The following is a 144,179-nucleotide window of genomic DNA, read 5'->3' as shown; positions in this document are numbered from 1 at the left end:
AATAGATGGCGCAAACAAGTGGATGAAGAGATGACAAGGGGCGGTATTTCAAAAAGCGAAGCACGAAACAGAGAAAATTGGAGATCTTTTCTTAGTTTGGTCTATGGAACAAATGTTCCGCAATCGGCCAGCTAAGTAAGTAAGCGAAGAATACACTATAACACAGATGCAATCCCGGAAAATGGTTTTGAATGTATACCGTCCGGCCAAAGACAGCAATAGTCCGACTGAAGAATAATAAGGCAGCTGGTGCCGATGACTTATCAGCCAGCAATTCATAACCAGAGGCGACACGCTGATAAGTTGTATGCATCAGCTAGTTCAGACTCAAGTGATGCCGATCTCAACTATAATTTTGAGGTAATTAAAGACATCGTCTACCTCGGCATCGCCATAAACACAACAAGGAACATCAGTTGTGAAATAAGAACAGATGCTAATATGGCTTATGTAAGCGGTTTAAGAACAAAGCCAAAACTCGTCAAACAAAACAAACACTGCAAATCACTGATACTACCCGTGCTAATGTATGTTTTCGAAGCCTGGGTACTTACGCAAGCAGATAAGGCATGGATTGCTTGGTGTGTTTGAAAGAAAAATTCTTCGAAAGATCTACGGGCCGATATGCGTTGACAGTGAATACCATGTCCGTAGGATCTATAAAGATAGAAAGGCGAACCACTTGACGGTATACGCCCTCCAAGTGAAAGACCAAGTTAAAGATGATATTACAACACATTGCATCCAAAACTGGAGAAGTGAAGCAGAAGACCGGTGTTTTTGGAAATGTATTCTTAATTAGTCTTATGAAAAATCGTTCTGTTTATTATAAAAGTCCTCTAAGTAAGTACATGGGCAAACTTAACACCACACTTTCCGAAACAGAAAGAGTATTGTCGGTGACCCGTCTTTTCCGGGTGACGTATAAAATCTCTCATTTAGGCGAATACATCTTTATGAATCCATCTAGACTACTTTTATGAGTCCAGCTCTTATAGGACATTTTGCATTAGTTCATACATGATACATGAGAATTTGGTACTGATACGTAGCAATATCACGATGCTCTTGAATCAAATTTAAATGGAAGGTGCTTACACCTGGGAAGTTTTTGCGGATTCTGAAACTACAATGTTCGTAGATGAAAAAAAAATTAAAAAACTAAAAAAAATCGTCGGAGCGCTTTTTAAATAAATCGCGATTCAAGTTGTCATTTTTAAGGGTTTTTCAGGTTTTCCTGATTTTGCCTGGAAACCGCAAGTCCTATTGAAATGAGACTAAAGATAATGTTGTAGCTATGAAAATTCTCTGCAAGATTGACTTTTGTGATATCTTCGTAGTTCTTACCGTTACCCAGACTGTATCGCTCCTTATAAAACAATATTATACATAGTGCACCTTAATTAACTTTAAATGAAAAGCGATTACAACAGGGAAGCTTTTGCGGCTTTTGAAACAGCTATGTTTATAGATGAAAAAATCCAAAAACAAAAAAAAATCATGTTTGGGTTTTTTTAGGTTTTCACGATTTTGCTTGGATACCGAAAGTCCTATTGAAATGGGACTTAAGAAAATTTTGTAGCAATGAAAATTCTGTACAAGATTGGCTGATTGATATTTTCCTAGGTTTTATCATTTTTGAGATATAGAGGTTTTTTTTTATCAAACGTTCAGATTATTTCCATAGGTCTTCAGGATTTAACTTGATAACTGCAAATCCTTTCGAAATGGGACTAAAGAATATTTTTTTGCTGTAAAAATTTTTTCCTAGGTTGTACCGTTTTTGAGATATATAGGTTTAAGTTAGCAAATTGCAGCCATGACATTGTTTTATAAGGAGGCGATACAGTCAATCAATTGTCCTAATTTGAACTTCCATATCTCAATAACGGTAAATACTACGAAGATATCAAAAGAACCAGTCTTGTAGAGAATTTTCATAGCTACAACATTTTCTCAAGTCCTATTTCAATAGGACTTGCGGTCTCCAAGCAAAATCGTGAAAGCCTAAAAACCCCTCAAAAATGTCAAATTTAAAAAGCGCTTTATTTAACCCTTTCGGTGATTCTATGCCATATGGCATAACCAGTTTTTAAAGCCCGTTTTAAGGCAAAATACTTATGGGCACTCTTTTTTTAATATTTTTGTATTTTTCCCTGAAGTGTTATCTAAAAATAATTCGACAAAAATTTTTGATTGGTGGACCCTATACATTGTTATGTCTCAAAGAGCAAGCGCTCCTCGTTCGATTTAAAATTTGCATGAAAATACCATCTTATAATTTTATATATTTTATTAACAAAAATATTTTTTTGTTAACTTTTTGTATTTAATTTAGTAGATAATCATTGCCTTAATAATTAAAACGAAAAAAAAGATCCGAAATATAGTTCAATGGAGCTGCCAGATTTTTTATATTTCATACTATGCCATATGGCATAGATTTTTCCCAACGGAAATGTTTCAGATCTTCTATTGTAAAACCCCTAGATCTTCTATAAGAAGACCTCCAGATCTTGTATAAATAGACCTCCAGGTCTTCTATAAGAAGACCTCCAGATCTTGTATAAGTAGACCTCCAGGTATTCTATACGAAGACTTCCAGGTCTTCTATAAGGAAACCTCCAGATCCACCATAGGAAAACCTCCAGATGATGTATAACAATTCTTGCAGATTTTCTAAAATAACTCCTCCAGATATTATATAAGATGGCCCCCACGTTTTCTACAAGCTGACCTCCAGCCCTTCTATAGGATGACATTCAGGTGTTCTATAAGAAGTCCTTCAGATCTGCTATATGAAGACATTCAGGTCCTCTATAAGAAGTCCTCCAGTTTTTCTAAAAGAAGGCCTCAAATCTTCCATAAGAAGACTCTAGGTTTTCTATAAGAAGACCCTAGGATTTCTATAAGAAGACCCTAGGATTTCTATAAGAAGACCCTAGGTCTTCTATAAGAGGCTTTAAATGTTCTAAAAGAAGACCTCCAGATATTCTATAAGAAGACTTTCTATGTGAAGACCCCCAAATCTTCTAATAGTAGACCTCCAGATATTCTATGAAAAACCTTCATGTCTTCTATAAGTAGACCTCCTGGTCTTCAATGAGAAGATCTTATGCTTTTCTATAAGAAGGGCCCCTGCTCTTCTATGAGAAGACCTCCTGCTCTTATATAAGAAGACCTCCTTCTCTTGTATAAGAATATCTCCTGCCCTTCTATATGCAAACGTCTTGCTCTTCTATGAAAAGACGTCCTGCTCTTCTATGAGCAGACCTCCTGCTCTTATATAAGATGACCTCCTTCTCTTCTATAAGAATACCTCCTGCCCTTCTATATGCAAACGTCCTTCTCTTCTACGAGAAGACGCCCTGCTCTTTTATGAGCAGACCTCCTGCTCTTGTATAAGAAGTCCTCCTTCTCTTCTATAAGAAGACCTCCTGCCCTTCTATATGCAAACGTCCTGCTCTTATATGAAAAGACGTCCTGCTCTTCTATCAGAAGACGTCCTGCCCTTCTATATACAAACGTCCTGCTCTTCTATGAAAAGACGTTCTGCTCTTCAAGAAGAGGACCTCCTGCTCTTCAAGGAGAGGACCTCCTGCTCTTCTATAAGAAAACCTCTTGCTCTACTATAAGAAGACCTCCTGCTCTTCTATAAGAAGACCTCCTGCCCTTCTATATGCAAACGTCCTGCTCTTCTATGTGAAAACATCCTGTCCTTCTATGAGACGACCTTTTGCTTTTCCAGGAGAAGACATCCTGCCCTTCTATGAGAGGACCTTCTGCTCTTTTATGAGAAGACGTCCTGCTCTTCTATAAGAAGACCTCTTCCTCTTCTATAAGGCCTCCTGGTCTTCTGAAAGATGAAATTTAATTAAAAACTTGAATATTTTATTTTGTTTTTTTTTCCTTTAAATACATTCTATGCCATATGGCATAGTGTCCAAAAACCACTTTTCCAAACAAAATGTTAAAAAAATAGTGTTGATTATTCATATAGTGGGCTTAAGTATATATAAAATTGGAAAAATATATTTTTCAGATCAAAAACAAAAAAGAAGCACCGAAAGGGTTAAAAAGCGCTCCGTCGATTTTTTTAGTTTTTTTTTGATTTTTCTCATCTATGAACATTGTAGTTTCAGAATCAGTAAAAACTTAACAGGTGTAAGCATCTTCCATTTAAATTTGATTCAAGAGCACCGTTGTTGTTGTTGTAGCAGCTTCTACAAGTACATGTAAATCTTTATTTTATTGATTCGGCTCTGCCTCCAGCTCCAAGCTCAGAAAGGACGCCACCTGAATTGGATAAGTCCAAAGAGAGAGAGGAGTTAAGTCAGTCGGGTTGGCTGTTCAGTTAAACAGGTGCTGCGTAGTATGCGGACCGGTGCCACATGCTGGGCAGATATTCCGCGTGCCATCAATCCTGGCCCAGTAAGAATTAAGGCGGCTGCACCAACCAGATCTAAGTTGCGCCAACACGACTCTCGTTTGTCTTGGCAGCTCCTGCTCTTCCGCTGCCACGGGTGGTGGATGATCTTCGAGGACTATATTCACACTGTAGGCTGCCAGAGCCTCTGCAACCGCATCAGTATGAATGTCTCTTAAACCTGCCTGGTATGCACGTTGATCTAGAGGTTCTCTTTTATATCTTTGGACCTCTCTCTCTAGATCTCTATAATCCTCCCTTACTCGCCTGGGGGGTTCAGGCATATCCCCCAGATGGTGATTTCGGTGGTCTTGCCTATAGCATCCAAAGCAAGTACTGCATCGTCAACATCCTGTTGTGACGACTCACAGGAAGGATCTTTGTCTCCTCATGTAAATGGTCCACTGCAGACATGAGGTGACACCCTGTAGCTGTTCTCAGGGCAGCATTCTGACAGATTTGTAGTTTATCCCATTGCGTATCACTTACGTTAGCAAACCACGCTGGCGCCGCATAGCTTACCACAGACCGGCCTATCGCGTTGTATGTGGTTAACAAGGTTTCTTTATCCGCACCCCAAGTGCTGCCGGCTAGGGACTTGAGGACCTTGTTCCTGTTTCTCAGCTTATCGCAGATAACTGTAGTATGCTGGGACGACTTATACATGCTATCGAATGTGACCCCTAGGACTTTGGGGTAGTTTGTGGTCGGAATAGTTGCACCGTCGACCTGCACATTCAGTGGGAGCTTCATTTGCGCCGTCCATGTGGTGAACAGTGTGGCTGTTGACTTAGTGGTGGATATTTTCATATTCCTCGCGTGGAAAAACTCTACAAGATCAATGAGATAGGCATTTAGCCTTTCACAAACGTTACCGATATTGGGACCTGACGCCATGAGTGTACAATCATCCGCGTACGTAATTAACTCAATGCCGTCGGGAGGGCGTGGAATTGAAGAGAGGTAGAGGTTAAACAGTTCCGGAGATATCACCCCTCCTTGGGGAACTCCCTGCTTCACTCTACGGGGTTTGGACTTCTTGTCTCTGAATTCCACGTATGACTGGCGACCACACAAATAGTTGATGACCCACCGTTTCAGACAAGGCCGGAGGGTAGTATTCTCGATATTCTCGAACAGCCTAGCATGGCTGACCGTATCAAACGCTTTGGTCAGATCCAATGCTACCATCACTGTTCTGTGACATGGTTTGTCCTGGTTGAGCCCTCGTCCAATATATGTGGAAATGGCGTGCAGTGCTGTTGTGGTACTGTGCTGCTTCCGGAACCCGTGTTGATGATCTGCAACTGGATAACACGTTCTGATGCTGGGGAGGAGTAATGCCTCGAGTATCTTTGCTACTGGTGATAGAAGTGAAATCGGCCTGTACGACTCACCTTTACTGGCATCTTTGCCAGGTTTCAGCAGCGGGACCACCCTGCCCATCTTCCACAAGAGCACCGTGATATACGTTGTCGGCGTAGGCAACAACTGTTGTGTGGGTCCAATTAAAATCTCTACACTGACTTCCCTCCACAGACTTGATAGGTCGCAAGCTCTATAAATCTCCCTTAGGTTGGGGACCAGAACCGTTCGACAGTTGTTATGGTTTCTAATTTCTCCCAAATCGCTCTTCTGAGGCTCTTATGAGATTTTTCCGGTTAAAAAAGACTTGACTATCGTATTATGAACCGAAAAGGAACACTCCTCCGATACCCTTCATTTCCTGGCATTCGATTAAATCTCGTGACATACATAAAAAAACATAATCTTTCCGACAAGTTTTCATTGAACGCGACATATCATAAATAATACAAATTATATGGTGGGAAATTTATAACATTTAAGCGATAACAATTGTGACGTCATGATATGGTCGTAAAATTAAAATCAAAACAATAAAAGTCAATTACTGCACATGACCAAGTTTTTTTACAATGAAATTTACAGCACTTGATTGTTTCATACCTATCGGCGATAAAAATAGATACCAGTTTAGATAATTTTATCATAAATGGAGTATCGAAAGTAGTGTCAAATCGATTATATGTATTAGTATCGAATGGATATAATGTCCACTGTGGTTAGACATGGTTAGCTTTTGTTCTGATATAAATAAATACATACTTTATAAACCACATTCATTCCTTAAGAGTTCAATGCCGTGCAATGTTTCTTGCATATTTATGTATGTATGTATGTGTAATATTGTTTTCTCAAAAATCACTAATGGATACTTAACCGTATTGGCAATGAAAATATTCTACTTTATTTTGGGTTAACTGCACTTTCAAAAAATGAAGAAAATTCTGTACAGGAATGCCAAAAATGCAATTATATTAAATATATTTCTGAAACAACAAATTTGTTCTACGCACAATACTATAAACCATCAAATTTGACTGCAAAACTTTTGTAATATCAATGTCATGGTACAATTATTGTGCCATGTGCCGGTTTCCCAGCAGAATCGTGAATACCTAAATAAACCCTAAAAATTTTAACTTTGACCGAGATTTATTAAAAAAGCGCTCGGTCGTTTTTTTCTCATCTACGAAAACATTGTAGTTTCAGAATCTGCAAAAACTTCCCAGGTGTAAGCACCTTCAAAGTTGGTTTAAGAGCACCGTGTGTATTAAGGTATTTTGAAAAGCTTAAAGAACGTTTAACTTAGTAGCATTGTTTTTTTCTAATCAACTATTTTTTGGGGTATCTGCTAAACGAAATTTGTTCCGTTCAATATTTTAAAGTTTAACATTAGAAATTATTTGATAAGATTGTACAAATATAACCGAAAGCAATATGAATGGCAGTAAGCATTTAAAAACTGTTAATCTATTCAAATTTAAAATTTAAAATTAAACTTATCACATTTTTATAATTCGGAAAGTACAGCCACCTTAAAATTGGTTTTCAATATGCGGATGTATGGAAATGTGTCAAATGGATCTCTCAATAAACAAGATAACCACCTATAAGGCTTATAAAATGTACGAGATTTTCCAACCACTTATTATACGTTAAAACCCCTTATTGCAATGAACATCACAATCAATGTTATTGGAACATTAATGTTACTACTCAATGATATAACACACCAAATGCGACGCGCCATGACACTTTAGCAATTATAACAATTTATCAAACTATTACTGTTCAGGCTTATCAATCAAATAATGTGCCTGTGCATACGAAAACACTTCAATCACAAAAGTTCCTAGTGCTTGGAAGAAGATAAAACGTGGAAGCAAAAAATAATTATAACAACAAAATCGTCATATGCCACTCACCTTGCTTCAAAGTTATTCATTCCGGAGCATACAATAATCAATAGGAAAAATTTACCAGCACATTTTTGTCGAGGTTCCAAAATTGTTGTATCGTTCAGTGGCAAAACATAATCGCTTATATTCCGTGATACATCAAAATCCCAATCGGGCAGAGGATCTGAAAGAGAAGAAAAAAATAAAAAAAATTCTTATGATTTTTTGGTTTTATTCGACCTTTATACTTATTTTAGAAATTATTTTTTTCTAAATTAAGTAAAAAAAATAGTAAAGATTGTAATGAGTCATATAGGACTCCAGATGGAATAGCATGTAAAAGTTGGCATCCAACGGGATTTCCCTTTGTGAACTACTAAGGGACTTTCATCAAATTGGGAAAGGGAGTCCTGCGCAGTTGTTTAGTTGTGAGATCTGCAACAACACGAAAATTATTAACCATATTCTGACTCCACAGTGTGATAGAAGACCAAAAAAGAGAAGACATGTGTTTCACCGTTTTTCCCTATCTCATCAACTTTCGCGATTATAGGCCTCCAAAGGTTTGAGGCTTTGATGTAAAAAGCGGGTAATTTTGTTAAGACTATATTTTCCAAGGCGTTAGGAAATTTGATTTCATCTCAGACGCAAAGTTGTAGCTCTTGTTTTAGAAAACAAATATTGTGAACACATATAATCCATCAAACTTCATCTGCAAGGTCAAAATCGCCAAGTTCAAATTTCTTTTACAATTTTTTCTCGGGGTTTGGTCTACAGCTTTCAAACCGATCAAATTTCAAGCAAACAACCAACTACAAAAATGTACCTCGGATATCAATAAACATCTTTCTAGAACATACGAACTCTGTATAGACGGTTCTTAAAGGTCAAAATAGCAAAGCAAATGGAATTTTTATCCTGTATTCTTTGGTTCTGGTCCACAGATACTAAACCCTTTAATATTCAAGAAAACCACCAACTACAATAATGTAGCAAAGACATCAATGAACAACTTCCTGGAACATGCGAAATGTCTATGAACGGTTCTTAAAGGTAAAAATAACAAAAACAACTTTTGAAAATATTCCATTTTTACACTATTTTCTCCGATTCTGGTCCACAGATACCGAATCGTATGTTTCTACGCTGCTATAAAAACAACATCAACTAGAGTGGAAGAGAAATACCGAGGAGGGCAGTACTATTGTAAAGAAATTTATTGGTTGGGAACCCTGTGGACACGAATAAAATGAGGCCAAATTATAAGCTTTGTTCAGCGCTCCACAACGCTACCCTAGAAGCCGTCACCTCTATTATATGATTGTATTCGTTTATTTTTTTTTACCGTTGGAGCGACATTGTATCCGGAATGCATGCTCCGAGCTCTTTCGGTCCGTGCCGGGATAAAGAAGAACCCCGGATTCGCATCCACTACATATCAACATGGATGAGATGTAATTGATGTAGGGTATGGTTGTATCTCCGAGGATTCTCTGGTCTTAGCCGCTTCCAAGACTGTTGCGATAGGAATTATGTTGCTGCACCAGAACATCCCCTAGCGTTTCTCCAACTTCGTGGTCGGAATAGAAACCCCCCGACTTTATGAGTCGGAGAAACATCATGGTCGTCGCGATCCAGCAAATAAAGTTCACCGTCACCTGTAGCTTGCATCGGAATAGTATTTTAATGCTCATCATGAGTTGCGTGGCATTTTGCCGTGCAACTTGATAGCTCCGCGTTTTACACAGTGAATGAGGACGGCCCTACCAGAATTAGCGAAGAAGACCAATGAAATTACCTTGGTCTGAGAAATGATTTTACCTCCTTTCGTATCTCTATAACCGTCTCTATCAGCAGACCGTCCGACTTTATCACATCTGAACGTAGCACTTTCATCAATCATAGTTAGCCAATTGGCGTAGTTTAAGGGGTTTCACCAAACACCGCTTTAGAAAACTTTCAAACTGGTCGAATACCCAAAGCGAGATCAAAGTTCCCAACAGAGTAGAGCGTTAGCCAACCCTAGAGTCAGGGATCTGACATTGGAAGTTAACAGATTTACCGGAGAGCACAAGCGGAATTAGTAGCATTATCTGTAGAGTTTCAACATTGAGCCAAAATAATTGAATTGTGGGTAAGTGTTTAGTAACTCTCGAAACTTTGGAAAATAGAAGATAGAGCCTCAGATACTTTTGACTATGTTACGCTAACTGATCCGAAGAGGAGCTCAACTTATTTTGATCGACAATTTGTCGAATAAGGGTGACAAAGCGCACAGAAGAGTACTACGCCGCATTAGATCTCTTCCTGTCGAGGACGAACCACAACAATCAAAAAAGCGTTGCGTCCTGACGGACTCTCAATGGCAATGCTCAAACAGCTGGATGAGACGGTAGTAGAGTATCTTACAAAAGTTCTCAAAGTGGCCAGCCATCCACACCTTACACGAAGTCTGGAAAATGGGGAGGGTGGTCACATAACTGAATCCTGGCAAGGATTCCAGCAAAGGTGAAACACGCCACGCTGTTTGAAGATATCGAGCAGATACCATCTGGCCAAGTTTGAAACGCCAGTGTAAGTTGAATTCAGAAACAAGAACTCCAAGCCCAGTAGAGTGAAATGAAAATTCCACAAAGTGGGGAATTTTTAACTGTTTTATCTCTGCGTCTTTTTTATTCCGCCACCTCCAGGCGGCATTGAAATCGTAACGTATGCGGATGTCATTTGTGAAGGGCAGAACTCCTATTTGAGATGAGAACAGAGTTGAATGTCATGACCGATGGCAGCAGAATTCCGACCACTAACTATCGGAAGATTCTAGGGGTCATCTTCGACAGCATTTCATGCCAAAACTATCTGCGACAATTAGATATGTAGGGACAAGGTCCACAAGACGCTAGTACAGATAAATAAACTTTGATGACCACGTATAACACTATAGGTCGGTCTGTGGTAAGCTGTGCGGCGCCAAAATGGTCTCTGAAAATAAGTGCAATTCGATGTCAAAATATTCAAACCTGTCATAATGCAGCCCTGAGAACTGCAACAGGGTGCCTCCTCATGACTTCAGTGGATCATCAACATGAGGAGACAAAAAATCTTCCGGTACAGCAACACAATTACATGCTTTCTTTGCAGTACTTGCTCGGGTGTTACCGTAATAGCCATCCTAATCACCATATGGTGGATAGGACCCCCCTCCCCATCCAGGCATGTCAGGAGGGATCTTCATGAAACAGAAAGAGGGGTTCAGCGTTACAAGATCAAAAAGCCTATCAAGCAGGTTTAAATAACATTCATACAGATGCAGTCGCAGATGTCATCAACAATTATCGGGTAAATGCGGCTTTACACAACTACGCTCGATATGGTGCAGCCGTCTGAATTCCTGTAGGGCAAGGATCGATGACACTGTGAAAAACGTCTTCTCAGTTTGCGGCACAGGCCCGCACGACTCGCTGCATATTTTTAACTGCCCTGCCAAACCTACTCAGCTAAATAAAAATAATAATAAAACATAAAATAAACATAAAAATAAAACACTGTTACAACAGCAACAAACCAAAGTAGTTTTGTCTTGACTATAGATCAAGGATGGCGTATAGGCCCATGGCGTACATCCCCCCACAAACTACATCTCTTTAGCTGCCCTGCCAAACTTACTCACTTAACTTCAGTAACTTTGTTGTTACAATGCATGGAGATATAGCCTTAGTAATATTATTATAGGAAAAAGAATACACAAATATATAAAATGCTGTTACAACAACAACCATGTTCTTCCATGTCACGGCAGCGGATTCTTTCGTACCGGTTTGACCCGAAACCATAGTGTTTCAGTCAGCAGCTGCCAACCTAGCATCAAACCTATACTTTTCTGTTCGGTATGTAGATCCTTTAGACAGCCTAATTCGATCAAAGTGTTCCAAGCCACCTATGACCAATATAAGAAAGAATTTGTCAATGCGGGTCTGATATTAAAAAATCTAAAACAAATTAACTGAATGAATGCCCAAAAAGTCTTGTCTTGTATGCCTGAAACAATTGTAAAAGTTAAAAACTAAAATTTTGTTGTTGTTGTAGCAGCTTTTAGCCCTACGTAGACCCATAGGGTTACTGGGGTTGGCAACCGCTGGCCGAAACACTATGATTCCGGGTCAATCTGGTACGAAAGAACCCGCTGCCGTGTGATTGACTAAAATTTTGTGGTGCTGCTTGCTCTCGTGACCTGTGAGTCACAAAATCCTCGTTCAGTAAAATTAAAATTTTAAAGAATATTTGCAGCTGCTGCAAAAATATTCATTAAGTTCCGGGTTTGTTTGTAGTGTTTTTGGTTGCCTACTTGTAATACATATGTACATCTATTTTTGTTAACCACAAAACGTTCCAAAACCATCTAAAACATAGAATGAAACATCAAATGACAATGAATAATAATTAAATAGTTACACTGCCTTGATGAAGATCCGGAAAATATTGAACTGTACAGGATCAAAAACAATGTCATGGGTATCATGAAAACACAAAACAGCAGGCGTATAAAACGTTTTCCAAATCCACGTCCATTGTGCAATTTCCGGCGATTATTTGCCAGTAACGCAGATAACGAGCCCGGTGATTGATTTGCTGAAACGGGGGTATATGTAGAAGATGTTGTACGTAGTATAGCACCAGCTAATTTCTTGCGAAAATATTTTGTTCTTTCTTGAAATTCAACCGAGTCTTCATTATCAGTGGTATTATTTTCTTCACCACCAGAATTATTTGTGCCATTTGAACTTGAGGAACTTAATGGTAACAGTGTGTACCGTTCTTCTTCCAGACGACCCATGTTGTTGCACTAACTATTTTTTCAAGGACTTTTATAAATTGTCTTCAACATTTGCTTTAAAAAAACAGGGGGTTTGCAGTAGCAGCGCATTGTTTATCATTTGTTCTTGTGAAAAATATTGACATTTATAAAAACTTCCTTTGTTTTTAATTATAGCTTGTAAAATTCTCGATGAGCCGGTACTGTCTCTCCAATCCCCACCCACACGACCGTCATTCAGTGCACAAAAACCCGCAAATAAACACAGTTCAACAAAAACAAAATTCTCCACACCTCAGAGAATTTGAGCAAAACTCTCTCTCACGCGTCTTGTTTATATTTGTTTTTTGATGCCAAACAGAGAGAGAGAACAATGACCTTCAAATTGTGCATGCATTATTTCCGAGTTGCATTGACTATTTCACTATTTCTTCTATTTTCTTTCGCTGCTTGCAAGTATTTTGCTGCAAACTTCTTTTATTAGCATTTTTCTTTTAGTGTAGCAACAATTTCACTTTTATTCATTCATTAATATTTATAACTCAGTTATTAACTGCTTTAGCACACTGCACGCGACCAACACCAACTAGGCCTAACAAATTAACACTACTATTTATTTTTTCAATTCGATTTTCCTTTCGTTGTGTTTAGAAAGTGTTTGATATCATATGATTCTACGTTCGCCAGAGATTAGATTTCATTGTTTATAACTTATTGATACCATTTATTTAACATTAACAAAAATAACAAGCAAACGACCAATTGAAACGCCAGGAAGAGATTAAAACCGACGGACATGTAAACGAAGAGCCGACAATTCAATTGAATAATAAACGACCGTTGTGTTTTTTGCAAGTTGTTTTCACTTAGGATGGAACTTTGTATTTTTATAATTTAGAGAATACAAATTTTTATTTTTAAATAAATAATATTAATAATAAATATTTTTGTACAATTCAGTTTTTGTTTGTCTTGTTGTCTTGCTCGTTAATTTTAAAATCATATGTTTTTGTTATTTCAAAGTCTGTCAATTACTTTTGACGCCGTTTCTACCTCATGAAAATGCGTTTCAAATAATAAATGAATAAGAACCCTGCAAACATTTTTTCAAATTTTTAATCGCTTAAAGATAATCTGCGATTCGCGGGGAAGATCAATTTAATCGCGGAAGAGCGCGCCTAATGACAACCTGCGAATCGCGGACATAAAGTAACTGTGTCCGTGAAGCGAATCGCGAGGAAGAATCGCAGATTAATCATCTGGAAGATCTTCAGAAGATCAACATGTAAAGAAAAATTAAAAAAAGAATAGAACAACTGTTTTTTTGTTTCTTTTATTTGTTGTTTACTTTTCTGCTTTTCTTTTTTGCTTTGTTATGGTTTTTAATTATTCCTTTATGTTGTGGTTATTTGTTATAGGCACTGTGTACTCAGTACTGTTTCCTCAGTCAATATGTTGTCTTTTGGTTAAACTTTGCAAAACCTGGACATGTGTGGTTTGTCAATACTCATAATATTATACGTGCCATTTATATCAAAGTTCTGAAGAAAGTGTATATGAGAATTATATGCAACAAAATCAAAAATTTTAGTAACAATCATCTGTTGCTCTTCCAGAAGAGTCTTCTGTGATTCCCAACGGCGATCATTTGAAAAATGTAAGAAAAAAATGTAAACAATCACCCAATGATCGCCGTGGGGAATCACAGAAGATTAATCTAAGCGAACAATCTTCCAAAAATTGAAAAAATGTTGGCAGGGAATATTTACATATGCATATTAAATGATTTCGTTTTACGAAATCCTAGAATCAAATGAAGTGTATTTACATCTGTTTTTTTGCGTCATTTGCTTACGCACACAATCGCACTACACACTTATACAATAACACAAACACACGCACACAATATATTTCATGGTACAATAATTCTTAGGTAGGCCACAGCTAAGAGCTGATTACAATTTTTTTTTGTTATGGTTTAAGCTGAAAACATTTACAACGTTTGATTAAAGTTTTGCGTTGGGCGTCGAGAAAAAAACAACAACAACAACAGGGCGACGACGACACCAAAGTCCAGCGTTTATCTGTTTGTCGGCATATATTTCAAATGAATTTGAATTTTTCGGCATCATGCTCAACAGTGTAAAAACGGCCAAAACGACACAAAACTTTACCCAAACGTTGTATGTGTTTCCAGCTTTAATCTATCAAAACCGTGTTGACATGCAGAGTTGATATTTATTATTGATCAAAAAATTCAACTCTGTTTTGTTTTCATTTCAACATTTCGTTCTTCTTCTTCTTTGTTAAGTCATCCGTTATCATTCATCAAAACAATTTTGACGTTTTAAGCCATAGCGACAGGGTTGTATTTTTTTGGCGATTCTCATACCTGGCTTACCTATGAATTATTGTACCATGATATATTTATTCAGAAAAATAGGAATTTCACAACACAAATGTGTATCAATTAACTTAAATTAATTCCAAAAACAAAAAAACATAATTTTTGCAAGTTTTTTAACCATTTATTTTCACTTTTGTCATCGTTTGAGTATTTTTGTTTTTCTACAACACACACAACCAAACAAAGACATCATAAAACAGTTGCATTTTTTGGTAGTTTATGACGAAAAAGCAGGGTTGCGTATAAAAGTATGTGCGTTGTTTAGAATAAATGACGTAGCTATCGTTATTTATTTTTGTATGGTAAATGACGCAAAATGTTGCCTGTTTTAGCAAATAAATGACGAGACAGCTTTAAATGACGAAAAAGTTGCTAATGTAAATTGGACATAACCCTGCGTTTACAAATGCCAGTATTGGCAAGACAATAGCAAAAATACAAACATTTTTCACAAATACATTTATAAAATTTTAAATATGTATAGAGAAAAGTATGAATGTATTGGTGAAAATGGTTTGTAACTTTGAAATTGTCTTGCCAATACTGTCTGTGTGTAAACACCTAGTAAAGGTAGTTTCATGCTAAGAACTGATTTAAATTTTTTCCATTGTTTACCCTGCGTTTATGCATGACAGGACAGTTGAGTTCATGTATTGATTGTCAAAATCCCACAACTTGCCTGTGTGACGTAGGCGTCCCGACAACTGCAAAAACAGTTCTAAAATTTTGAATGAAAATCGTGGATATCTTTTTGTTTTCCGTTCACATGTTTTGTTTTTGTTCATGTTCTTTTGTTTTCAACATATTTCAATTATTATTTCACTTATTTTTACAAAAAATGTCAAAAAATTGTTAACCCGGCTGTCCGTTTAAAAATTTTGGACAGCTGGGAGACAAACGACAAATGTATGAATGTGTTAGTAAATCAGAGTTGTATTTGAAGACAAACTGTCTGATGTAAACGCCTAGTTAATAAAGGCCTCGTCACATAAAAGGATTTCTGGCTTAATTCATTAAGTTGCATGTACTTCCGGCTTTAAGTCAAAAGTCAAAGCATACGAAAATCGTGTTTCAGCACACATTCACCCGCGTAGAGTTGCCGCATCCTCTTATCTGACGAAGCCTTAAGAAAGGTTAGCTAAAGCTTTCTGTCAATTTAATTTTTTCTTTCGACTGTTCCTAAAATGTCAAAACAATATACACAATCTGTGTATGTGTGTGCTGTTTGAATAATACGCCAAACAATTTAAAAAAATCGATTTCAATGATTTTTAAATGTGTTTTTAGAACATTTGTATGGAAGAAATTCGTGAGCTTTACATTGAAACAAACATTTTATCATATCCACAACCCGATTAGGTGAAGAAACTTGACCCTTCATTCAATTTTCGCATTTTTTATAAAATGCTCAAAAATGGTATTGTAAACAAACGCACTTGTTGCTTTTGTGTTTACTAATTTTGACGTTTTAAGAATTCAGGAAAAACAAGGGTTCTATAGATTGTTTTAATTTAAATCTACCTCTTTACTTATACCATGGAAATTCCTATTTTTCCGACTAAAAAATATTGTGTACGTGTGCTGTATGATTGTGTGCGTGTGTATGTGTGCACATATGACGCAGAAAGCAAATGTAAATAAACTTGATTTATTTCTAGGATTTCGTAAACCGAAATCATATAAGGTGCTAACCATTTACGAATTCTACTCGATCTTAACTGTAAACTTATACGTCAAACGAAAACTCATCTGAAATCCATTGGATTTCATTTGACGTTTACCCTGCGTTTAGACATGACAGGACAGTTGAGTACATGTATTGGTTGTCAAAAACCCAGAACTTGCCTGTGTGACGTAGGCGTCTAGACCACTGCAAAACCAGTTGTAAAATTATGAATGAAAAATCATCGGTTTCTTTTTGTTTTCCGTTCACATATTTTGTTTTTGTTTTGTTGCATCCCAGACCTGTGGTGCGATTCTCTAACTCATTTTTTGTGTTACCGACAAATGTCGGTAATACCCCGGTTACACTATTGAAGGTTAACCCACTGGGTTTAATAGATCCAGTGGGTTAATCTTTGCTGGTTACACTTAGCTTTTCGAGGATATAAACTGTCAGCTGTTGTTTGTTTACGTATACATACAAAATAACTAATTAAGTCGTGTTTTACACTTTTACGATTTATCGTATGAGATATCGTCCCACTTTGGTCATATTCGATTATTTTACACGCAGGGATACATTTTTTGTAACTTGGTATCAAGCGTACTTTTTGTTAAAAAATTGTATAATGTAAAAAAAAAAATAGTTTTATGATTTTCAAATAATTTTAGATTTATTAACTCCATAACATCGCATGCGACCAATCGTAAATGTGTAAAACACGACAAACTTTGTTGCAGAAACAGTTGCAACTTTTGGTACTTTTTGAGTAGAGTTGGATTTTTTTGCACAAATACCGAATACAACACTGTATTTTTGGTGGATTTGTGCCGGATTTAAAATAAACCCAGTCATGAGAGGATTTAATTTTTGTATGGCAAATCTGGTCAGATTTGACCAGATTAAGCAATAAATCCTCATAAAGTTGGTTAACCCGGCAAAAAACTGTAGTGTAACCGCACTATAAAATTAAAATGATTATAATTTCGGTAATTACCGATGTTTTTCGGTAAGTTAGCGACGAATAAAAAGCAGTCCCAAAGTTCTACCGATATCAAGAGTGTTGTCAACTTTTATTTGAACTTTTCATTCATAATTTTGCGTTTTGATTTTACCAATTTTTGCCGGTAACTCAAAAAATTAGTTCAGGAGGTGTACTCTCACCGCTGTTGTGGCTACTTGTGATAAACAATATTTTGGCGGAATTCGACAATCAGGGCATCAAGGTTGTCGCATACGCGGATGATGTGGTTTTACTAATAACTGGCAAATTCTTGTCCACAATTTCGGAGCTTATGCAAGAAACCTTATCAAAGCTGTCCCGTTGGGCCACCACAAATGGCCTTGGTGTAAATCCAACGAAAACAGAACTGGTATTGTTCACCAGAAAGCGTAAGCTCGGCGACTTCATGCCACCAACATTGGATGGAGTGCAGTTACATCTATCTCCTGAGGCCAAATACCTAGGAACAATCCTGGATTCTCATTTGAGATGGAAAAGGAACGTCGAGGAACGGACGAAGAGAGGTATGATTGCACTTTATTCATGTAAGAATTCGATTCGATTGGGAAAATTTGGGGATTAAATCCAGCTATTATACACTGGCTGTACATATAATACTGTTGTGAGACCCATCTTATCCTATGGATGTCTTGTCTGGTGACATGCGCTTCGACATAAATCGAACTCTGGCAACATAGACATGGTGCAAAGGGCAGCCTTGATCCTGATAACTGGAGCTTTTAGAAGTACACCACAAGCAGTTCTGAATGCGATGCTAAACCTCTCGCCCACGAGACTTATGCTATGTTTACATTTACGAAATCCACTCGATTTCATCTGTCAAATCCATAGGTTAAACGTCAAATGAAATCCAATGATTTCAGTTGAGATTTCATTTGACGTTTGAGCTATGGAATTGACAGATGAAATCGAGTGGATTTCGTAAATGTAAACTTAGCAATAGCATCAAAGGTCAAGCAGCAAGTAGTGCCCTAAAGCTGAAAACAGATACAACGTTTGATTCAAGTTTTGTGTCGTTTTGGCCGTTTTTACACTGTTACAAATTGATTTGAAATATATGCCGACAAACAGATAAACGCTGGACTTTGGTATCGTTGTCGCCCTGTTGTTGTTGTTTTTTTCTCGACGCACAACGCAAAACATTAATCAAACGTTGTATCTGTTTTCAGCTTTAGGCTACATGAATTGAATCGTTGGCGTGACAGCACCTATGGTCATGCATGCATTCTTCGGGAGCTAGGGCCAAACCTTAGATTGAATCTGCAGGGGAAATTCAGAGACTACTTATCACCAATCCATAGATTTGAAGATTTTGAGGTCGTTATCCCTAGTAGAGATGACTGGATCCGTAGTAACCCTCCTCTGGACGGTCTGGCTTTCTATGCAGACGGTTCCAAGATGGAAGAAGGTACCGGAGCTGGCGTCTACTGCGAAAAGCTTTGCCTTGAACACTCACATAGGTTGAACAGCGACTGTAGTGTTTTCCAAGCAGAAATCTTCGCGATCAAAATGGCCGCAGAGTTGATAAAAAAGTCTGGCTGCTGAAATCTTTGAACCGGTGACTATCTTCGTTGATAGTCAGCCGGCTCTTAAAGCCATCAAATCCCCCAATATCAAGTCTGAGGCCGTTCTTGAGTGTAGAACTGCTTTGGCGAACCTCACTAACGCTGTCCGACTCTGCTGGGTACCGGGACACTGTGACATTGTGGGAAACGAGAAGGTAGATGAACTGGCAAGACATGGATCTCAATCAACAAGTCAAGCTATCACTGATTCTATCAAACCACCCATATGTCACGTTTTTCCGAAGGTGGAGACGTTCTTTGAAGAACAAGCCAAGGAACTATGGCATAATGAACCAAGGTGCAACGTGTCAAGGGCCATTTGGCCGACTCTTTCAACAAAGAGAACAACTTCACTTTTAATTCTGAATAAGTCAGAAATCAGGGTATTGACGGGAGTCATTACCGGCCATTGCAACATCCGAGCTTTTGTCGGCAAATGGCAGGATGATGGCGTGGACTATTGCAGGCTCTGTGAAGATGAGGAGGAAACGGAGACGATTGAGCATATTTTATGTCCTTGCCCGATGTTAACTCGAAAGCGATATAGATTAACAGGAATATGCTTTCCTCCAAGATTAACCTTCTACTCAAACATGGAACCAACAATCATAAACAACATCATCAAAAATTTTAATTGGCTGGGACGGCGCGACCCATAAGCGTAACTACTTCTTTGGCAGTTTTTCTGCCATCACCAAATAAACCACCCTCTCTTTCTTTATTATATCCTCATCTTTTAGTAATCCATTTATTATTACTTTCCAAAAAACATCCCCTTTTTCTTTATTCTTCTCTCTTTTCTCTTCTCGTGTCTTTTCAGGTAATTCTGAACCTCTTTTGTCCCGGTCCACACTAGCGTGAATTTCATTAAAAAATTTCATGAAATTAGGTGTTCTTAAATCGAATTCCCCACTACAGCAATTTTATGATTTTACTCTACTATGGACGTCGATCTAGAAACGCATAATTTCATATCAAAATTTCAATGAAATTACTGTAGTGTGGCCCGGGACTTTATGGATTATCACAATGGACCGAAATGTCTCCGAGTGGCGTAGTCAATATATATTGTCTTTTATATATATGTCTTTTACCACCCTTACCATTAAAAAAGTAAAGGAACAAAGCTATCGTGTGAAGTACCCCATGGTACAATAATACAGGTAGCATTATCATGCCAGCTGATGGTAACATAATGTGTCAATTGCATTGAATTGATGTCAAATTTTGACATTTTATGTAGCCAACAATTGCCGATGCGGCTACCTGTGTATTTGTACCATGAAGTACCCTTTACAGCATGGTACAAATATACAGGTAGCCCATGATGAAATAATAAGGTGGCGTAAAATGACCAGCTGATTGGTTTCAATCTGTCAAATTTTTTGTTATTGTGAATAAATTGTATGAAAACGTAAACAAACATGTTGACATATTGAAGAATTTTTGGCCAAAACAGAGTTGTATTTGTGCTACTTACGTGACCTGTTAAATAGATCTTGAGGTAGCCGCATCGGCAATTGTTGGTAACATAAGATGTCAACATTTGACATCAATTCAATGCAATTGACATATTATGTTACCATCAGCTGGTTTGATAATGCTACCTGTATTATTGTACCATGCTTTACAGTGTTAAAATATGAAAGCCATGGTAACACTGTGAACGCGCTGTTTTTTTAATTTCCTTTTGTTTCACTCATTCTAAACAATGAACTTGAAGAGGTTCGTTTTTCTAACTGTAAAGCCCTGAAGAGGCAATTTTTTCAATCTAGTGAACCCCTGAAATATATTGTGAATGAATTACCGGAATAGGAATAATGAGCTCTACCATGTCACCAGCATCGACAAGCTCCTTAAATAGCAAACGATGGCACAGCTTGCGTCATATCTTGGAAAGGGCTGGTCCTTTTTGCAAAGCTGATTTTACACCATCTCCAGATAATTTGGAATTTTTACAAAACACTTGCAAAATATTAGTCATTGGTAAGTCATCGCCTGCAAACTCAAATGTTTAAATACAGTAAATTTAATCTCTCCTTGCACTTCTAGGTGCTGGCGGTTTGGGCTGTGAACTTCTCAAAGATCTGGCACTGATGGGCTTCGGTGATATTCACGTCATTGATATGGACATTATTGAATTGTCCAATTTGAATCGTCAGTTTTTGTTCAGACGCAATGATATTGGCTTGTCCAAGGCTGAATGTGCTGCAAAATTCATAAATAAACGTATACCCACATGTCATGTGACGCCACATTGTGCCAAGATTCAAGATTTCGATGAATCCTTTTATCAACAATTTCACATTATTGTTTGTGGTTTAGATTCCATTGTGGCCAGAAGATGGATCAATGGAATGTTGATATCAATGCTACGTTACAATGAAGACGACGGTAGTGTTGATCCTTCCAGTATCATACCGATGATTGATGGTGGCACCGAGGGATTTAAGGGAAATGCTCGTGTCATATTGCCTGGTTTTACGGCATGCATCGAATGTACTTTGGACTTGTTCCCACCTCAAATCAATTATCCTTTGTGTACTATTGCCAATACACCACGCTTGCCGGAACATTGCATTGAATATGTGAAGATTATACAATGGGATAAGGAGAACCCATTTAACTGTGCCTTGGATGGTGAGATTCTTAATTTTCTTCCGTATATAAATAAAACAAAATAACACGAACTACGTACAGAGGTCCTTCTATACATTTTGACCAGAGAGTTCTTTATATACAGATCGGACTTATATAGAACTCCCTCTATATAAATTGACCTCTATAGCGTCGGTACTGTATAAAACGTTCTTCTATAGATCTATTTTTTTATTAATAAACCTCTAAAACATCCCCTTTACCAAATCGATGATCTATGGAGCTCCTTCATACATAATGACCTTTATAGATATCCTTCTGAAAAAATCGACCCTCTATAGAAGTTATTCTATAAAAATATACCTCTATAGAACTTCTTCTGCAAAAATCCTTAAAATAAATAAAAATCGACCTTCATATGACTCTTTTTTTAAATCGACCCCAATAGAGTTTCTCTTCTGCGATCTCTCTACACTTCCTCCTTTCCAAATCGGTTATCAGGTTTAATGGCATTTATGGGTTCTAGGATATGAGAACAATATCTTTTCTGTTTCAGGTGATGACCCACAACATATTGCATGGGTATATGAACGTGCCTTGGAGCGTGCTACACAATATAATATCAGCGGTGTTACTTATCGCTTGGTACAGGGTGTAATAAAACACATTATACCGGCTGTGGCTAGTACGAATGCTGTTATAGCAGCCGCTTGTGCAACTGAGGTCTTCAAATTGGCCACCAGTTGTTATGACAGTATGTCGAATTATATGAATTTCAATGATATTGATGGCATTTATACTTACACTTATGCTGCGGAAAAATCAGAAAATTGTTTGGCCTGTAGTAATATTCCCCAAGTGGTGAATATTGAAGATCCAAATACAACAACTTTGGAAGATTTGATTAAAATTTTGTGTGAAAATCCACGTTTCCAAATGAAACAACCGGGTAAGTTTTAGACATTGCGTATAACATAGAAATACGTGTTGCTGTTGTTGAAGTAGATTGGTTAATGTTCGATAAGGAGAAATAGGACAAGTTTATTGGGAGCAATCACAAAGGATATTTAAAAATTGTTTGGGAGCAACCGAAGAGGAAAAAAGGCTTGGATTTTTTAAAGAATTTTAGGAGCTTTAAAATATGACAATTGGCGTGGAGTGACAATAGACGTGGATTTTAAGAAAAATATAGGAACTATTAAAGATGACAATAGGCGTGGATGTTTTAAAAAATATTAGAATCTATTAAAGATGACAATAGGTGTGGATTTTGTTAAAAATATTAGAATCTATTAAAGATGACAATAGTCGTGGATTTTTTAAATAAATTTAGGAGCTTCAAAGACGACAATAGTCGTGAATTTTTTTAAGAATTTTAGCAGCTACAATGATGACAATAAGCGTGTATTTTTTTTTTTAAGAATTTTAGGAGCTATCAAGGTGACAATAAGCTTGGATTTTTAAAGAATTTTAGGAGCTATAAAGGATGACAATAAGCGTGGATTTTTAAAGAATTTTAGGAGCTATCAAGGATGACAATAAGCTTGGATTTTTAAAAGAATTTTAGGAGCTATAAAAAGTGACAATAGGTGTGGATTTTTAAAAGAATTTTGGGACCTATTAAAGATGACAATAGGCGTGAATTTTTAAAGAAGTTTAGGAGCTATTAAATGTTACAATAGGCATTTACAGTTTAAAGAATTTTAGGAGGTCTCAAAGATGACTAGGCGTGGGTTTTTTAAAGAATTTTAGAAGCTATCAAAGATGACAATTGGTGTGCATTTTTTAGTTAATTTTAGGAGCTATCAAAGATGGCAATATGCGTGGATTTTTAAAAGAATTTTAGGAGCTATCAAAGATGACAATAGGCGGGGATTTTTTAAAGAATTTTAGGAGCTATCAAAGATGACAATAGGCGGGGATTTTTTAAAGAATTTTAGGAGCTATCAAAGATGACAATAGGCGTGGATTTTTTAAAGAATTTTAGGAGCTATCAAAGATGACAATAGGCGTGGATTTTTTAAAGAATTTTAGGAGCTATCAAAGATGACAATAGGCGTGGATTTTTTAAAGAATTTTAGGAGCTATCAAAGATGACAATAGGCGTGGATTTTTTAAAGAATTTTAGGAGCTATCAAAGATGACAATAGGCGTGGATTTTTTAAAGAATTTTAGGAGCTATCAAAGATGACAATAGGCTAGGATTTTTTAAAGAATTTTGGGAGCTATCAAAGATGACAATAGGCGTGGATTTTTTAAAGAATTTTAGGAGCTATCAAAGATGACAATAGGCTAGGATTTTTTAAAGAATTTTGGGAGCTATCAAAGATGACAATAGGCGTGGATTTTTTAAAGAATTTTAGGAGCTATCAAAGATGACAATAGGGTTGGAATTTTTAAAGAATTGTTGGAGCTACCAATGATGACAATAGGCCTAGATTTTTTAAAGAATTTTAAGAGCTATCAAAGTTGGCAATAGCCATGGGGGATTTAAAGAATTTTAGGAGATATCAAAGATGACAAACATATAATCATTTATTGGGAATTTTGTTTGTTATTTTTTCTTTATTATTGTTTCCATTTTTACAAATACTTTCTTTATTCTCTTCTCATCCGTACAGGTATCACAACTATGGTTGATGGTAAAAACAAAACGCTTTACATGTCTACCGTTAAAAGTATCGAAGAACGCACTCGAGCAAATCTAACACAATCTTTGGGTGAACTGGGCCTTAAAGATGGTCAGCAGATAAATGTGGCCGATCAGACATCACCCAATACCATAGTTTTACAATTGAAATATAATGCCAATGAAGTAGAAATGAATTAAAGAAAACTAAATAAAAATGTGGATTAAATTATAATAAAATAACAAAAAATACATTTTATTTTTAAACGATAGCAATGAAATTTCTAAAAATAATAAATAAAACCAACATATGTAAATGTATAAACAAACAAAAAACGCCTCACTTGAAATGAAAATGCAAACACCTTTAAACCCCCCGTATATTATTCACTAATTTCGTCAATCACCGGTACATTTTGTAATTCCGAACATTTTCTCTTCCACATGGCCAATTGTTCCTTTAAAACTTTTTCCTTGGCTGCGGCACGTGTCAACAGAACTTTGGCCTTTTGCAATAGTTGTGTCTTCTTTATCAATTGTTCCTTGACATAACGTAACTCATCTTGTAACGATGATGCCACTACAGATGGTGACGATGATGGATGATTGTCTAATATTTTGTTTTTATTTTCACAATGTGGACACTTGCTGGCTTGTTGTTTCAATTCCATTTGTAGTGCTGCAATTTTATCCATTGATTCGCTGTACATTTGCTGCAGACGTGATGAATCGACAACAGGAGTATCAATGGAAGTCTAAAAAGAGTATGAGGAGACAGACAATGAATGAATGGGTAAGTCAATGAATAGTTTTTATTATTTTGTAGTATTTTGGTAAACTTACTCTTGATTCACATGATCTTCGGCCATCTTTTAGATATTTATTCTCTGCCCGTAATTTTTCCACAATATTTCTCAGCGAGATTATGGTATGCTCTGCCGATTGTCCAGATTGTATATTGACTTTGAGGCCACTGCATTTACAGAGCTCCCGGCGAGCTTCAGCTGAGGCTCTTTCTTCCTTGAGGGCAATAATATAGCTGTTAAAATTAGACAACGAAAATAATTCATATTTTGAGAGCAATTTGATTTTTTAGGTCTTTTGGCATGAAACTTTTGACCTTTTCCAAGGCTTAAAAACCAACTCTTTAAATATTTCCACCCGTTACTTACTCTTCCAAATGCTTTATTCTCTTTTGCAGACGTTCGGTGCCATCACCCTGTCTCATGAGATCATTATCCAATTGCAGTTGTAGATTCTTTGCTTCCAAACGAATATTTTGTGCCTCAATGGCAGATAGTTTTTCTTGGAGTTTTTCCATTTCTGTAGTCAAGGCGTTACTGCCTTTGCCTTCCAGTTCCAAAGCCAATATTTTACGCTGTTGCATTTCAATGCGAGCCTTAAGAGCTTGTATAATTTCTTCATGGCCATCCTGAACTGAAGCTGAGGTGGGAAAATGTGACTTTCCACATGGCTGTTGTATGGACGAACATCGCCCCGGAGAACTACATTCACTGCTGGCACCTGTATAAGTTTCAGGACTTTCTGAAGGTGTATATTTCGCACCTGCACCCACGTGGCCCGGCGAACCATGATGATGTAAATTGGGACATGAAGGTGTACGACAACATTTCATTGCATTTTGGACATTTTGCTGTGTGAACCTGCCAAGTTTGGCCTCTAATATTTGTTTATCTTTTTCCAAACGATTGATGGTGGTGCGTGCCGACTGCAATAGACTTCGTGTCTTTTCCAACATTACTTCGGTTTCTTCGAGTTTGGCTTTGAACTTTTCTGCACTCTGCTGCCAACGTTTTTGTTTCTCCCACAGTCCCACTTCATTGGCACTGCGTGCTCTTTTACTTTCAATGATGGCCTTCTGCCTTTGTATTTCCGCTCGAGCCTCCTCCAAATCAAGTTCCAATTGTTGTAGCCGTCTTTGAAGATTTTCATTTTTGACGCGGGCATTCAGTTCGGTTTTAATTGAAACCACGGGTCGCTTAATAAGTTGCTGCCTTAGTGATTGGTTTAATTCGCGTGCTTGTTTTTCTCGCTGAGCCAGATTGGCCAATTGTTTACGCATTGCCTCCACTTGCGTTTGATAGATTTTATTTGTGGCCTCTGTTCGTGTCAAATCACTGGCCAATTTGGCAATTTGATCAGCCGAATAGTTGGAGGATTCGTTGATGTAACGCTGTTGATCGTCCTGAAAGTAGAGGAGGAAAATAATGAACTCAGGTTTGAAAAACCAAAGTTGGAATCACTTACATGGAAGTTATTCAATGTGTCCATTAATTCATTGATGTGTCGATCTTTCTCCTCCAGAAGGGACCTTAATTGCTCCATTTCTGGGTTGTTAGTATTTGCTGCTGTTTTATCACGTTCATCTAAAAGACGTATTCTGAAAGGAAAAATGAATTTTTCTTATAGAACAAGTTGACGAAAGTGCAGTTGTCTTAGAGGAAGCTCACAGAGGTGAATTTTGTTATAGAAAAGTTCAGAGGTGAATTATCAGAACTGTTCAGTGTGGTGAATTTTTCTTATGGAACATTTCGCTGAGTTGAATTTTTCCTATAGTTCAGTTCACCAATCAGAATTTTCCAAATGCAAGTTTCATCGAGGTGAATTTTTCTTATACAACATTTCACCGCGGTGAATTTTTCCTACAGAACAATTTTTCTTACAGAAAATCAATGTTTACCGATGTCAATTTTTCTTATGGAAAAGTTCACTGAGGTGAATTTTTCTTATAGAAAAGTTCACTAAGGTGAATTTTTCTTATAGAAAAGTTCACTGAGGTGAATTTTTCTTATAGAAAAGTTCACTGAGGTGATTTTTTTCTTATAGAAAAGTTCACTGAGGTGAATTTTTTCTTATAGAAAAGTTCACTGAGTTGAATTTTTCTTATAGAAAAGTTCACTGATGTGAATTTTTCTTACAGAAAAGTTCACTGAGGTGAATTTTTCTTATAGAAAAGTTCACTGATGTGAATTTTTCTTATAGAAAAGTTCACTGAGGTGCATTTTTCTTATAGAAAAGTTCACTGAGGTGAATTTTTCTTATAGAAAAGTTCACTGAGGTGAATTTTTCTTATAGAAAAGTTCACTTAGGTGAATTTTTCTTATAGAAAAGTTCACTGAGGTGAATTTTTCTTATAGAAAAGTTCACTGAGGTGAATTTTTCTTATAGAAAAGTTCAGTGAGGTGAATCTTTCTTATAGAAAAGTTCACTGAGGTGAATTTTTCTTATAGAAAAGTTTACTGAGGTGAATTTTTCTTATGGAAAAGTTCACTGAGATGAATTTTTCTTATAGAAAAGTTCACTAAGGTGAATTTTTCTTATAGAAAAGTTCACTGAGGTGAATTTTTCTTATAGAAAATTTCCCTGAGTTGAATTTTTCTTATAGAAAAGTTCACTGAGGTGAATTTTTCATATAGAAAATTTCACGGAGGTGAATTTTTCATATGGAAAAGTTCACTGAGGTGAATTTTTCATATGGAAAAGTTCACCGAGTTGAATTTTTCATATAGAAAAGTTCACTGAGGTAAATTTTTCATATAGAAAAGATCACTAAGGTGAATTTTTCTTGTAGAAAAGTTCACTGAGGTGAATTTTTCTTATAGAAAAGTTCAGTGAGGTGAATCTTTCTTATAGAAAAGTTCACTGAGGTGAATTTTTCTTATAGAAAAGTTTACTGAGGTGAATTTTTCTTATGGAAAAGTTCACTGAGATGAATTTTTCTTATAGAAATGTTCACAGAGGTGAATTTTTCTTAATGAAAAGTTCACAGAGTTGGAATTTTCTTAATGAAAAGTTCACTGAGATGAATTTTTTATAGAAAAGATCATTGATGTGAATTTTTCTTATAGAGAAGTTTACTGAGGTGAATTTTTCTTATAGAAAAGTTCACTGAGATGAATTTTCTTATAGAAAAGATCACTGAGGTGAATTTTTTTTATAGAAAAGATCACTGAGGTGAATTTTTCTTATAGAAAAGATCACTGAGGTGAATTTTTCTTATAGAAAAGTTCACTGAGGTTAATATTTTATAGAAAAGTTCTCCGATGTTAAATTTTCTCATAGAAAAGTTCACTGAGGTGAATTTTTCTTATAGAAATGTTCACTGAGATGAATTTTTCTTATAGAAAAGTTCACTGAGGTGAATTTTTCTTATAGAAAAGTTCACTGAGGTGAATTTTTCTTATAGAAAAGTTCACTGAGGTGAATTTTTCTTATAGAAAAGTTCACTGAGGTGAATTTTTCTTATAGAAAAGTTCACTGAGGTGAATTTTTCTTATAGAAAAGTTCACTGAGTTGAAGTTTTCTTTTAGAATAGTTCACAGAGGTGAAGTTTTCTTATATAATAGTTCACAGAGGTGAATTTTTCTTATAGAAAAGTTCACTGACGTGAATTTTTCTTATATAATAGTTGACTGAGGCGAATTTTTCTTATAGAAAAATGCAATGAGATGAATTTTTCTCAGAGGTGAATTTCGCTGAGGTGAATTTTTCTCATAGAAAAGATCACTGAGGTGAATTTTTCTTATGGAAAAGATCATTGAAGTGAATTTTTCTTATAGAAAAGTTCACTGAGATGAATTTTTCTTATATAAAGTTCACTGAGATGAAATTTTCATATGTAACAGTTCACATAGGTGAAGTTTTGTCAAAAATGTGGTCAAGAAAAGTTCACTGAGGTGAATTTTTTTTATAGAGAAGTTCAATTAGTTGAATATTTCTCATAGATATGTAAGTTCACTGATGTGAACTTCTTATAGAACATCTCACCAATTCACCTGGGTGAATTGTTCGTATAGAACAGCTCACAGAGGTGAACTTATGTCATATAAAAGTTCACTGAGGTGAATTTTTCTTATTGAAAAGTTTGCGAGTTAGATTTTTCTTGTAGAATGTTTCGAGTTAAAGTTTTTCTTGTGGAACAGTTCACCGAGTTTGATCTTTCTTTGAATTTTTCTACAGAAATTGTTTTTCTGTGCATTGTAATACTCACTTCTCTTTCAGTATGATAATCTCATCTTCTTTGACTTTAAGTGCGCTCTCCCAATAACTGGCCTTCTCTTTAAGCTCTCTCAATTGCTTCGCATAGTTCTCTGGTATATCTTTGACACCTTCCAGTTCATGTTTTTCTGTTACATGTGCGGCGGCTTGACTAGCTGGTGACAATTTTACAGGCGAAGCTTGGGCCTGTGGACTTAAATTCTCTTCAAAGAGTTCTTCAATCTTTTCATCTGTCATTTCATGTAGACTATTGTCAACATTTTCTTCTGGTCCTGAAACTGATCTTGCCAAATCTAATTTCTCATGGGAATTGCGACGTACCGTCAAGGTTTCCAATTGGGTTTTTAATTCTAATATCTCAATATCTTTTGTTTTAATATTGAAATTTAAATTGGTTATGGTATTTTTTAGGCCATCAATTTCATTGTTTAGTTTGCTGGCGTTGAGATGGGCCTGTTCACGTTCGGTCTGCAGGATATCTTGATATTTACCTATGGATTTGTCCTTTTCACTTAATAAAGTGTGGAAGGATAATATGGTTTTCTAAAATAAAATGTAAAAGGGAGAATGTTTTGAAAGTTTATGTTTGGATTTGAAATTTGTTTTATATTTACCTCAATGACATCTGACTGTAGGCTAGTAGCAGGCATACTTTGTTCATTGGGCGGGGACGGTTGTGATTCCTGCGATGAAGCTTTTAAAGATTTAAGTTGGTTTTCCAAATCTTCAATTTGTTTTTGGGCATTGGAGAGGCTAAAAGCAAAACAATATTAAAGCATGTGTATTAAATTGAATTTTTAACCTTACCATTGTTCCGTGTTTTCTAATTTGATTAAGGCCTCCTTTAATTCAGTATGCTTGGGGTTTCCATTAATCTCCTTTGCCCTTGCTTCTTTTTCTGCATTAGTTTCATGAGTTTGCACTGTTTTCGATTCCAATGCCACTTCGAGTTCCTTGCAAGTTTGAATTTCCACTTCACAAGTTGTTTTCGATTCCTTACTCTCTGAAGGTAATCCACTTGCATTAATATTAACTTTTTCCGAGCTCTTTGAAGTCCTCTCCTCCGAAACAATACTTTCTCTTCTAACTTTCTCAACTTCAGTTTTCAATTCTTCAGTTTGTGTTCCCTGCTCTTTGTTGGCTTTCTTGCTAGGGGTTTGTATGGGCGATAGATTTTTGTCTACCATTTCAATAGAAACTCTTCGTGTTTTATTATTGGCTGAAAGTTTTCGTTCAGCTGGTACTGGTGGTGAAGTTATAACAGGATCTGTATTACAACCTATTTCTGCAGTTGGCAACTTTTCTTCTACAATTTTTCCATTAGTTGTGTTTTTTTCTTTATCTGTTTCAACATTATCCTTGCCAAATAATGCCTTGATGGTATGCCAATGTTCCGATTCTGTAGCCATACGTATTTTCATTTCATGCAGGTCCTTTTCCAAATCGTTACACTTCTTTTCCAATTGCTTTATTTGATCCTCATACAGTTTACATTGTGTTTCACTTTTAACAAGCTTAAATGAGAGAGAAATGGAAATAATAACAGAACATTGAGTCATATTAATGAGATCAGACAAATGTTAGTGGTGAATTGTCTCTAGAAATGTATCAAAATTTTATCAAGAGTGGCGTGTGTGTAAATTACCGAAAAAAAATATCGTGTACCAATTGCTCTAGGGATAAATATATAATGTTAAGTCTTCTTTCCTCACTTCTTGAGAAAATCCTATGTATTCTTCCTTACCTTTATTAATTGTTGATTTCCTTCCATTTGTTCGAGTTTTTCCTTTAGCAGATCACCAATTACTTCTTCCATTTGGCTGCGAATATCTTCCTCATTCGCCATTGACTTTTTGGGAGACGTGACGTGGAGGGAATTCCTTTGAAGAAATTTATTATATGAAAACACAAAGTTGGTAAGGAAGACAAGCGGGGTAAATTTGGCATATTTTTCACGGAGACAATTTAGAGATTTCTGTAGGAATCTGGAAAGAGAACATAGGAGAGTAACAAACATCGGAAGTAGTGGCGACACTTTTGTGAGACACTTACTTGATTTTAATGTTACTATTTTGGCGTTCAGTTTGGAAGTTTTGCGTCAACTCCTTGTTGATATTGTCGCGACTTATGAGATCCTGTTGCAAGGTTTCTGTTTGAAGTTTTAACGCATCACGTTCATATTTTAAACTGCTGATTTCGGTTTTAGCTGGAAATAAGGTAAATATGTTTACGAGAAAATGTAAGATGGAAAAGAGTTATTATCAAAATTATAATTTACAGTAGTTTTGACCTACATGTCTCTTCGTCGGAGGCATAGAATTCAGATAGAAGCAAGAAGAGATTTTTTCAGATAATCAGAGGAAACTTCATATTTCGTATCAATAGCCAAGTTGAAGGGCTTAAGTTAATCGGAGAATTTTGAAAATAAAGGAATACAAGGGGTTTTTGCCTTGTGTGAACTAGGGGAAGAGAATGGCGTTTTTTTTAAGAAAATCAGAGGAATTTTGATAGCGGGAAAAAGGTGTCATACGTTCATAGTGTATTTGTTTCTGGAGTGTGGTATTCCTATTAGAAAATGACTGGTTTAGTTTTAGTTTAGCTGAGGTGTATAACTTCAGTTCAACTATCGGATCTCTGCTCCGGAACAACCCGAGTATTACTTGACCAAGAACAACCAACTAAGCAAGCTGTACTACCCGAAATATAACCAGGCTTAGTTTTAGTTTAGCTGAGGTGTATAACTTCAGTTCAACTATCGGATCTCTGCTCCGGAACGACCCGAGTATTACTTGACCAAGGACAACCAACTCAGCAAGCTGTACTACCCGACAAATTGCCGTCTCTCATGCAGCACTATATCTGTGTATCCGGCACCCAGCACATCCATTTATTCTTAAGCAACAGACCAGGCCTGCAACTAGACCACAAAAATGGTTTTGTGGAGTGTGTAATGGAGAAATACGCAGAAACATGACGTCTGTTAAGCGGCTATCCCTAGTTGTGCAAACAAAAAAAAAAAAAAAAACTTCTGGAGGTAGGAAATTCCTAAGAATGATTATTATCAAGGCAGCAAAGCGGCTCGCCGACCAAAGCGATGAGATCAGAGTCAACAAAACTAGTGACCAGCGCAATCATAACATTGACGGATGAGCTAATTAATCCAACACGGTCGTGTTAAATGGATTAGTCACCTTAATAGTTGGGATATGGGGTCACAATCAGGGTCACATTGCTACAGCCAATGATAATTCCCTATTTTTAGTCTGCCAATAAGTCATCGCACACCTGCCTTAGCAGAACAGAGCCAAGCGAAGCACAGTTAGGAGAAGTAAGAAGCTTTATCGAGACCCCGATACACTCTCCTTCACAACTAGTGAAGTCGTAGCACCGCTACCGTCAAAGCGAAGTCCTCTGAAGCGCTTCAACATTAGAATCGAGATGACCAGATGGAAGAAATGGATGACACAATTGAAGTCGTAGCAGCTATCTCCAAAGGAAAATCCTCTGAAGTGCTTCAAAATTTTTCAACATTATCATCGAGGTGGCCAGATGGAATAAATGGATGATACAATTGAAGTCGTAGCAGCTATCGCCAAAGCAAAGTCCTCTAAAGAGCTTCAACATTAGCATCGAAATGGCGAAATGCAGAGATAGAGACATTTAGTGCTGTCATCAACAAAATCCACTGTGACTCTTTTCACGTGTTGGACCAAGGAGGTAAGAGAGTTATTAGATATACAAGTAGACGAAAGAGGGTGACGTAGGGGATGGAAGATACCAAGCAACGGTCCTGACCGGTTTTAACATGGCAAAGCCCAGGATTTGTCTTGGTCCCTCTTTCATCCCAAGTGGACACTGACCTCCCCGTGGTGTCACCTGGGGAACTGTCTTTAACACCCGTTAAAGGTAGTGAGCTAAAATGTACCGCGCGTTCACCCATAAGAACGTTAAAAACTTGGGTTTGGGCGTCTAGTTAGTAGCCCTCCCTTAGAAAAAACAACCTACTATGAAAAAACGAAAGAAAAGAAAAACAAACCCCTCTAAAGTTGACGAACCCCGCAAACGTTTTAAGGACCATGATCTGCGAATCTGCACCTGGAATGTCCGCACTCTTTGTAGAGAAGGTGCAGATTACGCATTGGCAGATGTACTTGAAAAGTACAAGGCCGGCATTACTGCCATACAGGAAATACGATGGTACGGGAAAGGCGTCACAACAACATCTAAAGGTGTCGCACTGTATTATAGCTGCCATGACACAAAGCATGAGTTTGGTTGCGGATTTGTAGTTGGTCGGAGGTTAAAACATCTGGTCTCCAGCTTCACTCCAGTGAACGAAAGACTCGCTGCAATTCGATTAAAAGCAAAATTCTTCAACATCAGCTTTATTTGCGCTCATGCTCCCACTGAAGACAAGGACGAACAGACCAAAGATATATTTTACGAGCGCTTAGAAGAAACTTATGACCGTTGGCCTTGCCCATGACATTAAAATTATACTAGGCGATTTTAACGCCCAAATTAGAAAGGAGAAAATCTTGGGCCCAACAGTCGGGAAATTCAGTTTCCACAGTGAAACATCTGACAATGCTTTGAGGCTGATAGACTTTGCAGCTGCAAGAAACATGGTAGTTAGCAGTACCAGATTTAAGCATCTCGATATTCATAAGGGCACCTGACTGTCGCCAGATCAAAGAACAAGTAATCAAATTGATCATGTTGTGATAGATGGAAGACATTCATCGAGCGTGTTGGATGTACGATAGTTCCGAGGCGCAAACATTGATTCGGACCACTACCTTGTTGCAGCAAAGGTACGTACCCGTCTAAACGTTGCAAATAAAGCACGGACAGACACAACGCGGAAGTTGGACATCAATAGGCTGCAAACACAACAGATAGCCACGGCATATTCCACTCAACTAGCCCAATTGCTTAACGCACGCACTCCTTGTCCCGATAACATAACACAATGGCAAAACATTGCCCACTCCATGCAAACAGCCACAAAATCAGTACTTGGATACCAGAGACCTCCACCAAGGAATCCATGGTATGACCAGGAGTGTCGTGTTGCTACCGAAGAGAAAAATGCGGCACATATGGCTACTTTACAATCAGTAGCAACGCGTAGCGCACGAGAGAGGTATCGGGAGAAAAGGAGAGAGGAGAAACGTCTTTTCCGCAGGAAAACGAGAGAGATGGAAAAGCGGAAGTGTGAACAAATCGAGATGTACATGAGACAGAATGAAGTCCGAAAATTCTACCAAAGAGTGAAACATCAAACTGATGGCTTTGGAACTGGCACATCCTCCTATAGAGACCAGCAAGGTAATCTGGAAACTGTTGGTATCCAATAGTATCGAAGTCGACGAAGATACCACAGATCCAATCCCAGAAGATGATATTGAATGTATACCACCCGGCCAAGATGAGGTAAAGACAGCAATAAACCGGCTGAAGAATAATAAGGCAGCAAGAGCTGATGGCCTACCAGCCGAGCTGTTTAAAACCGGAGGCGACACGCTGATAAGGTGTATGCATCAGCTAGTTAGCTCCATCTGACAGGGAGAACGCGTACCCGACGATTGGAACCTAAGCATCCTGTGTCCCGTCCATAAGAAAGGAGATAAGATTTTATGCTCCAACTATAGGGGCATAAGTCTTCTCCCTATCGCCTACAAGATAGTGTCAGGGATATTGTGCGAACGACATAAGCCTATGGTCAACGAGATAATTGGGCCATACCAATGTGGGTTCAGACCTGGCAAGTCCACATTGAGCAGATACTTACCCTGCGGCAAATCCTGGAGAAGACCCAAGAGATGCAGATCGACACCTACCACCTTTTTGTCGATTATAAAGCAGCCTTCGACAGCCCGCTACGTTCAAAGGTATTCCAAGCAATGTCTGAATTTGGTATCCCCGCAAAGCTCATTCGGCTTTGTAAAATGACTCTAACTGACACAAGATCTTCAGGCAAGGAGACAGCCTGTGATCTTTTCAACATCCTGCTAGAAAAGGTTATACCAGAGGCAAACGTCAAAAGAAGTGGCACAATCTACACCAATAGCCACATGTTACTTGCTTATGCTGATGATATAGACATCATGGGACGATAAGTAAAAGAAGTAACCGATACCTTTATGAAAGTCGAAGGAGAATCTGCTAAAGTGGGTCTGGCGGTAAACGGCGAGAAGACCAAGCTGATGGTGTCGACGTGCAATGCGTCCATTGAGATCGGACCAACTGTTGAAGTTGCTTCCTATAATTTTGAGGTAGTAAAACACTTCGTATACATCGGAACCGCCGTAAACACAACAAACGACATCAGTTGTGAAATAAAAAGAAGAATTACATTGGCCAACAGATGCTACTTCGGCTTAAGTAAGCACTTTAAAAACAAAGCCACAACTCTTCGAACAAAAATAACGCTTTACAAAACACTGATACTACCCGTGCTGATGTATGGTTCCGAAGCCTGGGTACTTGCGCAAGCATATAAGGCAGTGCTTGGCGTGTTTGAGAGAAAAATTTATCGAAAGATCTACGGACCAATCTGCGTTGACGGTGAATATCGACGTCGTATGAGCCACGAGCTGTATCTGCTATACAACGACATCAATATAGTTAAACGTATCGAGATGCAGCGATTGCGTTGGCTAGGCCATATAAGAATGAGCGATGATGAACCCGCTAAAAAGGCGTATAAATTCGAGCCACATGGCGGTGCACGCAGAATTGGCAGGCCAACGAATAGATGGCGCAAACATGTGGATGAAGAGATGACAAGGCGCGGTATTCCAAAAAGCGAAGCACTAAACAGAGAGAATTGGAGATCTTTTCTTAGTTCGGTCTATGGAACAAATGCTCTGTAATGGGACAGCTAAGTAAGTAGACGGAAGAACAGTAGCTATTGTTGAACACACCAAAATTCTGGGTTTTGTGTTTGATAACCTCCTTACCTTCTCCAAACAACCCGCTCAGATCGCGACCAAGGACAAAGATCTCAAGGCCCTCGCTGGTTCCACTTGGGGAAAAGAGAAAGAACCAACACACATTTGAGAGAATCGGTATCGGATATGTTCAAATGACTGATGTCCACCTACAATCTCTCAACCATTATACCCTAAGTCAAAATCCACCTCCTAGACACTCCCGACGAGATTTCCGACGCTACTTCCCAGACGTTCAGCATGTCGTGCAACAGCGTGCACCCGAAACCTCAACCGATGAAAGACTCCACCCGAGGGAACCAAGGACTATCTTGGCCCAATTTTGTTCAGGATGGTGCTCAATCCTTCCATCCATCATTTTCTCCATCCTAATCATTTGGGTGCCACCGTGGTGCAATGGTATGGGTTCGATTCCCCGGCCAGGCAACATCAACATTTTCAACGGTGGCAAAATACCCTTGAGTTATGTTGGCGACATTTCCTGAGTATTTCAGCCATGTAAAACTTCTCTACAAGTGGTGTCCTTAGGACACGCCGTTCGGACTCGGCGATAAACAGTAGGTGCCATATCATTGAGCTAATATGAATCGGGGTGCACTCATTGATATGAGTCCCGTCGGGGATGTTTGGGGAACAATTAGTATAATCATTCACATACAATTTCAGCGGATAAGCCACAAAATACAGACATATTGTCTACATTGGCCTCAATAAGATAAAGAGGCGTCCAAAGAGGAGCACCAATGAAGACAAGAAAAGTGAATTATTTAAAGATTTTTGGCAGTATCCATAACAGACAAACGTATCCAAACCGGACAATAAACGTGGATTTTTCAAAGGTTTCTAAGAGCATTATTAAAAATTTCTGTTTTAAGACTTCTAGGAGCATCCAATGGGGACAATAAATGTAGACTGTCCAACAATTTTTAGGGGCATCCAAAGATGAAAGTCGTCATGGAATTTTTAAAGATCTTTTGTTCGTCAACGCTCATCAGCGTTTGTCAAATATATTTGGATGAATTCTCCATTATATGGTTTCCATTTCCAAACTTACCCGCATCTAAATCCCTTTGAATTTTAGCCATTAGAAATTTCTCTTCCGTAGTACTTTGTAAATCCGCCACCAGATGTCTCAAATTAATGTGATTATCAGTGATATCATTGAGTAGCCTTTGTTGGGAACTTATTTGATCTTGGGCAATTTCCAAAAGAGATTCCAATTGTGAATTTTTCTTTTGCAGTTCCAAACGTTGTGTCTCAAATTCCTTTAACAATTTTTGCTGTCCTTCATATTCTTGTTGTGTAACAAAGCTAAGTTGCAAATCGTCCTGGATAATGCCATAGTCCATACACATATCAGGTATTTTAAGATCATTGCCATATTTTCCCACCAAAACTTCTTTGATTAGCTGGGCCAATTGCAATTGACATTGTTGCAGCGACTTTTGCAGCTCATTGTAATCATCGCGATTGTAAATGTAATTTGTTTTGTAATATTCCAAATCTTGTTCGAGCTTTTCAATTGTTCCATTTGCCGCGGCAATTTCCGTTTTGTAGTTTGCCTCCTTTTCGATTAGTTGAAGTTCAAGATTTTTTAAAATGTTTAGATTTTTATCAAAATCCCACCGCATATAGGAGTAACTTTGGGTTTCCTTTGTCAGCTGCTTTTCTAAGTTGACAATTTTCTCGGTAAGTTGGCCACAGCTTTGCATGACCTCCACTTCACTGGCATTCATGTGCAATTGTAGTTCTTCGTAATATTTTTTATAAATTTTCATTTCTTCCAATTGCAATTCCTGTTGCCTCTGTTCCTCCGTGGTAAGTGCTTCCTGTGGTGTTTGTATATTGGGTATATTTATGCTCTTAGTGGGTGTTGTGGGTCTTGTGGAACTATCCAAGTAGTGTGGCAATTGCAAAGGTGGTGATGATGGTTCTTGCAGGGATTTTATTTCACCTTCCTCACGCAAACTTTCCAAGGATGGCAAATCTTCCGAAATGGCAGGTTCGTCTTTAGGAATCTCCAATTGTTGTTCTCCTGACTGTTGAGCTTGTTGTATGTGTTGCGTTAAACGTTCCTCTAAAGCCTTTTCTCTCTCCTTAAGTAATCTAACCTCATCGCGTAGATGTTTGGGAGAATTTGTGGGAGAGTTTGTCAATTTTAGGGCCCTTATCAAACGTTCAAGCAACAAATCACTGATGGTAATATTGTCGGAACAATCTGTAATGAAAATAAAAATGTTGAATTAACAAACTCGCTTCTCTCGTGTACTTAACTCACCATCGTATTCTCTTAGCTTTTCCAGGATCTCCAACATGCCTTGTCTTAATATTTCATTTTCTTCCAAAGCTTCTTGATATTTTATTTCCGATTCTCTCGAGGTTTGATCTTGTAATTCTATACGCATATTGCCATTACATTGACTACATACGGTGACCATCAAGGAGGCATCAGCTGAATTAGATGAATCCTCCACTTCTCCAATTTCTCTGGTCAGATGACGATTGGTTGAACTATTTTTGCGCTTTGGTGTTATTTTAGGGGAATCTAATTGGATTTTCGAAATTTCTTCTTCTTCTCGCTTTTGGAGACTTTTCTGGTCTGTAGTGGTATGGGTGGGATTTTCCGAAATAGCTCGAGCTTCAGGGCTTATATTCAATTTGCGTTGCAGCTCAAGTAGCTCCTTCCTAAAATATGACATTTTAAAGGATTTTTTTAAAGATTTTTAGCAACAATCAAAGATCACAATAAGCGTGGATTTTTTAATGATTTGTGGGGCCAATCAAAGACCACAATAAGCGTGGATTTTTTAATGATTTGTGGGGCCAATCAAATACCACAATAAGCGTGGATTTTTTAATGATTTGTGGGGCCAATCAAAGACCACAATAAGGGTGGATTTTTTAATGATTTGTGGGGCCAATCAAAGACCACAATAAGTGTGGATTTTTTAATGATTTGTGGGGCCAATCAAAGACCACAATAAGCGTGGATTTTTTAATGATTTGTGTGGCCAATCAAAGACCACAATAAGCGTGGATTTTTTAATGATTTGTGGGGCCAATCAAAGATCACAATAAGCGTGGATTTTTTAATGATTTTTGGCCAATCAAAGACCACTATAAGCGTGGATATTTTAATGATTTGTGGGGCCAATCAAAGACCACAATAAGCGTGGATTTTTTAATGATTTGTGGGGCCAATCAAAGACCACAATAAGCGTGGATTGTTTAATGATTTGTGGGGCCAATCAAAGACCACCATAAGCGTGGATTTTTTAATGATTTGTGGGGCCAATCAAAGGCCACAATAAGCGTGGATTTTTTAAAGATCTGTGGGGCCAACCAAAGACCACAATAAGCGTGGATTTTTAATGATTTGTGGGGCCAATCAAAGACCACAATAAGCGTGGATTTTTTAAAGATCTGTGGGGCCAACCAAAGACCCCAATAAGCGTGGATTTTTAATGATTTGTGGGGCCAATCAAAGACCACAATAAGCGTGGATTTTTTAATGATTTGTGGGGCCAATCAAAGACCACAATAAGCGTATATTTTTTAATGATTTGTGGGGCCAATCAAAGACCATAATAAGCGTGGATTTTTTAATGATTTGTGGGGCCAATCAAAGACCACAATAAGCGTGGATTTTTTAATGATTTGTGGGGCCAATCAAAGACCACAATAAGCGTGGATTTTTTAATGATTTGTGGGGCCAATCAAAGACCACAATAAGCGTGGATTTTTTAATGATTTGTGGGGCCAATCAAAGACCACAATAAGCGTGGATTTTTTAATGATTTGTGGGGCCAATCAAAGACCACAATAAGCGTGGATTTTTTAATGATTTGTGTTGCCAATCAAAGACCACAATAAGCGTGGATTTTTTAATGATTTGTGGGGCCAATCAAAGACCACAATAAGCGTGGATTTTTTAATGATTTGTGGGGCCAATCAAAGACCGCAATAAGCGTGGATTTTTTAATGATTTGTGGGGCCAATCAAAGACCACAATAAGCGTGGATTTTTTAATGATTTGTGGGGCCAATCAAAGACCACAATAAGCGTGGATTTTTTAATGATTTGTGGGGCCAATCAAAGACCACAATAAGCGTGGATTTTTTAATGATTTGTGGGGCCAATCAAAGACCACAATAAGCGTGGATTTTTTAATGATTTGTGGGGCCAATCAAAGACCACAATAAGCGTGGATTTTTTAATGATTTGTGGGGCCAATCAAAGACCACAATAAGCGTGGATTTTTTAATGATTTGTGGGGCCAATCAAAGACCACAATAAGCGTGGATTTTTTAATGATTTGTGGGGCCAATCAAAGACCACAATAAGCGTGGATTTTTTAATGATTTGTGGGGCCAATCAAAGACCACAATAAGCGTGGATTTTTTAATGATTTGTGGGGCCAATCAAAGACCACAATAAGCGTGGATTTTTTAATGATTTGTGGGGCCAATCAAAGACCACAATAAGCGTGGATTTTTTAATGATTTGTGGGGCCAATCAAAGACCACAATAAGCGTGGATTTTTTAATGATTTGTGGGGCCAATTTGTGGGACCAATTTTTTAATGATTTGTGGGGCCAATCAAAGACCACAATAAGCGTGGATTTTTTAATGATTTGTGGGGCCAATCAAAGACCACAATAAGCGTGGATTTTTTAATGATTTGTGGGGCCAATCAAAGACCACAATAAGCGTGGATTTTTTAAAGATTTGTGGGGCCAATCAAAGACCATAATAAGTGTGGATTTTTTAATGATTTGTGGGGCCAATCAAAGACCACAATAAGCGTGGATTTTTTAATGATTTGTGGGGCCAATCAAAGACCACAATAAGCGTGGATTTTTTAATGATTTGTGGGGCCAATCAAAGACCACAATAAGCGTGGATTTTTTAATGATTTGTGGGGCCAATCAAAGACCACAATAAGCGTGGATTTTTTAATGATTTGTGGGGCCAATCAAAGACCACAATAAGCGTGGATTTTTTAATGATTTGTGGGGCCAATCAAAGACCACAATAAGCGTGGATTTTTTAATGATTTGTGGGGCCAATTTGTGGGACCAATTTTTTAATGATTTGTGGGGCCAATCAAAGTCCACAATAAGCGTGGATTTTTTAATGATTTGTGGGGCCAATTTGTGGGACCAATTTTTTAATGATTTGTTGGGCCAATCAAAGACCACAATAAGCGTGGATGTTTTAATGGGGCCAACCCCACAAAAAGCGTGGAGTTTTTAATAATTTGTGGGGTCAACCAAAGACCACAATAAGCGTGGAGTTTTTAATGATTTGTGGGGCCAACCAAAGACCAAAATAAGCGTGGAGTTTTTAATGATTTGTGGGGCCAACCAAAGCCCACCATAAGCATGAATTTTTAATGATTTGTGGGGCCAACCAAAGACCACCACAAGCGTGAATTTTTAATGATTTGTGGGGCCAACCAAAGACCACCACAAGCGTGAATTTTTAATGATTTGTAGGGCCAAGCAAAGCCCGCCATAAGCATGCATTTTTTAATGATTTGTAGGGCCAAGCAAAGCCCGCCATAAGCATGCATTTTTTTAATGATTTTTACAAGCAACCAATGACAATAAGCGCGGTTTTTTTACAGATTTTTAAAAGCAACGAAATTTCGCAATAGGTGCATTTTTATTTAAATGATTTTAGGGGCCAAACCAAAGACCACAACAAGCACGGATTTTTTTAAAGATTTTTACAAGCAACCTAAGAAGTCTTCTATCTATAGAAGACCCTTAGGAGGTCTTTGAACTATAGAAGCCCTTTAAGTGATTTAGGTGGGTTATAGGAGGGTTTTTTTCGGAGTATCCACTCACCTTAAATCACATTTTTCCATTTTCAATTGCAAACGCATTTCTTCCGATGCTCTCAATTTCAGTGTTAGCTTTTCAATCATTTTCTCTTTGTTACGCTCCTTTGCTGTCATATTCTTTGTTGTTATTACCACATCTTCGGGGATATTTAAACGTTTCCTCAACAACGTATTCTCTTGGGCTATTTCATGTAACGAATTCAACTCCATAACTAAAGCACGAATTTGTTTATCACGTGATTGTAACTTTGTCTCCAAAGATGAACATTTCCTTAAAGCCGTTAACAGACCATCTTCACCTTTTTGATAGGCAGTCAAGGCATTTGAAGCCTCTAAAGCTTGTTTAGCTTTTAAGCAACATTCTTCTTCGGCTCGTTCTAACATTTCGGTGAGTTCTCGCACCTTATCGTTACTTGTTTTCAAAGCCATTTCAATGGTTTTACAGCATGAGCGAGGGTTGTGGGGATTACGTTCATGTTCACGTTCGGCGGTGATTTTATTCATTAACTTGGTGGAGGCAATCATTTCTTCGGCCATTGTTTTGATTTTCAGCTCCAGCTGTTCAATAAGTTTGTCACGACATTCAAGGGACTGTGAGGGGGAGTGGATATGAGAGGAGTCATTTAATCAGGAATGTTATTCCTACTTACATGCAATAACCGGGTTTTCTCTTCCTCATCATTAGTTGTCTCACTTTCTTTGGTGGTTTCACTGCTACTCTTGGCACTTTCCATGTCTTCCGAGCGTTCACTGCGTTCCTTTAACTTCCTCAGTTGTTTATCTTTTTCATCAATGATTTTCTTCCATGCCAGGGCCTTTTTCTCCAGCTTATCAACAAATTCCTTAACTTCTGCCTCACTTTTATCGCGCTCCTCTTCCAGATAGTTTATTTGCCCTTCCAAACGTTTGATTTCAATATTCAACTCTTCAATATTTTCTTTGTGTGCAGAGTTTTCACTTTGTAGCAGCGTTATATCGGCCTTGAGCTTCATCATTGATTCCTTGCTGTGTTGAAAATCTTTCTCCAATGTCAAAATCGTTTTCGATTGTTCGATATTTTGATTTTGAAGGGACTGTAAAATTTTTGGAATGAAAATTAATTTGAATTTCATTTTTTGGGATTTTGAAACTGATCGAGAAACTTACCTCGATTTCCCTTAGTAGCCGTTTAATGTGTTTATTTTTGGTATTGATATTACGCAGTAATGTTTCTTGTTTATCCAGTTCAGATAGTGGATCTGAGGAATCTTTGTCACTACCTTCAGCATTGGCAGTGGCCTCTTGCAGTCTCTTTTGCATGGCAAACATTTCTTCGGTTAGCTGAAATACAAAAAAAGCAATCATTTAAATTTTCAAGTAGATGGTCTTCTATCTGTAGAATATCTTCAGTTTTTTGGAGACCTATAGGAGATATTTTATCTAAAGAATAACTTTCGAAGGTTTTATATCTACAGGCCTTTAGGTGGATTTTTTATAGAACACTTTTAGGAGATCTTTCATCTATAGAAGACATTTAGAAGGCCTTCTATCTTCTAAAGGAGTCATTAAGGAGGTCTGTTATCTATAAAAGGCCTTTAGTCTTCCTTCTACAGACGATCCTTAAGAGGTCTTCCTTAAGGAGGAGACCTCCAGGAGGTATTTTATGTATAGGGGGCCATTGGAATGTCTTCATCAATGGAAGACCTTTAGGACGTCCTTTAAATAGTCTTCCTTCTACAGACTATCCTTAGGAGGTCTTCCATCTTTAGGAGACCTTAAGGAGGTATTTTACGTATAAGAGGCCATTGGAATGTCTTCATCAATGGAAGACCTTTAGGGGTCCTCAATATGTAGAACATCATACGGAGGTCCTCTATCTATAAAATATCTTTCGGACGCGTTTTGTCTACAGAAGACCTTTCGGAGGTCTTTTATCTATAAAATACCATTAACAATTCTTCAATCTGTAGCATACTTTCAGGAGGTCTTCCATTTGTAGTGTACATTTAGGAGTTCTTTATACCTTTATGTGATCTTCCATCTATAGAAGACCTTTAGAAGGTCTCCTATCTATGGAACACCTTTAGGTGGTTTTATGTCTACAGAATACCTTTAACAGATCTTCTATCTATAGAAGGCCTATCGCGATCTGGTACATATGGACAATTTAGGTGATCTTCTTACCTCTTTAATTTTCTTTTTGTATTCCAAACGTTCATCCTCCAAATTGTTAATCATGCCTTTCAGTTTCTCATTTTCATCCACCAAACGGTCATTGTGCGATTCTAAAATTTTATACGAAAAAAATATAATTAACCTCACACCCTCCACCTTCTTAAAAAAAACATTTTACTTACCCAAACTTCCTTGGTCCTTTTCATCCAATTCCGACTCAAGTTCTCGAACTTGTTCGCCCTTGTATTGCAGGATGGCCAATGATAGATCCAGAGTTTTGCGTAATGATTTCTTGGGCAAATCATCAACGACCCTGGCCAGTTGTAAAATGGTTTCATAGACTTCATCCTTTTGTTGGGCGGATAATTCTTTGAATTTCCTTACCGATACCACTTCGGGAAGGTCCATTTTGATGCTTGTCAAATATGTTTACAAAGATTTCCCTATTTTTTCAATAATAATTATTTTTTTTCTTAAAATAAACATTTTCTCCCCCGAAAATGTTCTTCTTTTCCTAGGGCTGTGATTCAATCAAATGACGTTTGTCCGAAAAAAGGAAATTAACTGACGGCTCTATCCTTAGGGTTACCTTGGTAACCGATCTATCATTTCGTTCCTCTATTCCTTCTTACCACCTCTTGGAAAAAGTGAAACTCGACTTGTTTAGGTGTAAACATTGCCCTTATGTTTTGTTGACCCGGCTAAAATAGTGCACGCTGGTTTTTGGGGGTTGTTTTGTTTTCTGTGTTTCCTTTTTCCAATTTGTTTGTTTTTAATGTTATCCACGTGCGTCATTTGGAAAGGGAGGTTTTTGGTTTTGTTTTACTTCTGTTTCGTATTTGTTTTTGTTGGAATTTTGTTTTGATTTCGATATTCCTCACAGATATAGAAAAGGACATTGACCTCGAAATTGAAAGTGAAATGAAGTTAATCAATGAGAAGGTAAGCAAAGATGAGGATATCCATTATAAGTCTATATCAACATTAGACAGTTTTCCTTGCGGCAATTGTAAGTTTAATGGGGAGACAGGAGAGCCATATGATAACCCCTTGCCTCTCAACACCCTCTCTCACAGTTAAAGTGACAATTGCCGCAAGGAAAATTGCCTAATGTAGATATAGACCATGACACAATTACAATTGGACAAATTTGAACACAGGGGAATCGTGGGGAATGAATGGCGATTTATGAAGTTATTTCTCGAAAGTAAAATGTACCATGGCAGAACAAATATAAGGTAAAGTAAATACTACAACTAATACAACTCAACAACAACCACATAGAAATTTGTTTTTGTTTGTAATGTTAGTGTCAAAGATATATGTAAACAAAATAAAGAAATGTCTATAAATTATTATTATTTGAATTTAAAAAACTAATAATTTTTCACATTTGATTGTATATTTTGGAAAACATGAATGAAAACTCGTTACATTTTCAATTTGAATGTTTCCACATCATTCCACTAATTGCATAATTTCTCGCAGAAAGTAGAATTCTTACAAAGATGTTTGTGGTCGCTGGAAATTCATTGAAAAAGGAAAAGCTGGTTGAATCTTTTGTTTTTGAAAACAAAGAAGCAGATGTTTATTAGGGCTTTATTTTTTTTCAAATTTAACAAAATACCTCACATATGGTAACATGGGGCGGCTTCGCCACTGGGGCGCCTTCGACAGCGCCGATTTTCTTGATAATTATAACTGCTACAGAAATGCCGTTAGAGGGAAAATTGTGAGATTAACGAAGATCTTTCATCTCCCAAAAATTGGCATTTCTATCAAATATATGATTGCTGATGCACCCGGTTTCATGTTTTTGGGGTATTGCGAAAAATATTCATGGTAGGTATATTTTGTGATATCTGGTATACCTTTTGTGATATCAAAATTATATTTTATACCGTTAATAGACAACTACTGAAGAATATAAATCCAAATAATTTGCATGATAAAAGTAATTATGAATGTAAATATATTCATATTATGAACTATGTAGGGGGTGGGGCGGCTACGCCATGATAGGGGTGTTGTGGGTTAATGTGAGAAATATGTCAGGTTTAACTTAAATTGTTTATGCTATTGATATACCACGCTATAATGTGAAGTTGAAATCAAATATTGTGCTAAACCTATCTAATTTGGCAAAAATTTCATTTTTATGCCTAACTTCAAGGAACCTACTTCAATTAACGGCTAGAATATGTTTCTTTTTGTAAAATTTAGAATCATATTTGATTATTAAATAGAAAGCATGTTCCTTTTATGCATAATGTTGATATTTGAGGAGGAAGTATGGTAAGAGCCAGTCTTAGAGTCCGTTGGTATATGCCCTATTTCGATGGCGAAGCTACCCCATGGGTGGGGAGGCTTCGCCACTTTTTAGACATTTTGTAAATTCTCAAAAATGATATTTTAAAAACAAGATTATAATCATTTATATATCAAAATTTGTAGTCAAGGCATGCTAATATTCTTACCAAAAATAATATTTGGAAAAACTTTAATGATGTCGATATGAGGACATATTGAACAAAAACGTGGCGAAGGCGCCCCATGTTACCATATTAACAAACGTTGTACCGCCTCTATAAGCGGTATTTTATTGTGCGGCTCGTCGTTCGGACTTGGAGGAGGTTACATATCATTGATATGAAAAAGTCTTTTTGGGAAATAGTTTTTTGGGAATGATATATTTTTTCCTCAAAAAATTATATCCCTAATGTACATCGAAACAGAAATAAATATATAAAATGTCGTATTTAATTTGACACTAACGTTACAACCCAGTTCAGACAGCTGTGTATTGCTGTTACCTTTTATGGTTCTACCATGGCAGAACTACCAGGTAGTGGCATCACACCAGCTGATCGAATATGTAAAGTCAAATCCCTTTATAAAAAAAATATTTTTGTTGTAATTTCCCCAACAACATAAATAAAGTTTTGACATAACATATCCAACATTTTACGATGCCACTACCTGGTTAATTGTGCCATGGGTTCTACCATGATATGGCATAAAACCAAAATCCTCATTTCAAAATAAATTTTTTAATACCCAAATAAACACCCAAAAAAGGTATTTACGGGGTATTTACCCAAGTTTTGGGTAAATACCGGTTAGAATCCCATCTATAAACATTTCCACAAAAATTTGTAATAAAGTAAAATAATTTGCGAACATTTTTTCGGTAATTTATGGGAATTTATGAGAAGGAGAACATGTCGAAATCTTAACTGCCGATGGCAAGACAATATAAAAAACCGCCTTTAAGATACTTGAAGCAAGAACAATAAAGCTTGAATTCAATTGAGAGCGGAGGAAATAAACACAGTTGCGGAGCAAATAAACACTTCTGAATGCCGCATTTAAGGCCTGCGTACATAAGCTGCTCTGCCTGGTTGCCTTGCTTTCCTGCTTCATTTTTGACATAATAAAAATAAAAGAATAAAGAAGGCCGAGGAAATTTCGAACTGAGTTGCCCTTTTCTTTTTTATTCTTTTATCATAGGTAAGCAAGGTAAGTAGGCAAGGCAGCTTATGTACGCAGGATGGAAGATACCAAGGAACGGTCCTGACCGGCTTTAACATGGCAAAGCCCAGGATTTATCTTGGTCCCTCTTTCATCTCAAGTAGACACTGACCTCCCCATGGTGTCACCTGGAAAACTGCCTTTAACACCCGCTTAAGGTAGTGAGCTAACATGTGCCGCGCGTTCACCCATAAGAACGTTAAAAACTGGGGTTTGGGCGTCGGTTAAGTAGCACTCCCCTAGAAAAAACAGCCTACTATGAAAAAACAAAGAAAAGAAATACAAACCTCTCTAAAGTTGACGAACCCCGTAAACGTTTTAAGGACCATGGAATGTTCGCACTCTTTATAGGGAAGGTGCAGTTTACGCATTGGCATATGTACTTGAAAAGTTCAAGGCCGACATTACTTCCACACCGGAAATATAATGGATTGGGAAAGGCGTCACAGCAACACCTAAAGGTGACGCACTGTATTATAGCTGCCATGACACAAAGGTCGGAGGTTAAAACATCTGGTCTCCAGCTTCACCCCAGTGAATGAAAGACTCGTTGCAATTCGATTAAAAGGAAAATCCTTCAACATCAGTTTTATTTGCTCTCAATCTCCTACTGAAGACAAGGACGGACAGAACTAAAGGTAAGGTCACATTAGGCAAATATTTGCTCTAAATTTGTTTCCTCATATTTGCCCAAACAAATGTGAATTTCATGCAAATTTTTGTTTGCGTTCACATTAGAGGCAAATATTTGGCCTATTTTGTTTGCTCAAACAGTGACAAATAACGCAACGGGCAAACATGTTTGCCATGTGTTCACATTTGAAAACATATTTTCACCCAAAAACTGTTTGAGCAAACTGTCGACAAACATAAATTTATTTGGACTAGAAAAATAGAAAGAGAGAAATAAAAAATATGGCGTTTCGTCTATTGTTTGTTGTGGAGAATGCATGGCAGAACTACCAGGTAGTGGTATCACACCAGCTGATCGAATATGAAAAGTCAAATCCCTTTATAAAAAAATTATTTTTGTTGTAATTTCCCCAACAACATAAAGAAAGTTTTGACATAACATATTCAAAATTTTACGATGCCACTACCTGGTTAATTGTGCCATGGGAGAATGGGAATAAAATACCATCTGTTTGGCAATGAGTGCCTTGTCGGAATTGTTGCGAATGTACATACATACATATGTACATATGTATATGATGGCACATTGACATTGTGCTTTTGAATATTATTTTTATTAACAGCTTTTAATTTTTAGTTTGCAATGTAATGCTTTCAAAACCAAAAAAGGATTTTTTGTGTTAATTTATTAAAATTGACAGATAACACGGTGCGCATGAATCAATTTGGAATGGAAAGTGCTTACACCTGGGAAACTACAATGTTCAATGAAAAATCAAAAAACAAAAAATCGCCTAAGCAATATTTAAATATGTCGCGGTCAAAGTTCACATTTTTCGGGTCTTTATAGGCGTTCAAGATTTGGCTTGGAAACCGCAAGTGAAAATGTAGCATTGAAAATTCTATACACGATTGACCATTATGACGTTTTCCTATTGTTTACAATGTTTGAGATATAGAAGTTCAAATTGGGACAATATACTGACTCCATCGACTGCTTGTCACAATTTAAAGTTATATATCTCAAGAAATATTACATACATACATACATATGTTCCCTCAACATCCCCGAAGGCACAAGGGAGACTTCTCTCATATCAATGAGTGCACGCCGATTCATATTGGCTCAAAGATATGGGACCTACTTTTTATCGCCGAGTCCGAACGGCGTGTCTTACGACACCACTTGTAGAGAAGTTATTCTAGGCTGAAATACTCAGGAAATGTCGCCAGCATTACTGAGGGGGAATTTTGCCACCGTTGTAAATTTGATGTTGCTTGGCCTGGGATTCGAACCGCAGACCTCCTGAGTGCAAGGCGGACGTGCTAACCATTGCACCACGGTGGCCCCATAAGAAATATTACAATCTAGGAAATATTACAATCTAGGAAAAAAAGTACAAAAGTTGTAGAGAATATTCACAGCTATAAGATTATCTCTAGTACAATTTCTATAAGACTTCAAGCAAAATCCTTGAAGAGAATTTCCATTCAACGCCTTCTTCAGTCCCATTTCGATAGGACTTGCTGTTTCCAAGCAAAATGAAAAACCTAAAAAACCCCAAAAATATGAACTTTAAACGGCAACGCGTCTCAGAATCCAAGAAACTTCCCAGGTGTAAGCACCTACCATTTAAATTTTTTTTTTTTTTTAAATTGGCCGACTTCTTGAAGAGTATAGACACTAAAAAATAAATCCATGAAGTAGTACAATAATAACAAAAATAATTATTTAATTGTAATGCAAGCATTGAAATCAATGTTCATGGCATTTTTTGCAGTCCCACTGACTAAATTTAGAAACATTTTCTCTAATTATGAGGTTTTCCAAAATAGGTTTGGATAGCGGTATTCTACTTCCAAGACATCCATCAACGATAGATTCCACAATTAATCTCTAAAATTGCGCGTTTTGCCTCTTCTATTTTCCGTTATAAAAAATCTACACCTAAAATTTTATCAAATTTGGTCCAGAGAATTCGGAAAAATTGATTTTGGGCATCATTCAGTATCAGAGAATACACATTCACCTTTCAATTGTTTATTTGTGTATTCATTAAATATTCGCTTGGTATTATGTATTTACAAGTAATGTTAACTTTTTTATATTCATAATATCCTTTTTAATAGTGACAACAATGTGTTTCAGCAGATATTTGCCCTTGTTTGCTCTTACAAAACTTTTGTAAGACCAAATAAATATTTGCTCAAAAGAGTGAAAAATATTTGCTCGAGAGTGTTCACATTATGGGCAAACTGGCAAATTTTTTGTTTACTGGCAAATGGTTTTGTTTCCCCAAATCAGCTGTTTTTTTGTTTGCCCTTTAAAAATATTTGCTGGTCAGACTGAAGCAAACAAATATTTGTAATTTTTCGGCAAATATTTGCCTAATGTGACCCTACCTTAAGGTATATAACTTATGACCGTTGCCCTGCCCATGACATTAAAATTATACTAGGCGATTTTAATGCCAAAATTGGAAAGGAGAATATCTTTGGACCAACAGTCGGGAAATTCAGTCTCCACAGTGATACATCTGACAATGGTATGCTGCTGATAGACTTTGCAGCTGCAAGAAACATGGTAGTTAGCAGTACCAGATTTAAGCATCTCGATATTCATAAGGACACCTGGCTGTCGTCAGATCAAAGAACAAATAATCAAATTATTCACGTTGGATGTACGATCGTTCCGAGGTGCAAACATAGACTCGGACCACTACCTTGTTGCAGCAAAGGTACGGGATTAAAGGTGCAGGATTTTACGTAGCAAACAAAGTGCGAACAGACACAACACGGAAGTTGGTCATCGGTAAGCTGCAATCACAAGAGATAGTCACATCATATTCCACTCAACTGGCCCAACTGCTTAATCAAACCACTCCTCGTAAAATCAGTACTTGGATACCACAGATCTCCACCAAGGAATCCAAGGTATGACCAGGAGTCTCGTGCTGCTACCGAAGAGAAAAATGTGGCATATAGGGCTACTTTACAATCAGTAACAACGCGTAGCGCACGCGAGAGGTATCGGGAGAAGAGGAGAGAGGAAATACGTCTTTTCCGCAGGAAAAAGAGAGAGATGAACAAGCGGGAGTGTGAAAAAATCGAGATATACAGGAACCAGAATGAAGTCCGAAAATTCTACCAAAGAGACAAGCATTAAACTGATGGCTTTGGTACAGATACATCCTCCTGTAGAGACCAGCAAGTTAATTTGGTAACTGATAAAGATAGTGTGCTCAGGATATGGAAAGAGCATTTCTACAAACTGCTGGTATCCGGTAGTAGCAAAGACGACGAAGATACCACAGATCCAATCTTAGAAGATTGTATTGGCTAAATACCACCCGGCCAAGACGAGGTAAATACAGCAATAAACCGGCTGAAGAATAATAAGGCAGCAGGAGCCGATGGTCTACCAGCCGAGCTGTTCATAACCGGAGGCGACACGCTGATAAGGTGTATGCATCAGCTAGTTACCACCATCTGGCAGGAAGAACGAGTACCCGACAATTGGAACCTGAGCATCCTGTGTCCTGTCCACAAGAAAGGAGATAAGACTGTATGCTCTAACTATATGGGCATAAGTCTTCTCCCTATTGCCTACAAGATAGTGTCAGGGATGCTGTGTGAACGACTAAAGACTATGATCAACGAAATAATTGGGCCATACCAATGAGGCTTTAGACCTGGCACCACCATTGACCAGATATTTACCCTGCGTCAAATCCAAGAGATGGAGATCTACACCTACCACCTTTTTGTCGTTTATAAAGCAGCCTTCGACAGTCCCCTTACGTTCGTATGTAGGTATTCCAAGCCATGTCTGAATTTGAAGAATTTCATTAACTGATACTCGGTCCTCAGTTAAAAATTGAAAGAACCTCTCCGAAGAGTTTAGTACCAAAAGAGGTTTCACACAAGGAGACTGCCTTTGAGCCTTGGGGCCCAACTCTGTTTCTATGAACATGTGAAATGAAAACTTTTATAAAGGAAATATATGTACATACATACATATGTCAAATGAAAAAAGTATAAATAAAAATATTTTTCATTTCAAATTTTCATAGAACAAGAATCCAGCGCCTGTTCAATATTCTGCTGGAAAAGGTTATACGACGACATTGACATCATGGGTCGATCTGTAAAGGAAGTAACTGATATATGTATTTGCAAAAGTCGAAAGGGCGTCTGTCGGTAAACGGCGAGAAGACCATGTTGATGGTGTCGACGTGCAATGCGTCCATAAAGCTCGGACCTACTGTTGATGATGGTTCCTATAATTTTGAGGTAGCAAAAGATTTCGTCTATCTTGGCACCGTCGTAAACACAAACAAGTAGGAAAAGCGTTAAGTTTGGTCGGGCCGAACTTTTTATACCCTCCACCACAAATTTCAGCCATTTCCGTGGATTAATGTGGCCACAACCTTCATAATACCGAAAATCGGAAGGTACCGTTCTATGGGGGCTATATGATGGCGTGGGCCTACACCTACAAATTTCTGGGGGAAAGTTTTATACCCCCAACGAAGACTAAGTACCTAATTTCAGCAATATCGGTGTGATAATGGTCAAAACCTTCAAAATACCGAAAATCTGGAGATATCGTCTGCGTACATATAATAGATTTTTTCAAAATTTCATCGACCTACGTCAATCCGTTCGGACGCTAGAGTGATTCTCACAGACGAACGGACGGATGGCTATATCGATGTAGAATTGTACGCTGATCAAGAATATATATAGTTTATGATTATTTCGAGTAGTTGCAAACGGAATGACAAACTCAATATACCCCCATCCTATGGTGGAGGGTATAAAAACAACACCAGTTGTGAATTGGCCAACATATGCTACTTTGACTTAAGTAAGCAGTTTAAAAACAAGGCCACATCTGGTCAAACAAAAATATTTCTTTACAAAACACTGAAACTATCCGTGCTGATGTATGGTTCCGAAGCCTGGGTACTAGCGCAAGCAAACAAGGCAGTGCTTGGTGTGATTGAGAGAAAAATTCTTCGAAAGATCTACGGATCAATTTGCGTTGACGGTGAATGTCGACGTCGTGTGAACCACGGGCTGTATCTGCTAGGCCACATCATAAGAATGAGCGATGATGCATGCACCCGCTAAAAAGGAGTACAATACGGGCCACATGGCGGTACACGCAGAATTGGCAGGACAAAGCTTCGATGGTGCAAACAAGTGAATGACGAGATGAGAAGGCGCGGTTTTCCAGAAAGCGAAGCAACAAACAGAGAGAATTGGAGATCTTTTGGCTTATGGAACAAATGTTTTGTAATGGACCAGCTAAGTAAGTAAGTATATATTTTATATTTATTAAATTTAATGTTTGATAATGGCGACATTTTTTAATTAATAATGTAATTCTTCAAGTGTGACTTCTCCCATATCAATGAGTGCACCCCGATTCATATTAGCTCAATGAGATGGGACCTACAGTTTGACGTCGAGTCCAAACGGAGTGTTTTACGACTTCACTTTATAGAGAAGTTTTAGATGGATGAAATACTCAGAAAATGTCGCCAGCATCACTGAGGGGTATTTTGCCACCGTTGAAAAATTGTTGCAACGTTCAGCGTTCCGGGATGTTTGCGGAACAATAATATATATGTATATAATTCTTCCTATTTTCCTCTTTACATCTTATTTTATTTACACTTTATAAAAAATATTTCATAAAAAACATCAATTTATGAACATAAATCTGGTAGACCTTCTTTGTGACTATTTATATCCAATGTCAAGAGCATTAGTTCATAAGTTACGATTGTAGACATCATCTGAAATTGTAACAAAATAAATCCCTTCCATAAAGTACCCATCTAGGTACAACAACAACAACAACATTTTACTTACCCCAAAGAAACCTTGCCTTGTAAGGGTATAGAAATTTTTACCGGTTAACCCGATTGGTTCATCCAAAATTTGAGCCATAAAACGTTGAACCTCTTCGGTCCAACAACCACTTGGTACCAAGTATAAAGTTTTCAATGGCAATAGAGAAGCCTCACGTATGCTGGAGGCAAACATAAAGACACCACATGTTCGGCCCAAGAGAAATCCTAAAGAAGTCCAAAAATAAATAGTATTAATGGGATAGCGGAGTTTTCTGTAATGAAGAAATGGTTATTAATTGAGCTATTTTTAAGAAATGAGGCTTTGAACTTACGTAAATATGTTAAGTAATTGATCACAAATGAAATACATATTATTGATTGATGAAATCAGAACGATTGTCGAAATATGTTTATTGACCTTCTCCATGAATTCGCATAACAATATGTGATCTTGTCGTATTTGATTCCATAGAGCATCGGGGACGTACTAGAAGAAGAACATTTGAATTATAAAATATAATTTAATCCGAGAAGTGACCTTAATAGTACGTTTATATATAACCGGATTTAACAAACCCACTGGGTTTCAATTGTCAATTCCATTGCTTATATTTTAAATTATTCCTCAAAAAGAAGGTTAACCCTTCATCTTCGAATTTAATGTGAATTACGACTAATGTTAGTCACACCTTTCGATAGTTATCGTGCCTACCAGTAATTTTACTCGGTCACCGTAGGATCGATAGATTTTTGTAGTCAAGACGAAAAGGTATACCTTCGGTAAAAAATTCAAAACTATCCTACAACAGAACTTTGATTGCACCTTACCGAAAGTTTTTGAAGTTATGTGGCAGCCCCCAGGGAAGGACTATACCAATAAGGCACTAGGGCGGGCATTGCTAGATCGACTACGTATAAAAAAAGTGTATGCCATAGGGGCAAGGGTATAAAAATCAGGGTAAGGATATTAAAAGCAACCTTGAGGCAAAGCAACATTTGTCATATCACCAAAAGGAACAAACTAGAGAATCCCAAGGGGAATATTCGACTAGGCGCTGTCATCTCAACAATTATGGTCATGCGTTCGCATATATTGCATAATGTGAGTGACAATATATCCCGGAATGTCTGTTCTTTTGGCCTTAGCCAGTGTAGAGATTACCCCATGGATCTATGAGATTTAATGGATGCTCCGTTTCAGATAGACAATCAAAAAGTATTTTTAAAAAATCCACGTCTCAGATAGACTATCAAAAAATATTTTTAAAAAATCCACGTCTCAGATAGACTATCAAAAAATATTTTTAAAAAATCCACGTCTCAGATAGACAATCAAAAAATACTTTTAAAAAAATCCACGTCTCAGAAAGACAATCAAAAAATATTTTTAAAAAATCCACGTCTCAGATAGACCATCAATAAATATTTTTAAAAACTCCACGTCTCGGATAGACCTTCAAAAAATATTTTTTAAAAAATCCACGTCTCAGATAGACCATCAACAAATATTTTTAAAAAAAATCCACGTCTCAGATAGACCACCAAAAAATATTTTTTTAAAAATCCACGTCTCAGATAGACCACCAAAAAATATTTTTTTAAAAATCCACGTCACCGATAGACCATCAAAAAATATTTTTAAAAAATCCACGTCTCAGATAGACCATCAAAAAATATTTTTAAAAAATCCACGTCTCAGATAGACCATCAAAAAATATTTTTAAAAAATCCACGTCTCAGATAGACCATCAAAAAATATTTTTAAAAAATCCACGTCTCAGATAGACCATCAAAAATCCACGTCTCAGATAGACCATCAAAAAATATTTTTAAAAAATCCACGTCTCAGATAGACCATCAAAAAATATTTTTAAAAACTCCACGTCTCGGATAGACCTTCAAAAAATATTTTTTAAAAAATCCACGTCTCAGATAGACCATCAACAAATATTTTTAAAAAAAATCCACGTCTCAGATAGACCATCAAAAAATATTTTTAAAAAATCCACGTCTCAGATAGACCATCAAAAAATATTTTTAAAAAATCCACGTCTCAGATAGACCATCAAAAAATATTTTTAAAAAATCCACGTCTCAGATAGACCATCAAAAATCCACGTCTCAGATAGACCATCAAAAAATATTTTTAAAAAATCCACGTCTCAGATAGACCATCAAAAATCCACGTCTCAGATAGACCATCAAAAAATATTTTTAAAAAATCCACGTCTCAGATAGACCATCAAAAATCCACGTCTCAGATAGACCATCAAAAAATATTTTTAAAAAATCCACGTCTCAGATAGACCATCAAAAATCCACGTCTCAGATAGACCATCAAAAAATATTTTTAAAAAATCCACGTCTCAGATAGACCATCAAAAATCCACGTCTCAGATAGACCATCAAAAAATATTTTTAAAAAATCCACGTCTCAGATAGACCATCAAAAATCCACGTCTCAGATAGACCATCAAAAAATATTTTTAAAAAATCCACGTCTCAGATAGACCATCAAAAAATATTTTTAAAAAATCCACGTCTCAGATAGACCATCAAAAAATATTTTTAAAAAATCCACGTCTCAGATAGACCATCAAAAAATATTTTTAAAAAATCCACGTCTCAGATAGACCATCAAAAAATATTTTTAAAAAATCCACGTCTCAGATAGACCATCAAAAAATATTTTTAAAAAATCCACGTCTCAGATAGACCATCAAAAAATATTTTTAAAAAATCCACGTCTCAGATAGACCATCAAAAAATATTTTTAAAAAATCCACGTCTCAGATAGACCATCAAAAAATATTTTTAAAAAATCCACGTCTCAGATAGACCATCAAAAAATATTTTTAAAAAATCCACGTCTCAGATAGACCATCAAAAAATATTTTTAAAAAATCCACGTCTCAGATAGACCATCAAAAAATATTTTTAAAAAATCCACGTCTCAGATAGACCATCAAAAAATATTTTTAAAAAATCCACGTCTCAGATAGACCATCAAAAAATATTTTTAAAAAATCCACGTCTCAGATAGACCATCAAAAAATATTTTTAAAAAATCCACGTCTCAGATAGACCATCAAAAAATATTTTTAAAAAATCCACGTCTCAGATAGACCATCAAAAAATATTTTTAAAAAATCCACGTCTCAGATAGACCATCAAAAAATATTTTTAAAAAATCCACGTCTCAGATAGACCATCAAAAAATATTTTTAAAAAATCCACGTCTCAGATAGAGCATCAAAAAATATTTTTAAAAAATCCTCGTCTCAGATAGAGCATCAAAAAATATTTTTAAAAAATCCACGTCTCAGATAGAGCATCAAAAAATATTTTTAAAAAATCCACGTCTCAGATAGACCATAAAAAAATATTTTTAAAAAATCCACGTCTCAGATAGACCATCGAAAAATATTTTTAAAAAATCCACGTCTCAGATAGACCATCAAAAAATATTTTTAAAAAATCCACGTCTCAGATAGACCATCGAAAAATATTTTTAAAAAATCCACGTCTCAGATAGACCATCAAAAAATATTTTTAAAAAATCCACGTCTCAGATAGACCATCAAAAATATTTTTAAAAAATCCACGTCTCAGATAGACCATCAAAAAATTATTTTAAAACATCCACGTCTCAGTTAGACCATTAAAAATTATTTTTTAAAAATCCACGTCTCAGATAGACCATCAAAAAATATTTTTAAAAAATCCACGTCTCAGATAGACCATCAAAAAATATTTTTAAAAAATCCACGTCTCAGATAGACCGTCAAAAAAATATTTTTAAAAAATCCACGTCTCAGATAGACCATCAAAAAATATTTTTAAAAAATCCACGTCTCAGATAGACCATCAAAAAATATTTTTAAAAAATCCACGTCTCAGATAGACCATCAAAAAATATTTTTAAAAAATCCACGTCTCAGATGGGGCATCAAAAAATATTGTAAAAAAATCTACGTCTCAGGTAGACCATCAAAAAATATTGTAAAAAAATCTACGTCTCAGGTAGACCATCAAAAATATTTTAAAAAAATCCACGTCTCAGATAGACCATCAAAAAATATTTTTAAAAAATCCACGTCTCCGATAGGACTTCAAAAAATATTTTTAAAAAATCCACGTCTCAGATAGATCATCAAAAAGATTATTAAAAAATCCACGCTTGCGATAGAATTTTAAAAAATCGACGTCTCAGCTAACCTTCAAAATTATTTTTAAAAAATCCACATCTTAGATAAACCTTTAAGAAACATTTTTAAAAAACCCACGTCTCATACAGACTTTTAAAATATTTTTCGCCAAACATCACCGTTGGGACACCCGGTCTGGTAAACCGCCATCTTCGTTCACAAACGAACCAACGGTACTAGCAAAGTTTCTTTGTGCGAACCGTGACGAGTTATGGAACTTACTCTTGAAGTCAATGGGTTGGCAGGCGAACATAACCGGAAAAAGTAGCAATGAACCTGAAGCAATGCAACATTGGTACACGATAAAGTAAATTGTTGCCAACGGTTAAATCACTCGCACTTATAGAGCGGCTGTTACTTTCAACGGCGCGTCAGTGACAGCTCCGAAGAGAAGAAGCCATTATCTTTGTTTGAATTATTGTACCTCGTGCAAATTTGTGGCACATGTTCAACTATCCACCTAAACAAACTTAATTTGTTCCAAGGTATTTTTGTACAAATCCAATAGAAGCCCACTGTGATACAGTGCCAAGTATCTTGGCATGTACCACAAAAACAGCAAACGTAAACTCATGGCTATAAAAATAGTAATAGTACCTATTAGGCATAACCACAAAACATGACTTTGTACTTACATTTCCTGCCAATAGGTCAATGCGATCGGCAAACTGTTGAAAACGTGTTGTCAGACCCAAACTAATGGCCATAATGAAAAAGTCCATAAAATTCCACATGACGGTAAAGGCGGCGTTAAGAAACTATCGTACAACAGAGAGAAAGCAAGAGGATTAGTAAATCTAAAAGTAAAAAAAGAAAACTATCAAATCAAGCACGTATATAAGTTCGATGTCCCTCCTGCTAATTTATGCTGCAAAACAAAACATTTATCCCTGTTTTTGCACATAAACTCTTGTAGGGACATCCCCACAAATTAAATAAAGAACGAAACAACAACATTACATACAAATGCACATATCACCACCAAAATGTGATAGGGAAAATATGTAAAGACATCATCCATAAGTGCTGTCATCAAATACTCCTTATAGGAATGTCGCGTATCCTCGGGATGACAAGTTAGACGTTCCATTAGAAAATTATAATAATGTGAGGCATAATAAAGACTGGTTTCCACTACATCAACAGCGGCAAGGAAGATGATGTCCAACACGTCAAAGGAAAAAAGTTTGTTAATTAGTTCGTCGGTGTGCTTAAATGACAACAACGACAACTTATCACCTCCAGATACTTACCCAGGGCCATTGACCAAAACACTATAGTCAATGTACGCAACTGTTTCAGCAGCGACCATTTCGGTGGCAGATATGGTGGCTTCAGGAATATTAAATCAATACGTGTCCAGTGCATCATTAGCTCTGGCCAGCCTCGGGCTATGCTTAGGAAATTTAGAAAAACTGTCATGCACATGAAAAGGAAGAACATACCAACTGTAAACGAGAAAAACAAGAACAAGTTGTAAAAGAAAAATGTTATAAAGAAGGAAAATGAGTTTGGTTATTCGAAAATAAAAGAAGATGGTAGGGTTAGGCGCACCATTTAGGAGTGGTTTAAAAATAGTTTGACATGTTCATGAAAAAAAAAAAAAAACAAAGAAAAATAAAAGATCTTTGCAAACGTTTTAAGGAACATGATCGAAATAAAAACCAGTAAAGGAAGGATTGGGTGCCACCGTGGTGCAATGGTATGCACACCCGCCTTGCACGCTGAAGGTCGTGGGTTCGATTCCCCGGCCAGTCAACATCGAACACTTTTCAACGGTGGCAAAATACCCCTCAGTAATGTTGGCGACATTTTCTGAGTATTTCAGCCTTGTACAACTTCTCTACAAGTGGTGTCTTAGGACACGCCGTTCGGACTCGGCAATAAACAAGTAGGTCCCATATCATTGAGCCAATATGAATCGGGGTGCACTCATTGATATGAGAGAAGTCTCCCCTGTCCCGCATGGGATGTTTGTGGAACAATTATATTATAAAGGAAGGATCAAAGTCGGGCCGACTATATGATACCCTACACCACTGCGAATATGCAAAATATATGTATATGGTAGATATATAAATCTGGACTGACATATTCCATTTTGGAAGTGGTCTTGTTTTGGAAGTTATTTATCTCGATAGATATCGCGCCCACCAGTTATTTCAGTTGGTCATCATACAATTTAGACCTTTGGACCATTATACATATGTCTGAAAATATGTGCTTGCCATCGAAAGACATCATATCGCCGCTGTAAACAGAGTTACTAGGAGTACCTTTGGTACGAATTTTCAAAGGATTCTCGCACAGACCCTTAACCGCACTTAAACAAAAATGTTGATCATTTGTGTGGGCGGTACAATAAGGAATGGACCGATAGGGCCCACTTTTGAACATAAACTAAGTTTGGACAAAAAATTTCGACATCCAAAGTTTGGACCAAATCAGTTACTCCGTTTATGAGATATTGCGCTTACCTCCGGAAGGAGTGGACCTATAGGCACCATCTTCGAATTTCATTTAATATTCGAAGAAATATTACGATATGCAAAGTGTGGACCAACGCAGTATTCGGTTCGGGAGTTGTCGTGCACATCAGCCGCCACACATGGTGGCCGTAGGGTTTTTTTTACAGTTTTCGGGTCATTTTCTCAAAAAGTATAGACTTACCACTGAAAAAACTTGAACCACAGTAATAGGGGCGTTGAGTGCAACCTGTTGCAAGAGAAATCAAATCGATTAGAGAGGAGGTCCTAACCTGCACTTTTCCGAAATTTGGCGTGGGAGGTATCCGAAGGAGTTGTCATACATAGTCCATGTTCTGTATGGACCAAATCGGTTACTGCCTTCGAGAGTTATCGTGCGCATCATTTTAGCGAAAAAAATGGAACTATTATGGGGGAGGCACCCAAAGGAGTGGACCAATAAGGTCTATTTTAGTACTTGATTTAACTTAACACATGGCGCCATAGCGTTTTTTCAGCTTTAAGGTCATTTTCTCAGGTGGTATGTATTTGCCCTTGAAAAAACTTGCACTGTCGTAATGGGGCAGCGAATACAAGTTGTTACAACAAAAATCAAAAGGATTCCAGAAGAGGTCTTAAACTGCACTTTTTCGAAATTTTGTGGTGGAGGTACCCGAGGGAGTTTACCGATATGGCCCATCTTCGAACTTAAACTAAGTTTCGGCAAAATATTACGAAAGCCAATTTTGGACCTAATCGGTTTATTCGTTCTAGAGATATCGTGCGCTCCAGACAGACAGGCAGACGGATTGCTAAATCGACTCATTGTGTTGCTGTACTGGAAGAATCGTTGCCTCCTCATGTAGATGGTCCATTGAAGACTTGAGGAGGCGCCCTGTTGTTTTTTAGGGCGGCATTCTGACAGGTTTGAATGGTTTTCCAATTCGTATCACATAATTCTGGGATCAAACTGCAGCCGCATAGCTTACCATCGACTCAGCTATCGAGTTATATGTGGTCAACAAGGTTTCTTTATCTGCATCCCAAGGGTTGCCGGCTAGGAACTTGAGGACCTTGTTCCTACCTTTCAGTTTGTCGCTGATAGCAGTGGCGTGGCGCCCTACTTGAATGTAGTGTCGAATGTGAATGAAGTAGAGGTTAAACAGTTCCGGAGATATCAACCCACATTGGGGAACTGCCTGTTTCACTCTACCGGGTTTGGACTTCTTGTTCCTGAATGCCTGATTGTATCAAAGGCTTTTGATAAGTCAAGCGCCACCGACAAATATATGTGGAGCATGCTGATGATCGGCACCCTGACCATTTTTAGACTTCATGTTGAGAACATTAATGAGATACTCCACTCCCGGCTCATCTAGCTGTTTCAGCATTACCATGGAGATTCCATTAGAGCCCAACGCTTTGCATGATTTAGCATTCCCGATGACATTCCACAATGGTCCCAAATCTAAATTTTCTGGCCAAAACTATTTCAACGTTAATTAATTTTTATAATAAATGTGTACAAACAGCAATTCTTACTTTTTATCGACCAAAATGACCAAAAAATGACAAAATTTGTTGAACAGGGTGGTCCCGTTGTGTGGGGTCTAAACCAAAACATTGACCTATGTTAATTTTTGGTACGAAGGATTCATATCTTCCAAGAGTTCAAAATACCAAATTTCAGCCCAATCGGTCATAAAGTGTCGCTAAAATCCACAAAATATCTAAAATCGGACGGTACTTTTATGTGGGGGCTATGATAAAAAATGGACCTATTTTCAAAAACATTATACATACTTGTTTTCTACACTCTGAAACACTTAAATATGATTTTTAAGGAAAATCGGTTGATAGATGTGGGTATTACCGTTCTATTTCAATTGGATACTACGTACAGTCACAACCGGTATTTACAAAAAATTCTCCCATCTTAAAATAGAAAAATCCACTTTATTTTAACTGTGGCAAATTTGAGCACGATTTGACTACCGAATTTATTAGTACAGACCCCCTGCTATCTTTCAAATTCGATTTGGGGGTGGTCATATTTGGACATTTTTTTAAAAGTTTAAGTATATTTAAAAAATATTTGTAAAAAATAATTTTTAATATATATATATAAACATTGATTTTATTACGCTAATTTTAAAAATTTCATCGTTCTTTTTGTAAATATTATGAAAGTACAGTTTCCCGATTCATAATAACTTTGGTCTCACTTCTGTATATTTAAATTATGCTTCACGCAACACCAAATTTAGATCAATTTTGTACTTTTCGTATTTCCAACACCAATTCAATAATTCAGTCCTCAGCGACCTACATACCTAATTTCAGAATTTGTATCCATTTTAAAAACTCTTTATCTAAACACCAACACAGACCCTAATACAAAAATTAGAAATTCCAGCTATTTCTCTTTATGCAACAGATATAAGTTTCAAAATTACATCCCTATATCCAAAACAATATCCCGACCGCGATACCCATTTACACATCTATCTGTTCTCCTTAAACCAATTATCGCAGTATTTAGTACTTTTCGTATACATAAGTACGAATATCCGCAACCTCCTCCATATCTCCACTCTAAACGCCAACTGCTATCCCAGTAACGAATTTCACAATTTCCACTCTACCCACTTACACAATAACAATTTGAACGAAATTCTGTGGCATTTAGTAATTTTCGTTCATTTATAGTACGTATATCCTCAACCACTTCCATATCTCAACCCTACACACCAACAGCGACTATAATACCAAATATAAAAATTCCACCCCTATTCATATACCAAATTTAGCACCATTTAATACTCAATCCATCACTCCAACAGTAATCTTAGTTCTATATTTCAAGATTTTACCTCGATGGGTTCACGAAATGTAAATTGTTTAATACTTTTCGTACACATAAGTACGAATTTCCAAACCTATATCAATCCTACACTTCAACAATAACCTCCACTCCAAATTTCAGGTTTCCAGCTCTATCATTTCAACCAAATCCAAATTTTACCAAATTTAGTACCATTTAGTACTTTTCGTACACATAAGGAGAATTTACAAAACTACCCCCATATCTCAATCTTACACTTCATCAGTAATCTTAATTCCAAATTTTAAAAATTCACCTCTATCCATTCACCCAAGTTGTACCAAATTTAGTACCATTTAATACTTTTCGTACAAATAACTACGAATTTACAAAACTACCCTCATATATCAACCTTACACTTTACAGTAATCCAAATTTCAGGTTTCCAGCTCTATCCATTCACCCAAATCCAAATTAGTACTTTTCGTACACACCAGTACGAATTTCTAAACCTATTTTCTTTTATAAACACCACTTCCCAACCTTAATTTCCATACCAAATTCCAAGATTCTACTTATAGCCGTTCAAAATATACAATTGGTACTAAATTTAATAACTTTTAGTACTTTTACATACTTATAAGTCGAATTTCCAAAAACCCTTTAGTACATCTTTCTAACTCTCCATTTGTGACCATCACTCCAAATTTCAGAATTCTAGCTCTTCCCGTTCTTTTCGGATCTTTTCACTTCGAATTTCCAAAAACCCAGCCTTATCTCACGCCTACACAGCAACCCACACTCAAAATTTCAAGCTTCTAGCTTCAGCCGTTTCGTCTGGGCGATGATCTGTCAGTCACTCACTCACTCACTTACTTATCACTAAGCTCTTTTATATAATAAGATAATGCGTTACTGCAGCCATGCACGCGCCTTTACGAAAAAGTTAACTACAACTCTCTTCTTGTGCACCATTGTGTTACTGAAGTGTACTAATTTCACATCTCCTCTTTGCTCTATGCCTTATCTTTGCTTTATCACTACTCTTCTCTTTGAATAAAATCACTTCTCTTGCACTAACCGACTGGTAAGCATCTCTTCTCGTCTCTAACCAACTTTTATACTGAATTAAAACCTATAAGAATTATAACGTTTATGAAAATATTCTAACCAATATGTTTTATTTCTCTTCTCATTTCTTCGTTAATTATTCCTCATTGGCTATGAGGAATAATTTATAAACAAACAAGTAAAAAAGTATCAGTCGGCTTGGCCGACAGAGATATACCCTCAGCCTGTGTATATTAAAACAATTTTTTCCCAAAAAACGTATGTATTTAGAGGATTTTAAAAATGTTGGGCGTATGAAACGACAAAAATGTTGATTAGGATTAAGGATCTAAAAGAAATGGATCGACATTGACTGGTATGGAAGTGGATCTCCAGCCACAACATATGGTGCCATAGGGGGTTTTTACACTCTTCGGGCTGTTTGCTCAAGAAGTATGGACTTGCCCCTAAAAAAACTTTTTTTTTGCTTCAATAAAAATCGAAGTGATTCGATATCGGGTCTTAAAGTGAACTTATCTGAAATTTTTTGTGGGAGGTACCGGATAGAGTGGACAAATATAGTCCATATTCGAACCTGATCTATATCTGGTAGATATATTAGGATGTGTAAAGCATGGACCAATACGGCCACTCCCTTCAAAAGTTACCGTACGAACAATTTTTCCGAACATTTTTGAAATTTTGTGGGGGAGGTACCTTAAGGAGTGGACCGATATGGCTTATCTTCGAACTTAAACTATTCTTGGACAAAATATTACTAAGACCAAATTTTGGACCGAATCGGCAGATCCGTTCTAGAGTTATCTTGCGCTCCAACCACCTCACACGGTGTCATTTTTGCAGCTTTCATGCTATTTTCTCAGGAAGTATGGACTTGCCGCTAATGAAACTTGTACCGTCGTATGGGGGGCAGTGAATACAAGTTCCTAAAATCAAAGCGATTCGAGAGATGGCCCTAAACTGAACTTTTCCGAAATGTTGTGTGGGAGGTACCCGAAGGAGTGGACCGATTGAGTCCATATTGAAACCTCATTTAAGTCTGGTACAGGTTTCACGATGGACAAAGTATGGACCCAATCGGTTACTCCCTTCAAGAGTTATCGTGCGCACAAATTTTCCGAACATTTTCGAACTTTTGTGTGGGAGGTACCGGAAGAAGTGGACCGATATAGCCCATCTTCGAACTTAAACTAAGTTTGGGCAAAATATTACGAAAGCCAAAATTTGAACCGAATCGGCGCATCCGTTCGAGAGTTATCGTGCGCACCAGCCAGCCAGACAGACAGACGGACAGACAGACAGACGGACGGATATTGCTAAATCAACTCCAAATTGTCTGAAGCACATTTCGTCCAAACATACTTGGGGTCTAAAACCATTATTTCGATGAGGCACATTTTGCCCGTATGAAAGTGTATATTCCCTTTCTAGCCTAAAGGCTGAGGGTATAAAAATACAGTCCATTTATCTTTAGTGTTTGGTTTCTTGGCTCTCATTATCAACCACAGCAGAAACCTACTAACAAAAACACGAATTTATTGACGGGCTAATGTCCGGCACGTAACTTGAGATACATCTATTTATCGGCGAGATGTATACGTTCAGTAACTCTACCTCGGCAGTTCCACACCTGACTGCAACCCCCATACATTCCATGTACGGGTCATTAGAGTCAGGCTCAAGCGAGATAGGTCTGTATTGAACAGACCTCAGAACGCATTAACCTTCATAACGCTGTAAGCTGCAGTTGTTGTTGAGCTTGGTTTCCTGCATCGCCACGACCTTGATATTCCTCCGACTCATGAAGTTCACTATTTCCTCGATTATCTCGGAGTCCATTGCAATTAAATTTCAAAAAGGATGCATTTTCTGGAATTGGAACAACAATGGCAGGTGGCAAATGCTACGTGTGCGGTTGCTGTTGGAGGGACTGCGGGGGAGTTTCGTAATTTTATTACGACTACTCACTGGGGGTGTGTTAACGCAGCATGCAGCAACATAGTCCCTCGCGTGGACAAGTCCAGAGCAACCCCTTAGACATCTTTGCATCTCACCGAAGATTGGACATGGGTGAAGATGCAGATGTGACAAACCGAGCACAAATATATTGATCCTCGGTTTTCCTCCGTCCCGAAACGGACCGAAAGAATACGGAGCAGGCATTCCGGGATATGCTGCTCCCAATGCAGAAAAACGATACAAACACAAACATAAGTACACCGAGGTGACAGCTGCTGGCCGGGACACGGAACCCGCTGCCATTCTTATCGTTAGCCACAGAAACCATTAGTTTGTCCTTAGTTTCTTCTTCTTAGCGGGCTTTAGTTAATCTGACTAGGGTTGGTTTTGTATTTCTTGTAATCCTCGACAATTTTGTCCACACTACCATTTGAAGCATTCTTGGCAAATTTGCCGATAATAAATTTTCCCTTTTGGTAAAGCGCTTTCAGAACATCGGACAAATATTTGTTGTTTTTTTTTTTTGAGTTTAGGTATAGGCACCATCACTATATAGCTGTGATATAGCCCCCGTCACGTTAAGGAATTTTGTAGGTATTAGTTCCATTTGACTGCCGAATTAGTTGTATTTTGAGATTTTGTGTGTTTCAGGGGAAAGAAAACATTTTTACAAAAAAAAAAAAAAAAAAAAAAAAAAAACGTGAGGACCGTTACAGCCTCCATATAACGGTACCACCCGATCTCAGGTATATCTATATCGATTTTATCTGTATTTTTCGACCTAATTGATTGTAATTTGGCACTTTTGGTTTTCAGTAGACGAAGACTTCTCCACCAAAAATTGTTTACATGTTTGGTATAGTCCCCATAAAAAGGTACCTTCCGAGTTTTGAATTTTTAAGGGTTTTTGTTTTTATCCTATTCTCACACACATTATTTAATCTTCTTTGGAGCTATTACATATTTTTGCACATAATTTGTCGGCCTGGGTCCACATTTAAGTATAGCCCCTGTAGAACCATAGCGCCCAATTTTCGGCTAACATCTGGGGGTTACTCTGTATTGCGATGCGTTTGCGTTTGGTATTTTGTTAGCGCAAGATATGTGCGTTAATGCACGATTTTGACATAGGCTTTTGTATTACAGATTGCGCTGATGCCAGAAAGGAAAATGGAAAAAATTGTTGCGAAAGGAGATATGAAAACGCATTTAATTTCCTTACGCATCGCATTTTGCTTACGCATTGCTATAGAGAATAACCCCCCTGGTTACAGTATAATTTATGATGAGGGTATACAAAGGTCGGTTGCTACCGTGGTGCAATGGTATGAACGCTAAAGATCGTGGTTTCGATTCCCAGGCCAGGCAACATCAAATTTTTAACGGTACAAAATACCCCTCAGTAATGTTGGCGACATTTCGTGAGTGGTGTCTTAAGACACGCCGTTCGGACTCGGCGTAAAACGGTAGGTCCCATATCATTGAACTAATACTCGTATGAATCGGGGTGCACACCCCTTCTGCGATGTTTGTGGGACAATTATATTATTCAAAGTTCGGCCGGGTCGAACTTAACGTCGTTTTCACTTGTTGCATAGTAGGATCCTTTTATACCCTCCACCATAATATGGGGATTATAATAAAATTTGTCATTCCGTTTGCAACACATCGAAATATTTTGAGTCAATATAACCATGTCCGTCTGTCCGTTCGTCTGTTGAAATCAAGATACAGCTCGCAATTTTTATACCCTCAGCATTTACATATGCTAACGAGGGTATATACACTTTCATACGGGCAAAATGTGCCTCATCGAAATAATGGTTTTAGACCCCAAGTATGTTTGGACGAAATCCGTTTCAGACAATTTGGAGTCGATTTAGCAATGTCCGCCTATCTGTCTGGCTGGCTGGTGCAACGATAACTCTTGGTCTAAAATTTGGCTTTCGTAATATTTTATCCAAACTTAGTTTAAGTTCGAAGATGGGATATATGGGTTCACTCCTTCAGGTACCTCCCCCACAAAAGTTCGAAAATTTTCGGAAAAATTGTGCGAACGATAACTCTAAGGTAATAACCGATCTGGTCTATACTTTACAAATCGTGAAATTTCTACCAGACATAGATGAGGTTCCAATATGGACTCTATCGCTCCACTCTTTCAGGTACCTCCCACACAAAATTTCGGAAAAGTTCAGTTTAGGATCTGCTCCCGAATCGCTTTGATTTTTGTTGTAACAACTTGTATTTGCTACCCCCATCACGGCGGTATATGTTTTTTCAGCGGCAAGTCCATACTTCCAGAGAAAATGACCCGAAGGCTGTAAAAACCAGCTAAGGCACCATGTGAAGTGGATGCAGCGTACGATAATTCTCCAATGAATAAACCAATTCGATCCAAAATTTGGAAGTCGTAATATTTTGCGCAGACTTTGATCATGTTCTATAAAGGACCATATCGGCCCATTCCTTTGGGTACCTCTCACACAACAGTTCAAGATTTTCGCTAAAGTGATCTGCACGATAACTCTCGAAGGCAGTAACCGATTTGGTCCATTCTTTGCGCACCGTGATATTTCAATGAGACAAAGATCAGGTTGTAATATGGACTATATATGTCAACTCGTTCGGGTACCTCCAGCACAAAATTTCGGAAAAGTGCAGTTTAGCACCTCCACTCGGATCGTTCTGATTTTTCATGCAACAGGTTGCACTTAATGTCCCTATTACGATGGTACAAATTTTTTGAGCTGCAAGTCGACACTTCTTGAGAACATGACCCGAAAGCTGTAAAAAACCCCTACGGCCAGCAAGTGTAGTTTCTGGTCCAAACTTAGTTTATGTTCAAAAGTGTGGCCTATCTGTCCACTGCTACCACCCACACAAATGTTCAAGATTTTTGTATAAGGGTCTGTTCAAGGATCCCTTTGAAATGTTTACTGAAGGTACTCGTATTAAACAGGGTACATCGATCATATGTTTTTCGTGGGTCTAAATTATATGGTGACCAACTGAAATTATATGAGACCAACTGTCGGCTAGTTCATACGCCCAAAATTCTGAAAACCCCCAAAATACATACGTTTTGTTTTTGCAAAAGAAGTGTTTCAATTCGCGTAGGCAAGCCGACTGATTCTTTTTTACTTGTTAAGATAGAGCTTTGTAATTTGGTATAGAAGTTTATATTACTCCTACGATGTTTGGTATTGCAAATGGGCTATATCGGTCTACGTTTTGATATAGCCCCCATAGAACGGTACCACCCGATTTTCGGTATTTCGAAGGTTTTAGCTTCACTATCACACCGAAATGATTGAAATTTGGTACTTACTCTTCGTTGAGGATATTAAACTTTCCCCCACAATTTTCCCGGTACAGCTCCACACCTTCATATAGCCCCCATAGGACGGTACCTCCCTATTTCCGGTATTTTGAAGGTTGTGACCTCAATATTCCACCAACATTGACGAAAGTAGGTATTTAGTCTTCATTTGGGGTAAAAAACTTTCTATATGAAATTTGTCGGATAGGTCCACAGCCCCCATAGAACGGTACCTCCTGATTTTAGGTATTTTGAAGTTTATGGCCACAATAACCCATCGAAATGGCATCGAAATTTGGTAGTTAGTCTTCGTTGGCGGTATTCAACTTTCTCTTCTAAATTTGTCGGTATAGGTGCACGCCTTCATATAGCCCCCATAGAACGGTACCACACGATTTCCGGTATTTTGAAGGTTGCGCAACAACCGACAGAAATAGCTGCAATTTGGTATTTTGTGTGCGTTGTAGGTAAAAATATTTCCGACTGAAATATGTCGGTATAGATCCATGTTTCGATATATGCCCCATAGAACGGTACCTCCCGATTTTCGTAATTCTGAAATTCGTGACGTCATTATCCCACCAAAATGACTGAAACTTGTTATTTAGTCTTCCATGGGGTTGTAAAATATTCCAGAAAGGAATTATCAGAAATTTGTCGGTATAGGTCGACTTCTTCCCAGGTCCCCCTTAGAAACGTATCTCTTGATTTTCGGTATTTTTTTAGATTTTAGCCACATTATCTTACCGAATTATCGGAAATTTGGTATTTAGTCTTCTTTGAGTCTAAAAACTTTCCGCCAGAAATTTGTCGGTATAGATCGACGTTTTGTTGTAACACCCATAGAACGGTACCTCCCGAATATCGATATTTTGAAGGTTAGCCAATTTTTTTTCCGAAATTGCTGAAATTTGGAATTTAGACTTCTTCATAAATGAAAAGAAACTAATTGTTCCATTTTACTTCAATACAACTCGTGGTGGAGGGTACAAAACAAGTTCGACCCGGCCGAACTTAACGCCGTTCTTACTTGTTAATAATAGTGGGTTGCTAACCCAAGTTTTTATAGTTACGAGAATTAAAGTCAGTTCCCCAGATGACACCACAGGGTGTCACCACTTGAGATGACATTAAAACCAAGATAAGTCCTGGGTTTTACCATATTAAAGTCGGTCAGGACCCTGCGTCAGGAACAACCTTTGTTTATTTTTTTTAGTTTGGGAATTGTGTATAATCTCATGAATTGATAACCAACTTACTTATATTTTTTGAATTTAATCCCGCCTTCAGCAGGCTATCCGATATATGTAATGTTTTCCAGCTACCAAAGAAAAGGAATACAAGTGTGGTGGCAAAGGATATACTTGATATTTTGAAAGTCAAACGATATGGATTGCACCCCATTGAATTGACCAAGGGCATCAGACCGAAGATGTGACCAACCAGGAGACCTTAAATCAAGTAAACACAACAAACAAATAGGTCACCAAAAATGTTACAAAAGTTTTTCAAATTTATACATGGTCGCATGGCACGATGAAAGGTATCCATATAACTAAAATCCTGGCGATGTTGCAGTTTGGCGAATTTCTTTAAAATTTCCTTTTGATGTTGTCGCCTTAACTTCAGTTTTGTCCAAAGTTTCCAATGATTTTTAGAAAAGGACATTTTGGGTTTGTTTTGTTTTTCTTTTTATTTCTCTTAATTAAATATTTTTCACTGACCACTTTATTAAGGTAAATTCTTTTTGAAACTGATCAACTTATTTTTTGCGGTTTCCAACTTCGGCCACCACAATTAAGATTGCATGTTGATGCCTAAGTGGTCGGTGGTCAGTGGTTTGAATAGGGAAAATTTTTTTATAAATTTAATTATGGGGTTTAGAGAAGGTTTCGTGTAGTCAAATGTGTTGTTATTGTTGTTTTTATTGTCACACCATAGACAGACAGACTTATTAAGCAACTGTAATGATCCAATTAAAACTCACTCATTCTGATATCGTACCTCATTTGCGATTCTGCGTTCATTTAATTGGGGTCTTTTAATTAGTAATTATTTGTAAAATAAATTATAATTAATGGTAGGCCTCTTTTGTTTGTTTGTTTTTATTGTCATATTGTTCTTATAAAAGGATATGTGGGTCGCAGGGAAATTACTCCACACCTACATGCTTTATTTCCATAACTGTTCAGTGCCCCAGTCTATACAAAATTATTTATATTAGAGAAATATATGATTTTGGGAGAAAAAAAATTTCAATCACATAATAATAAGTCGACAGTTTGATGTTCTCCTTACTGGTTTTATGTTCTATCTCTCTCTTCCAAAAGAATTGGTAATGTGCAACATTCCACAGTATAAACATATTTAATCATGCAATATTTGGGTGGTTCACTCTGCAAGTGATAAATGTTAAATAAATAAGTCGTCTAAATAAAATTGTACAGACAAATCACGCCAACAAATCACGGATGTAAAGAGAAGAACTTTGCAAATATTTAGAAACCGCTTTAATACAGTGGTGAGCGAAATCGCGAGAGAAGGATATTTAATATTGCATTTTTCTTGATGTTTCTTTACTTATATCAAGATATTTTTAACATAAATGTCGTCTAAAGTCATTAATAATGCACATTAAAAAAATTGCATAAACGTTGATTTGTTGATGGTTTAAATTACGAAGAGAAATTGACACCAACTTTAAAGTTGCCTAATGCTCATGATTGCTTTAATAGATCTATTGAATCAATAGTCATTTCCAAAATGATTTCATCCTGTAGCACGGATGAATGACGTTTTGAAAGTTAATCACTAAAATAACACTGTACAACACAAAAAATAATGACAAGATAAATCTTCAAGATTACACTGTACAACACAAAAAATAATTACAAGATAATTCGGCCAGATTATGAAAGAGGACCTAAAAAAAAAGAAGACACATGTGTCGGCGTTTTGAAAGTTTACGTCGAGAAGTAACCTAAATAGACAAATATTCGACATCACATTCCTTGGAATCCTTGCATTTTAGGTATAAAGTGTCTTTGACATTATTACTGAAAACAATGCGGGTTATCTTTTTATGAAAAAAAATAACCCTCATGCGAGTCACTAAAGGGGTCTTTTTGGTCCATTTTTTTTAAAAACGTTTAAAAACTCCTTTAAAATGAGATCGTATCAGATCAAAATATTCTACAAAATTATTTGTCATAAAATTTTACTATAGGTCCCCGAATACACCAAAACTCTAAATCGTACCTAAACGCCAGGAATCTGCCAAAAGTAAAATCACCTTTTAGGGTTAATGTTGTACTTTATTGGTGCGATCTATACCTACAAATTTCTGGCGGAAAGTTTTTAGAGGATATAGAAATCCGCGGACCTATACTGATAATTCTCTTCTGGAATATTTTATAATCCCATGGAAGACTAAATAACAAATTTTAGTCTTTCGGTGGGATATTGGCGTCACAACCTTCAGAATTACGAAAATCGTGAGATGCCGGCTATATCGAAACTTGGACCTATACAGACGAATTTCAGTCAAAAAGGTTTTTACCTCCAACAAAGACTAAATACCAAAATTCAGCCATTTCGGTGGGTGCTGTTACCACAACCAACAAATACCGGAAATAAGGAGATACACTTCTATGGGGACTATACTAAGCCGTGGACCTTTATCGACAAATTTGATATGGAACGTTTAATACCCTAAATGAAGACCAAATACCAACTTTCAGCCATTTCTGAGGAATATTGAGCCCACAACCTTCAAAACACCGAAAATCGGGAGGTACGTTCTATGGGGGCTATATGAATGCGTGAACCTATACCGACAAGTTTCATATGGAACGTTTTACACCTCAAATGAAGACCAAGTACCATGCTACAAATTGTCTCTATAATGACAGAGAAATTCCCAGTTCTGGCATTATAGCAAATTACGCGGAGCCTCTGCGTATTAATTGTCCAATTGGATTTTTATACATATATTGCAGCATGGGGTCGCTTAGCCACTTTTTGCAAAATGTACTATTTGAAAAATATAAAAAACCCAGATCGGACCTGCCAAAATTGCGTATTTTTAATACTTTCAACTTAAATACCGTAGTTAGGATATGCTATTGGTTACTTATATTGCATGCGAAAATATATTAGAGGTCTACGGCTATGGTCCAATGAAAATATAAGTGTCATATGGGCTCTCACATGCACAATTTGGTGTGGTCCAAAAAAACTACAATGATGGGACACACTCCTATTTTGTTGGCATTTACACTTATATTTTCATTGGACCATAGCCGTAGACCTCTAATGTATTTTCGCATGCAATATAAGTAACCAATAGCATATCCTAACTACGGTATTTAAGTTGAAAGTATTAAAAATACGCAATTTTGGCAGGTCCGATCTGGGTTTTTTATATTTTTCAAATATATATTCACAACAAATGTTTTTAAAGCTGTTTAAATTGAACGCACAACATCTTCTGTATGAATTTATAACGAAAAACCATCAATAAGATATTTATATTTTTCAATCACAACGACAATCTGTATGAAAATTGGTAAATATGGCCCTAAAACCTACATATCAAAAACAAGTGCTGCTAAGAATGTTATATGTTATGGCTACAGATTTCTTTTATTCAGAGACTCATAATGAAATTTTATTTGGAACTTTTCTTTCTTTAACAATATTCCCAAAAAGTAAAGGATTTTGCTAGATTTTGATCCAGTATGGAATTATGTAAAATTAACAGTCCAAAATTAAAACATATAATTTCATCATAATCAGGGTTTCGGAGTCGAGGTATTTTTGGCTCGACTCCGACTCCGACTCCAGGCGAGTTTTTTTCACGACTCCGGCTCCGACTCCGACTCCGGGTCGACTCCGAGAGTGAATTCCTATACCATTAAAAATGAATAAAATAAAAAAGTTTTTGTCGGTTTTCCTTTTTTGCACGAGTATATTTTGGACGGAATTCTTCCGCGTGAGAAAATATTTAAGCTTTCAAAATATGTGAAAATGAAGGGGCAATACAAATCATAAGGGCTACATGCAATAAAAATTATAAGCAATGCAAACTGGATGTAACCCAACATTTTAGTGCGCTTAGCCTTAAAAGGAGACCCCCAGTTGTAAAGCTCAATAAAATCTATTTTTCATGATTTTTTCCGAGAAAACTACGTAACTTATTACGTAAATTTTTTCTTCATCTGAAAGCGAAAAATATTACGAAGTTTTGAGACCGTCTACGAACCCCTGTTTTTATTAAAGCATTTTGCGGTGCCAACCACAACTCTTCCTCGAAAACTGATAAGCCAATTGTCATATATTTTAGTGGCCGATTTCGAGAAAAACACAGCATACAAAATAAAATAAATCGTTCCCATCCAACGCTTATACTATAGAAAACTATAGAAATATTGTTCCGATCGACTAAAAAAGTTGATCACATATTCTATGCTAAGCTATTTATACTAAAATTCAGCGCTCACATTTTGAACTTTGGTGTGGAGTGGATAATTTTATTTAAATATTTGAGATATATTCTACAAAAAATATTCTACAAAAATGTTGCTAGGAAAATTTTATGTAGGGTCGGTCCACTAAGACAAGAAATAGATATTGTCATGTTTCCATTGTCCTTTATCACTTTTACCCGATCCTTTCTCATGAAAACTCTATGATTATGTATTTCATTGAATTTCGTATATGCTATTGCTTGTGTAGAAAACTCGGATACACATGAACTATGTCTGTTCCTGGCGGACAGATCCGGTTATTTGAATGTCTACATCTAATGCCCTCATTGAGTACATAAAGAATCCTAAAAGAAAGATTCGCCGTTTGTCAGACTTCTGAGTTATGGCGTTGACAAACAACGAATTTAATCTGAATTTGATATATAGTTAATAGATTATGCGAAATTTACCGAAATACATAGAGACCACAATGTCTTTAATAGAGGACAAGGATGACTTCTAATGAGAATACCAATAGACCTTTGTGAGAAGACCAGTAAGACTTCTGACGAAAGAGGTTAAAGGTCCAATCTTAATGTTATTGTCATAGAACTTTACTTTTGTTTGCAAAAATGTAAAGAATCATTCGGATCAACAAAATAGGGATGAATAGACTACACTTCAGAGGATAGTAAATATCCTGTGAATTGTCCTTTAAATTAGTATAAAATACCGTTTGCATATATGTTTTCTTATAATTTTCTTTTAAAATAAATAATGATTTAAAAAAAATGTTCTTGTTCCAAATTTAATTCTATGTTTCTATAACGTGGAAAAAATTTTGCCCGGAGTCGGAGTCGAGTTATTTTTTCCGACTCAGACTCCGACTCCAGCAAAATTGCTCGACTCCGACTCGTAGACTCCGACTCCGACTCCGAAACCCTGATCATAATATATATAAATTTGTAATCTAATTTTTTTAAGGAAATAGTGTACATAGATTTATGACTTATTTTGAAACTCATAGTGAAATTTTGTGTAGAATTTTTCATCCTTTGACACTTTTCACCAATAACCAAGTTTTATATTACTTCCATGTATCAACAAGAAAAAAGAAGGAAAAAATTTTAATAAAAAAAATTGGGAAATATTTGCATGTTATTTCAGCAAAATTGATACTGATATTTTCATGCTATAGAATGTAAATAGACATTTCATTTCTTTAGTGACCTATGGTGAAATTTGACGAAGAATATTTTTGTCTCTGACATCATCTCTCTAAAATTATGTTTTGTGGGACAATTTTGAATAAACTCAGATGAAGTCCGACTTTAACCCTAAAACGTGTTTTTCATTTTTAGAGATTCCTGGCGATTAGACAAGAGTTATAGATTTGGTGTATTCTGAGACCTATAGTAAAATTTTATGGCGAATAATTTTGTAGAATATTCGGATTTGATACGATCACATTTTTAATGAGTTTTTGAAAGATTTTCGAAAAAAGGACAAAAAAGACCCCTTTAATGAACCGCATGAGGGTTAAAATGTTTAACAAAAGTGTTTCCCACACCCTCCTAAGTAAAGTTGCCAAAGACACCATATACCTGAGATGCAAGGATTCCAAGATATATAAACTCGAATATTTCGAAAAATTTAAATATGGGCGGAATTTGCCCCGCCTATTTTGGTTACTTTCCGACGTAAACTTTAAAAACCCCGATACACGTGTCTCATATTTTTAGCTCTACTTTCATAATGTAATCGGGTTTTCTCATCATTTTGAAAAAAATTGAATTTTGTTGCACAGTGTAATTGAATATGCATTTTTCCGGCCAGACAACATAAAATTTTTAATGGTGGCAGAATACCCCTCAATAATGTTGGCGACATTTTCTGAGTATTTCAGCCATGAACAACTTCTTTACAAAAAGTTTATTTGTTAAATAAAGGAATTTTGATATGCTAGTAGCTAATTGCAGGGGTAGTGGTGTAGGGTATCACATGATCGGCCCTGTCCGACTATAGCATTTGCTTACTTGTTTATTTCTAGGAGACATATTTCGGCAATCTACGAAAATAAACTTGAAAACCAACATGAATATAGCGGTTGGATAACTGAACTACTGCCTAACATATATGTGGTTTTTTATTGTTGTGATTTTCTTGCATAGAACTACATTTACATTCCATGTTACAAAATGTAGCAATCATGATAGAAAAGTTTTAAAATCATGACAACGGATTTCCAGGTTTTTAAATTGCAATTCTTTACGGGGTCTTGAAGGTTTTGTGATACCTTTGATGAAAAGTAATGTAATAGTAGCTCGAAATATTGGCCTTTTTTCATTGATCGATCGAAAACTATTTCCAAAATTCTTTTAATATTTGTTTATACCCTCAACATTTAGGCCAATGATATTATCCAAAAAATGATTTTAGACCCCAGCTATGTTTGGACGAAATCCATTTCAGACAATTCGCTAGGATATTCGCACGATAGTTCCTGAAGGAACTCACCGAAATGTTCCAAACTAGGGATTTGGAAATATTACTTCTATGCATATATCAGGTTCGAATATGGACTATATCAAAAACCCAAACCTTGCCGGTATGACGTAGGCGTCCAGACAACTGTAAAATTAGTTGTAAAATTATGAATGAAAATCTTCGATTTGTTATACCCTCAGCATTTATGCTAACGAGCGTATATACACTTTCATACGGGCAAAATGTGCCTCATCGAAATAATGGTTTTAGACCCCAAGTATGTTTGGACGAAATGTGTTTCAGACAATTTGGAGTCGATTGAGCAATGTCCGTCCGTCTGTCTGTCTGTCTGGCTGGCTGGAGCGCACGATAACTCTCGAACGGATCAATCGATCCGATCCAAAATTTGGCTTTCCTAATATTTTGTCCAAACTTAGTTTAAGTTCGAAGATGGGTTATATCGGTCCACTCCTTCCGGTACCTCCCCCACAAAAGTTCGAAAATGTTCGGAAAATTTGTACGTACGATAACTCTTGAAGAGAGTAACCGATTTGGTCCATACTTTGCAAATCGTGAAACGTCTACCAGACTTAGATGAGTTACCAATGTGGACTCAATCGGTCCACTCCTTCGGGTACCTCCCACACAAAATTTGGGATAAGTTCAGCTTAGGACCTGCTCTCTAATCGCTTTGATTTTTGTTTTAGCAACTTGTATTCACTGCCCCCTATACGACGGTACAAATTTCATCAGGGGCAAGTCTACACTTCCTGATAAAAAAGCCCCAAAGTTGCAAAATAACCCTATGACACCGTATGTAGTGGTTGGTCGGTCCAATATTTGGCCTTAGTAATATTTTGTCCAAACTTAGTTTAAGTTCGAAGATAAGCCATATCGGTCCACTCCTTCCGGTACCTCCCCCACAAAAGTTCAAAAATGTTCGGAAAAATTGTAACACTTGAAGGGAGTGGCCGAATTGGTCCATACGTTACACATCCTAATATATCTACCAGATATAGATCAGGTTCAAATATGGACTATATTTGTCCACTCCATCCGGTACTTCCCACACAAAATTTCGGATAAGTTCACTTTAAGACCTGCAATCGAATCACGTTGATTTTTCTTGAAGCAACTTGCATTCGCTGCCTCAATTACGGTGGTAAAATTTTTTTTAGGGGAAAGTCCATACTTCTTGAGCAAACAGCCCGAAGGGTGTAAAAACCCCTTATGGCACCATATGTAGTGGCTGGAGATCCACTTCCATAATGGTCAATGTCGATCCATTCCTTTAAGTATCTCCTCTGCAAAACTTTTGATCTTTAATCCTAATCAACATTTTTGTCGGTTCATACATCCAAAATTTTTAAAACCCCCTAAATACATACGTTTTTGGCAAAAAAAAAAATGTTTCAATATACACAGTAGGGCTATAACCAAAAAAATACCACCACATAGCAGTGTAGAGCACGGAAAACTATTATGAAAAACGGAGTCAATTTTTCTCTATCGCGAAAAAAGTTTCCGCACCAAATGCATTGAAGTTCTGCAATGCATTTTTTAATTTTATCTGTAATAACAACATATTTGCTTTTCATTAAAATTTTTATTTTTTTGTAATCTAATTTAAAATCATTATCAAAGCGTTCTGGACCAATTTCTTCTCAAATCGCGCCATTTCGGACCAGATTAGGATTTTTTGACACTATTGCAATTTTTGGTTTTTCTTTATAAACTCGTGAATTTTATGTTTATATTTTTTTAACCTATCGGACCAGGGAATATGGGGTCATTTGAAACGAATTCGCGAAAGTTACAGGCTGTTTTTCCATTTCCATTTAAAAACTTAACATTACTATTTGTTCTCTCATAACTCTTATCCTCGCATTGTAAACAGTTATTCAGCACAATGCAAGTGTCTTCAACATTCATCCATCTTGGACTTAGTTGTCCCCATGGTCAGCTTATTTATTTGGCTTATTTACTTTGTGTAAGTTTTTGCCCATTTTTTTATGGACATTATCAACGAGTTGAGTTTGCATGACGTGACAGGACAGGAGCGCTGGTCAAAGACCGTATTTTATGTTCGCATTAGCCTGCATTTATCTCATAAAATATTCATCACATGTGTGTGGTTGACACTTTGGCTTTGCGAAAAAACGGCAAAACAACAACAATGCTCCGGGGCAGGTGGTATATAAAAATTGCAAACACCATTGTTAAGCTTTTCATTCTCCATTAAATAGTACTTGAATTAAGAGCGAAAAAAGAAGTTGTGTCATTAAATTTGTTTTTCAAATAATTTTAAATAAAAAAAAAATATTGTAATGAATCAATCGCAGTGTATTGATCGATTTTCAAAAAAATCAAATCTTTTTATGAGAAATGTAATAGACAAAAAATCAACGGCCCAGGATTTGGTGGTAGAGGATGTTAATTACATACAAGGAAGTCCAAATGTTGAGAATAATGATGAAGGAGTTCAATCGCTGCGCCATTATAAGAAAAGCAGCGTGGATGAGAACATTGCGGATGATGCCAATAATTTTGATAGCTTTGGTCTGGACGAAGATTCAACTTTTCAAAGAAAAACCATAACACCAATTGAAAATATGAATTTAAATGAAAGTGTCTTTTCAATTTATAAACCAAATAAAAACTATCCTATCGAACGTGAGTCACAGTTGCAGAACAAGGAGGAGGAGGTGGAGGCCAGCAACAATAACAACAGCATTGATGATACATTTCAAAGGGCTGTCAGTCCAAGTAAGTAATGTCTTCTTTCTTTTAATGATATTGGATCACCTTTTTATAGCCGAGTCCAAACGGCGTGTCGTAAGACACCACTTTTAATTTTTTTACATGGCTCAGGAAATATGGGTAACATTAGGCTAAAGGGGTATTTTGCCACCGTTGAGATGTTGATGCTCTCCGGACTGGGAATCGAATGCGGGTATTCAGAGTGCGGTACATTGCACCACGGTCCGAAAGACGTGTTCTAAGACACAACTGGCACGGTGCGCCTTGACTAACTTTCAATCGAAATGGGACTAGAGAAAATCTTTTAGCTGTGAAAACTCTCTACAAGATTGGCTTTTGTAATTTGTTCCTAGGTTGTACCATTTTCGAGATAGGTATATAAGTTTAAGTTGGAAAATTGCAGTCATGACATTGTTTTATAAGGGGGCGATACAGTCAGTGCATGGTCCCAATTTGAACTTCTATATCTCAAACAGGGTACAACCTGGGAAAAATGACAAAAAACAATGTTGTAGAGAAATTTCACAGCTACAATATTTTCTCTGATTTATTTAAAAAACGTTCCGGCGATTTTTATACCCTCAGCCTTCAGGCTAGAAAGGTTATATACACTTTCATACGGGCAAAATGTGCCTCATCGAAATAATGGTTTTAGACCCCAAGTATGTTTGGACGAAATGTGTTTCAGACAATTTGAAGTCGATTTAGCAATGTTTGTCCGTCTGTCTGGCTGGTGCGCACGATAACTCACAAACGGATGAGCCGATTTGGTCAAAAAGTTGGCTATCGTAATATTTTGTCCAAGCTTAGTTTAAGTTCGAAGATGGGCCATATCGGTCTACTCCTTCAGGTACCTCTCCCACAAAAGTTCGAACATTTTCGGAAAATTTGTGCGCACGATAACTCGATTTGATCCATACTTTGCACATCGTGAAATGTGTACCAGACTTAGATAAGGTTTCAACATGGACTCATTCGTTCCACTCCTTCGGGTACCTGTATGTTTCATCAGGGGTAAGTCCATACTTCCTGAGAAAATAGCCTATGACACCGTGTGTAGTGGTCGGAGCGTAAGATAATTCTCGAACGGATCTGCCGTTTTGGTCCAAAATGTGGTCTTCGTAATATTTTGTGCAAACTTAATTTAACTTCGAAGATAAGCCATATCGAGCCACTCCTTCAGGTAAATCTCAAAAATGTTAGGAAAAATTGTGCGTACGATAACTCTTGATGGGAGTGACAGATTTGGTCCATACTTTACACATTCTAATATATCTACCAGGTATAGGTCAGGTTCGAATATAGACTATATTCGTCCTCTCCGTCCGGTACTTCCCAAACACATTTTTGGATAAATTCACTTTAAGACCTGCTCTCGGATCACTTTTTGTGAAGCAACATGCATTCGCTGCCTCAATTACGACAGTAAACGTCCAGGGCAAGTCCATACTTCTTGAGAAAAAAGCCCGAAAGTTGTAAAAACACCCTATGGCACCATATGCAGTGACTGGAGAGCTCGAACCGAATACTGCGGATATCGTAATATTTCTTCGAATATTAGATGAAATTCGAAGGTGGAAGGAGTGGACCTTCCGATACCTCCCCCAGAAAAGTTCGAAAATATTCGCTAAAATGGTACTCTAAATATTGTCGAAACTCAGTTTAAAAAACCCCTAACTACCCCCGCAAATTGTTGCGATTTAATCCTATCCATATTGTTTTTAAAACCCCCCCTAAATACGTAAGTTTTTTTTTTGAAAACAAGTATTTAAATCCACACAGGCTGAGGGTATATCTCTGTCGGCAATGTCGACTGATACTTTTTTTACTTGTTTTTTTTTTATTTTTCTCATCAGTGAACATTTAAGTCTCCCATGGTAGAACAAACCAGGTAAAGTAAATACTACAACAAATACAACTCTACAACAACCACATAGACATTTGTTTTTGTTTGTAATGTTAGTGTCAACGGTAAATGTAAACAAAATAAGGAAAAATCTATAAATTATTGGAAGTTAAAAAAACAACTATTTTTTCACATTTGATTGAATATTTTGGAAAACATGAATGAAAACTCGTTAGATTTTCAATTTGAATGTTTCCATATCATTCCACTAAATGCATAATCTCTCGCAGAAAGTAAAATCTTGCAAAAATATTTGGGGTCGATGGTAATTCATCGAAAAAGGAGAAGCTGCTTCATTTTATTGTTTTTAAAATCAAAATAGCACACGTTTATTACACTGTGCAACACGAAAATTATTAACCATATGCTGACACCGCAGCGTGATACAAGAACAAAAAAGAGAGGACACGTGTATCGCCGTTTTTTCTTATCTCATCAACTTTCGCGGTTATAGGCTTCCAAAGGTTTGAGGCTTTGATGTATAAAGGGTCATTTAGTCAGCACTATATTTTCCAAACCGTTAGGAAATTTGAATTTATCTCAGAGGCAAAGTTTTAGCTCTTGTCTTAAAGAGCAAAAATTGTGAACACATATAGTCCTTCAAACTTCATTTGCAAGGTCAAAATCGCCAAGGTCAATCTTCTTTTCAATTTTTTTCTCGGGTTTTTGTCTACAGCTGTCAAACCGATCAAATTTGAAGCAAACAAGCAACTACAAAAATGTACCTCAGGTCTTAATAAACATCTTTTTAGAACATACGAACTATGTATAGGCGATTCTTAAAGGTCACAATAGCAAAGAAAATGGGATTTTTATCCTGTTTTCTCGGGTTCTGGTCTACAGATACTAAACCGTTCAATATTTAGGAAAACAACCAACTACAATAATGTAGTAAATGCATCAATAAACAACTGGAACATGCGAAAAGTCTATGAACGGTTCTTAATGGTAAAAATAGCGAAACACTTTTGAAAATATTCAATTTTTACACTTTTTTCTCCGATTCTGGTCCACAGATACCGAATCGCCCAAAAATTAAGTATACCGTCAACCACAAAAATGTACCTAAGATTTCAATAAACAACTTTCTAGAACATATGAAGATTCTAGGAATGATTCTCAGGGCTGAAATTCACGAAAAATTAAATTATTTTTAACATTCCCCCTGCTCAGGTTTGGAAATAACAAACTGTTAAAAACTCAAGGAAATTTGAAAGGTTTGTTATTTACGGACCTGAACAGGAAAGAATGATATAAACTAATCGAATTTTGAGCGTGAAGAATCGTTCCTAGTATCTTCATATGTTCTAGAAACTTGAAATCTAAGGTACATTTTTGTAGTTGACTGTATCCTTAATTTTTGGGCCGTTGTGTATCTATCTTTGGACCAGAGTCGGAGAAAAGGTATAAAAATTGAATATTTTCAAAAGATTTTTGCTATTTTTACCATTAAGAACCGTTCATAGACATTTCGTGTGTTCCAGAAAGTTGTTTATTGATGCCTTTGCTACATTATTGTAGTTGGTTGTTTTCTTGAATATTGAACGGTTTAGTATCTGTGGACCAGAACCAGAGAAAACAGGATACAAATCACATTTGCTTTGCTATTTTGACCTTTAAGAACACACCATAAAGAGTCCGTACATTTTTGTAGTTGCTTTTTTGCTTTGATCGGTTTGATAGCTGTAGATCAAAACTCGAGGAACATTTTTAAACGAAATTTGACATTGGCGATTTTGACCTTGCAGATGAAGTTTGATGGATTATATGTGTTCACAACTTTTGTTCTTTAAGACAAGAGCTACAACTTTGCCTCTGAGATAAATAAAAATTTCCTAAAGGTTTGGAAGATATAGTCCTGACTATAATACCCCTTTTTACACCAAAGCCTCAAACTTTGGAGGCCTATAATCGCGAAAGTTTATGAGATAGGGAAAAACGGCGAGACATGTATCTTCTCTTTTTTTGGTGTTCTATCACACCATGACTCGCAAAATTACACACGGTGTTATGGCTTTATTCTTTTCAAGTTTAACAAAATACTACACGTATTAACAAATATTGTACCTCCTCTATAAGCGGTGTTTTAGTGTGCGGCACGTCGTTCGGACCTGGATGAGGTCAATGTTATGAAGAAGTTTTTATGGGAAATAGTTTTTTCTGATGAATATATTTTTTCTTAAAAAATATATATCCCTAATATACATCGAAAATAGAAATAAATATATAAAATGTCGTATGGAATTTGACACTAACATTACAGCCCAGTTCAGTCAGCTGGGTATTGCTGTTATCTTTTATTGTTCTACCATGAAAGTCTCCCTTGTCCCGTATGTGATGTTAGAGGAACAATAAGGCCATGTTTATATTATAGCCTTTTACAGGGTTAACCTTCCTTATGAGGATTTGTTTGACGTATATGTAATGGAATTGACACTTAAAATCCAGTGGATTTGTTAAATCCGGTTATATATAAACGTACTATAATATATGAACATTGTAGTTTGAGATTCCGCAAAAACATGTAAGCACCTTCCATTTGAAATTAGTTATGGCGCTCCGTGCTTATATAAAACTTTCTTACTGTTTATTCTACGTTTAAAGACAATAACAAGTTTTTTGTGATTCTTGGACGTATCTTTGACCAGGGCCGTCAACTCAACCACTCAGGCTGCATCTACCACAGGTCAAAATCGGTACGATGTAATGTATGTAAGGAATGGGTGCCCTTCCGAGGTGGTTCTGGTCTTAGCCGCATCCATGACTACTGCCATAGGAGTTAGGTTGCTGCTTGTTGCGCCAGAACATCTCCCAGTGTGTCTCCAACTTCGTCGTCGGATTCATCGTCGTAATAAGAAACACTCTCACTGCCCCCTCAACAACAACAAATGCAGCATCCTATCCTCCATATTGTTGTTCGGTCCCGCTGGAATGAATCGTCACTGCAATTTAATTACAACGATCTGCACTTCAAAGCCTACCGTCACCTGTAGTTTGTAACGTTGGGATGGTTACAGCGTTTTGCGAATGAATGATAGAAGAAGCGGAGGAGAAGGACTTGCCATCCTCATACACCAGTCTGCCCAGTACAGACCTATCTCGCTTGAGATTGACTCTAGTGGAATGTGTGGGGGTAGTAGTAAAGTGTGGGACTGCCGAGTTAGACCTGCTAAATGTGTACATACCGCCGATGAATAGTTGTGTACCGCGTCATATACCTGATATTAGTTCGCTCATCATGAGAATTCTGCCATAGGCAATGGCCAGAGAGGTACAGTGCTGGCCATGCAAAGATAGTCCCACATATTGCACGGCAAATGAAGACGTACCTACGAGGATAAGAGGAGATCGCCGCAGATTGCCAAACACCATCATTGTGGCACCAGGTCTGATAAATGACGTGTCCTGGCAACCAGCCTTTTCCCTTAGCTCATATCACCTCTCTATCATCGCCGCCATTAACATACCATCCGACTTCATAACTTCTGACCGCCTTACTTTCTTGAACCATGGAAAAACTGATTGGCAAGGGCTCAGAGAATTTACCAATCACCGCTTCAAAGAGCTGTCGTTTCCCTTAGATCCTCGGGTAACTGAGAGAATTTTCCGGGATATCATCATTGCTGCAGCTGATGATCAGCTGCTGATCGCTACATACCTGCTGGTCAAATACCCGAAGTTATACCAAATGTCCCAGCAGATTGCCACAGCTCGCCAAACATTACCATTGTGACACCCAGTCTGATTAATGACATGACAACCGTGACAACGAGTCTTTTCCCCTGACTCAGGCCACCCGACTTTATAACATCTGACCGCCGTACTGCTGAATTGGCTAGAGATGATTGGCAATGGTTTAGAGAATTTACTAATCACCGATTTAGGGAGCTGCCATCCAAATCCACAGGTAGCTGAGAGAATTTTCCGGGGCATCATCACAGCTGCAGCCACTCGCTACATAACTGATGGTCTAACACCCGAAATTAGATCAAATTTCCCAGCAGATTGCCACAACTCGCAAACATCACCGATTTAGAGTGCTACCATTCAAGTCCTCGGGTAGCTGGGATAATTTTACGGGTCATCATCCCGGATGCAGCCGCTAGCTGCATAGCTGCTGGTCGAATACCCGAAATTATACCAAATTTCTCAGCTAAGGAGCGTGATCAACTTCGTCGTACTAATCCTGAAGATCCAAGTGTTAGGGAACTTACTCTTGATTCAACAGGTTAGTGGGCTAACCTACGCCGTATAAAGGCTTTCTCAATCGGATGCAGATGGCATCCGAGACGAGAAATCATCCCACACGGAATCTTAATGAAAATGCTTAAACATTATGGATGAATCCGGAATTCTGTGTTTGTCAAGTGTCCTCAGTTTGTCGTTGGCAGGGTGGTCACGCTACTAAAGCCAGATTGGGATGCCAGCTGAAGGAGTCTTAACCCCATAAAGTGAAACAGGGAGTTCCACAAGGCGGGGTGTTATCACCGAAACTTTTTAAACTCTACCCTCCAGGCGGCAGACTCTAGTGTAGTATCCTGCACTAGGTAGTACACCTACTCGTAGTCTAGTATTCTATCTATGATGGCATATGAGATAGATGAAAATATCTTAGTTCAGTACTTTCATCTGAGGAATATGAAAATATCTGCCTCTGTTCACCGCCTGGGCGGCTGAAATGAGGCTCCTGCTGATCATGGTCGATGGTGTACTAGTTCCAACCACTAAGTACCCCCAGATATTGGGTGTAACGTTCGACAGCATGTTTAAGTCGTTCGCTCAAGCCACAGCTCTTTGCGACAATATGAAAAGTAGGAACAAAGTTCTCACGGTGTGTCTTAACCAAATTTAAATGGAAGGTGCTTACACCTGGGAAGTTTTTGCATATTCTGAAACTACAATGCAATAAGAAATATCAAGAAACAAAAAAAATCGCCGGAGGGATTTTCAAATAAATCGCGATTTAAGTTCACATTTTTAGGGGTTCTTTAGGTTTTCACGATTTTGCTTGGAAACCGCGAGTCCTATGTATAAGGACCTAAAGAATTGTTGTAGCTGTGAAAATTCTCCACAAGATTGACTTTTATAATAGTTTCGTAGGTTTTACCGTTTTTGAGATATAGAAGTTCAAATTGAGACAATGCACTGACTGTATCGCCTCCTTATAAAACAATATCATACTCAGTGCGCCTTAACTAACTTTTGATGAAAGCCGCTTACACATGGGAGGATTTCGCGGATTCTGAAACCGCAATGTTCATAGATAAGAATAATTAATAATAAATAAGAATAATTAAAAAATAATTAATAATAAAAAATAATAATAAAAATCGGCGGATAAAAAAACAAAATAAATCGCGATCAAAATTCACAATTTTAGGGTTTTTTAGGTTTTCACGATTTTGCTTGTAGCTGTGAAAATTCTCTACAAGACTGACCTTAAGGTTTTTTTCGTAGGTTCTGCCGTTTTTGAGATATAGAGGTTCAGTTCAAATTTTTAGGTTCTTATCTTAAGTCTTCAATATTTTGCTTGGAAACCGCAAGTCATATCAAAATGGGACTAAAGAAAATGTTGAAGCTGTGAAAATTCTCTACAAGATTGGATGATTTATTTTTTTCAAGGTTGTACCATTTTCAAGATATATAACTTTAATTTGGGAAATTGCGGTAATGACATTGGTTTATAAGGAGGCGATAGAGTCAGTGCATTGTCTCAATTTGAACGTCTTTATCTCAAAAACGGTAAAACCTACGAAACTATCATAAAGTCCAATCTTGTGGAGAATTTTCACAGCTACAACATTTTCTTTAGGCCAATTTACATAGGACTCGCGGTTTCCAAGCAAAATCGTGAAAACCTAAAGAACCCCTACATGAGGACCATCTACATGAGGAGACGAAGATCGCATCGGTTCATCAGCACAACAAAATGTTGTCGATGCAGTAGTTGCTTGGGTGTTATTTCCACGATCTAGTGGAAATGCTTCCCGCACCCAGGCACGCCAGGAGAGACCTTCATGATCTGGAGAGAGAGGTCAAACGGTATAGTGTGAATGCCTTATTTCTCGGAGACACGAAGACACAGCGCCCAACTTCTAGGTTTATAAAAGTAATTTTTCTTGGAATTTAGGACTTTCACCTTTAGATAGATGCAAAATTGGCTACGTGTATGGAACCTCTTGTCTGTTGGATGTTGTCAGACTGCCAAAATATGCGTTCAGTTTGTTACACGATTTCTGTTGTTATCAAAAAATCTACGGAGTGTATCTATCGTGTTTGTGTTCTACTTATTACCAATACTTAATGTTTTCTCTAGTTCTCTTTCTAGGACAATGTTGCGCCATATTACCGGTTCGAGGCGTTAGAAAACCCCATCCCAAAAACCTAAAGTTTTCTCTGAAATCAGTTCAAATGGTAATAACTGTGTCGTTTATGTGCTGTAGTACCATACTAACCATGACGACATTAAAACATTTGTTAAAAATTGGAATAAATGCTAAGAATTTTGGTGAGTGAAGGCAACATCAATTCTACTTTTCGTTTGCAGTTGCAAAAAATCCTTACAGGAATCAAAATATTTTTACTTTCAGTTGGTATGGTATTTTTTGGTTGTGTTCAAATCTCCTGTGTACTTTTTGCTCTTTTGGCTCCACGCTGGCCGCGTCTGATGCGTTATTGGTATCGAATTGAAACGATATTTACACAGAAGCCCTATGAAATGCCTAAGCGCGCATTGGCATGGAGGGTACGAGTTGCTGCTGTAGTAATTATTATCCTATCGGTTGGTATGTTGGAGTCGAAATTTTTGGACATTGTTTGGGGAGATAAAGGAAAATTTTTAATTTTTATTGTTTCCAGTTGAACACGGCCTATATTTGGCTTCAGCTGTAACCTCATTTAAGCGCACCCAAGAAATGTGTGCCCCACTGCTTAATGCAACAGCGGATATATCATTTAGTAATTATATTTTACGAAACTATGACTATGTTTTTCAAATCTTGCCACACAACATGTTTGTTGGGTTTTTCATTTTGGTAAGTTGAGTTTTAATAATCCCTGAAAAAAGTTAAAAAAATTGAACGGTTGAAAAAAAAATATTTAAAAAAAAGGCACGCTTGAAAAAAAGTTTTCAAAAGATCCGCGCTTGAAAAAAATGTTTTTTTTTTAACTCACGCTTGAAAATTTTTTTCAAAAGATCCACGCTTGAAAAAAATGTTTTTTTAAAAACCAACGCTTGAAAAAATGTTTTTTTTTCATAAGATCCACGTTTGAAAAAAAATATTTTTTTTTTTTCTTAAAACAAATATTTTTGTGAAATTTTTTTTAAAATCTACACTGGAAAAAATTGTTTTCAAAAAATCCACGTTTGAAAAAAATATTTTCAAAAAATCCACCCTTGAAATTTTTTTTAAAATCTACACTGGAAAAAATTGTTTTCAAAAAATCCACGTTTGAAAAAAATATTTTCAAAAAATCCACGCTTGATTTTTTTTAAATCTACGCTTGAAAGAAATATTTTCAAAAAATCCACGCTTGAAAAAAATATTTTCAAAAAATCCACGATTGAATTTTTTTTTAAATCTACGCTTGAAAAAATATTTTAAAAAAATCCACGCTTAAAAAATATTTTTTGAAAAATTCACACTTGAAAAAATATTATTTTTGAGAAATCCACGATTGAAAAATATTTTTAAAAATTCCACGCTTTAAAAAAATATTTTCTTAAAAGAATCAGCAAGAGTTTTTTACAAAATCCACGCTTGAAAAAAATATTTTAAAACAAAATCAACAAGCGTTTTAAACAAAAATCCACTCTTGAAAAAAATATTTTCTAAAACAATCATCAAGCGTGTTTAAAAAAAATCCACGCTTGAAACAAGTATTTAAAAAAATAACAAGCATAATTTAAAAAAAAATAACAAGCGTAATTTAAAAATCCACGCTTGAAAAAAACGTTTTAAAAAATTAACAAGCGTTTTTTAAAATTCCACGCTTAAAAAATATTTTTTAAAAATCGACGCTAAAAAAAATATTTTTTTCAAAATCCATGCTTAAAACATATTTTTTAAAAATCCATGCTTAAAACATATCTTTTAAAAAATCCACGCTTTTTTCAAAAAATCCACGCTTGAAAAAAACATTTTCAAAACATCTACGATTGAAAAAATATTTTCAAAAAATCCACGCTTGAAAAAAATATTTTCAAAAAATCAACACTTGAAAAAAATATTTTCAAAAAATCAACGCTTGAAAAAAAAAAAATTCAAAAAATCCACGCTTGAAAAATATTTTCAAAAAATCCATGCTTGCAAAACAATATATTAAAAAAATCCACGCTTAAAAAAAATTATTTTCGAAAAAATCCGTGCTTATTTTTTTTTCAAAAAATCCACGATTTAAATTTTTTTTCAGAAAATCAATGCTTGAAAAAAATTTTTTTTGAAAACCCCACTCTTGACAAAGAAATTTTTGAAAAATGCATGCTTGAAGAAAATATTTTTTTAAAAATGCACGCTTAAAAAATTGTTTTTTGAAAAACCCACGCTTGAAATTTTTTATTTTTTTGAAAAACCCACGCTTGGAAATTTTTTAAAAATCAACGCTTGAAAATATTGTTTTTTGAAAAACCCAAGCTTGAAAAATTTTTTTGGGAAAATCCACTCTTGAAAAAATATTTTCAAAAAAACCACGCTTGAAAAAATTAGTTTTTGAAAAAATCACGCTTGAAAAAAACATTTAAAAAAATCCACGCTTAAAAAATATTTTGAAAAAAATTCAAGCTTGAAAAACCATTTAAAAAAATCCACGCTTGAAAAAATATTTTCAATAAAATCCACGCTTGAAAAAAATATTTTCAAAAAAATCCACGCTTGAAAAAAATATTTTCAAAAAAATCCAAGCTTAAAAAAATATTTTCAAAAAAGCCACGCTTAAAAAAATTATTTTCAAAAAATACACGCTTGAAAAATATTTTTAAAAAAATCCATTCTTGAAAAAAATGTTTAAAAAAAACACGCTTAAAAAAACATTTTTTGAAAAATTCACGCTTAAAAAATATTTTTTTAAAAATTCCACGCTTTAAAAAATGTTTTCTAAAAACAATTGAAAAAAATATTTCCTAAAAAATCATCAAACGTGTTTTAAAAAATCCACGCTTGAAACAAGTATTAAAAAAACAACAATCGTTTTTAAAAAATCCACGCTTGAAAAAATGTTTTAAAAAATTAACAAGCGTTTTTTAATAAATCCACGCGTGCAAAAAACATTTTTAAAAAAATCCACGCTTGAGAAAAGTATTTTTTTAAAAAACTAACGCTTGAGAAAAGTATTTTTTTAAAAAATCCACGCTTGCGAAATGTATTTTTTTAAAAAAAAACACGCTTGAGAAAAGTATTTTTTTTAAAAAATCCACGCTTGAGAAAAGTATTTTTTTTAAAAAATCTACGCTTGAGAAAAGTATTTTTTTAAAAAATCCACGCTTGAGAAAAGTATTTTTTTAAAAAATCCACGCTTGAGAAAACTATTTTTTTAAAAATCCACGCTTGAGAAAAGTATTTTTTTAAAAAATCCACGCTTGAGAAAACTATTTTTTTAAAAAATCCACGCTTGAGAAAAGTATTTTTTTTTAAAAATCCACGCTTGCGAAAAGTACTTTTTTAAAAAATCCACGCTTGCGAAAAGTATTTTTTAAAAAATCCACGCTTGAGAAAAGTATTTTTTAAAAAATTCACGCTTGAGAAAAGTATTTTTTTAAAAAATCCATGATTGAGAAAAGTATTTTTTAAAAAATCCACGCTTGAGAAAAGTATTTTTTAAAAACTCCACGCTTGAGAAAAGTATTTTTTTTTAAAATCCACGCTTGAGAAAAGTATTTTTTTTTTAAATCCACGCTTGAGAAAAGTATTTTTTTAAAAAAATCCACGCTTGAGAAAATTATTTTTTTTTTAAATCCACGCTTGAGAAAAGTATTTTTTTTAAATCCACGCTTGAGAAAAGTATTTTTTTAAAAAATCCACGCTTGAGAAAATTATTTTTTTTTAAAAATCCACGCTTGAGAAAAGTATTTTTTTTTTTAAAAATCCACGCTTGAGAAAAGTATTTTTTTAAAACATCCACGCTTGAGAAAAGTATTTTTTAAAAAATCCACGCTTGAGAAAAGTATTTTTTTTTTTAATCCACGCTTGAGAAAATTATTTTTAAAAAAAAAATATTTTTTTAAAAAATCCACGCTTGAGAAAAATATTTTTTTTTTAAATCCACGCTTGAGAAAAATATTTTTTTTTAAAAATCCACGCTTGAGAAAAATATTTTTTTTTTAAAAATCCACGCTTGAGAAAAATATTTTTTTTAAAAATCCACGGTTGAGAAAAATATTTTTTTTTTAAAAATCCACGCTTGAGAAAAATATTTTTTTTTAAAAATCCACGCTTGAGAAAAATATTTTTTTTTAAAAATCCACGTTTGAGAAAAGTATATTTTTTAAAAAATCCACGCTTGAGAAAAGTGTATCTTTTAAAAAATCCACGCTTGAGAAAAGTATATTTTTTAAAAAATCCACGCTTGCGAAAAGTATTTTTTTTAAGAAAAATCACGCTTGAGAAAAGTATTTTTTTAAAGAAAAATCACGCTTGAGAAAAGTATTTTTTTTTAAGAAAAACCACGCTTGAGAAAAGTATTTTTTTTTTAAGAAAAACCACGCTTGAGAAGAGTATGTTTTTTTAAGAAAAAACCACGCTTGAGAAAAGTATTTTTTTTTTAGGAAAAACCACGCTTGAGAAAAGTATTTTTTAAGAAAAACCACGCTTGAGAAAAGTATTTTTTTTTAAGAAAAACCACGCTTGAGAAAAGTATTTTTTTAAGAAAAACCACGCTTGAGAAAAGTATTTTTTTTAAGAAAAACCACGCTTGAGAAATGTATTTTTAAAGAAAAACCACGCTTGAGAAATGTATTTTTAAAGAAAAACCACGCTTGAGAAATGTATTTTTTTTAAGAAAAACCACGCTTGAGAAAAGTATTTTTTTTTAAGAAAAACCACGCTTGAGAAAAGTATTTTTTTTAGAAAAACCACGCTTGAGAAAAGTATTTTTTTAAGAAAAATCACGCTTGAGAAAAGTATTTTTTTTAAGAAAAACCACGCTTGAGAAAAGTATTTTTTTTTTAAGAAAAACCACGCTTGAGAAAAGTATTTTTTTTAAGAAAAACCACGCTTGAGAAAAGTATTTTTTTAAGAAAAACCACGCTTGAGAAAAGTATTTTTTAAGAAAAATCAAGCTTGAGAAAAGTATTTTTTTATGAAAAACCGCGCTTGAGAAAAAGTATTTTTTTAAAAAATCGAAGCTTGAGATTTTTTTTAAACCCACGCTTGAGAATTTTTTTTTTTTAAATCACGCTTGAGATAGGTATTTTTTTTAAATCCACGCTTGAGAATTTTTTAAAATCACGCTTGAGATAGGTATTTTTTTAAAAAATCCACGCTTGAAAAAAATATTTTGTATTAAAAAAATATTGTTTAAAAAATCCATGCTTAAAAAATTAACAAAAAACGACGCTTGAAAAAACATTTAAAAAATCCATGCTTGAAAAAATATTTTCAAATTTACGCTTAAAAACATCTAAAAACCGAAGCTTAAAAAAATATTTTTTAAAAAAATTCAATCTTGAAAAAATTATTTGAAAGTATCCATGATTGAAAGAAATATTAAAAAATCCCACTTGACAAAAATATTTTGAAAAAAATTAACTTTTGTGAAAATTATTTAAAAAATCAATGCTTGAAAAGTATTTAAAAGCATTCACGCTTGCAAGAAAATATATATAAAAATCCACTCTTGATAGAAAATATTTTAAAAAATCCACGCTTGAAAAAAAAATATTTTAAAAAATCCACGCTTGAAAAAAAAAATATTTTAAAAAATCCACGCTTGAAAGAAATATTTTTGAAAAAAAATATATCTTTTTTAAAAATCTACGCTTTAACAAATATATTTTAAAATAAGTAATATTATTTAAAATATCCACGGTCAGAAAAAAGTGTTTTTAAAAGTCAACGCTTAGGAAAAAACTCTTTTAAAAATGCACACCTAAATCTGTGCTTGTCCTTGAAAAAAGGTTGTTTAAAAATCCTGGGCTTGTCCTTCTAAAATATTGTTTAAAGACATTTTTAAAAAATTCTCAAAAAATATTAGTAAAAAACCATCTTTCTATATAGGTTGTCAATGGTCTATGTACCTTTATATGGAATTACATGGACATGTTTATCATGATGGTGAGCAAAGGTATTGCCTACCGGTTTGAGCAAATAACCGCACGAATTAATAAATTGGATAACAAGGTAATCAGAGGGTGCAATTTGTTCACCTCTAAATTATTCAATTATTATTATTGGCATCGGCAAAGTGCTCCATTCATTGTTGGAAATTACTCCCCAATTTGTCATGTCTAGACTTCGTACTCAATTCCAAAATTGATGGCAATTTAAAGTAATAAATTCAGGAGCATTTCTTTTGAACATTCGACACAAACGAACAAACAATCCTAATTGAAATTCTTCTATTTCCCTGTGGCTTCTTTTCTTTTTGCGGATTTTGCGGCATTATTGTGTTTTTATATTTATTAACCTTAAACGACAGGAAGTACCCGAAACCGTGTTCATTGAAATACGTGAACATTATGTGAAATTGTGCGAATTATTGGAATGTGTCGACGAAGATTTGTCGGGTATAATTTTGTTGTCATGCATTAACAATTTGTATTTTGTTTGCTATCAGCTGTTGAATGTTTTCAAGTAAGTAACGGATTTGATGGAAAGGATATAATTTGTATTACTTTTCTTCTACTTTTTTTGTCATCATTTTTTATTCTAAACAAAGCAAGCTACGCTGGCCCATCAATTACATTTATTTTTGGTATTCCCTGCTGTATTTGATTGGTCGAACGGCATTTGTTTTCCTTTCGGCAGCATCCATAAATGATGAATCGAAAGGTGGTTTGGCCGTATTGCGTCGTGTCTCCAGCAGAACATGGTGTGTAGAGGTATGTGCAGACCATAAGACGATTGATGGAATTGATTTAAATTTGATTTGTTTCAGGTTGAACGTTTAATATTTCAAATGACAACCCAGACGGTGGCTTTGTCGGGTAAAAAGTTTTACTTTTTAACGCGACGTTTATTATTTGGGGTAAGGTGTACATTTTGTGTATAGTAGTCATATTAATAAGTGAGGTTATGGTTAGATTTGAAGAATAATTTACTACGAGGTCAGTGTTCAATTGATAGTTTTGCATAAGCGACTGGATTATAAGGCAGTTGATGGTCGCATATATTGGGTGACGTAGGGGATGGTAGATACCAAGGAACGGTCCTGACCGGCGTCGTGTTAGACCAGGATTTATCTTGGTCCCTATTTCACTACCGTTAAAGGTAGTGAGCTAACATGTGTCGCGCGTTCACCCATAAAAACGTTAAAAACTTGGGTTTGGGCGTCGGGTTAGTAACCCTCCCCTAGAAAAAAACAGCCTAATATGAAAAACGAAAGAAAAGAAAAACAAACCCCTCTAAAGTTGATGAACCCCGCTAACGTTTTAATGGCCCTGATCTGCGAATCTGCACCTGGAATGTTCGCACTTTTTGTAGAGAAGGTGCAGTTTACGCATTGGCAGATGTACGTGAAAGTACAAGGCCAACATTACTGCCATAAACGAAATACGATGGAACGGGAAAGGCGTGACAACAACACCTAAAGGTGACGCACAGTATTATAGCTGCCATGACACAAAGCAATAAAATATCTTGTCTTCAGCTTCACCCCAGTGAATGAAAGACTCGATGTAATTCGATTAAAAGCAAAACTCTTCAACATCAGTTTTATTTGCGCTCATGCTCCCATTGAAGACAAGGACGAACAGACCAAAGATATATTTTACAAGCGCTTAGAAGAAACTTATGACCGTTGCCCTGCCCATGACATTAGAATTGTACTAGGCGATTTTAATGCCAAAATTGGATAGGTGAATATCTTTGGCCCAACAGTCGGGAAATTCAGTCTCAACAGTAAAACATCTGACAATGGTATGAGGCTGATAGACTTTGCAGCTGCAAGAAACATGGTAGTTAGCAGTACCAGATTTAAGCATCTCGATATTCATAAGGGCACCTGGCTGTCGCCAGATCAAAGAACAAGAAATCAAATTGATCACTTTGTGATAGATGGAAGGCATGCATCAAGCGTGTTGGATGTACGATCGTTCCGAGGTGCAAACATAGACTCGGACCACTACCTTGTTGCAGCAAAGGGACGTACCAGATTAAACGTAGCAAACAAAGTGCGAACAGACACAACACGGAAGTTGGACATCGGTAAGCTACAATCACAACAGATAGCCACAGCATATTCCACCCAATTATCCCAATTGCTTAATGAAAACACTCCTCGTCCCGATAACATATCAGCACAATGGCAAAATATTGCCCACTCCATGCAATCAGCCGCAAAATCCATACTTGGATACCGGAGACCTCCACCAAGAAATCCATGGTATGACCAGGAGTGTCGTGCTGCTACCGAAGAGAAAAATGCGGCATATAGGGCTATTCTAAAATCAGTAGCAACGCGTAGCGCACTAGACAGGTATCGGGATAAAAGGAAAGAGGAGAAACGTCGTTTCCGCAGGAAAAAGAGAGAGATGGAAAAACGGGAGTGTGAACAAATCGAGACGTACAGGAGACAGAATGAATACCACCCGGCCAAGATGAGGTAAAGACAGCAATAAACCGGCTGAAGAATAATAAGGCAGCAGGAGCTGATGGCCTACCAGCCGAGCTGTTTAAAACCGGAGGGTGTATGCGTACATATGGTAGGAAAAACGGGTACCCGACGGTTGGAACCTGAGCATCCTGTGTCCCGACCATAAGAAAGGAGATAAGACTTTATGCTCCAACTATAGGGACATAAGTCTTCTCCCTATTGCCTATAAGTTAGTGACAGAGATATTGTGCGAACGACTAAAGGCCATGGTCAACGAAATAATTGGACCATATCAATGCGGCATTAGACCTGGCAAGTCCACCGTTCGACACCTACCACCTTTTTGTCGATTATAAAGCAGCCTTCGACGGCGCGCTACGTTCAAAGGAATTCCAAGCCATGTCTGAATTTGGTATCCCCGCAAAGCTCATTCGGCTTTGTAAAATGACTCTAACTGACACGAGATCCTCAGTTAAAATAGGAACGAACCTATCCGAAGAGTTTTGTACCAAAATGGGTCAGACAAGGAGACGGCCTCTCGTGTGGCCGATGATATACATATGTAGATGCTGCTGATGATATATACATCATGGTACGATCAGTAAAAGAAGTAACCGATACCTTTATGAAGGTCGAAGGAGAATCTGCTAAAGTGGATCTGGCGGTAAACGGCGAGAAGACCAAGCTGATGGTGTCGACGCGCAATGCGTCCATTGAGATCGGACCAACTGTTGAAGTTGGTTCCTATAATTTTGAGGTAGTAAAAGATGTATACGAAGTCTCGGCACCGCCGTAAACACAACAAACGACATCAGTTGTGAAATAAAAAGAAGAATTGTATTGGCCAACAGATGCTACTTTGGCTTAAGTAAGCACTTTAAAAACACAACTCGTCAAACAAAAATAACGCTTTACAAAACACTGCTACTCCGAAGCCTGGATACTTGCGCAAACAGAAATGGCAGTGCTTGGTGTGTTTGAGAAAAAATTCTTCGGAAGATCTACGGACCAATCTTCGTTGACGGTGAATATCGACGTCGTATGAACCACGAGCTGTATCTGCTATACAACGACATCAGTATAGATAAACGTATCGAGATGCAGCGATTGCGTTTGCTAGGCCATACAATAAGAATGAGCGATGATGAACCCGCTAAAAAGGCGTATAAATTCGAGCCACATGACGGTGCACGCAGAATTGGCAGGCCAAAGAATAGATGGCGCAAACAAGTGGATGAAGACAGGGACGTAGCCAGGATTTCATTTCGGGGGGGGGGGGGGGGGTTTCCACCTGACCAAAATTTTGAAAGTTCATGTTAGCGAAAATGTTGTATTTAGCGATGATGTAAACCATATTTTAGACTTATATTACTGATGAAATAATTTTCATTATTATTTTTAATTAAAACTACGTAAGACTTATTGGCAAATTTTCCCTTGTTTTCATAACTTTATTTTGACAATATATCAGAGTTAATATATGTTCAAAACAATGGACATATTAATAATCGCATATATTTTTGGGTGTATCATTTATCGAATAACTCACTCCACAACGATTGTCATAAAGAAGCCATTTATAGTTATTTTCCTAAATATATTTTGGTGCCCAATCGTAGATCTTATCACAAAGAATTTCTGAAGGTCGACAGTGGTTTTCTTGATAGAGAACTAATGTTGAGCAATAGTGAGCCTATCCATCATGAAATTCTAGCGGGTATGTAAATGACAAATTCTGTGCATCTGTCAATAGACTAATTTTGACGCCCAATCGTGGAACTTCACTTATAGAAATTCTGGTTTCCTATCGTGGATCTTCTCATAAATTGATCAGGAACAGGGAAAACTCTCGCAACCAATCTTGAATACATTTAAAATGAAATTCTGGCGTCCAATCCAAGATATTCATAGGCATATATTATTTTAGCAAACATCCATAAACAGAACTTTTTCCCAATCTAAATTTTTATACCCTCAACCTTTAAGTATAGTACACATTGACAAGCAAAACTGACAGTCATCGAGGTCTATTTCGTGAATATCAAAGCCTAACTGAAAAATTTCTTTTGTAATCTCTAAATAATACCGTAAATATTGTATTTCAAACGTTTTTAGCTAAATAAAAGTTGTTATTTGCCGGAAAATTGTCCTAAAAGTACTTTGACTGTCAGTTTTGACTGTTAGTGTGTACTCCCCTTTAGACAAAATGTGCCACATCGAAATAATTATTTTAAGGTGTGTTTGGAAGAAATCTGTTTCAGAAAACTTGGTGTCGACTTAGCTATCTTTGACCGTCTGGATGGCTGCCTGGAGAGCACGACAATTCTCGAACAGATCAACCGATTCGGTCCAAAATTTGACCTTCGTAACATTTTGTCCAAATTTTGATCAACTTCGAAGATGGACCATATCGATCCACTCTTTCGGTAATCTTTTACAGAGTATTTCAAAAAATTTCAGAGAAGTGTAGGTTAAGGCCTCTGTGTAAGCTTAAGACCTCAGTAGTTGTGGCTTCACTTCCTTTATTCTAATAATTTAGTTATAAGTAAAAATATGAAATAAATAAAAACACCTCTCTGGAAACGCTTTGCTTTTTTGCAACAAGTGTTCTCGGGGTCCCTATTACTGCAGTACCAGTTTTTTTTCGGGAGCAAGTCCATACTTCCAGAGAAAATGGCCCGAAAGCTGTAAAGAACACTTAAGGCTACCATGTGTAGTGGCTGGTGCACACGGCAACTTTCCAATCGGATACTGCGTTGGTCCAAACTTTGTTTATCACAATATTTCTGCGAGCGTTATACAAAGTTCGACGGTGCTGCTTTTCGGTATACTCCTTGGACCATACTGGGGTACCTCCCTCACAAACCATCTAAATAGTTGTTTAATGCAGTTTAATGTCTGTACGAGGATCCTTAGAAATATTTACTAAAGGTATTCCTTGTCTTTAGAGCGGTATTATGTTTTTCGTCAGCAAGTCCATATTTCCTGAAAAAAAGCTGAAAATGATATTATGACGAACTGAAATGACTGGTGGGCGCAATATCTTTTTAAAGGAATGAGTCCCAAAATAAAATAAACTTCCAAAATGAACTTCAGGTACCTCCTCTGCAACAATTCTGATCCGAAAATGGCTACACAATTTTGAAAATCTCCTAATACATAGATTTGTGTTAAAGAATTTTGGTTGTGTAGCCGCTATTCAATCTGTACATAGATGAAAGTTTCAGTTCCTGTCCTCAAAGCCGACTGATTTTGACGAAGAAGAAACAGATTCTTCTTCTGATTAGTTTTTTTTTTTGATTTCTTTTGTCGCCACAAAGCCCCTTACCGAAGAAGGAAAGAGGATCATTTAAGAAATGTGCATCCATTGAAAGTACTTCCTAAAATAAAATTCAAAGAGCAATCGACAGAAAAATCTTTGAAGTTGAAATTTAATGTAATTTCGAAACATTGGAAATAATACGCAATAAAAAAATGTACATTCATTGACCTCAAGCTCAATAATCTTGATTTTATTAACATTCGAAAAGGTCGAACAAAACATAAAAATCCTTTTTTGTCCAATAGGCATTTACTAATTTGTAGCACGACACCAGTTTCAAATAACCTCAACGACGACACTGCGGTGGAACAGAAATTATATCATAAACAAGTGAGCAAAGGCTATAGTCGGGACGGGGCCGACCATGTGTTACCCTACACCACTACCCCTGTGCATAAGCTTTTCACTGGTAAACATTTCTTTTAGGGAATATAATCCGAACATCATCAAACATAATATGCCTCTTTCTCTCGGGACCCCCATAAGCAACCAAAATTTCGTGACCATCCGATCAAAATTGCTACCTGTAACGTGATTGCAAAAAATGGAAGAATTGGATGCATTGTGGTATCTCCCTTGTTTGGCAACCTTCGCCAACTTACTTTACACAAATTTAAAGGTAATATTTTCTTCTTCTATTGATAGGCTTTGCCGTTGGAATACCCCTACTAGAAGCCGATATATTCACAAAGAATAAAACTTTGAATTTGTCTCCACATGAGTTTGTCCCCATTCCGACCCCTAAATATTATCCGACTATCACTACAATCAATAGGCTTCTTCCTCTGTGGGGCCCGCATCTACCCCCAAAATCTAGTGACTATCCGATCAAAATTCCAACCGGTAGCGTGATTACAGAAAATGTAAAAAAAATTGATGTATTACTGAATTTAGCTATATCTCGGTTGTTTGCTCACTTACGCCAACATACTTTGCATCAGTATAAAGGAGATCTTTTCTTCTACCATTGGCGGGTTTTCTTTTTGGAATGCTCCTACCAGAAGCGGAGATATTCGCATAAGAAAAAACGTTGCCTTTTCTCCACATAAGCTTTCTGCTTATTCCGACTCCTGAATATTATCCGACCATCACCAAACTTAATAGGCTTCTTCCTCTGTGGGACTCGCATCAACTCCCAAAAAATTCGTGACCATCCGATCAAAATTGCGACCTGTAGCGTGATTACAAAAAGCCGGAAAATGGGATGCATTACCGACTATTGCGATATCTCTGTTGTTGGACCACCTACGACAGCCTACTGTACACCGTTGTGAAGGTGATATTTTCTACATTCCTTGCCAGGTTTTGCTTTTGATATACCTCTGAAAGGAACAGAGCTATTGGCTTTGAAATAAAACCTTGACCTTTTCTCCAAATAAGTTATTGCCCATTTCGACCCCTGAATATTATCCGATCGTCATCAAAATCAATAGGCTTCTTCCTCTGTGGGACCCCTATTAACTCCCAAAATTTCGTGACGATCCGATCGAAATTGCGACCTGTAGCGCGATTTTGAAAATAATTGAAAAATGGGATGTATTACCGACTATTGCTATATCTCAGTTATTTGGCCGCCTACGGCAACCCGTTTTGAATCACTGTAAAGGTGGGATATTCTTCTTTCATAGTCAGGCTTTGCTTTTGGAAGATCCGCAACCAAAGCTGTGATATTCGTCATTATAACTCAAATCGCAAAAATAAAAAGATGGGTTGTATTAGCGACTATTGCGATTTCTTCTTTGTTTGACCACCTACGACAACCTACTATACATCGTTGTAAAGGTGATATTTTATAATTTCATCAGCAGTTTTTGCTTTTGCTATACCCATTATAGATGCGGAGATATTCGCTTTGAAATAAAACGTTGACTTTTTCCCCAAATAAGTTTTTTGCCCATTCCGACCCCTAAATATTATCCGACCATCACCAAAATCAATAGGCTTCTTCCCCTCCGGGACCCTCATCTACACCCAAAATTTGGTGACGATCCGATCAAAATTGCGACCTGTAGCGTGATTACAAGGTTTAGATGGACAGACGGACAGAGGACGGACGGACGGACACACATAGCCAGATCGACTCAGCTCGTCGAGACATTCATTTTGGTATATATAAGTATGGGTCTACGACCATTATTTCGATGCGTTACAAACTTTTTGGCCAAAACCAACTTATAATACCCTCCCCACATAGTGGTGTAGGGTATAAAAATGGTTGATATAGTTTCTTTTTATATTTTACTAGCTGAACCCGGTGCGCTTTGCTGCCCCGACTACGACAAAATATAATGGAATGCATAATTATATTAACCTTTTTAATATTTTAGCTCATAAATATAGGAGATAGGAAGGCGTTATATACCTATTCAGGGTTGTTACGGAGCTACTATGGTATTTTTGTATGTTTCAGGAGGTTACACTCTTCCGAAAGCCTTCCCGCCTATAAGTATTCCTAGCGATTTAGATATATCATAATAACACATAAATCTTAAGAAGTCTCTCAAAGATATGAGACTTAATAGCTGTAGCCTTGGTCAATTCCTTCCCAACTATAAGTACTTGTGTAAATAATGATGACTCCTACTGACTGCTAAGTCTTCAAAATTTTATTGAAATTGAACATACGTAAACATAAGTGAAATTGGACATATATAGTGTATCCAAATCTGAACCGGTCTCGATATAATTTGGCACATTTATATCTAGACTAAATCCCGTTACGCATTCCAAATTTCAGCGAAATTGGACATATATAGCGAGTTTGGTGTATAAAATACAGGAAATCGGCCGAAAATATATACAGGAGCTATATCCAAATCTGAACCGATATCGATATAATTTGGCACATTTATTTCTAGACCAAATTCTGTAACACATTCCAAATTTCAGCGAAATTGGACACATATGGTGTGTTGGATGCATCAAATACAGAAAATCGGTCGAAAATCTATATAGGAGCAATAACCAAAACTGAACCGATTTCGATATAATTCGGCACATTTATGTCTAGACCAAATTCCGTTACACATTCCAAATTTCAGCGAAATTGGACATATATAGCGTGTTTGGTGCATCAAATGCGGAAAATCTGCCGAAAATATATATGGGAGCTATATCCATATCTGAACCGATTTCGATATAATTTGGCACATTTATTTCTAGACCAAGTTCTGTAACACATTCTAAATTTCAGTGAGTTTGGACATATATAGTGTGTTTGGTGCATCAAATACATGAAATCGGCAGAAAATATATATAGGAGCTATATCCAAATCTGAACCGATTTCAAAATAAATTGGCACATATATTTCTAGGCCAATATCCATCACACATTCTAAATATCAGCGAAATTGGACATATATAGCGTGCTTGGTGCATAAAATAAGGAAATCGGCCGAAAATATATGTAGATGGGAGCTATATCCAAACCTGAACCAAACTCGATATAATTTGGCACATTTATTTCTAAAAAAATTTCGCCACACATTCCAAATTTCATTGAAATTGGACACAGATAGCATGTTTGGTACATAAAATAAGGAAATCGGCCGAAAATATATGTATGTGGGAGCTATATCCAAATCTGAACCGATTTGAATATAATGTAGTAAATTTATTTCTACATCAAATTCCGTCACACATACAAAATTTGGAGATTGTATCTGTAATAGTTCTAAAGATATTTGCATACAAAATCTAAATTTTTTGGAGGTACCTCCGGTTTTGATGCTTTATCTCCAGATCAACGCGAAATTTCAAAAAATGATATAGCCTATTTTCATTCCATGCCATGTAGCAATGTACCCTAAATATTTCAGTAAGATCTGTTCAGCGGTTTTCGAGTCTATAAGGCACAAACAAACAAACAGACAAACAAATTTCAATTTTATATATATAGATTGCGTATTGCTCTATCAAAAATTTTAAAAACAAAAGTCACAAGAATGTTTTTCTAGATGTTGTTTATAAGCCAAACATGCTACAAACGTTCAGAACGTTCAAGTCAGCCTAAAATTACGACTAAACCCTTGAACAACGCCTTAACAACTACGCAGAAAATTGCTCAAAAAGCCTAACATTTTAATTATTTTTATATTTTCAAATATGTTAAACAATAAGTATACCAATGCACTATTTAACACAAAAAGATATTTTCTTTAAAGAAATATTCACCATGTGTTCTAAAAATTTACAGATGTGTTGTGGTCAAAATCTTTGATAATTATAGCCGTAATACGGTCTAACTAGGGACCATGACGTGATTTATTTGGTCCTTTTAAAAAATAATATTTATAAAGATCTCTTCGCGAATCAATATTTTAAACATTTCAATGTTTATAAAAATCTTTTGGCGGATCAGTACTTTAGTTCATTATAATCGTTTTTTAGGTAAAATGAGAATAGGAGTAAAAAAAGAAAATTTGTTCGTTATATCGGGCGTTCGTTATAAACGTGTTCATCTGCAAAATTCTTATTAAAGCTTACTTTTAAATATTATACATACGTTAAAATATTTGAAACACTGCTTAAATTCGTCGCTATCCGCTTGTGCGTAAAAGCGGGCCTGTAAATCCTAACAAATTGCAAAAAATGTTATTCCTTTTAAAAAGTTAAATATTAAGAAAAATTCTTTGGAAACACAAAACTTTATTCGCTATAAACGTAGTTTCTGGTTGGTTTTATCTTACTTTTGCATATAAAGCATTAAAAGTGTATAAAAAGCCCATACGTCCACCGCTATTAATTTTTGCCTCAAAAACAGGCCAAATTACCTATAGTGCAATGTAGTTAAATTATTCTCTGTAATACGTCCTCCAAATACTTTACATTTTTCTTGAAAAATTTAAAACAGTTTAACATTTTACTCAAAAATTAAAAAAAATGTGTAACATAAGCCAATATCCTATGGGAACGAAAATCATTTCGGGGGGCCCCCCCTGGCTACGTCGGTGGATGAAGAGATGACAAGGCTCTGTATTCCAGAAAGCGATCACTAAACAGAGAGAATTGGAGATCGTTTCTTAGTTCGGTCTATGGAACAAATGTTCTGTAATGGGCCAGCTAAGTAAGTAAGTAAGGTGGTCGCATATGCTGAAGGGTGTTGATGTAGATTTAATGAACGATAATATGGGTTAAATAAAAGTTTAAGCTTTTACAACTGCCGGTTGAATAACACTTGCATCTGTTCTGATCATCTTCAGGGTTCGTACGACGAAGCTCATAAAGCTCATTTGCTAGTCGCGTCGCCTGTGCTATGAAATTTAGTCTGATTTCGGCTATTCGACCATCAGGTATGTAGCGAGCGGCTGCTGCAATGATTATGTCTCTGAAAGTTCTATCAGCTACCTGAGGATCTGAGTGAACGGTCAGCGCTGTGAAGCGGTGATTTGGAAAATTCTCTGAATCCTTGCCAATCAGCTATGACATATGGTTTAGAAAAGTACGGCGTTCAGAGGTTAGGAACTCGGATACTCTGTTTATGGAGACGATGATAAGAAGTTGGTCTGAGCCAAGGGAAATTACGGGTTGCCAGAACACGTCATTTATGATACCGGGTGCCACAATGGTTATGTCTGGTGAGCTGTGGTAATCTCTTCTTATCCTCGTAGCAAAGTCTTCATTCACCGAGTAAAATGTGGAGCTATCAATTAGCTCGGCCAGCGCTAGGAAGGAGTGCTTAAAGTTAATGATGACCAAGTTCCCTAGCACCAGAGGTTATTGCCCTCCAAAAGCGAACTTATCACTCAGATCCTCATAGAGCGCAAAGCTATTCATCGGCGGTATGTACACATTTAGCAGCTCACTAAAGTCAAGCTCAAGCGAGATAGGTCTGTACTGAACAGACTGGCATATAAGTAAGGCAAGCCCTCCTCCTCTGCTTCTCGATCCTTCTGCAAAACGTAGTAATAATCGCAACGTTGCAAGATACAGGTGACGGTGCGCTTTATTTCTTGGATCGCGGCGACCATAATGTTGCTCCGACTCATAAAGTCTACTATTTCACTGACTTTATTGGGGAGACAGTTGCAATTGAGTTACAGGAATGATGCCTTTCCGGGGCGCTGAACAGCAGCTTGGGGTTTTAGATGCTGCATTTGTTGTCGCTTGTAGAAACTGCGGGGGTATTCCGACGACGAAGTTGAAGACGTCGGGAGCTACTCTGGTGCAGCAATTAGCAACATAACTCACATCGCAGTAATCCTGGAGGCGACTAAGACCTGTGCAGCCTCTGAATTGCACTTATCCCATTCAGCTCATCGAAACTGACACTTGGTGGATGCGGATCTGGCAAACGGAACATATCCATGAGCTGGGGTTCTTCTATTCCGGTATGGACCAAAAGAGCTCGGAGCAGGTTTTCCGGGATATATTGCCTGCTCCTGGGATCTATTGTCTGCACACATAATTATTGATGTGACTACCCCTGGTTGAAGATTCCTCCGAGTCAATCCGGTGCATAAAACCGGCCGCCTTGGGATTGCCGGGAAATATTATGGTCTTTTTTGGTATGTAGGGGTCTATCAGTTGAATAATAAGGTTCATGGTTTATGATACCCACGCCACAAATGTGTAAATATTTACTCTGAAAACATCCCAACATTTATTTTATATTTTATATAGAAAGTGCTTTAAACGAATCAGATTGATGAGCCATATCGGTCCACTCCCTTCGTTGGGGGTATACAACTTTCCACATGAAATTTGTCGGTATAGGTCTACGCCTTAGTATAGTACCCCAGAGAACGGTACCGCCGCAATCCCACGTCAGCGGGTTCTTTCCGACCGGATTGACCCGGAACCACACAACATCAACGTTCCGACCAGCGGCTGCCACCTCATTGTACATATGTTTTTATTTGTTTCGTTTTTTCGTGTTGGGAGCAGCATATCCCGGAATGCCTGCTCCGAATTCTTTTAGTCCGTGCCGGGACGGAGGAAAACCCAGGACCAATATATTTTTGCTCGATTTGCAACATCCGCATCTTCACCCACATCCAAACTTCGGTGAGTTGCAATAGATGTCAGGAGTGGATGCATCTAAGTGGTTGTCTGGACTTGTCCACGTGATGGACAGCGACAGGGACTATGTTGCTGCATGCTGCGTGAATACAGTCCCCAGTGAGTCGTCATCGGATTACGAAACTCCTCGTCGTCTGATTATGAGACTCCCCCGCAGTTCCCTCGACAACCACTGCACATGCAGCCTTTAACACCAGCCGTTGTTGTCCCAATCCCGGAAAATGCATCCTTTATGCAATTTATTGCAATGGACTCCGAGGTAAGATCGAGGAAATAGTAGATTTCATGAGTCGGAGGAATATCAAGGTCGCTGCGGTGCAAGAAACCAAGCTCAACAACAACTGTAGCTTACAACGTTGTGATGGTTACAACGTGCTAAGGAAGGATCGCACCAGAAGTGGAGGTGGGGGATTATCTTTCCTGTTGCACCAGTCTGTCCAATACAGACCTATCTCGCTTGAGCTTGGGGGTAGCAGTCAGGTATAGAACTGCCGCGATAGAGTTGCTGAACGTATACATCCCGCCGAGAAATAGCTGTATCTCAAATTACGGGCCTGACATTATACCTCTTTTGGAAGGTCATAATCGTCTGGTCCTGGGGGACTTCAATGCGCATCGTGAGATGTGGCATTCGGCCCTCGGAAACGACTAGAGGGGTAAGGCTCTGGCTGAGCAGATTGATAGCTCTACGTTTTGCACGGTCAATGAAGACGGACCTACTAGAGTTAGAGGAGAGTGTCACAGTTCACCAGACATAACCATCGTGCCACCTGGTCTGACAAATAACGTTACCTGGTAATCCGTCATTTCCCTTGGATCAGACCATCTCCCCATAATTGTCTCCATTAGCATACCACTCGATTTCATCACATCTGAACGCCGCACATTCGTCAATCATAAGAAAGTTAATTGGCCGAGTTTCAGAGAGTTCGCCAATCACCGCTTCAGAGAACTGCCCAATACTTCTGATGTTCGGGTAGCGGAAAGGACATTCCGAGACATCATCACTGCTGCAGCCGCACGCCATATCCCTGCTGGTCGAATACCCGAAGTAAGACCAAACTTCCCAGCAGAGGCGACGAGATTAGCAAATGGGCTTGATGAGGTTCGTCGAGCCAACCCCAATGAACTCAGAGTGAGGGAACTGACACTGGAGGTTAACAGGCTGGTCGACGAGCATAAGCGGAACAAGTGGTTAAATCATCTGAAGAGTTGCAACATTGGAGCCGGTATAGGCGAATTGTGGGCAACGGTTAAGTCACTCTCAAACCCTGGATGATAGGACCTCAGTCGCGTTTGGCGACGTTACGTTGACTGACCCGAAGAGGTGCGCAAATTATTTCAATCGACAGTTTGTCGAGCACCCCGAAATTGACAGAGCGAAGAGAAGAGTACATCCAAAGCGTTGGGCCCTGATGGAATCTTCATGGTAATGCTGAAGCAGCTGGATGAGCCGGGAGTTGAGTATCTCACTAAAGTTCTCAACTTGTCGCTAGCCACACTAATTGTTCCAAAGTCTGAAAAATCGGCAGGGTGGTTCCACAACGGAAGCCCGGCAAAGATGCCAGCAAAAGGCCGATTTCGCTTTTGTCGCCCGTATTAAAGACCCTTGAGGCCTTAGTCCTCCCCAGTATCATAGATAGCTATCAAGTTACCGATCATCAGCATGAATTCCGTAAGCAGCACAGCACGACAACAGCGCTGCATGCTATTACCACATATATTTGTCAAGGACTCAAACAGAGACCGCCGTGATAGTGGCGCTTGACTTGTCAAAAGCTTTTGATACAGTCAGGCACTCCACGCTGTTTGAGGGAATTGAACAGACAAGCTTGAAACGTTGGATAGTCAATTATATGTGTGGACGCCAGTCGTAAGTGGAATTCAGGAACAAGAAGTCTAAACCCCGCAGAGTGAAACAGGGAGTTCCCCGAGGTGGGGTGATATCTCCGGAACTGTTTAACCTCTACCTTTCCTGTATTCCCCCGCCTCCAAACGGCATCGAGATCGTAACGTATGCGGATGATTACACGATCCTGGCGTCAGGTACCTTCCCTGATGACATCTGTGAGAGACTGAACACCTATTTAATCGATCTTACCACCTTTTTCCAATCGAGGAATATGCAGATTTCCACCACAATATCTACAGCCACTGTGTTCACCACATTGACAGCGCAGTTTGGGCGAGAGTTGAATGTCATGGTTGCGACCACAAACTGCCCCAAAATTTTAGGGGTCACATCGACACTACATTCAGATCATGCGCACACGCCACAGCTATCTGCGACAAACTGAAAAGCAGGAACTAGGTCCTCAAGTCCCTAGCCGGCAACACATGGGGTGCAGATAAAGAAACCTTGTTGACCACATATAACGCGATAGGTCGGTCTGTGGTAAGCTATGCGGTTCCAGTTTGATATGCAAATGTTATGGAAACCTGCCAAAATGCCGTCCTGAGGACTGCAACAGGGTGCCTCCTCATGACAACAGTGGACCATCTTCATGAGGAGGCGAAGGTTTTTCCCGTGCGTCAGCACAACAAGATGTTGTCGATGCAGTACCTGCTTGGGTGTTACCGTGAGAGCCATCCCAATCACCATCTGCTGGCTAGGCCCGATACATTCAGGCATATCAGGAAGAATATTCATGCCCTAGAGAGGGAGAGAACCCCTAGATCAACAGGCATATTAAGCGGGTTTAAATAGTATTCACACGGATGCAGTTGCTAAGGCCATAAGCAAATATAGTGTGAATAAAGTACTCGGAGTACATCCACCATCTATCGCAGCTGAGGAGCGTCAGCTGCCACGACAAACCAGAGTAGTTTTGGCTCAACTACGCTCAGGATATTGCAGTCACCTAAATTCTTTTGGGCGTAAATCGATCGCGCCGTGCAAGACATCTGCGCAGTATGTGGGCCCAAACCACAAATCATCTTTTCAACTGCCCCGCTAAACCAACTCATCTATTTCCAGTGGATCTGTGGCTAAATCCCATCGAAGCAGCCACTTTCCTGGAACTGGAGATAGACCCAGAGCCAGATTGAACAGAAGAACGAACATACAAACACATAATAAACACTGTTACAACAAAAACAACCCTATTTCCGGTATGTCGAAGGTTCTGGCCTCAATATTACACCGAAATGGCCGAATTTGGTCTTCATTTAGGGTATTAAACGTTCCATGTCAAATTTATCGGTATATGATGACTGAAATTTCGTATCTTGTCTTCGCTGGGCGTATACAATTTGTCGGTATAGGTCCACGTCTTCATATAGCCCCCATAGAATGGTACCTTCTGATTTTCGGAGTTTTGGAGGTTTTAGCATCCTTAACCCACCGAAATGGTTGAAATGTCGTATTTTGTCTTCGTTGCAGGTATACAACTCTTCACATGAAATTTGTCGGTATTGGTCCACGTCTTCATATAGCTCTCATAGAGCGGTACCTCCTGATTTTCGGTGTTTCGAAGGTTTTAGCCTCATTAACCTATTGAAATTTGTCGGTATAGGTCCAGGTCTTCATATAGTTCCTATAGAGCTGTACCTACCTCTTTTCGGTGTTTCGAAGGTGTTCGCCGCAGTAACCCACCGAAATGGCTGAAATTTGGTATATAGTCTTCGTTGGGGGGTAAAAAAATTCCCATCTGAAATTTGTCGGTATAGTGAAAATTGTTAATGTTGTCCAGTCATTCAGAGTGAAGGTTCTCCTATCAATAGAAACCCTATACAAAAGTCTTCTTTCAAAAGAAAGTCATTTAAGGGCCCTCTTTATATTGAAGAAAATGTCTATAGAATATATTTTGCCAGTATTACGTTTGTTCTCCCTCCTACCTGTAAATCCCTATTCTGGTTCCCTAACCTCACTTAAGATAATCTGTGTGCAATTAAATTTAATACTCTAACTAACATCTACTTAATTTTTCAGATGGCCGGTACCATAGTAACCTATGAACTGGTTTTATTGCAATTCGATGAACCGAATCGTGTTAAGGGCTTACCAAATTTGTGTGGTTAACCAGGAAATGTGATGTGTGAGGACGGGAATTTTACATTGAATTTTATTATTTGATTTTCATTAATTTTTAATGTGAAATTGTTGTTGTAATTTTTGAATGAAATCCTTTGTGGTAATAAGGCAGTAATGCGAAATATATATTAAAGGGAAATAAATGAAATATTTGTGGTATTTATTTTTTTAACATAATTTACATATTTGATACAGCGCTGACCAATGAAATATCTGCCGAATGGCTCATAAGGCGTGGGCGTTCACTGGCATGGTAACGACAAGAAAGAGGTCATATGTATTCATACAGGTTAATACATGGACATTTGAAAGATTAATAAACCAGTAACGGAAAGATTGAACGAAACTAACGGTTGGTTGTGTGCTGATGTTTGTTCTTCATTTGTAATTCATGGAGTACAAATTAAACAGAAACATGCAACGACATCTGTAGACTGTAGCGGCGGAGAGGTAGTAGTCTCTTGTTGACATATGTACATTAGGGTTATGGCTTTTTTCACAACCTCATATCCCTGTATCATAGCGTGATGAGTTTATATATAAGATTACGTAAAATCTTAATTATAAGGTGATTCGGTGAAAAAACCTCAGGCACAAAATGATTTTAAAATTTTAATTTATCAGAATTATGGGTAATTTTTTGAAGTCACTGTAAGCAGATATAAAATTTAAAATAAACTTTAGAGCCACATGAGATAACCAAACTGACATAACAGTTGATTCTCACTAATTTTCTTTAATTCTGAGAATCGTGAAAATATCGTAAACACGTTTTTCATGATATAATTCTTAACAAAAAAATAATAAATAATAAAACAAAAAAATAAAATTTTTTCAAAGTGGTTTTTGCATGATCTTTTTTAATATTCGAATGGAATAAACGTTATTTTAGTTTTTTGTAGACTTAAGTTTATTCAATCGTGCAACAGGAAATAATTAAAAAAAATCATCTCATATATTTTTTTTTTCAAAAAAAATATTTTTTAAATCCATTTGCGCCTGAACTTTTTATACCCTATACCACAATGTGGAAAAGGGTATAATAAGTTTGTTTTCCCAAAAATTCATGTAACGCCGCGAAATATTCGTCGTAGACCCCTCATGTGGTATACCAAACTTCATATCTCGACGAGATAAAGCGATTTAGCGATGTGTGTCTGTCCGTCCGTCCGTCCGTCCGTCTGTCCGTCCATTAAAAATTGTAATCAAGCTAGAGGCCGCAATTATGGACCGATTGTCACGAAATTTAGTATGGAGGTCGGGTTTGGACCAGAATAGAACTGATTAGTTTTTGGCGATGATCGTGAAATGTTAAAGGGATGAAATGGACCAAAAACAAAATTTTTGCTCGATTTTGTAGCCGCTCTGTAGGTCGCAATAATAGTCCGATCGGCGCGAAATTTTAAACGTAGTTTTGGTTTGAGATGAAGAAGTAGCGTGCAAGTCAACGGTATGATCGGATAATATTTAGCGGGTTAAATTGATCAAAACTTTTGTGTGAAAATTGGTAAAATTTCTAATGCACATCTTATAACAGCTAGCCCGGAAAGCTAGTGCACAGGGATAGTGGTATAGGGTATCACATGGTCGGCCCCGTCCGACTATAGTCTGTTCTTACTTGTTTATATTTCAATGGAATAAACCTTATTTTTAGGCAAAACTTCATTCATCCGTGCTACAGGAAATCATGTTTGAGAAAAAAATTCGAAAAGTCATAACCCTAATGTACACATACTTCATTACGGCATATACATATGTACATGTGTATGCATGCCCATTATCCTCGTTAGTTTAACTCAATGGTAAAGTTGTGTGCTTAATTCTGTTGATTTATTTGTAGTTTTAAAAGTTGCTCATTAAAGTCAGACAGGTTTTGTCAACAAGTTTTAATTGTATCGTTTGGTTTTTTGTTGTGAGTGAAGAGTGTGGTTAGAATGTTGTTACTTTAAAACAAAACTATTTATATGGAAAATATTATTTAATTAAATGTGATTACTCAACTTAAACATTATTGAAGTTATGGAAAAGCAAACTTTTCATCATTCCGTACGAAAAAGTAGGTGTTTTTTATCATTTGAAATTGAAATATTTTTTTAATTAAAAACACATAAGAGAGATAGTTTCTGCAAATGCTATGGCAACGTTTTGTGTGTGGTGTTTTAGTGGAGAATTCTATTGGAACTCCATTAGGAACATTTTGTTATAAGTTTAAATAAAATATTTAATGGATATTTATTTGATGGAACCTAGTTGTCACATTACGAATATTTCAGTCAAAAAATGTAGCTAAAACCCTCAAAATACCGAAAATAGAGAGGTACCGTTATATGGATGCTATACCTAAACCTGGACCTATGTTGACAATTTTTGGTGGAAAAGTTTCGTGACTGCAGGCAATTGTCAAATTACGAGCAGTTCAGTCGAAAATGTAGCTAAAACTCTCAATCAAAATGTAGCTAAAATCTTCAAAATAGCGAAAAACTGGAGGTGCTATTATATGCGGGCTATACCTAAACATGGACATATCTTGACAATTTTTGGCGGATATTTTGTTTTGTGAAAACTGGGAATCTGAAATATTAGTTAGTTCTGTCAAAAAATGTAAGTAAATTCTTCAAAATACCGAAAATCCGGAGGTACTCTTATATGGGGGCTATACCTAAAAATGGACCTATCATGACAATTTTTGGTGAAACAGTGTTTGGATCTTTATGAACCATAAATGCCAATGTACAGTTAGTTCCGTTGAATAATGTAGCTAAAACCCTCAAAATACCGAAATCGAGAGGTACTGTTATATGGGGGCTATATGAAGACGTGGACCTATACCGACAAATTTCTGTTGGAAAGTTTTATACCCATAAGAAAGACAAAATAGAAAATTTCAGCCATTTCCGTGGGATATGGAGGTACAACCTCCAAAATACCGAAAATCGGGATGTAGCGTTTTATGGGGACTATATGAGGGCATGGACCTATGGCCACAAATTTGTGGTGGAAAGTTTTATACTATGTTTACATTTACGAAATCCACTCGATTTCAACTGTCAATTTCATTGCTCAAACGTCAAACGAAATCCAATAGATTTCAGATGAGTTTTCATTTGACGTATACACAAAGGAATTGACAAGCATTATACCCCCAACGAAGATAAAATACGATTTTTCACCATTCACCAATTTCGTTGGATATTGAGGTCACAACCTTCAATATTGGGGCTATATGAAGACGTGGCCATACCGATGGAAACTTTTGACGGGGACCTATACCCACCCCCCCAACAGAGACAAAATACAAAATTTCTGCCATTTCCGTGTGATATTGAGGCCACAACCTTCAAAATACCGAACATCGGGAGGTACCGTTGTATGGGGGCTATATGAAGACGTGGATCTATGCCGACAAATTTCTGGTGGAAAGTTTTATACCCTCAACGTAGACAAAATACAACATTTCAGCCATTTCCGTGGGATATCGATGCCGCAATCTTCAAATATCGAAAATCGGCAGGTACCGTGCGAAATTTCAGCCATTTGGTGGGGTACTTACTTACTTAGCTGTCCCATTACACAACATTTGTTCCATAGGCCGAACTAAGAAAAGATCTCCTTTCCTCTCTATTTGTTGCTTCGCACTCTGGAATACCGCGCCTTTTCATCTCATCATCCACTTGTTTGCGCCATCTATTCCTTGGCCTGCCAATTCTGCGTGCACCGCCAAGCGGTTTAGCGGGTTCATCATCGCTCATTCTTATGATATGGCCTAGCCAACGCAATCGCTGCATCTCGATACGTTTAACAATATTGATGTCGTTGTATAGCAGATACAGCTCGTGGTTCATGCGACGTCGATATTCACCGTCAACGCAGATTGGTCCGTAGATCTTTCGAAACATTTTTCTCTCAAAAATACACCAAGCACTACCATGTCTGCTTGCGCAAGTACCCAGGCTTCGGAGCCATACATCAGCACGGGTAGTATCAGTGTGTTGTAGAGCGTTATTTTTGTTTGACGAGATGTGGTTTTGTTTTTAAACTGCTTACTTAAACCAAAGTAGCATCTGGTGGCCAATACAATTCTTCTTTTTATTTCACAACTGATGACGTTTGTTGAGTTTACGGAGGTGCCGACGTAGACAAAGTCTTTTACTACCTCAATATTATAGGAACCAACTTCCACAGTCGGTCCGAGCTCAATCGACGCATTGCAAGTCGACACCATCAACTTGGTCTTCTCACCGTTTACCGCCAGACCCACTTTAGCAGATTCTCCTTCGACCTTCATAAAGGTATCAGTTACTTCTTTTACTGATCGCCCCATAATGTCTATATCATCAGCACAAGCCAGTAACATGTGGCCACTTCTTTTGACGTTTGTCTCTCTAATAACCTTTTTCAGCAGAATGTTGAAGAGATCACATGAAAGGCTGTCTCCTTGTGTGAAACCTCCTTTGGTACCAAACTCTTCGGAGAGGTTCTTTCCTATTTTAGCTGAGGACCTCGTGTCAGTTAAAGTCATTTTACAAAGCCGGATGATCTTTGCGGGGATACCAAATTCAGACATGGCTTGGAATACCTTTGATCGCAGCGGGCTGTCGAAGGCTGCTTTATAATCGACAAAAAGGTGGTAGGTGTCGATCTGCATCTCTTGGGTCTTCTCCAGGATTTGCCGCAGGGTAAATATCTGGTCAATGGTGGACTTGCCAGGTCTAAAGCCACATTGATATGGTCCAACTATCTCGTTGACCATAGGCTTTAGTCGTTCGTACAATATCCCTGACACGATCTTGTAGGCAATAGGGAGAAGACTTATGCACCTATAGTTGGAGCATACAGTCTTATCTCCTTTCTTGTGGACGGGACATAGGATGCTCAGGTTCCAATCGTCGGGTACGCGTTCTTCCTGCCAGATGGTTCTAACTAGCAGATGCATACAACTTATCAGCGTGTCGCCTGTAGTTTTAAACAGCTCGGCTGGTAAGCCGTCGGCTCCTGCTGCTTTATTATTTTTCAGCCGGTTGATTGCTGTTTTTACCTCATCATGGCCGGGCGGTATACATTCTATACCATCTTCTGGGATTGGATCTGTGGTATCATCGTCTTCGCTGCTATTGGATAGCAACAGATTTGAAAAATGTTCTTTCCATATTCTGAGTACACTGTCTGTATCAGTTACCAAATTACCTTGCTGGTCTCTACAGGAGGATGTGCCTGTACTAAAGCCATCAGGTTGATGCTTGACTCTTTGGTAGAATTTTCGGACTTCATTCTGGCTCCTATACATCTCGATTTTTTCACACTCCGGCGTTTCCATCTCTCCCTTTTTCCTGCGGAAAAGACGTTTCTCCTCTCTTCTTTTCTCCCTGTATCTCTCTCGTGCGCTACGCGTTGCTACGGATTGTAAAGTAGCCCTATATGCCGCATTTTTCTCTTCATGCGATTCCTTGGTGGAGGTCTCTGGTATTCAAGTATGAATTTGGCGTCTGTTTGCATGGAGTGGGCAATGTTTTGCCATTGTCCTGATATGTTATCGGGATGAGGAGTGCTTTGATTAAGCAATTGGGCTAGTTGAGTGGAATATGCTGTGGCTATATGTTGTGATTGCGGCTTACCGATGTCTAACTTTCGTTTTGTGTCTGTTCGTAGTTTGTTTGCTACGTAAGCGGGTGCGTACCTTTGCTGCAACAAGGTAGTTGTCCGAATCAATGTTTGCGCCTCGGAACGATCGTACATCTAACACGCTCGATGAATGTCTTCCATCTATCACAACATGATCAATTTGATTTCTTGTTTTCTGATCTGGAGACAGCTAGGTGCTCTTATGAATATCGAGATGATTAAATCTGGTACTGCTAACTACCATGTTTTTTGCTACTGTAAAGTCTATCAGCATCATACCATTGTCAGATGTTTCACTGTGGAGACTGAATTTTCCGACTGTTGGGCCAAAGATATTCTCCTTTCCTATTCTGGCATTAAAATCGCCTAGAATGATTTTAATATCATGGACAGGGCTACGGTCATATGTTTCTTCTAAGCGCTCGTAAAATATATCTTTGGTCTGTTCGTTCTTTTCTTCAGTGGGAGCATGAGCGCAAATATAGCTGATGTTGAAGAATTTAGCTTTTATTCGAATTGCAGCAAGTCTTTCATTCACTGAAGCTTGATACCAGATGTTTTAGCCTCCGACTAACTACGAATCCGCAACCAAACTCATGCTTTACGTCATGACAGCTATAATACAGTGCGTCATCTTTAGGTGTTGTTGTGACGCCTTTCCCAATCCATCGTATTTCCTGTATGACAGTAATATTGGCCTTGTACTTTTCAAGTACGTCTGCCAATGCGAAGACTGCACCTTCTCTATTAAGAGTGCGAACATTCCAGGTGCAGATTAGCAGATCATGGTCCTTAAAACGTTTCCGTGGTTCGTCAACTTTAGAGGGGTTTGTTTTTATTTTCTTTCGTTTTTTCATAGTAGGCTGTTTTTTCTAGGGGAGGGTTACTAACCCGACGCCCAAACCCAAGTTTTTAACGTTCTTATGGGTGAACGCGCGGCACATGTTAGCTCACTACCTTTAACGGGTGTTAAAGGCAGTTCCCCAGGTGACACCACGGGGAGGTCAGTGTCCACTTGAGATCAAAGAGGGACCAAGATAAATCCTGGGCTTTGCCATGTTAAAGCCGGTCAGCACCGTTCCTTGGTATATTCCATCCCCTATGTCACCATTTCGTTGGGTTAATGAGGCTAAAACCTTTGAAACTCCGAAAATGGGGATGTACCGTTCTATGGGGGCTATATGAAGACGTGGACCTATACCGACAAATGTCTGGTGAAAGTACCGAAAATCGGGCCCCGTTATATGGGGGCTTTAAAAAACGTGGACTTACACCCACAATTCTCTGTTGGAATACTAAACAATAAATTTCAACCATTTCGGTTGGTTATTATGACTAAAACATTTAACCGAAAATCGGGAGGTACGGTTCTATGGGGGCTATATCAAAACGTGGACCGAACATCCCAGGTTTATGTCCTCGAGAAGTATGTGAACAATAAGTACGTGTACCAAAATTGATGCACCTACGATAACTCCTTCTAATTTTGGCCACAGGTAATATGAACTCGCGACATAGTGCGACGCCAGGATCGTACAATCATCAGCTTACTCTACGATCTTTATGCCGTCCGGAGGGTGTGGAATTCCAAAGAGGTAGGGGTTAAACATTTCCGGAGATATCACCTCTCTTTGGGGAACTGAATTACTCTACGGGGCTTGGACATCTTGTCTCTGAATTCCACATACGAAGGGCGTCCGCACATATAGTTGCTCTCCCAACGTTTCAAACACTTCATCGAACAGCTTGTCATGATTGACAGTATCGAAGGCCTTAGCTAGGTCAAGAGTCACCATGTCTGTTCGGTCGTACATAGAGCGATGCCAGGATCGTACAACAATCAGCTTACATTACGTTCTCTATGCCGTCCGGAGGGTGTGGAATTCCAGAGAGGTAGGGTTTAAACAGTTCCGGAGATATCACCTCTCCTTGGGGAACTGTATTATTCTACGGGGCTTGGACTCCTGTCTCTGAATTCCACAAACGACAGGCGTCCGCACATATAGTTGCTCACCCAACGTTTCAAACACTCAGTTTCACACACTTCCTCGAACAGCTTGGCATGATTGGCAGTTTCGAAGGCCTTTGCTAGGTCAAGAACCACCATGACTGTTCGGTGGAACGACCTTTTCTGGTTTAGTCCTCTACTTATATGTGTGGATATGGCGTCTAATGCTGCTGCAGTACTATGCATTTTCAGAAATCCATGTTGATATTGTGAAACTGGAAAACACCTCCTCCTCTGGGATCTTGGCTACTGCCGGCAGGAGTGAATCCGCCTGTACGATTCCCCTCTGCTGGCGTGCTTGACAGGCTTCAGTAGCGGGACCACCCTGCAAACTTTCACAATATGGGTGGCTAACAATAGGTTTAGGACCCTTGTTAAATACACAACTCCAGGTTCATCCAGTTGCTTAAGCTTTACCATCGATATTCGTTGTGGGCCCAACGCTTTGGATGATTTCGCGTTTCGGATGGCTTCTGCAACATCGCGCATAGTAAATTGTGGTGGTACCAACTCAGCTTGGAGGGCTCTTCTTATATGGCCTAGATTACTCCTTTTCTCCTTATCACTCTCAGGGTGCTCTATGAACTGCCGGCTAAAATAACTCGCGCACCTCTTTGGCTCAGTTATTGTCACGCCGTTGAACGAAACTGCCGTTCTGTCATCCTTCTTTCCCGTATTCGAGAGTGATTTAACCGTTACCTACAATTTATTTAATCCTGTACCAATGTTGCATTGCTTCAGGTGATCTAGCCAATTTTTCCGCTTTACTTAACTGTTGACTTCAAAAGTAAGCGACGAAGCTCATCACGCTCATTTTCTAGTCCCGTCGCCTCGGCTGAAAATTTGGTATGATTTCGGGCATTCGACCAGCAGTTATGTAGCGAGCAGCTGCTGCAGTGATGATGTCCCGGAAAGTTCTCTCAGCTACCCGAGGATCTGAGAGGATTGGCAGCTCTCTGAAGCGGTGATGGTTAAATCTCTGAACCCTTGCCAATCAGCTTTCCCACGGCATTCAGTGGTTATGAAACCGGGTGGTCTATTTACGGAGACGATGATAGGGAGTTTGTCCAAGCCATAGGAAATGACGGGTTGCCAGGATACGTCATTTATCAGACCTGGCGCCATAATTGTGATATCTGGCGAGCTGTGGCAATCTCCTCTAATCCTCGTAGGAGTATCTTCATTCACGGTGCAAAACGTGGAGCAATTTGCTCGGCCAACTCTTTATTTCTTATTTAAACTCATGATGAGTAATGAAGTCCGCTAGCACCAGACGTTTATTGCCCGGGCCACCAGTCCGGGCTCCGTTTGGGGACCAACTGGTAGTAGTCTTCATGGTTAAGAGGTTTTACTAGAGACTATATTCTTGGACCACGGGTGCCAGTTGCCCCTAGATCTTTTGATCTACACTGGTAGTTGGTAGTGGTGGTTGTGGTTGTACCCAAATCGCGGTTAGAGTATTCGGCTTGAATGTGGAGTTGCATTGCAACCGTATGTCTGAACCATAGAAAGACAGGAATTGTAGATGGGTTCCGTAATAAAGCAATGTGGTGAACAGGCAAAACACTTGAACACAATTGGTACCTCACTACGGTGCAAGGGGCACTGATTGGTCGCTTTATAACCAGTCCGTGTTGTGATAACACCGTGAGCTTAGACCGGAAGGTAGGTACCCACGTAAAGCATGACATTTCTGCTCTCCTAAAAGCGAACTAATAACGGGCGCATAACGCCGGGCACAGCTTTTCATCGGCGGTATGTACACATTAAGCAGCTCTATCTCGGCTGAACCACACTTTACTGCAACCCCCCTACATGGAGTCAAGCGAGATAGGTCTGTACTGGACAGACTGGTGTATTAGGAAGGCAAGTCCTCCTCCTCCGCTGCTTGTGCGATGCTTCCGCAAAACGTTGTAACCATCACAACGTTATAAACTACAGGTTTCCTGGATCGCGGCGACCATGATGTTTTCCAACTCATAAAGTCCACAATTTCGCTGACCTTATTGCGGAGACCATTGCAATTGAATTGCAGGAATGATGCATTGCCGGCCATTGAACAACAACTTGTGGTGCTAGAGGCTGCGCTTGTTGTTGTTGTGGAGACTGCGGGGACGTCTCGTATTCCAACTACGACGAAGTTGAAGACACACTGGGCGATGTTCTGGCGAAGCAAGCAGCAACATACCTATCCCTGTGATCCAGGGTGCGACTAAGAGCACCCTCAGAAATGCACCCTTTCCCTTCATCCATTACATTTCACCAATACTGACAGGTGGTGGATGCGGATCTGGCAAACGGAACACCTCCATATCGGCTCGGGGTTCATCCCTATCCCGGCACGGACCAAAAGAGTTCATAGCAAACATTTTGGGATAAATTGCCGCTCCACGGTGCATAGAACCGGCCGCCGTGGGATTGATTGATAGTACATATTCGAATCTGATCCTTGTACAGAAACGGTTACTCCTTTTGCTTGGTCCAAGTAGAGGACAGATATGGCGAATATTCGAATTTGATTTAAATTTGGAGGAAATTTGTTGACTCATTGGAGTCAGTCAGCCAAACGGCCGGACAGTGCTAATGTAACTCAAAATTGTCTGAAACGGATTACATCCAAACATACAGATTTCCGTAGGTTGATATTTATCGTTCTCTTCCTTTCTTGCCATTCAGTTCTCTTCATATCCCAGTGTTTTGGTTTGCTGCCTGTCACAAATGTGTGGCACAAAGATGTGTCGAGACTCCACTATAAATGGCTGAGTATACCCTGTGCCTATAGCGCAGTGATTTTAATTTTGGATATTATGGAATTTGGAGTTGTTATCTATTATATAACGCGAACGGGTGTTAATTTTCATACATCAGGTGGGTTATTCTTCGTTTGAGTGGTAAACAATAATATCTGCTACATGATTCTATATTTTCATTTCCAGGTACTGTCTCTCTATTCTTCGTTTGCATTTGGGAGCACATTATCTTTTGGCGTTTAGCTTTAAAGTGGCCCAAATTAATGCGTCAATGGCGTCAGGTGGAGGAATTATTTTTGCAAGTTCCCTATCAGCTTTATGTAACATTTAATATGAAATTTTGGATATGGTTTTGGTATTTATTAATAATGTTCGCAGCTTTTTGTAAGTACTGAAACAAAAATGTTGAATTTCGAATATGCAGATTTAAGAAATGGTACTGTGTTTTATAGAGGAAATAACGTTTGCTTTTTTGTTTCCCACTTAGTGGAACATTGTTTGCTGGTCTTCAATTCTTTTCAGAAAAGTGATTTGGAAAGAAGACAATGTAATTTGAATGTCAGCTACTGGGAAACGTTATATGGTCGTGAACGACCCCATCTTAGCATGGTAATACCTTTTCAATATTGGACATTACCCGTATTTGAGGTAAGTAATTTATATACATACATATATGTTGAAAAAAATTTGATATTTAAAAATCGGGAGAAAATTTATGTCATCTCTTTGGAATTTCTTTGTTTCAGTGGTTAAATTTAACCTTAGCCTATCCCCGTTCCTTTACCGATGTTTTCATTATAATTGTGAGTATTGGTTTGGCGGCAAGATTTCGCCAACTTCACCTGCGCATGAAAGCAGTTCAAGGAAAGGTAAATAATAAATAATATGTTTCTGTTTTTTGTTTATTGTTGACCTTTGATCTTTAATATTTCTTCTTGTGATTTTAGTTCGGCTATAGGTCCTTGTAATAAAACAACAAAATTGTGTTTTATTTTTAATTATTAATTTCCAATATTTCGGCCATCTTCGTGGAAAAGCGACAGTGATGGAGAACTGACACCTGCTACCTGTTAAAATAATACCAAAAATCCCTGATGATGACCGTCGAAGACGGCCGAAATATTGGAAATAAATAATTAAAAATAAAACAAAATTTTGTTGTTTTATTACAAGGACCTATAGCTGAACTAAAATCACAAGAAGAAATAAATAATATGTTTTTTATAAAAGTGCTTATATATTTATTATACCCTCCACCATAAATAATTAAATTAAATAACACTGTGCAGCAGCATTTTTGGGGGGTGGAAAATTTCTTTTGGAGATGAAAGTCCTTGATGAGTATACTAAGAAGCCAAAAGGAAATTTTCGCCATAGGTCAAGTTTCTGAGATATCGCGCGATGAAGTTTTTGATTTTTTCCCTATAATACTTGGGAAAATAGCTCCATATCTCTGTTTGGCGTTGTTGTAGCTTCGTTTTGTGGTGACATGTCTTCAGTGAAATCGATTGGCGAATCTTTTTGTAGAACATTACATTCTTCTAACTCAATGTCTTTCATGTCCTTTTCGTCCTTTATTTCTTGAACCGTAGTGAAAGTACCACAAGATGAGATTTTTTAGCATCCAAATATTCTACAAAAATGTTGCTCAGAAGATTTTAGGTACGGTTCCCTTTGACAACTAATCAATTTTGTCACGTTTTCATTGTCCTTTTTGACATTTAATCGGTTTTGGTTCAGAAATAAACTATGTTTTGTTTTTCTGTATATTCGTCATTGGGTATTTATTGGTATGTACACATAACTATTGGTTATTGCTTATGTAGACATCTGGGGGGCTTCTGAAATTTTTACCACAAATAGCTCTTGAAATGACGAACACGTTAATAACAAATTTTCTTGGAGGATAGATCCGGTTATCTCAATTTTGGAACCGGATATTCCGACATTAAAACCGATTTTTGAACCGGTTTTAAGTAACCGATTAAACTAATATGTATACCGTTAAAAAGGTTATAGAGTTGTCAATCAAATTAAATTAATTCGCTTCTGAAAACTTTGTTAGTTGCAATTCTAGAACAAAAAAACCGTTTTCTTGAACCGCTTTTAAGGGAAAATATCATTACGCGCAAATATGGAGATCAAAGGCTGGGGGGCGAACAATTCTTTTTGGCGATGAAAGTCGATGAAGGAAATATTACGAACCCGGAAGGGCAGTTATGCCGTAGGTCAAACTTCTGAGTTAGTGCGAAATGAATTCTTTCTTGACAAACTATACATACCTACATGACAAAAACCCTAACGAAATTTGATTGCGCCATAACTCAGAAGTTTGACCTACGGCATAACTGCCCTACCGGGTTCGTAATATTTCCTTCATCGACTTTCATCGCCAAAAAGAATTGTTCGCCCCCCAGCCTTTGATCTCCATATTTGCGCGTAATGATATTTTCCCTTAAAAGCGGTTCAAGAAAACGGTTTTTTTGTTCTAGAATTGCAACTAACAAAGTTTTCAGAAGCGAATTAATTTAATTTCCCCCAGAAATTTGTCGGTACTTCCCGATTTTCGGTGTTTTGAAGGTTGTGGGCTCAATATTCCTAAGAAATGGCTGACATTTGGTACCTTTTTTTCGTTGGGGGTATAAAACTTTTTCCCAGAAATTTGTCAGTATAGGTCCACGCCTTCATATAGCCCCCTATAAAACGGTACCTCCCGATTTTCGGTATTTTGAAAGTTGTGGCATTTGGTCTTTATTTGGGGTATTGAACGTTCCATATGAAATTTGGAAGTTTGTGGCCTCAATATTCCACCGAAATGGCTGAAATTTGGTATTTAGTCTTCGTTGGGGGTATAAAACTTTCCCCCAGAAATTTGTCGGTATAGGTCCACGCCTTCATATAAGCCCCATACAACAGTACCACCTGATTTTCGGTATTTTGCAGGTTTTAGCCTCATTATCACACCGAAATGGATGAAACTGGTACTTAGTCTTCATTGAGGGTATTAAACGTTCTATATGAAATCTGTTGGTATAGGTCCACGCCTTCATATAGCCCCCATAGGACGTACCTCCCGATTTTCGGTGTTTTGAAGGTTGTGGAATCAATATTCCTCAGAAATGGATGAAATTCAGTATTTAGTCTTCGTTTTGGGGTATACATCTTTCCCCCAGAAACTTGTTGGTACAGGTCCACGCCTTAATATATATTTCATAGAACGGCACCTCCCTATTTCCGGTATTCGGAAGGTTGTGGCCTCAATATTCCACCGAAATGGCTGAAAGTTGGTCTTCGTGGGTGTATAAAACATTCCCCCAGTAACTTTTTGGTACAGGCCCACGCCTTAGTATAGCCCCCATAGAACGGTACCTCCCTATTTCCGGTAATGGGAAGGTTCTGACCTCAATATTCCACCGAAATTGCTGAAATTTGGTATTTGGTCTTTATTTGGGGTATTGAACGTTCCATATCAAATTTGTCGGTATATGTCCACGCCCCCATACAACGGTACCACCCGATTTTCGGTATTTTGAAGGTTTTAGCCTCATTATCACACCGAAATGGATGAAATTGGTACTTAGTCTTCAATGGGGATATCAAACGTTCTATATGAAATCTGTTGGTATAGTTCCACGCCCTTATATAGCCCCCATAGAACGTACCTCCCGATTTTCGGTGCTTGGAAGGATGTGGCCTCAATATTCCACCGAATGGGCTGAAATTTGGTACTCGGTCTTCAATGGGGGAGCAAAACTTTCTCCTAGAAATGAAAGGTGTGGACCTATCCTTCATATAGCTCCCATAGAGCGGTACATCCCGAATTTCGGTATTTTGAAGCATGTGGCCTCAATACTCCACGGAAATGGCTGAAATTTGGTATTTGGTCTTCATTTGGGGTATTAAGCGCTTAATATTTGAAGATTGTGCCCACAATAATCCAGCGAAATGGCTAAAATTTTGTATTTGGTCTTCATTTGGGGCATTACAAGTTCCATATGAAATTTGTCGGTATAGGTCCACGCCTTTGTATAGGCCCCATGGAACGGTACCTCCCTATTTCCGGTATTTTGAAGGTTGTGGCGTCAATATTCCATCTAAATTTCTGAAATTTGGTATTTGGTCTTCATTTAGGGTATTGAACGCTCCATATGAAATTTGTCGGAATAGGTCACTCCTTCATATAGCCCCCATAGAACGGTACGTGATGCAGGAGAGGTAGAGGTTTAACAGTTTCGGAGATATCACCCCGCCTTGGAGAACACCCTGTTTACTCTACCGGACTTGTACTTTTTGGTCCTGAAATCCATGTACGACCGGCATCCACACGTATAATTGATTATCCAACGATTCGAACTTGGTCGGAGGGTATCCTGCTCAATGTCAAACACCACTGCACGGTGACACTATCAAAGGCTTTTGACAATTCGAATGCCACCAACACTATCCTATGGTACGATTTGTTCTGGTTGAGTCCTCGAATAATATGTGATCGGCAACTGGGTAGCTATTTCTGACGAAGGAAAGACAAAAGGCAAAATCGGTTTGTACTATTCAGTCACCATTGCTGGCATCCTTGCCTGGCCCATTTTTAGACTTCGGATGCGATATGGTTGTTGGCGACAGGTTGAGATCTTTGATGAGACTCCCGGCTCATCCAGCTGTTTCAGTATTATCGTGGAGATTCCATCTGTGTCCAACACTTTGGATGATTTAACGTACCTGATGATATTCGCAACATCATCCATATCTCCCTTCTTTCCAGGGTTCGAGAGTGACTTAACCGTTGTCCACAATTCACTTATTCCGTCTACAATGTTTCAACTCTTCAGATGATTTAGTCACTTGTTCCGTTTATGCTCACTGATTCCTGTGTCATTTCCCTGACTATGGGGTCACTGTGGTTAGCACGATGAAGCTCATTACGGTTATTTTCTAACCCTGTCGTCTGTGCTGGAAAAAATTGGTCACACTTCGGGTAATCGACCAGCAGGTATTTCAGCTGTAGCAGTGATGATGTCTCGAAACTTTCTATTGAGTACCCGAACAACGAAATGGTTGAGCAGATCTGTAAAACGGTGATTAGTGAATTTTCAGAAACTAGGCAAATTTCATTAATTTTCTCGTTGGGGTTGTTAACATATTCCGATTGTGCTCAATCAATCTTAAAATCTCTCAAAACTAAACGCTTTAGGGCGGTGCCGCATAAAAAAATCAGACATCGATTTTTTAAAACCACTCTAGTCTGCTAGTACAAGTGTAAGGCTATGTTCACCCAGCCACATAGTCCCTCACATACTATACACCCACTCCCACATATATTGTATCTCACCGAAGATTGACTGGATGCGATTATGACAAACTTAGCACATCCAGTTAATTTCTGGGGTTTTATCTGCCCCGACGCGGACTGAAAGAGTTCGGTGTATTCCATCAGGGATAAGTTGCTCCCAACACACAAATACAAACATGTGTATCGCTACTCGGAACACGGGGATTGTATGGTTTCGGGTCTATCCGGTATCGACGATCCCGTCGCCGCACTGAGTTTGAAATCGCTGATCTAGCTGCGCGACATTAATAACGTGCAAACGAATGTTTTAGTCCACATTTTCAGACCAAACAAGCTGAATTTTCTCGAACGGATCTGCCGATTCGGTCCAAAATTTGGCCTTCGTAATATATTGTCCAAGTTCGAAGATAAGCAAAGATAAGCAAAACAAAAGTTCAAAAATGTTCGGAAAAATTGTGTGAACGATAACTTTTGATGTGAGAGACCGATTTGGTCCATACTTCACGAGTACACATTCTAAGACATCTACCAAATATAGATCAGGTTCGAACATAGATTACACTTGTTCACTCCTTCGGGTACCTCCCACACAAAATTTCAGATAAGTTCACTTGAAGACCTGTTCTCGAATCACATTGATTTTTATTAAAGCAACTTGCATTCGATACCTCCATTACGACGGTAAAAGTTTTTTCAGAGACAAGTCCATACTTCTTGAGAAAACAACCCGATAGGTGTAAAAACCTCATATGGCACCATATGTAGTGGCTGGAGATCACGAACTGATCAACCGATTTTGTTCAAAATTGGGGCTTCGTCATATTTTGTCCAAACTTAGTTTCAGTTCGAAGATGGGCAACACCGATCCACAACGTCCGGTACTTCCCCAAATATTTAAAACATGTCACTAAAATGGTATGCACGATATCACTTGAAGGGGGGCAACCAATTTGGTTCAAACTTTGGATCTCCTAATATGTTGTCCAAAGTTAGTTTAACTTCTAAAATGGCCCATATTGGTCCTCTCCTTAGGGAACCTGCCCCACAAAAGTTCAACATTTGTGTCTAAGTGTAGTTTAAGGTCTTTTCGAAGATCCTCTAGAAATGTATACCGATGCTTCCTGCATGCTTTCTGGCATACTGGTCCAAAATGACTAGTGTTCGCGATATCTGAAATGATATGACTCCCAAAATAACGTCCACTTCCATAATGGACTATGTAGGTCCACTTCTTCAAGTACCTCCTCCGCAACACTTTTGAACTTTAATCCTAAACCATATTTTTATCGGCAAGTTCAAATGTCCAAAAAGGACCACTAAATTCTGAAAATACCCTAAATACATTCGATCTGTACGTATATGAAAGTTTCTATTCACATATGCTGAGTGTACATCTCTGTCGGCAAAGCCGACTGATACTCTTTTACTTGTTTTCATTTAATTTTCACCCCCCCCCTATTAATTAAAAATAAACTTTGTTTAGTTTTATTAAGAATTTATTTAACAATTGAACAAAAAGATGTTTTGCAACAACTTTCTTAAAATCTGATGCTGTAAACATTGGATAGTGAGTAGCAGAGAAAATATTTACAAGAAAAAACAAGTAAAAAAAGCATTAAGTTCGGCCGGGCCGAACTTTTCATACCCTCCACCATAAAATATTCTGAACTAAAATGGAATAATTACTTTTCATTCCTGTCCCCAACTTGAAGTGGGTACGTTAAAATGTCAGATAATGTTTATGTACATTTATGCTTCATTCGGGAGGCCCTTTTTTATGGTGCCTATATCTAACTATGTATGTTGACAATTTTTGGTGGGCTAGAAATTGGGAGGTACTGTTATATAGGGATTATAATAAAACATGGGCCTATGTTGACAGTTTTTGATGGGAGCCTTTAATGTCAAATAACTCCTAATTCGGTTAAAAAATTTAGCTAGAATCTTCAAAATATCGAAAATCGGTACATAACGTGGGAACTTCAAATGTCATTAACAGCTAGTTCGGAGGTATCTGGGCTATACGAAAATATGAACTTAAATGAACCGTTATATGGGGTCTTTACCAAAACGTGGACCTATGTCCACAAGTTTTGTCATATAAGTTTATTGACATTTAAGAACTTTAAATGTCAAATTATAGCTACATCGGTCTGAAAATGTAGCTACAAACGTCAAAACACCGCAAATCGGGGGTACCGTTATATGGGGGCTATACCAAAACGTGGACCTATGTCCACAAGTTTTGTTATATAAGATTATTGACACTTAAAAACCCTAAGTGTCAAAATATAGCTAAATCGGTCTGAAAATGTAGCTAAAACTGTCAAAATAACGTAAATCGGGGGGTACCGTTATATGGGGGCTATACCGAAACGTGGACCTATGTCCACAACTTTTGTTATATAAGTTTATTGACATTTAAGAACCCTAAATGTCAAATTATAGCTACATCGGTCTGAAAATGTAGCTAAAAACGTCAAAATATCGCAAATCGGAGGGTACCGTTATATGGGGGCTATACCAAAATGTGGACCTATGTCCACAACTTTTGTTATATAAGTTTATTGACACTTAAGAACCCTAAGTGTCAAAATATAGCTAAATCGGTCTGAAAATGTAGCTAAAACTGTCAAAATACCGTAAATCGGGGGGTGCCGTTATATGGGGGCTATACCAAAACGTGGACCTATGTCCACAACTTTTGTTATATAAGTTTGTTGACACTTAAGAACCCTAAATGTCAAATTATAGCTATATCGATCTGAAAATGTAGCTAAAAACATCAAAACACCGTAAATTGGGGGGTACCGTTATATGGGGGCTATACCAAAACGTGGACCTATGTCCACAACTTTTGTTAGATAAGTTTATTGATACTTAAGAATCCTAAATGTCAAGTTATAGCTAAATCGGTCTGAAAATGTAGCTAAAAACGTCAAAATGCCGCAAATCGGGGGATACCGTTATATGGGGGCTATACCAAAACGTGGACCTATGTCCACAAGTTTTGTTATATATGTTTATTGACACTTAAGAACCCTAAATGTCAAATTATAGCCAAATCGGTCTGAAAATGTAGCTGAAAACGTCAAAATACCGTAAATCGGGGGGTACCGTTATATGGGGGCTATACCAAAACGTGGACCGATATATCCCATCTTCGAACTTGATCTTCCGACGGCTAAAAAAATGGTATTCCCCAATTTTCAGCGAAATCGGTCAACAAATGCGACCTGTATGTTGCGAACGGACGGACGGACGGACGGACATGCATAAATCGACTCAGAAAGTGATTCTATGTATATCCCTAGAAGAAACTATGGGTCTATCTCGCTTCCTTTTGTATGTTACATACAAATGCACTAACACATAATACCCCTTACCACATAGTGGTGTAGGGTATAAAAAGTAAAAACAAAAATTTAGTCAGCAGATTTTCTGTAATCGCTATAATGGAAACATTTCGCAATTTTAGAGTTTGATTTTTTTACTTTCGCGCCCCTAGATCAGTGATTTCGACCATTGTGCGAAAATCCTTCTAGTAACATCACCGAATGTGGTTATATTTTATCTGGTCTATATAGAAATAAGTAACTCAGATAATGTTTACAATAGTACCGCAAGCCTAACAACATACCAATAGCAACATCATCAGAATTTAATATACAATTTATTCTTTTTCTCTCCTACCTCTGCATGCCTTTAGCCAATGCCAGCAATATTTTGGCTAGAAACACGTGAGCATTATCTGGTGCTGAGAAAACTTTTGCGTCTTGTCAACAATGAACTGTCCGCCCTGATACTATTGGCCAGTGCAAACAACATGTATTTCATATGTTTTCAATTGTTCAACAGTTTTGTGTAAGTAAAACAAATAGCTGTGAGATTTTATCCAATGTGAGAAGAATTCCTAAAGAAACAACAAACAAACAATAAAATGTGAGCAATTGAAGTTACCTTTCTTTTGTTCTTTGCAGGAACATTGGTGTTGATTGGGTAGCTGAAATGGCATTTTGGTTTTCGCTGCTGTACAATATTGTTCGAACCCTGTTGACGCTGTATTTGGCTTCGCTGGTCAATGAATATACCAAACAAATTGTATCCTGTTTACGTGATGTTCCCTCCAGAAGTTGGTGTACAGAGGTGTGGTTGTGTTTATTTTTTTTTGTTTGCTTTGATTTAATTTTGAAAATCTTCGTGGTTGATTTTATTTGTTTTTTTTTTTTAAAGACCCAACGTTTTAGTGACCAGCTATCGGTTGATGTGACGGCCTTTACAGCAGCCGGTTTCTTTTCATTGACACGTGGACTAATCTTGGGGGTAAATATTTGCTTTTATGTTGCTATTTATAGTTTTTTGATACTTAAGAATTTAATTTAAAAAAATATGCCTCATTTTGAAAATTAGATGACCGGCACTATTATTACCTACCAGCTGATGGTCACTGATGTCATTAATGAAGGCTCCATCAAACAAGTCACCGACTATTGTGCAAAATATGAACATTTTGAGGAAAATTTTGATTTCTACAATGAGCAACATTCCGATTAGGGGTTTAGTTCACATTTTTAAATAAATTGTTTGGGAAAAATAAAATCATTGATTTGAAGAATTTTAATAATACATTTCTTGGGGAGGAATTTTTTGGAGCATATTTTTTAAGGAACCACAATAACAACGACGAGGATTAAAAACTAGTAAGAAAGTATCAGTCGGCGTTGCCGTCAGAGATATACATACCCTCAGCCTGGGTGAATTCAAACATTCGTCTAATGTCAGATACAATAAATTCTTTCTTTAGATAGGTAGCGCGCACCACAACAGAATTACAAAGAGTGCCTTCATCGAGCTGACCTTAAACTGCAGCTAAACCAAAATATTGAACTTTTGTGAGGTAAGTACCCTAAGTGTCGGCCCAGTGGATGGCCCATTTTCGAACTTATACTATGTTTGAACAACATTTTAAGAGATCCAAAGTATGGACGAAATCGGTTGCTCCGTTGAACAGATATCGCACGTACCATTTTACCAAATATTTTCAAACTTTTGTGAGGGAGGGACGGGAAGGAGTGGACCGATAATCTATATCTTCGAACTTTATCTATGATTCAAGGAAATATTACAAAATGCATAGTTTGGACAAACGCAGTATCCAATTCAAAAGTTGTCGTGCGCACCAGGCATAACATGGTGGCCGTAGTTGTTTTTGTTACAAATTTCGCGCATTTCGTCCATACTTCAAGGACTTGCTCCTGGAAAAACTTATACCGTCGTAATAGGGGCTTTGAGGGCAACATGTTACAAAAAAGTCAAAGCAAATCGGGAGGAGGTCTTAAACTGCAGTTTTTCAAAATCGGTTGATCCGTTTGAGAGTTATTGATCGCTAGAGCCAGTCAAATAGATGTACGGACTTGGCTAAATCTACCCGAAATTATCAGAGGTAAGATGGAGCTTTCCTATAACACCAGTTTGTTCAATACAGACCTTGAGCCTGGCTCTAATGATCGCTACATGGAATGGAGGGTGGTAGCAGTCAGGTGTGGAACATTAGCCAGCTTTTGGAAGGTCATAATCGTCTGGTCTTAGGGAAATTTGATACTCATAGTGCTGCCTGAGCAGATTGATAGCTCTATGCTTGAAGGGTCAATGAGGGCGCCCCTACGAGTAAAGCTGGCAAAATATGGATAGTCCGACTATGGTTTTGATTATTGTCGTAAAACAAATGTTGCGTCGACCAACAAATGTTGCGTCGACCAACGATATCTGACGCGAAATATTTAAAACGATAATTTTACCTGGGTGTCCGATATAAACAATGCTTTACGGCAATGATCAAAACGATAGTCCGACTAGCAATAGTTTGTCAGCTCTACCCACCAGAATTAGCGGAGTGTGTTAAAATTCGTCAGATATACCACCATGTCACCTGGTCTGACAAATGGCGTCGCCATAATTGTATCCATAAGCAGACTGCCCTATTTCATCCCCTCTGGACACTAATTGAGCTCGTCACCGCTTCAGAAATCTGCTCATTCCTTCTGATATTCGGGCAGCAGAAAAGATGTTCCGAGACATCATGATTACTGCATGCGCTCACTATATACCTATACCCATTCTCAGAGCCAACCCCAGTGACAACAGAGCCAGGCAACTGACACTAGATGTTGACAGATTGTTCTGTTGGGCATAAGCGGAACAAATGGTTAAATCATCTGAAGAGTTCCAACATTGCAGCCGGAATAAGTGAATTGTGGGAAACGGTTAAGGTGCGCACGTTATTTTTATGGAATCTCCATGGTAATGTCGAAACAGCTGGATGAACCGGGAGTTGAGTATCTCACCAAAGTTCTCAACCTGTTGCTAGTGACCCACATCGTTCCTAAAGTCGGAAAAACGAGCAGAGTGGTCCCAATACTGAAGCCAGTCAAGGATGCCACCAAAGCTGACTGAATCGTACAAACCGATTTGGCAGTTGTCACCCACAGCAAAAACTCTTGAGGCTTCAGTCCTACCCAGCATTAGAAATAGCTATGTAGTTGCTGATCATCATCATGGGTTCCGTAAGCAGCATAGATGACAACAGCGCTGTACGCCTTCTCCACACAATTTAGTCGAAGACTCAGCCGGAGAAAGACGTGCGTTAGAACAGTAATGGTGTCGCTCGACTTATCAAAAGCCTTTGAAACTGTCAAGCACTCCACGCTGTTTGAGGTTATTGAGCGGGCTATCCTCTGAGCATGTTTAAAACGTTGGATAATCAATTATATGTGTGGAACAAGAAATCCAAGACCCGTAGAGTGAAACGCGGAGTTCCCCAAGGTGGGAACTGTTAACCTCTACCTCTCCTGTAGTCCACCCCCCTGAGTCGACACATGCGGATGATTGTACGATCTTGGCGTTAGGTACCTTTCCTGATGTCGTTTGTGAAAGGCTGAACTCCTATTTGACTGATGCAAATACCCACCATTAAATATGCGCCCACATAGCTGAATGTCGTAGTCGAGCTGAATGTCATAGTCGATTTTTACCGAATTCCGAAGACTATATTCTGGAGATTACATTCGACAGAATGTTGACGCCTTCCGCGCATACCGCAGCTATCTGCGACAGCCTGAGATGTAGGAACAAGGGATATAATTTCCTAGCCGGTAGAACTTAGTGTGCAGATAAAGAAACCTTGTTGACAGTGTAGTCCGCGAATACAATTGCAAAGTGAAAAAAATCTAAATGTCATGTCATCATGAAGACAAAGAATGCCACACTGACTAGTGAAACATGGTGCCTTCTCATGTCCTCAGTGGACCATCTACATGAGGAGACAAAGATTCTTCCAGTACAGCAACAGTACATGCTCGGGTGTTCCATCAGAACCATCCCCATCACCATATGGTGGAGGGAGATCAGAAGGGATATTCATGATCTAGAAAGAGAGGTACAAGCAGGTTTGAATATGCAGTTGCAGATGCCATAAACAATTAACGTGTGAATACGCTCCTCGAAGTACATTTACCATCTATCTCAGCTGAAGAGAGTCGGTTGCCAAAGTTTTAAGACCACTCGGATCCTCAAGTGCCTATTTACAGTTAGTTCGATCAGAAAAATGTAGCTAATATCTTTAAAATACGTAAATTTCTGTGAATTCGATTCAATTAACTGAATTAAGGCGATCGACTTCGCTGCGGCAAAGAACATGATAGTTAGTAGCACCAGGTTTAGGCACCACACAAGGCAACGTGGAAACAAATTCGAGCATGATTCGCTAGATCGAAGAAATGTGGCGCAAGTCCTCACCATCCGAAGCCTTTGGTCCAGAAATTGAGAGCAGTAGGTTTGACCTACTTGACAAAGGTTTTGGAAATTCTATAATTGGTAATTCCGGACATCTGGAAGGTGGCTCGCAAAATTCCCATTCTAAAGACAGGCAAATCCGCTATCAATGGAGAGTCGTACCACCTGATCTCACATCTTTCACCTCTAGCAAACGTTTTATAGTCCCCACTGCTGCCATCCCTGAAAAAGAAATTAAAAAGTTGTATATGCGAAATATTGATTTTGATATGGTGAGTGTTTTCCGACAACAAACGAAATCAATAAGTGTTTGGTTTGTTAGTGTGGTAGTGGTGGTTGTTTAGGTTGTTCCCTGGCAGCATTTGGAGATTTCTCACTCCCTCGCCTAGTAAGTCACTCCGGAGACACGCCAAGGAAGATGGTTGGTGAATTACACAAACAATTTCTATAGCCTTATTGTGATTACCTTTTATCGCGTATGTTGACATTTCGGAGTGACTTTCAGGCAATTGTTTACATTTATGTAATGGTTCAACACATTTGAACAAATATATAAAATTTTTCTATCTGATGATTGTATGAGACGGTGGTGCAGTGGTAAGCATACTCGCTTTGTACTCTGAAGGTCCGGGCTCGCTGCAAAGAATAATTTCTCTAAAAGAGAAGAGAAATAAAAATAAAAAAATACAAAAATAAATAAAATTAAAAAAAATAAATATAAAAAAATGTTAATAAAAATAAGTAAAAAAAATATATATTTTTTAATTCCAAGAACTATCGTGGAAATGATCTTCTAGAAGTGTCGCTGGAGTGACTTCCAAGACGACACGCCGGCGTGGTTCTTTTCTTCAAATGGAGGTCACTTTAGGGTGACTTCCGCGACTGTTTTCATCGCCTTGGGCGACACGCCTAAGTCACTTCCGAGATAGTTTTTGCTTGCATGGTTGTGCTTTGTTGACACGGAGTCAATGTGCGTGTAAATACGATGGAGGGGAGGAAGGACAAACAAAAACAATAGAAGAAAAACCACAAAATCTTTATAGGAAAAGCACAAAAACCGGTTTTTGCCAGAAAAAAATAAAGGAAAATGTAGGGGAAACTAGAAATTGTTTAGAAACTAGAAACACTGTGCAACAAGATTTCTGTGCGGTGGAAAATTGCTGTTGAAGATGAAAGCCCTTAGTGAGTATATTAAGAACCCAAAAGGAAATTTTCCCCATAGGTCAAGTTTCTGAGATATCGCGCGATGAATTTTTTGAATTTTCGCCTATGATGCTTGAGAAAATAGCTTTATATCTCTGTTTGCCGTTATTGTAGCTTCGTTTTGAGATTACATGTCTTCAGTCAAATCGAATGGCGAATCTTTTTGTAGAACATTTCATTCTTCTAACTCAATTCCTTTCATATCCTTTTCGTCCTTTCTTTCTTGAACCGTAGTAAAAGTACCACAAGATGAGATTTTACAGCATCCAAATATTCCACAAAAATATTGCTCAGAGAATTTTAGGTAAGGTTATCATTGACAACTAATCGATATTGTCACGTTTTCATTGTCCTTTTTGACATTTACCCGGTTTTTGTGCAGAAAAACCTATGTTTTGTTTTTCTGTATATTCGTTATTTGTTATGTATTGGTAGGTAGACATACCTATTGGTTATCGCTTATATTGACATCTGGGATGTATCTGAAATATTTACCATATATAGCTCCCGATATGCTGAACACGTTAATGACAAATTTTCTTGGAGAATAGATCCGGTTATATAATATTTTGAACCGGATATAGCGATATAAAACCCGGATTTTGTACCGATTTTAAGTAACCGAATAAACTTATATGTATACCATTATCACGCGATATCTCAGAAACTTGACCTATGGGGAAAATTTCCTTTTGGGTTCTTAATATACTCACTAAGGGCTTTCATCTCCAAAAGGAATTTTCCACCGCACAGACCTTGAGTTCCAATTTGTGGCACAGTGAAATTGTTTAGGCTAGAAAGGGTATATCGGTCTATTTGTAGAAAATTTACTTATGTTGAAACTGAGGTATGGGGTATTGTAACTCGCGAATTGTTGTAATATACCATAACTTTTCAACGCATTTAGGTAAAATAAACTGTTTTAGCACGATTCTCCGATGGAATTCTTAAAATTATAATTTGAGCGGAAGCTGTGGTCATAATAATGTAAAAAATAGGAAAAAATTGTTGAAGGAAACGAGTTTTTTTAAGTCAATTTTCAATTAGTCGCTTTACAATACAATGTTGAGTATAATGTTCTTCACTCCTTCCGGTACCTCCCCCACAAAAGTTCTGAAATGTTCGGAAAATTTGTGCACATGATAACCCCTAAAGGGAGTAACCAATTTGGTCCATACCTTGCACATCGTGAAATTTCTACCAGACTTAGATGAGCTTCCAATATGGACTCAATCGGTCCACTCCTTCGGGTACCTCCCACACAAAATTTCTGAAAAGTTCAGTTTAGGACCTGCTCTCGAATCGCTTTGATTTTTGATGTAGCAACTTGTATTCACTGCCCCATACGACGCTATAAGTGTCATCAGGCGCAAGTCCATACTTCCTGAGAAAATAGCCTGAAAGTTACAGAAAACCCCTATGACACCTTGTGTAGTGGTTGGAGCTCAAGATAACTCTCGAACGGATCTGCCGATTCGGTCCAAAACTTGGCTTTCGTAATATTTTGTCCAAACTTAGTTCAAGTTCGAAGATGGATTATATCAGTCCACTCCTTTAGGTAACTCACCCACAAAAGTTCAAAAATATTCGGAAAAATTGTGCGCATGATAACTCTTGAAGGGAGTAACCGATTTTGTCCATACTTTGCACATCGTGAAATTTCTACCAAACTTAGATGAAGTTCCAATATGGACTCAATCGGTAAACTCCTTCGTTTACCTCCCACACAAAATTTTGGAAAAGTTTAGTTTTGGGCCTGCTCTCGAATAGCCTTGGTTTTTGTTGTAACAACTTGTATTCACTGTCACCCAAACGAAGGTACAAGTTTCATGAGGGACAAGTCCATACTTCCTGAGAAATTAGCCTGAAAGTTGAAAAAAACCCCTATGACACCATGTGTAGTGGTTGGAGAGCAAGATAATTCTCGTCCAAAATATGGCCTTCTTAATATTGTTTCCAAAGTTAGTTTAAGTTCGAAGATAAGCCATATCGGTCCACTCCTTCAGGTAACTCACCCACAAAAGTTCAAAAATATTCGGAAAAATTGTGCGCACGATAACTATTGAAGGGAGTGACCGATTTGGTCCATACTTTACACATCCTAATTTAGCTACCAGATATAGATCAGGTTCGAATATGGACTATATTTGTCCACTCCATCCAGTACCTCCCACACAAAATTTCGGATAAGTTCATTTAAGACCTGCTCTTGAATCACTTTGATTTTTGTTAAAGCACCTTGAATTCGCTGCCACAATTACGATGGTAAAAGTTTTTTCAGGGGCAAGTCCATACTTCTTGAGAAAACAACCCGAAGGGTGTAAAAACCCCCCTATGACACCCCATGGTCTATTTCGGTCCATTCCTTTATGTACCTGCTCCGCAAAACTTTTGAATTTTGATCCTAATCAACATTTTTGTCGGTTCATACGCCCAAAATTTTGAAACCCCCTAAATCCATAAGTTTTTTTTTGGAAAAAGTGTTTCCATTTACACAGGCTAAGGGTATATCTCTGTCGGCAAAGCCGACTAGTACTTTTTTACTTGTTTTTGTATCTATTGCTATTTTGCTTGACCACTGTAGAATATCCTATATTGATGATTCTAGAACAGACTATGCTTCAACGGTCAAGAATAATTATGCGGAAATAGCAGGTGGGTGAGTGAGTTGTAAATCCGACCGCGAACTTAAACTGTCAGTTAATACAGAAGTAAGTATATATTTTTAAATATTTATAATGCCTTACGCAGCTCTCAGAATTTATTCAACAATATTCTTCATGAATATCCTTTTTTGTACGCCTAGGAAGCAATAGAAGAAGGTGAGGTTGATAAAAACCTCTGCAATTGGAGTCAATATCTCTATGGAAATCTTTCCGGAAATTTCCTGTAATGCTTTCTTGGTTTTAAACTATGTTCCCCTTTTTATCACCCACAATAAAAGACAAAGAGTGACAAAGAGTTCCCAACATGTTGTATGAAAATAAGAAAATTCCTTTATTCCAACATCTAATTAATTGCTTTTGGATGTTAACACAACTTTTCAGGTTTCCAAGCTGAACACGGCGACCGCAACATAGTTTAACTCTCACGTAAACGTCAATGATGTATGTGCGGAATAAATGGGGAAAATGTTTTAATTAATTAACAAACAGGTTGCCTAGCAGTTTCTAGGGTTCTGCTGAACTCAATTATATGGTTTTCCGCTGATACGTTAAATCCGGAAATCCATCAAAATGATGTTAGTTGGTATTCATGATGACGATGAGATTTACTTGTGATGTTTCATGTTAAACAACTGATATGGCCTAAATGAAAAATTCATTTGTAATTCTGCCGGAATGTTTCAGAGAACATCGAAGCACATTTGTTTTATCACATTTATCTGTTAGTTGTTCGTCAGCTCTTCATTGTTCTTGTGCATAAATTTGTGGAGAGCTGTTGGGGCGCAATGGTTGTTCGTCTGTGAATTAGAGATTTAATTAAGATATGTTTTTTGTTACAACAAGGATTTGTTAACACGTTCAAATTAATGAAGTAAATGTGGTCGTTTAGATAGATGCCAATATATATGTATATATTTAACATTTGAGAAGTACAGTTTTAGCTGGTGGGTGTTATTCTAAAATTTGAGTATATCTTATACCAATAGATTTCCCAGTGATTTAGTATTTTTCTATTACTCAACCTAGACAATTCACCAAAAGGATATTGTTACGAAACATAAACAGGTGTAGACGTTGTTTTAATCCCCGATACGATTTGTACAAAAAAAAAAAAAAAAAAACGCGGGTTCTGTTAGAGTACGATTCTACCATGCTTTATTAAGGTTACTTCACCCATTCCCACACTTTACTTCAGTATTAACTGACAGTTTTAGTTCGCGGTCTGATTTACAACTCACTCACCCCCTTGCTATTCTCGCGTATTTATACTCGCTCGCTAAAGCATAGCCTATTCTAGAAATCTCAATATAGGATGTTCTACAATGGTCAATCGATATGGCAATTGATTCCTATCTACATGTGGTGATTTCTGAGTTTAACTGGACACTTTTTCAAAATGAGGGTTTTGATGTCCTTTATTCTTTGCTGTGGTTGTAACGATCAAAAGTCGTAGCCTCGTTTTTGACTACAATCAGTATTTTATTTATTTCGTATTTCCATTGAAATAATAAAATACTTAAATTATTTGAATTAACGGAAAAACCACTAGGTGGCAATGCGAGGCACTAACCAACAGCAAAACAAACATCGGTAACCCTGGCGGCAATTACCGGAACTACCAAACGTCATCACACAATCAGTTGTGTTGGCCTGCCACCAACAGGTATAAAAGGAGGCTGCAAACAGACACTCGAGGCAGTCGTCTGTTGATGGCTGGTGTGCTAAGTGGGGTTTACAACGTTCCCTTGGCAAATTGTAGATGTAGTTTATTAGTAGTTTTGTGGAGTTGAGTGGGGTTTATAACGTTGCCCTCGACTAAACAGAAAATAGTTGTGTTGTTGTTTAGAGCCAAGTGGGGTTTATAACATGCCCTTGGCTTTAGGCATATTGTGTAGTGTTGTTGTTTAGAGTCAAGTGGGGTTTACAACGTGCCTTTGGCTTTACGCATGTTGTGTTGTGTTTAGAGTCAAGTGGGGTTTATAACGTGCCCTTGGCTTTAGGCATATTGTGTAGTGTTGTTGTTCAGAGTCAAGTGGGGTTTACAACGTGCCCTTGGCTTAGGCATATTGTGTAGTGTTGGTGTTTAGAGTCAAGTGGGGTTTATAACGTGCCCTTGGCTTAGGCATATTGTGTAGTGTTGGTGTTTAGAGTCAAGAGGGGTTTATAACGTGCCCTTGTCTCTAGGTATATTGTGTGTAGGTGTATTGGAAGTCAGGAGGGGGATTGCCGTGCCCCTGGCTTTATATACCTACTATATCCACCGGTGTGGCGCCACGGTGCCGCCAACGTCCTTTGGTCATCGCCGTGCCGAATCCGTCGAACAGTCATCACCAGCTATCCTGTCGTCAATATTCCTCCCCGTCAACATCCACCGCCCGCTGGCGTGCTAAACGCCCTGCCATCAGTATCTACCCTTGTCAGGCTTAAACTTTGTTCCAGCCAAAAGGCCCTACCCCGCATCATAATAGTGTTCATTATAGTGTTGTGTTAAGTGTATTTAAGTACTAATCAATAAAGTGTTTATAACGTTTTTGAAAGAAAAGAATAATTGTGTGTCTTTCCTCCCTCTAATGCCCTATACCAAATAAATTCTTCTGACGACCCTGGCCCTGCTGAACCTACCCCAGCTTCAAAGTGAAAATACGTCGTCACATGGTGATGCTGCTCATCAGCAAAACATTTCAGTATATTTTCAGATTTTTTGACTAATTGTTCCAGAGATATCGGGCCTTACCTTCGGATATGTATTAGGACTAACTAAAGGAATGGAGCGACGTAGTGTATTTTGGAAGTGTTTCTTGTTTTGGGAGTCATTTTTCACGATATGACAATTTTAGCAGGAAACATGGATTTGCACACGGAAAACATCATATCACTGTAAACTAAATCGGTTGCTCCTTTTACCCTTTGCGCTTACCTTTTTAGCGAAAATTTTCGAAATGTTGTGGGGGAGGTACCGGAAGTAGTGGACCTATAAGTACCATCATCGAATTTCATCTAATATTCGATGAAATATTACGATATGCGAAGTGTGGACCAACGCAGTATTCAGTTGGGGGTTTGTTGTGCGCACCAGTCGCTACACATGCTGACCGTAGAGGTTTTCTTACAGTTTTCGGGACATTTTCTCAAGAAGTGTGGCCTTGCCACTGAAAAAACTTGTACCATCGTAATAGGCGCCTTGAGTGCAACCTGTTGCAAGGAAAATCAAAACGATTCGAGAAGAGGTCCTAAACTGCACTTTTCCGAAATTTGGTGTGGAAGGTATCCGAAGGAGTTGACATATATAGTCCATATTATAACCTGATCTATGTCTCATGGAAATATTACGATGTCCAAAGTATGGTCCAAATCGGTTACTGCCTTCGAAAGTTATAGTGCACCACCATTTAGCGAAATGTTTTGAACTTTTGAGTTGGAGGTACCCAAAGGAGTGGACCGATAAAACCCATGTTAGAACTTGATTTAACTTTGGGCAAAACATTACGATTGCAAAATTTTGGATCGAATCAGTTTATCCATTGGAGAGTTACCGCTCGGGTGCTTCTATAGACCCTTTCTCAAAGAAAGGGTGCTTCTATAGACCCTTTCTCAAAGAAATGTTGCTTCTATAGACCCTTTCTCAAAGAAAGGGTGCTTCTATAGACCCTTTCTCAAAGAAAGGGTGCTTCTATAGACCCTTTCTCAAGGAAAGGGTGCTTCTATAGACCCTTTCTCAAGGAAAGGGTGCTTCTATAGACCCTTTCTCAAAGAAAGGGTGCTTCTATAGACCCTTTCTCAAAGAAAGGGTGCTTCTATAGACCCTTTCTCAAAGAAAGGGTGCTTCTATAGACCCTTTCTCAAAGAAAGGGTGCTTCTATAGACCCTTTCTCAAAGAAAGGGTGCTTCTATAGACCCTTTCTCAAAGAAAGGGTGCTTCTATAGACCCTTTCTCAAAGATAGGGTGCTTCTATAGACCCTTTCTCAAAGGAAGGGTGCTTCTATAGACCCTTTCTCAAAGAAAGGGTGCTTCTATAGACCCTTTCTCAAAGAAAGGGTGCTTCTATAGACCCTTTCTCAAAGAAAGGGTGCTTCTATAGACCCTTTCTCAAAGAAAGGGTGCTTCTATAGACCCTTTCTCAAAGAAAGGGTGCTTCTATAGACCCTTTCTCAAAGAAAGGGTGCTTCTATAGACCCTTTCTCAAAGAAAGGGTGCTTCTATAGACCCTTTCTCAAAGAAAGGGTGCTTCTATAGACCCTTTCTCAAAGAAAGGGTGCTTCTATAGACCCTTTCTCAAAGAAAGGGTGCTTCTATAGACCCTTTCTCAAAGAAAGGGTGCTTCTATAGACCCTTTCTCAAAGAAAGGGTGCTTCTATAGACCCTTTCTCAAAGAAAGGGTGCTTCTATAGACCCTTTCTCAAAGAAAGGGTGCTTCTATAGACCCTTTCTCAAAGAAAGGGTGCTTCTATAGACCCTTTCTCAAAGAAAGGGTGCTCCTATAGACCCTTTCTCAAAGAAAGGGTGCTTCTATAGACCCTTTCTCAAAGAAAGGGTGCTTCTATAGACCCTTTCTCAAAGAAAGGGTGCTTCTATAGACCCTTTCTCAAAGAAAGGGTGCTTCTATAGACACTTTCTCAAAGAAAGGGTGCTTCTATAGACCCTTTCTCAAAGAAAGGGTGCTTCTATAGACCCTTTCTCAAAGAAAGGGTGCTTCTATAGACCCTTTCTCAAAGAAAGGGTGCTTCTATAGACCCTTTCTCAAAGAAAGGGTGCTTCTATAGACCCTTTCTCAAAGAAAGGGTGCTTCTATAGACCCTTTCTCAAAGAAAGGGTGCTTCTATAGACCCTTTCTCAAAGAAAGGGTGCTTCTATAGACCCTTTCTCAAAGAAAG

At 37.6% G+C, this 144,179-nt stretch overlaps 6 protein-coding genes and 1 long non-coding RNA gene across 8 annotated transcripts in view; 4 read left to right on the top strand and 3 right to left on the bottom strand.

Annotated features, from left to right (window-relative positions):
• Positions 1-13,534, bottom strand: part of LOC141401827 (lactosylceramide 1,3-N-acetyl-beta-D-glucosaminyltransferase A-like) — a 22,796-nt gene extending 9,262 nt beyond the window's left edge. The window contains exons 1-2 of the mRNA XM_073982350.1: positions 12,139-13,534; positions 7,717-7,873 (exon numbers count right to left, since the gene is read on the bottom strand). Of these exons, the coding sequence (XP_073838451.1) occupies positions 7,717-7,873; positions 12,139-12,520 (539 nt within the window). The 5' untranslated portion in view covers positions 12,521-13,534. The remainder of the gene's footprint in view (positions 1-7,716; positions 7,874-12,138) is intronic.
• LOC141401831 (uncharacterized) lies at positions 7,725-11,250 on the top strand. The gene is made up of 2 exons (XR_012412454.1): positions 7,725-8,742; positions 8,813-11,250. It is a non-coding gene; the product is annotated as an uncharacterized lncRNA (long non-coding RNA).
• Positions 13,535-20,859: 7,325 nt separating the features above from the next.
• Positions 20,860-24,635, top strand: Uba3 (Ubiquitin-like activating enzyme 3). The gene is made up of 4 exons (XM_073981439.1): positions 20,860-21,144; positions 21,211-21,798; positions 22,313-22,705; positions 24,378-24,635. Exons 1-4 carry the CDS (start codon positions 20,979-20,981, stop codon positions 24,584-24,586), a joined length of 1,356 nt encoding a protein of 451 aa, XP_073837540.1. The 5' UTR covers positions 20,860-20,978; the 3' UTR covers positions 24,587-24,635.
• Positions 24,291-45,121, bottom strand: Cep290 (Centrosomal protein 290kDa). The gene is made up of 16 exons (XM_073981438.1): positions 44,545-45,121; positions 44,372-44,472; positions 43,355-43,528; positions 42,859-43,281; positions 42,213-42,799; positions 38,639-39,045; positions 37,415-38,578; positions 31,457-31,610; positions 31,149-31,389; positions 30,212-30,918; positions 30,019-30,157; positions 29,397-29,947; positions 26,654-26,786; positions 25,558-26,591; positions 25,229-25,424; positions 24,291-25,140 (listed from the first exon to the last, which is right to left on the bottom strand). The coding sequence occupies exons 1-16, from the start codon at positions 44,768-44,770 to the stop codon at positions 24,769-24,771; spliced, it is 6,609 nt and encodes a 2,202-aa protein (XP_073837539.1). The 5' UTR covers positions 44,771-45,121; the 3' UTR covers positions 24,291-24,768.
• A 9,057-nt stretch (positions 45,122-54,178) lies between these two features.
• Positions 54,179-71,999, bottom strand: Gr61a (Gustatory receptor 61a). Its single transcript, XM_073980706.1, has 8 exons — positions 71,760-71,999; positions 71,499-71,690; positions 59,852-60,046; positions 59,563-59,732; positions 59,234-59,356; positions 54,723-54,877; positions 54,410-54,662; positions 54,179-54,333 (listed from the first exon to the last, which is right to left on the bottom strand). Exons 1-8 carry the CDS (start codon positions 71,905-71,907, stop codon positions 54,244-54,246), a joined length of 1,326 nt encoding a protein of 441 aa, XP_073836807.1. The 5' UTR covers positions 71,908-71,999; the 3' UTR covers positions 54,179-54,243.
• Positions 72,000-80,438: 8,439 nt separating this feature from the next.
• Gr64a (Gustatory receptor 64a) lies at positions 80,439-112,137 on the top strand. 2 transcript variants are annotated; one of them, XM_073980297.1, is made up of 9 exons: positions 80,439-80,960; positions 89,177-89,368; positions 89,427-89,645; positions 89,719-89,894; positions 95,070-95,192; positions 95,491-95,645; positions 95,731-95,893; positions 95,950-96,039; positions 111,879-112,137. In XM_073980297.1, the coding sequence occupies exons 1-9, from the start codon at positions 80,522-80,524 to the stop codon at positions 111,966-111,968; spliced, it is 1,647 nt and encodes a 548-aa protein (XP_073836398.1). In that variant the 5' UTR covers positions 80,439-80,521; the 3' UTR covers positions 111,969-112,137. The 2 variants fall into 2 exon arrangements, with proteins under 2 accessions (XP_073836398.1, XP_073836399.1); XM_073980298.1 differs by having other exon boundaries at positions 80,442-80,960; positions 89,451-89,645.
• A 1,679-nt stretch (positions 112,138-113,816) lies between these two features.
• Positions 113,817-132,268, top strand: LOC141400801 (gustatory receptor for sugar taste 64b-like). The gene is made up of 9 exons (XM_073980311.1): positions 113,817-114,036; positions 122,284-122,475; positions 122,544-122,741; positions 122,845-123,005; positions 123,104-123,226; positions 131,357-131,511; positions 131,628-131,793; positions 131,881-131,970; positions 132,058-132,268. Exons 1-9 carry the CDS (start codon positions 114,000-114,002, stop codon positions 132,199-132,201), a joined length of 1,266 nt encoding a protein of 421 aa, XP_073836412.1. The 5' UTR covers positions 113,817-113,999; the 3' UTR covers positions 132,202-132,268.
• The last annotated feature ends 11,911 nt before the right edge of the window (positions 132,269-144,179 follow it).

The sequence above is a fragment of the Musca autumnalis genome, unplaced genomic scaffold (genome assembly GCF_047663935.1).
Source record: "Musca autumnalis isolate F117 unplaced genomic scaffold, ASM4766393v1 scaffold_4, whole genome shotgun sequence".
Classification (NCBI taxonomy): domain Eukaryota; kingdom Metazoa; phylum Arthropoda; class Insecta; order Diptera; family Muscidae; genus Musca; species Musca autumnalis.
The sequence above is the reverse complement of the archived record's forward strand: the minus strand, read 5'-3'. Positions and strand labels throughout refer to the sequence as shown.

Bases quoted from the DNA above. Each gene is read 5' to 3' on its own strand.
- LOC141400801 (XM_073980311.1), top strand. From the start codon at position 114,000: ATGGAAAAGCAAACTTTTCATCATTCCGTACGAAAAA. The intron at 114,037-122,283 runs GTAGGTGTTTTT...CTTGCCATTCAG, and splicing joins TCATCATTCCGTACGAAAAA to TTCTCTTCATATCCCAGTGT. The intron at 123,227-131,356 runs GTAAATAATAAA...GCATGCCTTTAG, and splicing joins TGAAAGCAGTTCAAGGAAAG to CCAATGCCAGCAATATTTTG.
- Gr61a (XM_073980706.1), bottom strand. From the start codon at position 71,907: ATGTCCTTTTCTAAAAATCATTGGAAACTTTGGACAAAACTGAAGTTA. The intron at 59,733-59,851 runs GTAAGTATCTGG...CTGTTGATGTAG, and splicing joins GTTTTGGTCAATGGCCCTGG to TGGAAACCAGTCTTTATTAT. The intron at 54,334-54,409 runs GTAAGTAAAATG...TTACAATTTCAG, and splicing joins CAAGGCAAGGTTTCTTTGGG to ATGATGTCTACAATCGTAAC.
- Cep290 (XM_073981438.1), bottom strand. From the start codon at position 44,770: ATGGACCTTCCCGAAGTGGTATCGGTAAGGAAATTCAAAGAATTATCC. The intron at 30,158-30,211 runs GTAAGGTTAAAA...TTTTGCTTTTAG, and splicing joins TTAGAAAACACGGAACAATG to CCTCTCCAATGCCCAAAAAC. The intron at 29,948-30,018 runs GTAAATATAAAA...ATTTTATTTTAG, and splicing joins TACAGTCAGATGTCATTGAG to AAAACCATATTATCCTTCCA.
- Gr64a (XM_073980297.1), top strand. From the start codon at position 80,522: ATGAATCAATCGCAGTGTATTGATCGATTTTCAAAAAAATCAAATCTT. The intron at 89,646-89,718 runs GTATGTTGGAGT...TATTGTTTCCAG, and splicing joins AATTATTATCCTATCGGTTG to TTGAACACGGCCTATATTTG. The intron at 95,894-95,949 runs GTATGTGCAGAC...GATTTGTTTCAG, and splicing joins GCAGAACATGGTGTGTAGAG to GTTGAACGTTTAATATTTCA.
- Uba3 (XM_073981439.1), top strand. From the start codon at position 20,979: ATGAGCTCTACCATGTCACCAGCATCGACAAGCTCCTTAAATAGCAAA. The intron at 21,145-21,210 runs GTAAGTCATCGC...TTGCACTTCTAG, and splicing joins TTGCAAAATATTAGTCATTG to GTGCTGGCGGTTTGGGCTGT. The intron at 22,706-24,377 runs GTAAGTTTTAGA...TCATCCGTACAG, and splicing joins TTTCCAAATGAAACAACCGG to GTATCACAACTATGGTTGAT.